The sequence below is a fragment of the Anomaloglossus baeobatrachus genome, chromosome 1, assembly GCF_048569485.1.
Source record: "Anomaloglossus baeobatrachus isolate aAnoBae1 chromosome 1, aAnoBae1.hap1, whole genome shotgun sequence".
Taxonomy (NCBI): domain Eukaryota; kingdom Metazoa; phylum Chordata; class Amphibia; order Anura; family Aromobatidae; genus Anomaloglossus; species Anomaloglossus baeobatrachus.
The window spans coordinates 746,276,437-746,404,399 of record NC_134353.1 but is presented as its reverse complement, the minus strand read 5'-3'; the positions used below and the strand labels follow the sequence as shown (position 1 = coordinate 746,404,399).

At 50.2% G+C, this 127,963-nt stretch overlaps 1 protein-coding gene and 1 long non-coding RNA gene across 3 annotated transcripts in view; one reads left to right on the top strand and one right to left on the bottom strand.

Moving 5' to 3' along the window:
• Window positions 1–15,097: 15,097 nt before the first annotated feature.
• PSMD9 (proteasome 26S subunit, non-ATPase 9) lies at window positions 15,098–71,091 on the top strand. 2 transcript variants are annotated; one of them, XM_075341827.1, is made up of 6 exons: window positions 15,098–15,445; window positions 25,274–25,376; window positions 27,262–27,455; window positions 40,567–40,668; window positions 47,529–47,617; window positions 70,239–71,091. In XM_075341827.1, the coding sequence occupies exons 1-6, from the start codon at window positions 15,311–15,313 to the stop codon at window positions 70,321–70,323; spliced, it is 708 nt and encodes a 235-aa protein (XP_075197942.1). In that variant the 5' UTR covers window positions 15,098–15,310; the 3' UTR covers window positions 70,324–71,091. The 2 variants fall into 2 exon arrangements, with proteins under 2 accessions (XP_075197942.1, XP_075197943.1); XM_075341828.1 differs by lacking the exon at window positions 15,098–15,445 and adding an exon at window positions 20,097–20,255.
• Window positions 71,092–110,433: 39,342 nt separating this feature from the next.
• Window positions 110,434–127,963, bottom strand: part of LOC142299415 (uncharacterized) — an 18,443-nt gene continuing 913 nt past the window's right edge. The window contains exons 2-3 of the long non-coding RNA XR_012752656.1: window positions 127,769–127,860; window positions 110,434–110,554 (exon numbers count right to left, since the gene is read on the bottom strand). This is a non-coding gene — a long non-coding RNA (uncharacterized LOC142299415). The remainder of the gene's footprint in view (window positions 110,555–127,768; window positions 127,861–127,963) is intronic.

Below are 127,963 nucleotides of genomic sequence, written 5' to 3'. Positions count from 1 at the left end.
GCTCCCCGGGTCCTCTGCTCCGCTCCCCGGCTCACCTGTCACGCTCCCCGCTCTCCAGCCTCCAGTGCCCGCGCTTCCCAAGCCTCCTGGTCCCCGCTCCCGGCGCCCGTCGGCTTCCCAGTCCCTGGTCGGCTCTGCTGCGTCCTCCTCTCAGCTTCCTGCCCTGGCTTCTGGCACCCGGGCCGCGCGCATGCGCGTTAGGGCGCGCGCGCGGTCACTGACCCTTTCTTAAAGGGCCAGTGTCCACTGACAGGAAATGATGCATACAGGTACAGGGTATAAAGGGGGTTAATGTCCAAGGGAGCGGGGCCTGTTCTTCGTGTTTTCCCAAGCTAGGAGTCAGGTCTCCTTGTGTTCTGTGAGATACTTACCTCTCTGTCTTCTAGAGCCGATCCTGCATCGCCATCCGGTCCTGCTGTATCTCGAACCCCGAACGCTGCCCATCTGCCATCCTGACAGTCCGTACCATCTCGGTTCCCTGCGGTGACCTGTCATCCCGCTCCAACGGTTCCGGACCCCGCCAGACATCATCACGGCTTCCGAACCTGAGCTCCGTCACCCGGACCACCATCAGTGACCTCGTGGTCCCAGGGACTTCTCCATTGTGTTCCAGTACACGGACTGTCCTGCTACCTAAAGTGCTCCGGCTACCGGACTCCTTTCCCTCATCGGGGAGTTCGGCCCAGTGGATCCACCTCCCGGGTCTGCCCGTCCATCTGGCCCTAACACTGATTATTATTATTATTATTTATTTATAGAGCACCATTAATTCCATGGTGCTGTACATGAGAGGGGGGGTTACATACAAAATACGTATACAAGTTACAGTAGACAGACTAGTACAGAGGGAAGAGGGCCCTACCCTTGCGGGCTTACATTCTATAGGATTATGGGGAGGAGACAATAGGTGGGGTGTAGGTCAGGCGGCAGCTCCGCACGATGGTGATATGTGGCCAGCCATGAACCACAATGGAACCTATATTTCAAAATGTAAGTGCTAAGTAAGAAAACCGTAAAAAGCAGCTTAGAGTGCACAGACAAAAAATAGTAATTATAAGAAAAAGGGGGTGCACATGTCAAGCAAAACAACCATGTAGAAAAAGAGAAAAGCGCTTGACCAAAAGGCACTCACTCCAAGATAAGATTATATAGTACATATTTTATTTATATATCAAAGAGTTTAAAAACACACATACAAAATACAACACAGTGCAGATATGGCGCCCCAGGACCTGGTCGCCACAACAGCATTACCCCTCCAAAGGGTTAATGCTGAGCCTGGAGGTAATTGGGGGAATCATTGGCCAGTAAGTTCAACATCCAACGCAGTTTCTCCCTCAGGCCAGCAGGGGGAGCTCTGAACCTGGAGTTCCAGGGAGCAGTCCTCAAGTCTGACCTGAGGGAGGGGTTAGTGTTCAGTCTGTGAGGAGAGAGCAGACGCAGAGTGTGCAGTCTGGTGAACTGGGGCTGGAGCTGGTTAGCTCAGTCCAGGGGGGCCAGAGCTGCAGAGAGGCAAAGAAGTAGACTTGGACATCGGAGTCTGTGGCCACCAGGGCCTAAAATATTCCCTGGTAGCTGAATCCGAAGGGCAGGAGAGCTGCAAGCACCTGGCCCATAAACAACCTGAAGGTACAGCTGCATCACCAGGGCCCGGTGTGGACTCCAGCAGAGAAGCACCAGAGAGGGCCTGCGCAGCCTACCACACAGGGAGAGGAACGTATCATCGGTCCCAGCAGCAAGAGGGCCATTGCTAATCCAGAGTGCAGGGTCCTATAACAGCAAAGAAAGAACAGGAGTAGGCCTCATACTCATCTGGCCAAAAAGATACCTCAGTTACTTCCAGGCCTGCCGGAGCCCTCTACCACCTGTAACGGTCTCCCAGGACTGGACTGTTCTCAAAGTAAAAGAGGAGAAGGTAAAGAGACTACTGTCGGTGACTGTTTCTTTCACTGCCTGTCGGCCCTGCACCGTATCATTCACACCAACATCACCATAGACACTTACAAGCACCAACTGTTGCCCCGGGGCACCGCTCCACCTGTGGGGAGCAGTACCACCATTGCTACCGTTCCATCACCCCGGAGGCCTCATACAGCAGCGGCGGCTTAATAGCCGCAAACCACAGGTGGCGTCACGAAAATTATAAACTCTAACAATCACCCCCACTGAAGCCATCCTAATTGACCCCACCAGGGCCACGGAGTCGGGCCCAGCCACCACTGACGACCCCCGGACTAGTCCGGCCCGGCACCGCGGGTGTCCCATAGCCCTGGGGTGGGCGAGTCAACTTTGGCGTCACGAACAGGATAACGTGCCCGGCTCCCACCGGGTACTGTGCGCCTGAAAAGACTGTGTGTTTTACTGTTTAAAAACTGCCGCCGCCATTACCGCTTGCAAAGTGCAGGAAGAAAGGGGGCGTGCCCGAAAAAGAGCGCGAAGGGAGCGCGCCATCAGAGCGGAGGGTCGTTAACCCCACACGACTCTGCAGAGATTTTGAAAAGTGAACGGAGCCTGGTAAGGTCCACAAAGGGGGAGGAAGATGTCCGACACAGAGGGAGAGCAGGTGGCTGCCATAGCCCGAGACGCCGCAGCATCGGCCCAAGTAATCCCAGTCGCTGTCGCCCCAGTCCCCGCTGTAGCGCCGGTAATGCCGATCACAATGCCGTACATCCCGGGAGCAGAATGGCTGCCGCAGTACTCTGGGGAGTCACATACCCTGAGCGATTTCAGAGAAAGGCTGCACAGCTTGTTTAGAGTGTATCCTCTGACTGAGAGCCAGAAGGTGGGTATATTAATGGGGCAGCTAGCCGGCGCGGCCCAGCGTGAAGTGAAGTCCTGGCCTGACACAGATAAAGGGACAGCAACCCAGATACTGGCTAAGTTAAAGAGTACTTTTGACACCCGCACCGCAGCAGAAATAAAGATGAGATTCTTTGGGTGCAAACAACGGGCCACAGACAGCATACGGGACTATGCCTTAAACTTGCAGGAGGCCCTGAGAGCAATTAAACAGGTGGACCCAGAGAGTGTACGTGAGGAAGACAAACTCCTAACTGAGCAGTTCATAGAAGGGCTCCTGTCAGACGCCCACAGGACACAGCTGTGTATCATGGTCCTGCAGAACCCTGCTCTGGACTTTGTAAAGTTAAAGGACCAGGCCATCCGGGTACTGAGAGAATCTACACCGAATGACACAGTACCCCTCCGGCCTCTTGCTATCACGTACCCAGAGGTGGTGCCTGCCACCCGAGCCACTACAGGGGCTGAGGCGCAGACCCTGGATAAAGATCCCACTGCAGAGCTCAGACAGCAGGTCCAGGAACTAACCAAGACAGTGGCTGCCTTCGCAAAAACAGTGCAGTCTCTACAAGTGACCCCATCACCTGCAAGAATCGAGTTGGCCTCCAGTCCAGATGACGTCCCGTGGATGTGGCAAAGGAGGATTCCGCCGACCCGAGGAAAAGACACAGACCGGTATGATTCAACTGGACAACCGATCTGCCGCCGCTGCAGCCAGGCGGGCCACATTGCAAGACACTGTCCTTTAAATGGGCCGAACCTGGGGCCAGGAGCCAACCCCCAGGTGTAAGGAAGCCCGGCTCAACTCCCAGTCGCAGCAAGTATGTGGGAGGACGACCGGTCCTTCCTATTGTGCTGGATGGGATCCCTTTGAATGCCCTCCTGGATACGGGGTCCCAGGTAACAACCATCCCTTATAAACTGTACAAAAGATATTGCGCTGATTCAGACATTGACCATGGCCCAGATGATGATTTAACAATTGTGGCCAGTAATGGTCAGCCCTTGCCTCAAATTGGGTATAAGGAGGTAACCATTAAAGTGGGGCGGGTAGAATTGCCATGTCAGGGGATGATAATTGTAGATATTGATCGCAAAGAATCTAACCCACTGCTAACCATTGGTACAAATGTGATGGAAAATTGTCTTGCCGAAGTGATAATTTTGTTGCAGCAGGCGTCTGAAACTGCCAGCTCCGGGCAGCAGCGTGCCCTACAGAGGGAAATCAGAGTCCTGATGAGGAGGCAGCAGGTAGAGCTGGCCGGAGGAGAAATTGGCAGTGTGAGGGTAAGTGACCCCCTCCCCATTGCAATACCCCCAAGAAGTGAAATGTTGATATGGTGTCGGGCAGCAATAGGCCTCAAGGGTCAGGATTACCCGGCCTTGGTAGAACCGGTGTATTCAGACAGCAGGCCTGGAGTCCTGATAGCCAGAGGGGTAGCAGACGTCCGCAAGGGAAGAGTGCCCGTCCGTGTCCTGAATTGTGAGGAGGAGGAAGCCAAATTGCCCCGGTACGCCACCGTAGCAAAACTGTACACTGTCAGTAACACTACCATCAAAGCAGTGGAACCCTTGATCCCGTCCGACCAGGCAGAAGAAAATGGAGGACTGGTGCCAAAAATTACATGTGGGCACCGACTCCACCCCCTCACACCAACAGCATGGGGTTTACCGGGTGGTACAGGAATACGAGCGGGTCTTCAGCAAACACCCCCTAGATTTTGGGCAGGTAAAAGGGGTTAAACATCAAATCCCCACTGGTGACAATCATCCCATTAAAAAGAGATACCGCCCCATACCCCCAGCACAGTATCAGCGTGCCAAAGAAATGTTACGGGAAATGAAGGAGGCTGGGGTTATCAGAGATAGTTGTAGCCCCTGGGCAGCTCCACTAGTGCTCGTAAAGAAAAAAGATGGTACAATGAGAATGTGCATAGATTACAGACAAATTAACCGCATTACACATAAAGATGCTTATCCACTACCCAGAATAGAAGAGTCACTAACAGCCTTAAAATCAGCTAATTATTTCTCCACCCTGGATCTCACCAGTGGGTATTGACAGGTTCCCGTGGCAGAGGCGGACAAGGAGAAGACTGCATTCACGACACCAATGGGTCTCTGCGAGTTCAATTGTATGCCGTTCGGGCTCTGCAACGCCCTAGGGACATTTCAGAGATTGATGGAGTGCTGCTTGGGCCATTACAACTTTGAAACCGTGCTATTGTACCTGGATGACGTCATAGTCTAATCCAAGACCTACAAAGACCACCTGAGGCACTTAGCAGAAGTGTTTGAGTCCTTGTCGGAGTATGGCCTGAAGATAAAGCCGTCCAAATGTCACCTCTTGAAGCCAAAGGTGCAGTACCTGGGTCATGTGGTCAGCGCAGAAGGTGTGGCACCTGATCCGGAGAAAGTCACAGTAATCAAGGACTGGCCAAGACCCACCACGGTAAAGGAGGTGTGGCAGTTCCTTGGGCTGGTGGGCTACTACCAAAGGTTCATTGATGGTTTCACAAAGATAGCAGCGCCTCTTCAAGATCTCCTGGTGGGCCAGCCAAAGAAGGCTAAGAAGCAAAGCCCTCCATTTGAATGGAACAGCCAAATAGAAACATCTTTTGTCCGGCTGAAAGGGGCTCTAAAAACAGCCCTAGACCATCACACTACCACCATCATATTTTACTATCAGTATGATGTTCCTTTTCTGAAATGCTGAGTTACTTCTACGCCAGATATGATGGGACACCTTCCAAAAAGTTAAATTTTTGTCTCATCAGTATTCTCCCAAACGTCTGGGAGATCATCAAGATGTTTTCTGGCAAAACTGAGACAGGCCTTTATGTTCTTTTTTTCGCTTAACAGTGGTTTACATCTTGGAACTCTGCCATGTAGGCCACTTTTGCCCAGTCTCTTTCTTATGGTAGAGTCATGAACGTGAACCTGAAACTGAGGCAAGTGAGGCCTGCAGTTCTTTGGATGTTGTTGTGGAATCTTTTGTGACCTCTTTGATGAGTTGTCACTGCACTCTTGGGGTAATTTTGGTTGGCCGGCCACTCCTGGGATAGTTCAACACTGTTCCATGTTTTCGACATTTGTGGATAATGGCTCTCACTGTAGTCCCAGCTTTAGAAATGACTTTATAACCTTTTCCACACTGATAGATCTCAATTACTTATTTGTTTCTCATTTTGTGTCTGAAATTTTTTGCATTGCGGCATAATGTCTTGATTTTGAGGATCCTTGGTCTACTTTACTTTGTCAGGCAGGTCCTATTTAAGTGATTTCTTGATTGAGAACATGTGTGGCAGTAATCAGTCTTGGGTGTGACTAAGGAAATTGAACTTAGCTTCCCAAAGATGTGACTGATAAACCCATTTAAATTATGTTTTAAGGGAGGGGGGCAATCACTCTTTCACACAGGGCCCTGTACTTGTGTTATCTTTGTCTAAGATGTTCTGTGATCTGAAACATTTAAGTGTGCAAACATGCAAAAGAATAATAAATCAGAAAGGGTGCAAACACGTTTCACACCACTGTACATATGCAAGACAACAGTCAAATGAGCTCCACAAAAGGCCTGCGATTGATTAAACGCTGAGACCTCCTAACCTCAGATGTGACATCAGGACGTGGCACATTTATGGCACAGAGTCATAAAAAAATTAGACTTCAGTTTTTCAAAATGTATGTGAGTAAGCCAAAATCTTTCTGGGAAAGTCACTTGTGGACAGATGAGACCAATTTGGCAAATCACATCATTATACTATTTACCGAAAATGGAATGAAGCCTACAAAGAAAAGAACACAGTACCTACAGTCTAATATGGTGGAAGTTCAAAGATGTTTTGGGGTTGTAAAGCTGTTTTTGGTTCTGGGTGCCTTGTCTGTGTACAAGGCATCATGAAATCTGAAGATTACCAAAGGATTTTGGGTTGCAATGTAGTGCTCAGCGTCAGAAACCTGGGATTGAGTCTTAGGTCAAGGGTCATCCAGCCATACTTCAAGAAGCTCCCAGAAATGGATAGAAACAAAGTGCTGGAGAGTTGTGAAGTGGCCAGCAATGAGTCCAGGTCTAAATCCCATTGAACACCTGTTTAAAGATCTTAAAATTGCTCTTAGGCCCGTTTCACACGTCAGTGAAAAACACAGACGTTTTTCACTGGCGTGTAAAACACGCACATGTCCCTGCGTGTGCCGAAAATCACGGCACACGTGGGTTGTCTAAGTGCAATCCGGGCTCCTTTCTCCGTGGCCCGTGATTGCACTTAGAGATTCACTCACTTACGCCCGCTCCCGCTGTCCATGGTGCTGATCGCTCCCGCGACGCAGCATCCGGCCGGCGGTGACCCCCGCAGCAGCTGCTTCCGGGTCGGCTGTGTCGCGCATAATGAATATGCGCGACAGTAATGAGCCAGCACAGAAGGAGCAGGGAGAACGGGCTGCAGAGGACATCGCTGGACGCCGGGTGAGTTAAAATGTTTTTTATTTTAAAAGCACGTTTTTTTCTGGCACGTGTTTCACGGACCACACCACTGCGTGGTCCGTGGAACATCAGTGATGCCAGAAAAAAATGGACATGTCTCCGTGCAGCAATCGCGCACACGCGGGTACGCTGCACGGAGACACGTGCAGTGACAAATCACTGATGTGTGAGCAGACCCATTCATTATAATGGGTCTGCGTATGTCAGTGATTCTGGTACGTTTAAAAAAAAGCACAAACGTACCAGAATCACTGACGTGTGAAAGGGGCCTTAGGAGAAGACACCATGCAAATATGAGAGACCTGGAGCAGTTTGCAAAAGAAGAGTGGTCCAGAATTCCATTTAAGAGGTGTAATAAGCTTGTTGAGGGTTATAGGAAGCGATTGATTGCAGTTAATTATTCCAAAGTGTGTGCAACCAAATATTAAGTTGAGGATGCCAACAATGTTGTCCGGCCCATTTTTGAAGTTTTGTGTGAAATTATGTCCAATTTGCCTTTATTCCTGTTTTCTTTTGAGTGTTATTCCAATACACACAAAGGAAATAAAGAAGTACATGACAAAATAAGTGTAATTGCAATAATTCATAAAAAGGCTTAATTTACTGGAACAATTTCAAAGGTGCCAACACTTTCGGCCATGTCTGTATTTATACAAACTAAACTTACTCCCTCCCTCAGGTTTGCTACTCCACGATCCTGAAGAGTAACTATCATTTCAGAAAAATTCTGACACATCATAGTGACACGTCAGAATTTTTGATCAGTTGTGGTCCACGTGGTAAACCTCCCAGCAAACTGAAACAAGGTAGCAGAAACATTTCCACTAAGTACTGCACCTCTTCAGCTGTGATCAGCTCTCCTTGTTTTCTGAATTTATTTTTTTTTTTTATTAGTTTATCTTCTGCTAACCTTACGTCTCCAAGGAGAGGCTATCACAGCCAAAGATACACATACAGTATTTAGGCCAAACCATTACATGGCTGACAGTGAGTTATATATGTATGGGGGCTTATCATTCAGCCGACTCCTATCTCTCCCCCTCTCCCATACTGTAAGTAGTTCATGCATTTTCCCCCTATGTGTCCTCCTTGTGTTAGTGGGGTTGATAAAGAGCTCATCCCATCCATTCCCTATTTAGGACCCAGCACTAGGGATACCAAGGGTCAGGTATACGGCTCGGCGCATAGTTGTGGAACCTAACTAGGGTGGTGAGGCACCCCATGGACTAGCAGTAAGTTTGGTCAAGGGTTACCATCTTCCCTTTCCCTAGACACAGGGTTTCCCTTCCCTTTAGCCGTTTGCTTGGTACTTCCCCGTACCTAGCGTGACATACCCCCTCAGTAAACTGCCACCCTAGGCAAAATTCTCATGCAGCCTTTATCAGAGTGAGAAACACAGATCTAGAGCGATGGCACAGCGGTAGGACTTGCCGACTTGACTAGGACACCTGGATATACAGGATGACAGGTACAAAAGTGTACTAGCAAACACCAGAAGAGACATCCATGAGTGTATACATACAGGAACTGTAGATGTATAGTCAGTCTACATCTTGCAGCAAACAAATGGCTAAAAACAGAGTTGTTTGCTGTCAGCAGACAGTTATAAGGCCCAGTCACACACAGAGATAAATCTGTGTTAGATCTGTGTTAGATCTGTGGTTGCAGTGAAATTGTGGACAATCAGTGCCAGGTTTGTGGCTGTGTACAAATGGAACAACATGTCCATGATTTCATTGCAACCACAGATCTGCCAAAGATTTATCTCTATGTGTGACGGGACCTATAGTCCTTAGTATTTGTACTGTGACCAGCACCAGTGAAGAGTTCATTATGGTTACGGCAGTGAAAGGGTTGACTGCAGGTCTGTGCTAGAAAATAAAAGCAGAAAATTGAGAAACCAGCAGGAGTTTACTGAAGAATTTTTGTCAGCTAAGAGAAATGGATGATGAAGCAAACGACAAAGCACACATAACTGAATACAAAGGTTCCTGAAAACTCAAATACACAAAGCGAACAGTCAGTCTTAACCCCTGCAAGTCTGATGACATATTTACAGTATGTCATTGGCTGTGTCCCTGATTTTGATGGGGGCTGACACATCCGAGATCTACCCACAGCCAGGGAAAGTTTTATTCAAAGTGGGGCCCTGGGCAAAAAATTAAAGTGGGACCCCAATTCTGCACTGAAATATTGATACATTACCAATATGTCCATTAACTCATAGCCTGTCTAATAAGACATGTGAATGATGCCTGGCAATCACGCATGCCACCAAGTACATGTACTTATCAGCTCATGTCACCTCCAATGTAACAATGTGTAATGCCGGACAGGTTAAGTAAAAAGATTCAATTAAAGGAGTTGTCCAGTGAAAAAAATATTATAATCTATGCATAGGATAGCTGATAAGTCATTGATCACTGGGGATCCAACCACTGGGACCTGCACAGAACTTTTATGCCCATTAGAAGGAATCAGCAGTGCGCATATGCCACCTGCTCTCCATTCATTACCTATGGGCTGATGACCTCTGTGTTTGGCTTTTTCTGTCAGCATCATACAGTGAATGTGTGGCGCCCCTGAGGCTTCAGTCGCCATAGAGGTACTGCATCTCATCCAGTGGTGTGGTATTCCATCCTGGGTAAGGAGGAGGTCAACACCAGTTCACACAAAAGCACAACACCCAGGCTCAGAAACATCCCATCAGACATGGCAGAGGGCATGATTATACCTGAAGCCAGGCTGGTGGGGTGGAGTCTTAGGAGTGGGAACACAATAGTGAAAGTGGGAACACAATGTGAAGTGTGGAGGCAGTGAGTGGCAGAGGAGCAGTGGAGGAGCGAAGACCCGAGGCGTGGAGCTGGTACCGCTCAGCCCGGGCACAGTCAGAAGAGGTCCTAGAGACCACGGGAGCATCATAACTTCTCGTGACCTTGTTCCACATATAATCTACGGTTGGAAGGACTGGGTCGCAACACAGGGACTGGTCCCTAGCCTAGATGAGGAGAACCTACGTATTCCACTAGCAAAACCAGCGGCTGAGGTGACTTCAAGCACCAAAGGCACACCCACACACGAATTTCCTGGAAGGTGACCCAAAAGGACCATGGGTTAGAGCTTCACGCCACCCAACAGGGTCCACAGGCCCTGGAACAGGGTTCAGTGAGCGAGGGCGTAAGTCAGGAGGGCGAAGCAAGTGTAGGAAGACCACCAGGGAAGGTACACTTAAGAACGGTGCACCGGACTCTACCTCCGAACTGCCTGTGATCAGCTGGAGCCCATCACTGTGAAACCCCAGCACTCCAAAGGCGGTCACTGGCATGTCGTGTAACCCTGGAACCTGCTACAGTGAGTAAAAACCTTGAGACTGCATCACTGTGTCGCTCCGTTATTCACTTGTGCTCGCCATTATAGACTACTACCACTCCCATCTGCCCTGGGGCCCAGATCTACCTGTGGAGAGCTACACCATCTAAGCTGCGTCACAATCTTAGCCAGGGAACCCCATCCTGCAGCGGCGGCACCTAAGTTGCCGCATACCACAGGTGGCGTTGCAAATAAACTGTCATCATCCCCTTTATATTTAAACAACACTGCCGAGGTCACGGAACCGGGCCTTGCCGCCGCGACATCCCAGAGCCAGAACCACGGCCCAGTAACGAGTCACTCCACGGCCCTGGCATGTCAAATCGATTAGCAGTCATTGTTGTTCCTCGTTCTGAAGAATAGTGAAGATTACAGAAGTCAGACACCTACAGATCAGAAAGTTATCATCTTAACTATGGAGAGGTGATAACTTGCTTTCATTGGATTAGCCCTTTAACCTCCTAATATCACAAATATTTTAGACTTTAGCCCCTTAAAGACACAGCTTATTTGGGCCTCAAAGAGAATCTGTCACCCTTTTGAGGTTTTTTAGTTACTAATATGGGCATACAGGTAGCATAGAGCTGAAAGCAGCCATAGCTGTATGCCTCCTCGATGCAGGGTAGTGTCATAAAAATAATCTTTTATATCTGCTATATTCTGAGCTATGGGGAGTGTACTGCCAGGAAGATAAGCCTGCCTCCCCTCTTCATTATACAGGAGGGGACTACGTGTTTTGGTATGAAACCTTCATCACGATATCCGCTGCTGCAAGTCTCCACGCCGGCTGCTCCTACGACATCCACTGCTGCTGCTTCTGTCGTGGGCGGGGGCGCAGGCCACGGCCGGTGGGGAGCTACTCGAGACCCTCGGATCCGGGATCGTGACTGTGGCTCGAGTGGCAGCCGGATCCGGGGCTCTTGCAGCAGCCTGTCGCCCACAACAATATAAAGGGGGTATATACAGGGGAAGAGTTTGTCAGTGACGCCACCCGTGGGTTGCGGCGATTTGTTGGTGGTACCGCCACTGCCTTTGTATGGGACGCCCGGGGCTGATGGCACGGGGCAGCAAGGTGGTATCCCCTCCACGGGTAGGGGAGGTGTTGTCCCGGGGCCCAGGTGTAAGTGGAGTGTAGTGCTGGGGGCGCCGTTTGCAGGCTGGACCGGATGACACCGGTGTACTCAATGTTGTTGAATAAACCACACAAAGTCCAAGAAGTAAACCAACCGGTAGCCTCCGGAGGGGTGTGCTCGGGTCCCACACACCGGTTGACTGGACAGGGGCCCTTCCTCCTGCACTTCAGTGTTTTGTCTTGTGTGTTGATTAGTCCGCATGAAAAAGGAAAAGTTCGCTACTGGTGTCTTTGCTGTGGGAGCTGTTGCCCGCGAGAACTGACCCTTGGGATTTTTGCAGGCATTTGCAGATGCCCTATGCCCCGCGTTGGGCTTCCATCTCGCTCTATCTGGGCTCTCTGGTAGGACAAGACGTGGAATCTTGTCCCCTGCTGGATAATTGACAAGGGGCTTGAAGCTGTCCTCGCCCTAGGGTCCAGGCACCCCGACTGTGCACGGCCTCCGGACCGGATTCCCGCTGTTGGCACCAGCGGGCTACAACTCTGCCCCGGTCCACTTAAGGTCTCCCATGACCGGATCTCCGTCGCCTGTCGTCCTGCTCTGCCGTCTGTCATCTAGTCAGCTCAGGTAGTCCGGTAGTCTGGGAGCTACAACCCCCGACTACCACTTCACTCCTCTCACTTCCTCCGTCCAGACTAAACTGTTGTGTTCCCTCCCCTGACACCTCAGAACCCCTAGGTGGGCATCACCATCTGCCTGGCCCCATCCCTATTGTATTGGGGGGGTGACTAGGCTTTGTGGCTGGTGTTTGTACCTGTGTGTGGGGTTGTGTTGGTAAGGCAAGGAAGAGAGAGTCCTGCATCTTTGGATGGATGCAGTCTCCTGTGACAACCTGGTTTTGCCAGGACGTCACACTCCCCTTTGGTAAAACACAGCCCGTCCTCGGGCTGTCAGGCACCTGTATTTATTTTTTATGCAACTGTAACGTATAAAAAGGTAAAAGCATAACATGTAAACATTGCATAAAACCGTAAACATTTCTTCCCTTACAGCAGGGGTGGGGAACCTCCGGCCCGCGGGCCGTATGCGGCCCGTGGCGACTTTTTATGCGGCCCCCGGGCACATTCCCGGGGACCGCTGTGCTCTGGCGGCAGCCGCGCTTTTCCCGGCTGCTGGCCCTTTAAATCCCACTGCCCGATTACCTGAGGGTAGATGCTAGAATGTATGGGCTCTATCCAGATCCTGACTTCCAGGACCTGACTGCAGCCCATACATTCTAGGCTTAACCGCAGCCTGTGCTAGTGTGCTCTGGTGGGCGGGGTAAGCATCATGCTGCGATAATGTCACAGAATAGCTGCAGCAGATTACCGGCAAGTCAGGCCTGTGCTGTGCTGTGCGTGTGACTCCTCCCCCACTCCAATACTGTGCTGAACCCATCGCTGCCCCCCCCATGCTCAATGCTGTGTACCCCTTTGTGCAGTGTGCTGCCACCCACTGCTCTGTCCGTGCTGCCACCCACTGCTCTGTCCGTGCTGCAACCCACTGCTCTGTCCGTGCTGCAACCCACTGCTCTGCCCGTGCTGCCACCCACTGCTCTGCCCGTGCTGCCACCCAGTGTTCTGCCCGTGCTGCCACCCAGTGCTCTGCCCGTGCTGCCACCCACTGCTCTGCCCGTGCTGCCACCCACTGCTCTGCCCGTGCTGCCACCCAGTGTTCTGCCCGTGCTGCCACCCAGTGCTCTGCCCGTGCTGCCACCCAGTGCTCTGTCTGTGCTGCCACCCAGTGCTCTGTGCTGCCACCCAGTGCTCTGTGCTGCCACTCAGTGCTCTGTCTGTGCTGCCACTCAGTGCTCTGTCTGTGCTGCCACCCAGTGCTCTGTGCTGCCACCCACTGCTCTGCCCGTGCTGCCACCCAGTGTTCTGCCCGTGCTGCCACCCAGTGCTCTGCCCGTGCTGCCACCCAGTGCTCTGTCTGTGCTGCCACCCAGTGCTCTGTGCTGCCACCCAGTGCTCTGTGCTGCCACTCAGTGCTCTGTCTGTGCTGCCACTCAGTGCTCTGTCTGTGCTGCCACCCAGTGCTCTGTGCTGCCACCCAGTGCTCTGTCTGTGCTGCCACTCAGTGCTCTGTCTGTGCTGCCACTCAGTGCTCTGTCTGTGCTGCCACTCAGTGCTCTGTCTGTGCTGCCACTCAGTGCTCTGTCTGTGCTGCCACTCAGTGCTCTGTCTGTGCTGCCACTCAGTGCTCTGTCTGTGCTGCCACTCAGTGCTCTGTCTGTGCTGCCACTCAGTGCTCTGTCTGTGCTGCCACTCAGTGCTCTGTCTGTGCTGCCACTCAGTGCTCTGTCTGTGCTGCCACTGAGTGCTCTGTCTGTGCTGCCACCCAGTGCTCTGTCTGTGCTGCCACCCAGTGCTCTGTCTGTGCTGCCACCCAGTGCTCTGTCTGTGCTGCCACCCAGTGCTCTGTCTGTGCTGCCACCCAGTGCTCTGTCTGTGCTGCCACCCAGTGCTCTGTCTGTGCTGCCACCCAGTGCTCTGTCTGTGCTGCCACCCAGTGCTCTCTGTGCTGCCACCCAGTGCTCTGTCTGTGCTGCCACCCAGTGCTCTGTCTGTGCTGCCACCCAGTGCTCTGTCTGTGCTGCCACCCAGTGCTCTGTCTGTGCTGCCACCCAGTGCTCTCTGTGCTGCCACCCAGTGCTCTCTGTGCTGCCACCCAGTGCTCTGTCTGTGCTGCCACCCAGTGCTCTCTGTGCTGCCACCCAGTGCTCTGTCTGTGCTGCCACCCAGTGCTCTGTCTGTGCTGCCACCCAGTGCTCTGTCTGTGCTGCCACCCAGTGCTCTGTCTGTGCTGCCACCCAGTGCTCTGTCTGTGCTGCCACCCAGTGCTCTGTCTGTGCTGCCACCCAGTGCTCTCTGTGCTGCCACCCAGTGCTCTGTCTGTGCTGCCACCCAGTGCTCTGTCTGTGCTGCCACCCAGTGCTCTGTCTGTGCTGCCACCCAGTGCTCTGTCTGTGCTGCCACCCAGTGCTCTGTCTGTGCTGCCACCCAGTGCTCTCTGTGCTGCCACCCAGTGCTCTCTGTGCTGCCACCCAGTGCTCTGTCTGTGCTGCCACCCAGTGCTCTCTGTGCTGCCACCCAGTGCTCTGTCTGTGCTGCCACCCAGTGCTCTGTCTGTGCTGCCACCCAGTGCTCTGTCTGTGCTGCCACCCAGTGCTCTGTCTGTGCTGCCACCCAGTGCTCTGTCTGTGCTGCCACCCAGTGCTCTGTCTGTGCTGCCACCCAGTGCTCTGTCTGTGCTGCCACCCAGTGCTCTGTCTGTGCTGCCACCCAGTGCTCTGTCTGTGCTGCCACCCAGTGCTCTGTCTGTGCTGCCACTCAGTGCTCTGTCTGTGCTGCCACTCAGTGCTCTGTCTGTGCTGTCACCTAGTGCTCTGTCTGTGCTGCCACCTATTGCTCTGTCTGTGCTGCCACCTAGTGTTGTACTTGTCCCCAGTCATGTCTGTGCCACCGCCAGGGCTGTCCATGCCCCCTAGTGATGTATATGCCCCAGCCCCTCCTGTGATGTGTACTCCCAGTGTCTCCTGTAATTTATGTGCCCCAGCGTCTCTTGTGATGTGTATGTCCCGAGACAAACCTGGAAAAGCAGCTGTGAGAACCAAGATGATCAATATCACCGAACAGCAGAGCCGCACCAAAGAGAAGCAGCTCCAGCCACCACAGTAGGGGTGAGTTAATTAATCGTTTGACCAAATATAACAGGGTAGTTTTCAAGTTGATAATTTTGTGTGGCCCCCAAAGGTTAGTAGGAAATTCCAAATGGCCCCCGGCAGTAAAAAGGTTCCCCACCCCTGCCTTACAGGGAGGCACATTTTCTTAAACGTTGCAAACTTGCCCTCTCCCTTCAACCCGCCACCCAAAACACCTGAACCCCTGGTTCCACCGCTAGCTCTGGTGTCACACCACCCTGAGTTTCTTACAGTGTCTTTGGTGAATGGATTGAAGTCCCTTTCCCACCAGTCCACCCCAAAGAGTCCCAAAGTTCCAGAACCCTCTGGCCTGGATGTTAGCCACCAGTTTGCTGGTGACTGGGCCTCGGACAACTTAACCGCAGGCCCTTCCTCCAACCAGTCCTCTCCAGCGGGTGTTACATTCTTGGTGGTGGGGTAAACAAGAAGGTAAATAGGGAGTATACACAATGACCCAAGAAAGTTTTTGGTCGGCCTCTGTCAGTACTGAGGCCATGGTCCATGAGCAACAGGGGAAAAGCTGGGCCAACTGGGAAAGGGGGTAGCCAGGCTCCACCACCCCCTACTCCCTCTTCTCATACAAATGACGGTGGGAGGCGAGGCATGGCCGCCCGTCAACCACGACCCACTCTTTAACGTCGAGGGCAAACCACCCCCGCTCTCCACAGCGCCCAGTGCATCCGACCATGTCCCCGGGTTCCAGATTCCTATCTGGATGGCCGGTTGGTAGATGAGGGGCTACATCCCTCCGGGACACAAACATCTCGGCCTCCAGTCCTGGCTCGAAGATGAACCCCCACCCTTTCTGGGAGTCAAAATGGCCGACCCGTCCTCGGTACGTCGGGTCCCTGACCCGGAACGTTGCTTGCCGGAGTCAGTCCTCCCGGTAGGTCCGGGCAACCACACCCGCCCTTTTCTTCTCCCGGGCAGCTATCTCCTTGCAGAGCTGTTGGTGATGCCACTCCCAGTACGGGGCACGGGTCCCGTGCTCCTCCTCCTGCTCAGGAGCCAGGCCCACTCGGATGCCCTTGGCGCCGGCACGACCGGCCTCTCATACTGCCGTGGGCCCCACCGATTGGTGGCCTGCTCCGCTTTCCTGCAGGAACACTCCGGCTGCTCCTCAGCCAGGCTAGGGTAGTTGGGAGCGGTTGGTGCTATAGCTGGGGTAGACATGAAAACAGGTGCCGCCTCCGTAGCGGCCGGGCAGATAGCCGGGGCCGACGTCATCACCGGTTCGGCCAGGCTCGGGGCCAGGACGGACGTCACAGGCGGTGCGGCCTGGCTCAGGGCCGGATGGGATGTCGTCAGGGCTGCGGCCTGGCTCGGGGCCGGATGGGATGTCGACAGCGGTGCCGGAGCGATGGTAACGGTAAGGTATTAGGACCCAGCAGCTGGGTCCTACCCTGCAAATGGTACGGGCTCCGCTGCCACGGACTGAGGCAATGGGTCAGTCAGGGCGTTGGCTGCGGACACGGGTGGCGAGAGAGGCGGCGTGGCGGACGGGAGAAGACCGGAACCCTCAGCCGGGCAGGCCGGTTCCTGGGGAACATAGGGGTGTGGGTCACTGCTTACCCGTTCCTCCGAGGCCATCTCCACTTTGCGCGCCCGGACATCTGCAGCCAGGCCCTTCATCTCCGACATCCTTGTTGTGTTCCCTCCCCTGACACCTCAGAACCCCTAGGTGGGCATCACCATTTGCCTGGCCCCGTCCACTGGTGTGTCCCTATTGTACTGGGGGGGGGGGGGTGACTAGGTTTTGTGGCTGGTGTTTGTACCTGTGTATGGGGTTGTGTTGGTAAGGCAAGGAGGAGAGAGTCCTGCATCTTTGGATGGATGCAGTCTCCTGTGACAATCACGTTTTGCTAGGGTGTCACACTTCTACAACCAGAGACTGTTTGTATCCGTGGCTCCAGCTGCCAAGGTACCGTTGATTCCCTAGTGTTACCCTCTGTTGGCTAACTACTAGCATGTGTGCCTATCGCCACCTCCGGTGGCTCTAATGAACACACTGTAGCCAATTGACTTCGCTCCTCTAGGCCAGTGATCGGTACCATTCATTCAAGTGGATCTACTAACCCTGTACTCACTCGGTGGTTCCCATTCCAGCTACAAGTCCGGCTCCAAGTTCTGGTCTTCATTTGATGTCCCCTCCATGGTTTGATGGTGACCTCCAATTATGCAGAGGCTTACAAACCAGTGCTCCCAGCACTTTAAGCTGTTGTCACATCTGTTCTCAGTGGCCTTTATGATGTCGCACCTTAGTGGCGAAGCCTTGGGTTGGACCAACTCACTGTGGGAGTGGGTTGGCACAGTCTCTCTGCTGGGGCTGATGTTAACGGCAGCCTGGATGTTGGGCCCTCCACAAGTAGGGCCAGAGCCCCAGGGGGCAGGTGATGGAGTTAGGCACTTAGGAAGAAAAGTAGGCCACACAAGGGATTACTGTGTAACTGGTTCTCTTTACTTACAGTAGATGGTAACTGGTACCCGGAGGCAGACTGGTGTTCACCTTTGGTTCCCTTAGTCCCAGTGTCGGTTGGTGACCTGGTGACTCCTTTCCCCTGCACCTTTCTCAAGTTGGTGGGTTCCCGTGGCTTGGAGCGTCTGGGGGTCCCCTCCTGTTGGACTCTCAGTCTCTGGTCCGTACGACGGTTCTGGTCCCTGGTTCTCCCGTTACTGCTGGTACCTCCGGACTTCTAAGGTCAGTGAGGTCCTGGATGATCCCCTCACTGTGCAGATTTTATCAGGTCTGCCTAGAGCATTTGCCTGACCTAGGGCTCTGTACCCCGACGTTGCTATGGTTCCGGGAGAACTTCACCGCACTTCATCGGTAACCACACTCCTGGGCCCTCAGGTCACCATCACACTCCTGTGTCAAAGCAGTTACGTCCGTCTCCTCTCACTTCCACTTAGGACTAAGCCACACGGCGAGAAAAACAGTGCGAGTGGAGTGCGATAAAGCATCGCATTCCACTCGGACCAATATTAACCTGTGTCAGCACACATGAGCGATTATTTTCTCAGCCCTAATCGGACCGAGAAAACAATCGCAGCATGCTGCGATTGTAAGCTGAGACTCTTTCTCTCGCACCTATTCAAGTGAATGGGGCGAGAGAAAAATCGCACTGCACTCGCGGTACACCGGTGTACTGCTAGTGCAGTGCGAGAATGGCAATAGCCAGCTACGCAGGAGAGAGGGAGAGAAATCCCTCCCTCCCCTCCTGAGTGCCAGCCCGCCCCCCGCAGCTGATGTCTGCTCGCACGAACGGACCTTAGTTGCAAGGACACACGCATGACACTCGGCTCTGCTGTACTGCCAGCATGAGCCGAGTGTAATGCAAGGGGATCGCAGTAGTCCCCGTGTGGCTCCAGCCTTACTGTCTAACTGTCCGTCCCCACCCACCTGGTTGTTGTCTAGTGGACTGGACCGGCTCCACCCCTTGATGGCCATCCATTGGGTCCAATTCTAGTCTGTCGCCAGTCTGTAGATGGGGAAAAACTGGGATTATAATGTGTTTTGCTGTTGCTGGCACTGGTCTTCCAGGTCCCTGGGGGTAGATCCTGCATCTTTGACAGGATGCAGTACCTTGTAGTGCCCTGAAGGGTTCAAGGGTGCTACAGAAGAATTCCACAAAGGAGTCTCACTGTAGGCCAAAATGCCATCCAGTTTCTAAATTGTTGCTAAATTTCCTGAGCAGAAACTGCAACTTTGAGATCTGAGTTTGCGCTGGGAATCGCTACAAAAGCCTCTTCAAAAACTAGAAACACTTCAAAACTTGGTTAAAAAAGAAAAAAGAAAAAAGAAAAAAAAAAAAGACTCAGTGTGAACGCTCCCTTAGACTATGTAGACGCGTTGCTGTTTTGCAGCGTTGGTTTTTTTAATGTAACTTAAAAGCTGCTTTTCACAGTGCCAGCACAACCTGGGGTCCCAAAAATCTGATGTACATTTTTTTTTCTGATTTGAAAAACTGCTCCTGCGTTTTTAGAAACTGCAGCATCTCAATTGTTTCAGAGTTTTTCCACAATAGAAAGCAACTGGGAAGTTCAAAAACACTGCAAAAAATAACCATGCGTTTTCAGTGAAAAAAACCCCTTTATTAAACATGTACTGTAGACAAATTACACATAATCTGCAGCATAAAAAGCAGCAAAACCTGCCTTCTTTGTACTGCCAAGAGAGCAAGTTTTGCTTGCAGGAGAAAAAGCGCAAAAAAAAGTAAACAGCCTTATGGTAACAGGGCAGTTACACTGGCTAGAATGAGAAAGTGCTGTGGAAGTCTGGGTCTCACTCTATTCTTCAGGGCAACCAATAAAACAACTCCTTTCATTCTGGTAACATGAAATGTAAATAAAAGTTGCATTCTGATTGGTTACACGCCTAGCATTATTTTCCGTTCTGTTTCTCTGTATAACGCGCTGTTATTCATAGAGATACAACTGTAATGTCAGGGTCCTGCAGCTCTCAGAGGTTCGTGTCGCATATACACTGCTAAATTTACTGGTGGCTTCCTTTTCAGTGTCATTGCGTAATGTATTTACTGCGCATGACAACAGTGATAAAACGTCAGCTTGTTTTTCTCCTGCGCGCTGGAAGCTTTTTGTTCCTCCGAGGCTTCCGGATTTGTAGTCCTCTGTAGCTGTAGCCGTAGTTGTAGTCCGGTGTACGGCTGGTAGAGATATGTCTGAAGCTGAGAGCACAACAGCCATTTCCATGCGGGATGTTCAGCAACTTATCTCCAAGAAGGACGAGATCGAGGCGCAGATAAAGGCTTATTATGATGTCCTGGAAGATGTAAGTCGTGTCTCCTCAGTACTAGCTTACTGCACATCCAATATACAGGTGCCATACATGTCCGCCCAATATAAATGACCACCGTATATGTATATTTGCATATGTCCTGTATGAGGGGTGCATGTACTTAAAGGGTCACCCTCGATTGTCACATGTCCTGAACCCCATGACCCGAATGTGCTGACTGTCAGTTTTATTAGGACGACATAGCAAATATATCTGAATGGGGAATACGAGTAGGAATAAATATTGAGTTTATTATTTTGCTGTTATTTTACAATTTAAAGGGGTTCCACAGAAATGGGAATGTCAGCAACCTGCCCCAGTTACCCAAAGAGACCAATCACAGCGACTCCTGCATTTCTAATAGTGCGCTTAAAAAATGGAAGCTGTGTTGTGATTGGTTGCTTTGGGCATGGATGACTTTTTACCATTAGTCCGTGTTCATGAATGTTTTTATCCCAGAAGCAGCACTGCTAGTGTCCATGCCCTATGCTGGTATAGCAGCTCCTTCACATTGAAGTGAATGGGGATACGTTGTAATAATGCAGACCGCGGATGGTCAGGAATGCCATTGTCTCTGGGAAACATAAAGCAGAACTTTCAGGTTGTCACATTATGAATGGATATTTGGTCACAAGCTGTGCTGTTATTAGGCCTCATTCACATGTCTGTTTTGTTTTTCTACATTTGAGAAATAATGGATCAATTTGCTGAATCAGATTTCTATCAGTGTTTGGTTAATGTAGCAACTACAATATCCCATATGCAAAAAAATTATAATAATGTAGAGTTCTTGCCCATTTACCAGTTCACTACAAAGCAGTTTTCACCCATTCATAAACAGGCATACACCGTATATTCCAATACTTTTTGTATCCTTTTTTTGTGATGCAGAGGGTCTAATTTTGGTTACTTTCATACTTTTTTTTTTTTTTTATCAAAATAAGTGAGAAAATAAAGGAGATATGGGTTTTATATATCACTAGCTGTAGTACCCGGGCGTTGCCCGGGATAGTAACTGTGTCTCTCTGTCTCTCCTAGTCTGTCTGTCTCTTTCCTAGTCTGTCTGTTTCTATCTGTCTCAATCTCTGTAGCTGTCTCTTTGCCGGGCTGCCTCCTTTTTTTTTTTTTTTTTTTTTTTTTTCTATTTTCTATCCTATCTTATACTAACAGTTCATTTTGTTCCTATAGCAACCACTGACTGTTGCTATTTATAGCCTATAGCTCCCAGCTCCATTCAGTTTAATGGCTGTAGGATTTTTGTAGAGTAACTGGAAAGCGTGGGGTTAAATTTTCCCGCCCGAACATAGTCTGACGTTCCCTGAGTCACATGGAGACACACACGCACACACACACACCTTTTATATATTAGATATATATATGTGCCGCCCCCGTGCCAGCAGCTGGGCTGCTTGGATCCGGATCCGCGGTGGCTCGAGGGGTCTCCGGATCCGGGAAGTCGTGCGGCCACTCAAATGAAGGGGGGGGAATATTTACAGGGGATAATGTTAGAGGGCGTAATGCCACCCGTGATATGTGGTCATTTGGAGTACTACCGCTGCAGTTGGGAGTAAGTACCGGGGATGATGGAATGGGGCAGCCAGGTGTTAGAACCCTCCACAGGTAGGGGAATGCCCCGGGCCTCAGTAATGGTGAGGGGCAGTGACGTTTGGTGCGAAGGGGGTGACTTGCGTACTCACTCAGTCCATTAAGCTGACACCGACAACCGGATAAACCAAAGTTCTGGATAACGATGCCTCTGAGGGGAGCTAATTCGCGTCCCGTCTACAATGGTGCTGCCTGGTGATCCGTGACCTGCCTTCTGGCACTAAGTTTACTTCTCTGTTGGTCCCGGTAGTATGGAACTTGCCAGGTCCCGCTCCCCACTATGGCTAAGTGTGGGAGCTTGCTCTCAGGGTTCACACTTGGGATTTTCTGGACTGTTTGAGTGGACAGTCCTATCCCCCTCGTTGTGCTAGTACCCCGATTTTGGAGCGGGTGGATAGTGGATCTTGTAGGCTCCGTTCTCGTCGGGTAAATTGTCAGGTTGCCTGAAGCTACTCCCTAACCTAGGGTCCACGCACCCCGTCGTGCCCTGGTCCCAGCCCGGTGATGGTGCAAGGCCGACGGCTGTCCTCCTCGACAGTTCCGTGCCCCTTGCCACGATCCCCTGCGACTGGGGGTCCAGCTCCTACCAGGCCCAGACCAACGTCTGCTACCTAGTACTTCAGAGGAGCCGGGCTCCTCATCTCCTCTCTCCTTCACTTCCAACACAACACTCTCCACTCCTAACCAACCCCCCCAAGTGTGCGACCCTATTCCACTCAGGCCGTCCACTGGTGTGTCTGGTGGGTGTGGTGCAGAGTGTACCTAGGATTTTGATTAGCTGATGTAGGCAACACCATGTAGTTGGGGACCCATGACCAAGAAAGAGGTGGATATTGCACGGGAGGGCAGATTGTACCCTGTGACGACCTGATAGTCCAGGGGCGTTAGATAGATAGATTGATATGATATACACCCCTAGTAACAGGAATGTGGGTTGGCAGCTTTTGTTTGGGGGTTTTTTTTCCCCCTCCCCTGCCAGACAGTCATTCATTCATTCATTCATTCATTCATTAATTTTTTGTTTTTTTTTCACATATTGTGGCCAACAGGAAGTCATAAAATATCTTTTGAGGGGCATTTCAGTACATTACCTTATTTCCTTTTGTACCTGGGGCATTCAGGTATATTAACCCAAGTTACAGTGAAAATTCAGAGCTGTAGAGCTAACTTGGGCTCTAAGGACCAAGTAGATCCTCTTAGGCCCGTTTCACACGTCAGTGTAAAACACGCACATGTCCCTCCGTGTGCCGTGATTCACGGCACACGTGGGTTGTCTAAGTGCAATCCGGGCTCCGTTCTCCGTGGCCCGTGATTGCACTTAGAAATCAACTCACCTGTGCGCGCTCCCGCTCTCCATGGTGCTGATCACTCACGCGGTGCAGCATCCGGCCCGCACTGACCTCCGCAGCAGCTGCTTCCGGGTCGGCTGTGTCGTGCATCATGAATATGCGCGACAGTAATGAGCCGGCTCAGAAGCAGCAGGCTGCAGAGGACATCGCTGGAGCCGGGTGAGTTAAAATGATTTTTATTTTAAAAGCACGTTTTTTTCTGGCACGTGCTTCACGGACCACACCACTGCGTGGGCTGTGGGACATCAGTGATGCCAGAAAAAAATGGACATGTCTCTGTGCGGCAATCACGGACACGCGTGAACGCTGCACGGAGACACATGCAGTGAAAAATCACTGACGTGTGAGCAGACCCATTCATTATAATGGGTCTGGGTATGTCAGTGATTCTGGTACGTTTTTAAAAAAAAAAAAAGCACAAATGTACCAGAATCACTGACGTGTGAAAGGGGCCTTAGGGTACTTTCACACATCCGGATTTTTGCTCTGCGGCACAATACGGCGTTCTGCAGAAAAACCGCAACCGGCTTTTGTAACGCCGATTGCGGTTTTTTTTGCATTGACTTACATTAGTGCCGCATTGTGCCGTAGGGGCTTGCGTTCGGTCCGGTTTTTGCCGCATGCGGCAGATTTAGCCGATGCGGCGGCCGGATCGAACGTACCCTGCAACGTTTTTTGCTCCGGCAAAAAACACCGCATCGCGCGGCGCGATGCGGAAAAAAACGCATCCGGTCGCCGCATGCGGTATTTTCCACTGCGCATGCTCAGTAGCATGCCGCAACCGGAAAAAACCGGACCGGCCGCATGTAAAAACTGATGCAAAGGATGCGGTGTTTTCACCGCATCCGTTGCATAGTTTTCACAGCCGGATTGAGCCGCAGGGCTCAAACCGGATGTGTGAAAGTAGCCTTAGATCCAGTGATAACATGATCAGTGCGTCTGGAGGTGCAAGCTCCATTAGCACTTCCTATTACATTCTACACGGTGTTTGTTCAGTGTTGTAAATAGAGCAATTGGGAAGGCAGAGATGGTAACAAACGTCTGTCTTTTTTTAATGGGATGCCCAGCTGAGCCTGGCAGCCTCTTCCCTCAGTTATGGAGCTTCATTACTATGTAGTGATATTTTAGAACATCGTTGCAGAGAAGGTGTGGAAGTATTTAAACAGTAAAAAATGGACAGCGGTCAGATTTCATCCGTGCGCTGTTTATTTTATGCTGACCCATTGATTTGAATGTGTGAATTAGATCTGTGACTGATCAATAATGGACATGTCATTTTTTTTTATGGTACTTGTTTAGTTATTAAAGAATTTTTCCATACAGATAAATTAAAGCATCAGATATCAAGTAACTTCAGTAAGAATAGACAAGATATCAGGGAGGGGAAAACAAATGTTTATATATTTATTTTTTTTTTTATTTATTTTTTTTTTTATAGATTCTTGGTCTGCAAAAAAAAAGTGTGTAGGCCTATAGACTATAACGAGCACTTGTTCTTTACATGAACACCACAAAGCATGTACTTGAAAAAAGGATGTCTCAATGAGATTTTAGCTACACATACATGCTATGAACAGTTTAGGCACATACTTTAACATTTCCATAATCCCCCACAGTTTGATCAGATGAGCCTCCTTATTGCCACTCTAATCTTACATACACACCGAACATAGCCCTTTTAATGCTGCTTCTATTGCTCCACTCCAAGCTTTGACTCTGGGAATTCTTGTCTCCTCCATTTTCATATTCTTGTCTTTCGAACAGTTATAAATCATGACCTATTAAATACATTCTTGACAATAAATGGTTTGTGAATTTGGTCCTAACCAAAAAATACAATTGTCCACATGTCAGTTAAACAGTACTTGAGGCATCAGTTTGGGAAGTCTGCTTCTTTTTTTCACAATTCTATTAGTATTTTACATTTTGTTGTTTGCTTTTTCATTAGGACCTCAGTGTTGTGTGCGTTATTGCGGGAAAAGCAAAATATGTTGGCTTGTTTATTATTTTTAATGAAAAGTTAACTTTTTTTTTTGTTTTACACTTTTTATCTTGCAGCAAAAGAATATTGGAATGGAAGGTCCCCTGGTTGACAGAGAGGGATACCCAAGAGCGGACGTTGATATTTACCAAGTGCGGACTGCCCGGCATAACATCATCTGTGAGCTTTATTATCAGTTTACAGCAAGTTCATGTAGTAAAATACTTTTACAGGGTGGTTCTTATTATGCCCACACATTGTGCACAAGTGGCCGCTTCTGGTCACATCTTTTCTTTCTTATTTTAATCCTTCTCAATCACCATATTCCCCCACATGAAATGAGTACAAGCTGTAGACACCTCTGGCAGCAATGTAGGCATTGGATCTCCTGTGACATTATATCATGAACCCTGCTGCCAATCAGTGACTGCTAATGGGCCGCTTCTGATCTCCGGAGGCGGTTAGAGAGCAGCGGGAGCTCTCATTTCTTCCGGATGTCTGTATCGGTCAAAGTGAGAACGAAGCAGCTGCCGATTGCCTGCAGGGCTCATGTGATATAATGTCACACCAGACCCTGGGACAACCGGTGCTGACGTCGCTGGAAAGGTGCAGACCGCGGAGGTGAGTCCATGCTGTTATTATTTTATATGGAAGACTATAGTGATTGAGAAGGGGTTTTCTGAGTAGTGGACACCCCCCTTAAACTTGCTCTTTAAAAAGACAAAAAAAATCTGAAGGAACTGGAATAGTTGCTTCTTATTATTCTTCTAGGTTCTTGCAACATTCATACTATTCTGATGATTTACTGTTATTTGTATTTTATACTATTCTGCCAGAATTAAGGCATGAAAGAAGAGTAGATCTGGTATCGATTGGAAGCAATCCTTTTTGGTACTGAGCGTTAGTAAAATCTTTTCCATCGACCACAATAATCATAGCATCACTGGCTAGCATACTTCCAGCAGGCTGCTCATGTTAATTAGTATTTTGATAATCTACATTTTTTATTTATTTTATTTTATTATAATCTATGTGGATGGAACAATATTATTATTATTATTATTATTTATTATTATAGCGCCATTTATTCCATGGCGCTTTACAAGTGAAAGAGGGTATATGTACAACAATCATTAACAGTACAAAACAGACTGGTATAGGAGGAGAGAGGACCCTGCCCGCGAGGGCTCACAATCTACAGGGAATGGGTGATGGTACAATAGGTGAGGACAGAGCTGGTTGCGCAGTGGTCTACTGGGCTGAGGGCTATTGTAGGTTGTAGGCTTGTTGGAAGAGGTGGGTCTTGAGGTTCCTCTTGAAGCTTTTCATGGTAGTGGAGAGTCTGATGTGCTGAGGTAGAGCGTTCCAGAGTATGGGGGATGCGCGGGAGAAATCTTGTACACGATTGTGGGAAGAGGAGATAAGAGAGGAGCAGAGAAGGAGATCTTGTGAGGATCTAAGGTTGCGTGCAGGTAGGTACTGGGAGACTAGGTCACAGATGTAGGGAGGAGACAGGTTGTGCATGGCTTTGTATGTCATGGTTAATGTTTTGAACTGGAGTCGTTGGGCGATGGGAAGCCAGTGAAGGGATTGGCAGAGTGGCGAGGCTGGGGAGTAGCGAGGGGAGAGGTGGATTAAGCGGGCTGCAGAGTTTAGGATAGATTGGAGGGGTGCAAGAGTGTTGGAAGGGAGGCCAGAGAGCAGGAGGTTGCAGTAGTCGAGGCGGGAGATGATGAGGGCATGCACTAATGTTTTTGCAGATTCTTGGTTAAGAAAAGCACGGATCCGGCAGGTATTTTTGAGTTGTAATCGGCATGAGTTGAAGAGGGCTTGGATGTGTGGCTTGAAGGATAGAGCAGAGTCGAGGGTCACTCCAAGGCAAACGAGCTTGTGAGACTGGGGTGAGTGAGCAACCATCAAGTTTGATGGAAAGGCTTGTTGGAGGAGATGAGTGAGGAGGAGGAAAGACAATAAACTCTGTTTTGTCCATGTTAAGTTTTAGGAATCGTGCAGAGCAAAGTGGATAATATATACAATGTATGTAATTTGATGATCACATTTTTAGGTTTGCAAAATGATCATCAGTCCATCATGAAAGAAATTGAAGAGGCCTTGCACAACTTACATGCCCGAGAGAAAGAAAAGAGACAGAAAGATGAGGCAGAGGCCAAGGCTGAAGCCCGACAACACAACCAGCCATTACCCAATGCCTTTGCCAAAGTTGATGCGGTCACCCCTGGGTCTCCAGCCAGTATGTGTGTAAGTAATGAATGTCTTCCTGGTACTGCTCCTGGCCAGGTACTGTATCTGCTGTGATTTCTGGCGGCCATGATATTGCAGGCTCAAATGGCTCCTATACCTCGCATTATTGAAACAGGAGAAACTAAAAACATAAACCGTAAAAAAATGGAAAGCAAAAACTGGAGGGTGGTAGGGTGACAACCTTATTTTTTAATATTGTTACTTAATATCAACATCTTTCCCATCCCCTTGCCCTGTGCAGCAGACACTGTACTTGGCAGGTTTTCACCACTGACGTCTGCAACTAATGGTTTTGTCTTTTGCCTCATAGCAAAGATATATTTGTTTTTAAGTCTACTCTACGGATAACTGAATTCCTATGCTCATTTTATTCCACCATGTAAACTTAAAGGAAATTTGTCACCAGGTTTTTGCTACCTGAAAGCAGCATTGTGAAAAGAATACAGCGATGCGTCACTTACTGGGCTGCTTGCTGTAATTTTGATAAAATCACTATTTTATCAGCAGGAGATTATCATTGGAGGACTAGTAAACCTGCTGTCATGTTGTCCTCTATACATGATCTCTGTATAATCCTGTCCCACCCTCACTGATTGGCTTTCTGCTCATGCACAGTGTACACCAAAAGCTGTGAATGATATGTACAGGGTTATATAGAGCTCGGAAATCAGATAAAACAGTGGTTTTAGCAAACTGATAGCCTGCTGCCTAGTAAGTGACATATGTTTGGATTCAGGGTCATTGCCCCTATATCATGCTCATCTCAGATAAGGCAGCAAAATCCTGGAGGCAGTCACTATAAAGGGCTTTTTGTTTTCAATGAATCATTACCTAAAGAAGAGCTGATTTCTGATTTAAGGCAGTGGGAAACATTTAGTTATATATAGTGCCATCAAATTCCACAGTGCTTTATACACATTACCATTATTGTCCCCATTGGGGCTCAGAGTCTAAATTCCCTATCAGTATTATCAGTATGTCTCTGGAGTGTGGGAGGAAACCTAGGCAAAAAAGGGGAGAAAATACAAACTCTTTGTAGATGTTGTCCATTGTGGGGATTTCAACCCAGTACCCCAATGCTGCAAGTCTGCAGTGCTAACCACGTTGTAGATGCCTGATTAATTGACTCCAGCTTTATAACGAACAGATTACCTTTCATTGCGCTTATCGCTTTAGCGATCATGACATGACTGCTGAGAAGTATAGAAGTTGGGCTCAGTAATCAAAGTAAAAACTGCAGGATTTCAAGATTTATACATATAGATTGTCTTCTAACTTTCCATGGCAACAAAAAGTTGTAATAAAATGCTCCACATACAGTGATCATTTGCTGATGACACATTTATAGTTCAGTAATGGTAGGAATATTTAGGATAAAATATTGTATATTATATGAGGCACAAATAATAAGAGCATTTCACAAAGGTTTGTGCAACTTGTATTCTCCAATTGACTCCGCTGGAGCAATATTACATGACCATTGTGCACTGATTACTTCACTTTCCTCATCTGCAGCTATGGCCGGTGAACATTAACAGCTGATCTATGATACATTGGTAGGAAGGAGATCTGTATGCTTCTTTTAATAATCTGGGGAGATGGTATTGATCTGATTGAGAAACCAAACGTACGTGTGTGTGTGTGTGTTTTTGTTAATTCTTTTTTGTAAGACATTTCACCATCTTGTCTTCATTGAAACTACTTATCCCAGTGACATCTGTTGTGGGATTTAACTTGTATAATGCTGAGTCAGACGCCACCTACTGTGTCATGTATTTGTTGAACTTTTAGTATTGGAAATTTATAGATTTACCGTATTTTTCACTTTATAAGAAGCATTTTTGTTAGTCTTATAAAGCGAAAGTGTGTGTGTATGTGTTATATTTATATTTTTATATATATATATAAAAATATAAATATATATTACTGCAGGGTCCAGGGGAGGTGGGGGCTGGTCAAAGAGCAGGAGGGAGCCTTTGATCTCCTGCTCCCGCTCATATAATATGCACTGCTGCTGTCCATCACCGTGGTGCTGAAACCACGGCGATGGGCTGGGGCAGTGGCGCATATTATATCTGCCTGCGCCCCCCCTTTGATGGCACATGATCCCCTCTGTGTTAGATATGGCCCCCATACTGCTGCCCATAGTAAAATAAAAAAAAACCTTTACTTACCTCCAGCGCTGATCTCCCGGTGTCTCTGCTGCCGCTGTCATCAGGCACGCAGAGATGATATCACTCTGCTGTGCCGATCACATGACCAGCACCGAGAACCAGGAAGTGGAGGAGGAGGAGCAGCAGCACGGAGGGAGACACGAGGAGGGACAGCGCTGAGAAGGTAAGGAAAGAGTGTTTTATTTTACTATGGGCAGCAGTATGGGGGCCATATCTAACACAAGGGGAGGTGTGCCATCTAAAGTGGCCATGGGCAGCACACATGGGGGCCATATCTAACACAGTGGAGGTGTGCCATCTATAGGGGCCATGGGCAGCACAGGGAAACATGTGCAATCCATAGGGAGCCATGGGCAGCACAGGGGGACATGTACCATCCATAGGGGGTCATGGGCAGCACAGGGAGACGTGTGCCATCTGTAGGAGACGTGTGCCAGCTATAGGGGATGTGTGCCAGCAATAGGAGACTTGTGCCAGGCTGCCAGCAATAGGGGACACGTGCCAGCACAGGGGGACATGTGCCATAAATAGGGGACATGTGCCAGCAATAGGGGATGTGTGTAATCAGTGGGGGACATGTGGCATCACTGGGGGACGTGTCACAGCACAAGGGGGCTATATTCAATATAAGGGGGCCATATCCAGATTAAGGCGGGCTAATTTTAGGATGGGGGGCTATGAGGGACATATACCCTATATGATTTGTTAGACGGACACTGGCATTATAAGATGGACCCCATTGAACATTAAAAAAAATAATTCTCTTTTCCTTCACCAAATTTGGGGGTGCGTCTTATAATCAGGTGCGTCTTATAAAGCGAAAAATACGGTATATGTTGCTTGGGCACAGGTTAGTCCGAAATATATCAAAAGGAGAAGCTAAGTCATAGTAAGTTAAATGTACATCACACTTGTATTTATAGTAGTAAGATAAATCTGTGTATAATGTTGAGGGATGCACACGCCTGCAACTGTAATCCTGGACATGTGCATTGGACTGGAACTTGCTCCAACTGCAGGTGAGTGTCAGCTGTATATAATATACCATCACCTGATGACAGAGAAATGTGTGTGTGTATGTATATGTATATATATATATATATATATATATATATATATATATATATATATATATATATATATATATATATATATATATATATATATATATATATATATATATAAACAGTCGCACTCTGCAATAGCACAAAAATACACTCCCTAATGACGAAGTTGGAGGTCTTTAAAATATTAGAATGGTCATTATAATACTAGCCCAGCGCCACTTAACGGCACCCTCCTTTGCTGGGTCCTACTCTACACTGCATCCTTTTGGGCTTCTGAAAAATCAAAACCAGATCAACAGGTGAACACAAGAGGCCAATGAACATGGCAGGGGTTGGAGTGCAGAGCCAGTCGGACAGGGCATCACTCCACATTAAATATAAGGAAAAAGAATGAGACCAGGGATTCCCAGCCGGTACTTGCCTGACTTCAAACTGCACCGGCAGCACCTCCCAATGTGAATTGGTGTGCATCAGTTCATGATGCTTATATGTATATGTATATGTATATGTATGTATGTATGTATGTATATATGTATATATATATATACATACATACAAGCATCATGAACTGATATATATATATATATATACATATACATATACATACAAGCATCATGAACTGATGCACACCAATTCACATTGGGAGGTGCTGCCGGTGCAGTTTGAAGTCAGGCAAGTACCGGCTGGGAATCCCTGGTCTCATTCTTTTTCCTTATATTTAATGTGGAGTGATGCCCTGTCCGACTGGCTCTGCACTCCAACCCCTGCCATGTTCATTGGCCTCTTGTGTTCACCTGTTGATCTGGTTTTGATTTTTCAGAAGCCCAAAAGGATGCAGTGTAGAGTAGGACCCAGCAAAGGAGGGTGCCGTTAAGTGGCGCTGGGCTAGTATTATAATGACCATTCTAATATTTTAAAGACCTCCAACTTCGTCATTAGGGAGTGTATTTTTGTGCTATTGCAGAGTGCGACTGTTATATATATATATATTATATTTTCTTTGTCGCTCCATTGGGAGACCCAGACAATTGGGTGTATAGCTATTGCCTCTGGAGGCCACACAAAGTATTACACTTAAAAGTGTAAGGCCCCTCCCCTTCTGGCTATACACCCCCAGTGGGATCACTGGCTCACCAGTTTTGTGCTTTGTGCGAAGGAGGCAACACATCCACGCATAGCTCCACTTTTTAGTCAGCAGCAGCTGCTGACTATGTCGGATGGAAGAAAAGAGGACACATATAGTGTCCCCAGCATGCTCCCTTCTCACCCCACTGTATGTCGGAGGTGTTTGTAAGGTTGAGGTACCCATTGCGGGTACGGCGGCAGGAGCCCACATGCTGATTCCTTCCCCATCCCTTTTTACAGGGCTCTGGGTGAAGTGGGATTTACCGGTCTCCAGGCACTGAGACCGTGCTCCATCTACAGCCCCTGGAGAAGATGCTGGATGGAGCGGAGTACATCAGGGACATGGCCCTGCTTCCTCAAGGTACTCTGTGTCCCCGTGCATTTGGCGCTCACACCGCAGCATGCTGGGTGTTGTAGTGCGCCGGGGGACATCAGCGCTGCGGCGCCTGTGCCATAGCCTCATTCAGCTTAGCTGAAGCAGGCACACTTATGGGACTCGGCCGCGCCGGCCGCTGGGACTGCGGCACGGCTGGCACTTGTAGTGCGCCGGGGACTTCAGCGCGGCCTGCGCTTTTACGGCGGCCGCGCTGATAACTACAGTCCCCGGCTTTTGCGGCCTGCTTCCGTTCGTTCCCGCCCCCAGACCTGCCAGTCAGGAGAGGGGCGGGACGCTGCCCACGTCTAGGACTCGGGCGCGCCGGCCGCTGGAACAGCGGCGCGGCTAGCACTTGTAGTGCGCCGGGGACTTCAGCGCGGCCCGCGCTTTTACGGCGGCCGCGCTGATAACTCGAGTCCCCGGCTTTTGCGGCCTGCTTTAGTTCGTTCCCGCCCCCAGACCTGCCAGTCAGGAGAGGGGCGGGACGCTGGCCACTTCTAGGGCGGTCGCGCCGGCCGCTGGGACTGCGGCGCGGCTGGCACTTGTGGTGCGCCGGGGACTTCAGCGCGGCCCGCGCTTTTACGGCGGCCGCGCTGTTAACTCGAGTCCCCGGCTTCTGGGCCTAGTCTCCCTTCGTTACCGCCCACAGCCCTGACAGTCAGGGTAGGGGCGTGACGCTGCATACAGCAGAGCTGAGAGCTGGAGTATGTTTTGCATACTCCACCCCTCTCACTGTGTGCACTGTGAATCCGGATTCCCGCACTTTCTCAGGCACGCCCACGGCTTCCTTCTCTACAAGGACACCGGCAGCCATTAGTGTCAGTTTCTGTACGATACAGAGACAAGTGTGGAAGACCCTGGCATTCTGATAGTCACACAATCGCTGTAACAGGCGTTAAGCAGCACCTGTGGTGCTAACCCCACTAGTGCAGAAGTGCACTTATAGATATGCTTGTACTATATACATTGCACTGTTTGGTCGCACGTTGTATATACCCTCCTGATTATGCGGAGGAGTTATCAGCATATTCTCTGTGTAAAACAAAGGTGCAGAACCACATGTTTTTCTATACAGCTGGTACAGCATGTACGGCTATACGGCCGGCAGGTACATAGACTCCCATTGTATGCACTAATGGCCAGGGGATGAGGACGGTGTCTGCAGTATTTACTGACAGTTTTTCTGAGACTATGGCTATGATACTAGAAGCCTAGCAGTCCGGACATGTCTCTCACAATATGGGCACTGTTGAATCATTGATCCATGGCCCCCCTCAGTGTGAATAACTAGCAGCTCCGGGAATGTCACACGCATCCCAGAGTCACGGCTCTGCACGGACGTCAGTCCCAGACAGCCTAAGTGGGCTCGCTATGAGCGGCCTCGGTTTCATCAGGGTCCTAACAGAAGGACTCGCTGTGTAATGAGGCGGAAGTAGCGGCTCAGGATTCTGATCCTGAGACCGCTCTCAATCTGGATACACCTGATTGTGACGCCATAGTAAATAATCTTATAGCGTCCATCTATAGAATGTGGGTTATTTCTCACAACTCCTCCAGTGGAGGAGTCAGCTTCACGTATTTTTCTGGACCACTCTGCCTTCAGAGAGGCAGTCCAGGAACACCACGCTTATCCAGATATGCGCTTCTCCAAACGGCTTAGGATACACGCTATCCCTGTCCCCTGACTTGGTCAAGGACTGGACCCAATGTCCCGAGCGGCATCCTCCAATCTCCAGGCTTGTAGCTAGATCCATAGTTGCAGTGGGAGATGGAACTGCAAACTCAAAGATGCCACTGACAGACAGATGGATCTCTGGTCGAAAGCCATCTATGAGGCTGTCGGCGCACCGTTGGCTCCGGCATTCTCTCCCTTGGGGCACTCCAAACTATTTCAGCTTGTCTTACACAGATTGACACGGTTACACGTACATCTGTGCCGCAGGTGGCATCCTTAACCTCTCAAATGTCTGCATTTGTTTCTTACGCGATTCAGGTTGTCCTGGACTCTGCGAACCGTGCGGCGGTAGTCTCCGCTACTCCGTGTTTTTAAGCAGAGCCTGGTCTGCTCGTTAAGTGAATGGAAGGCAGATTCTGCTTCCAAAAAAGGTTGCCTAACCAGTTGCCTTTTTTCTGCTGACCGACTGTTTGGTGAGCGTTGGATGTAACCATCAAACAGTCCAGGGGTAAGGATTCATCCTTTCCTCAGCCCGGACACAACAAACCCCAACAGAGCAAGAGGCAGTCGGGGTTTTCGGCCTTTTCGAGGCTCGGGCAGGTCCCATTTTTCCTCGTCCAAGGTGGACTCAAAAGGATCAGAGGAGCTAAGATTCTTAGCGGGCTCAGTCTCGCCCAAAAAAGCGACAGTCGGAAAACCCGCTTCCAAGGCGGCTTCCTCATGACTTGCGGCCTCGGTCGGTAGCAGGCTCTCCCGCCTTGGCGATATTTAGCTGCCATAGGTCAATGACCATTGAGTGTGAGACATTCTGTCTCACGGGTACAGGATAGAGCTCACTTCTCGTCCTCCAACTCGATTCTTCAGAATTTCTCCACCTCCCGGCCGGGCCGCTGCTCTTCTGCAAACAGGGTGCACTCTATAGGCAGAAAGAGTGATGACCCCCGTTCCTCTTCAGGAACAAGGTCACGGTTTTTACCCCAAATTCTTTGCGGTACCTATAACAACGGGCCGTTCCGTCCCGTTCTGGATCTAAAAATGCTCAGCAAGCTCGTGGACACCAGGCGGTTCCGGATGGAATCCCTCCGCCATGTCATCGCCTCAAGGTCCCAAGGATATTTCCTAGCATCATTAGGCATCAAGGATGCTTATCCACACGTGCCGATTGATCCAGAGCACTAGCGTTTCTACGCTTCGTTATAGGAGACGAACACCCTCTGTTCGTAGCTCTACCTTCCGGCTAGCGACAGTCCAACTGGTCTTCGCCAAGGTCAGGGCAGCAGTAGTCACAGTCCTGCACTCTCAGGGTCACTCTGTGGTCCCGTATTTAGACGATCTACTTGTCAAGGCACTCTCTTAGGAAACATGCCAACACTGCCCGAACGTTGCGCTGGAGACTCTCTAGAGTTTTGGGTGGATCATCAACTTTTTAAAGTCAGATCCGACCCCGACCCTATCGATAACATATCTAGGCATAGAGTTTCTTACTCTCTCAGCGATAGTGAAGCTGCCGCTAGACAAACAGCATTCACTACGGGCTGCAAGCTCTTCTTTAAGAACCAGTCGCACACATTGACACGCCTCATGCACTTCCTACGTAAGATGGTAGCAATGGAGGCAGTTCCTTTCGCGCAGTTTTACTGCGTCCACTACAATGGGACATGCTCCGCCAATGGGACGAGGAGTCGACGTCCCTCAACAGAGTCGTCGTTCTTCTCAGGCGGCCAAGGAATCTCTACGGTGGTGGCTTCTTCTCACCTCTTGGTCAAAAGGAAGGTCCTTCCTATCCCCGTCCTGGGCGATAGTTACGACAGACGCGAGTCTATCAGGGTGGGGAGCAGTTTTTCTCCACTACAGCGCTCAGGGTACGTGGACTCAGCAAGAGTCCACTCTTCAGATCAATGTTCTTGAACACAGAGCAGTGTATCTTGCCCTACAATCCTTCCAACAGCGGCTGGAAAGCAAGCATATCCGACTTCAGTCGGACAGCTCCACAGCGGTGGCATACATCAACCACCAAGGAAGAACGCGCAACCGGCAAGCCTTCCAGGAAGTCCGGCAGGTTCTGATGTGGGTGGAAGACACGGCATCCACCATATCCACAATTCACATCCCAAGTGTGGAAACTAGGAAGCTGACTTCCTAAGTCGCTGAGGTGTGGCCGAAAGAGTATGGTCTCCTCACCCGGACGGGTTTCAGGAGATCTGGCGCCGCTGACAGAGGCCGGACGTCGATCTAATGGCGTCACGGCACAACAACAATGTGCCAGCTTCATGGCACGGTTTCACAATCATCGAGCTCTGGCGGCAAACGCCTTAGTTCAGCATTGGTCGCAGTTCCAGCTACCTTAGGTGCCACCTCTGGCATTGTTGCCCAGAGTACTGCGCTAGATCAAGACCGACTGCGGCCGCGCCATCCTCGTCGCTACAAATTGGCCGAGGATGTTGTGGTACTCGGTTCTGTGGTGCCTCACGGTAGGCTAACCGGGGGCACTACCAGACCAATCAGACTGGCTGTCTCAAGGGCCATTCTTCCATTTGGATTCTACGGCCCTCAACCGGATGGTGTGGCATTGAGTCCTGGAACCTAGTGTCGTCAGGATTACCTCAGGACGTGGTTGCCACCATGAGACAGGCTAGCATACCAACGTCCGCCAAGATTGACCACAGGACGTGGAAGATGTTCTTATCTCGGTGCTCGGCGCAGGGTGTTTCTCCCTGGCCGGTTGCATCGTCTATGTTTCCTTCCTTCCTGCAATCTAGGTAGGAAAATGGGTTGTCGCTCAGTTCCCTTTAGGGACAAGTCTCAGCGCTATCTGTATTCTTTCAGAAACGACGACTTCCTCAGGTACGCACGTTCCTACGGGGAGTTTGTCTTCTCAGCACTCCGTACAAGCGGCCGTTAGAGCCCTGAGATCTGAACAAGGTTCTAATTGCTCTCCAGATGCCGCCTTTCGAGCCTTTGAAGGATGTCTCCCTTCCCGTTTTCACGGGAAGTGGCCTTCTAGTAACGGTCTCGTCTCTTAGGAGAGTTTCCGAGCTAGCAACGCTCTCATACAAACTCCCTTCCTGGTCCTTCACCAGGACAGAGTAGTTCTGCGTCCGGTTCCGGAATTTCTCCCTAAGGTGGTATCCCATTTTCATATCAATCAGGATATCACCTCACCTTCTTTGTGTCCTCGTCCAGTCCATCAATTTCAGAAAGATTTGCATCTGTTGGTTCTGGTGAGAGCACTCAGGTTCTACTTCCCGCATGGCGCTCCTGCGCCACCCGGATGCACTCTTTGTCGCTGGTCGGCGTAAACAGTCGCAAGCTTCCAGATCCACCCTTGCTCGGGGGCTCGAGGAACCAATTCTTGAAACCTACAGTTCTACTGGGCTTCTGGTTCTCTCAAGGCCGAAGGCCCATTCTACCAGAGCCGTGGGTGCATCCTGGGCATTACGGCACCAGGCTACGGCTCAGCAGGTGTGTCAGGCACCCACCTGGTCGAGTCTACTTACTTTTACCAAGCATTATCAGATGCATACCTACGCTTCGGCAGACGCCAGCCTAGGTAGATAAGTCATTCAGGCGGCGGTTGGCCACCTGTAGGAGAGGGCCGTTTGACGGCCCTATCATGAGGTATTCTTTTACCCACCCAGGGATTGCTTTTGGACATCCCAATTGTCTGGGTCTCCCAATGGAGCGACAAAGAAGAAGGGAATTTTGTTTACTTACCGTAAATTCCTTTTCTTCTAGCTCCAATTGGGAGACCCAGCACCCGCCCTGTTTTCTCGGGGTTTTTCTGTTTTTTCGGGTACACATGTTGTTCATGTGGTATGGTTCAGTTCTCCGATGTTTCCTCGGATTGAATTGGTCTTTAAACCAGTTATTGGCTTTCCTCCTTCTTGCTTTGGCACTAAAACTGGTGAGCCAGTGATCCCACTGGGGGTGTATAGCCAGAAGGGGAGGGGCCTTACACTTTTAAGTGTAATACTTTGTGTGGCCTCCAGAGGCAATAGCTATACACCCAATTGTCTGGGTCTCCCAATTGGAGCTAGAAGAAAAGGAATTTACGGTAAGTAAACAAAATTCCCTTCTTTTCACACACACTGTCAGGAGGAGGTTCATAGCAGCTGAAACCTTTGTTTGCCTGACGGCTAGTGCCTCCGACCCCCTCATGTATGTGCACCCTCTGTTCTGCCATATCTGCATGTGGATGAAGGGGAATAAGCTGCTGCCAGACACTCTGGTGGTGACTTATTTCCCATGAGAATAAACGGAACATGTATGTTGATCTCCAATATTCTTGACCCGTCTTCTGCCTGACATCTGCTATAGAGTGAAAGTTTGGGCACCCACTATAAATATTCAGTGATTCGCTCTTTCTTCAAAATTTATAGGGTGTTGGGTACTGCCAACTTATAGGACGTGTAGCCAAGTTTCCCATGTTAACATTTCATCAGGCGTCTAGTTTAACTGCAAAGTGGAATAAAACATGCATATTTTTTTAATATGTTTATTGCCTCTCCATTCTGAAGATATCAATCAAAGTACTTGGCACCTAATCAGTTACGTTTTCACTGAGTTATGTACTTTTTTTTTTCTCCCTGTATGATGATGACCAATCCTAAGCAGGCAGCAAATCACTGAAAGGAAATAAGTGTGTGAGATGTAAGGATCTAGCTATGATCTAGTCTAATCTGCTGCATAAGTCAGTGTAGGGGGAGGGGGAGTGCAGCTGAGTTTAGCTGTGTCACATTACAAACCCTTCTATTGGCCATCCTGATTACTGTGTGTATCAGTAAGTATCTGCTGTGCTCAAGAAATTACTCAGGAGTATCCTGCCTGTTCTGGACTGCTCCTGTGTGATATGTAATGACTGCTCTGACCTCACTGCAGAGCGAGTACAAGTTGAGTACAAGAGACTAATGTGATTACTGAAGCGTTGACACATCTCAGGTCAGGCAGTGTGGGGGATGGGCAGAACTGACAGAAGTCCAGTGATTTTAAAACTAAAGCAATGCACGATCAGGCCCATCTCTTGATACGAATTATTTAAATTCAGAAGGTATTTTAAAAATAAAAATAAAAAAATATTTGCTTGTATCAGCATTTTCCAGGACTTGTAATGTTTTGATAGTCTGGATGATGATACTGTGTGAAGGCTTGTGTGTTTTGTGGATTTTTTTTGACATTTTTATTAACTTTTTCTTAAGTAGATATGTTTTCATCACTTCCCTTTTTTATATTTATTGTTTTTTGTTTGTCAGAAAAAAAATACAATTCAGGCATTTTTTTCTTTCTTCATGGTGTTTACATTTTGGGTTAATAAATTTTTATATTTTGATAGATCTGACTTTAACAAATTGTGATGTGTGTTTTTCTTTTTATTAGGGGAAAGAGTGGTGCTTTATATTTTTAGTTTGTTTTTTTTTTTTGTTTTTTTTTTTTTTTTCCAGATGTTTAAAAAAACCTTTATTTTTACTCTACACTATTTTGTAGTCCGTTTGTGTGACTTGAACCTTGAACCTGCGATTGTCTGGTCGTTTATACTACATACTGCATTATTGTAGTATTGCAGTATATAGTAAATATCAGTCTCCAAAGAAGCCCTGAACTTCAACAATGAACTATAATGGCAGGCATTGTGTCTTCAGCAGACCCCCAACTGCTTTAGCAACCCATCGGCTCCCTGAGATCTTGTCGCTGGAGGCCGATTGGCACGTGAAAGTGTGCATCCTATGAGCTGGGAAATGGCCATCATCTGCCGGGAAAAATAAGGGCTCGCTCTTGACACATGTGTGGTACCAGTATGTCAGAAGCAGTTGAGAATTTTTTTTTTTTTTTTAAATATACATGATTAATTATGACAAAAAATGCATTTATTTCAAATAAAATTTTCTTAGAGTCGCTACATAAAAACAAAATAACAGTTTTTTTTCCAGACTATGCTTGGTTGTATCCATGAATCTGTTATCTCACACATTGAAAATCCAACTAGTCTTTGTAATAGTAAGTGGAGGCCATGTATGAAAAAGCGGAGACTGCTGGTCCTGTGATACATACCGGCTGATAACTGTTCTATTATTACCACATTTTCTAGCTTGCTTGATGGCAGATTTTTTACCTAAAAAAGGGAATTTGCTTCACAGATACATCTGCATCTCTTTAGGATATAAGGAGCACAATTTGTAGTACGTGCAGAGCAACTGCATGCAGCTCAGTGGCACCAACTAATACAATACCTTCACTTAACATGTAAATTTGGGCGGCACGGTGGCTCAGTGGTTAGCACTGCAGTCTTGCAGCGCTGGGGTCCTGGGTTCGAATCCCACCAAGGACAACATCTGCAAGGAGTTTGTATGTTCTCCCCATGTTTGTGTGGGTTTCCTCCCACACTCCAAAGACATACAGATAGGGAATTTAAATTGTGAGCCCCAATGGGGACAGCATTCCTGATGTCTGTAAAGCGCTGCGGAATATGTTAGCGCTATATAAAAATAAAGATTTTACTAAATATTGAGCATCATTAGGACCCCCTCCCAAATTGTGTGCATAGGTAATATGTGCTAGTATCACATTCCCATTGTCCATTACCGTATATGTGACTCTTTAGGCTATGCTGGCCTGGTCAGACAATGTCTCATGGTTGAGGATCTACAGGTTTTATTTACATGCAAGTCTTTTAAACATTTTTTTTGTCTGTTTTTAGGGATTGCAGGTTGGAGATGAAATAATTGCATTTGGTTCAGTAAATACAAACAACTTCCAGACCCTACAGAATATTGCAACTGTAGTACAGCACAGTGAGGGGGTAAGTGTCCCTGTATCTTTCTCAATAGATAGAGGTTTATAGTGAACGATTTGTGGTGATTAAACTGCCAATCTGATATATGAAGGGAATTTTGTTTACTTACCGTAAATTCCTTTTCTTCTAGCTCCTATTGGGAGACCCAGACAATTGGGTGTATAGCTACTGCCTCCGGAGGCCACACAAAGTATTACACTTTAAAAAGTGTAACCCCTCCCCTCTGCCTATACACCCTCCCGTGCATCATGGGCCCATCAGTTTTGGTGCCAAAGCAGGAAGGAGGAAACTTATAAGTTGGTCTAAGGTAAATTCAATCCGAAGGATGTTCGGAGAACTGAAACCATGAACCAAAAGAACAATTCAACATGAACAACATGTGTACACAAAAGAACAAACAGCCCGAAGGGAACAGGGGCGGGTGCTGGGTCTCCCAATAGGAGCTAGAAGAAAAGGAATTTACGGTAAGTAAACAAAATTCCCTTCTTCTTTGTCGCTCCATTGGGAGACCCAGACAATTGGGACGTCCAAAAGCAGTCCCTGGGTGGGTAAAAGAATACCTCGATAAAAAGAGCCGAAACAACGGCCCCCTCTTACAGGTGGGCAACCGCCGCCTGAAGGACTCGCCTACCTAGGCTGGCATCTGCCGAAGCATAGGTATGCACCTGATAGTGTTTCGTGAAAGTGTGCAGACTCGACCAGGTAGCCGCCTGACACACCTGCTGAGCCGTAGCCTGGTGCCGCAATGCCCAGGACGCACCCACGGCTCTGGTAGAATGGGCTTTCAGCCCTGAAGGAATCGGAAGCCCAGAAGAACGGTAGGCTTCAAAAATCGGTTCCTTGATCCACCGAGCCAAGGTTGACTTGGAAGCCTGCGACCCCTTACGCTGGCCAGCGACAAGGACAAAGAGCGCATCAGAGCGGCGCAGTGGCGCCGTGCGAGACACGTAGATCCGGAGTGCTCTCACTAGATCTAACAAATGCAAATCCTTTTCACATTGGTGAATTGGATGAGGGCAAAATGAAGGTAAGGAGATATCCTGATTGAGATGAAAAGTGGACACCACCTTAGGGAGAAAGTCCGGGATCGGACGCAGAACCACCTTATCCTGGTGAAAAACCAGGAAAGGGCCTTTGCAAGACAGCGCTGCAAGCTCTGACACTCTACGGAGTGAAGTAACCGCCACTAGAAATGCCACCTTCTGCGAAAGACGTGATAGAGAGACATCCCGCAGCGGCTCAAAAGGTGTTTTTTGAAGAGCCCGTAGAACCATGTTGAGATCCCAGGGTTCCAGCGGGCGCTTGTAAGGTGGGACTATGTGGCAAACTCCCTGCAGGAACGTGCGGACCTGCGGAAGCCTGGCTAGACGCTTTTGAAAAAACACGGAAAGCGCCGAGACTTGACCTTTGAGAGAGCCGAGAGACAAACCCTTGTCCAATCCCGATTGAAGGAAGGAAAGAAACCTGGGTAAGGCAAACGGCCAGGGGATAAACCCCCTCTCAGAGCACCAGGCTAAGAAGATCCTCCAAGCCCTGTGATAGATCTTGGCGGAGGTTGGTTTCCTGGCCTGTCTCATAGTGGCAATGACATCTTGAGGCAACCCTGAGGACGCTAAGAGCCAGGACTCAATGGCCACACAGTCAGGTTGAGGGCCGCAGAATTCAGATGGAAAAATGGCCCTTGAGATAGCAAGTCTGGTCGGTCTGGGAGCGCCCACGGTTGCCCCACCGTGAGATGCCACAGATCCGGGTACCACGACCGCCTCGGCCAATCTGGAGCGACGAGGATGGCGCGGCGGCAGTCGGACCTGATCTTGCGCAACACTCTGGGCAGCATTGCCAGAGGAGGGAATACATAAGGCAGTTGAAACTGCGACCAATCCTGAACTAAAGCGTCCGCCGCCAGAGCTCTGTGGTCCTGAGACCGTGCCATGAATGCCGGGACCTTGTTGTTGTGCCGAGACGCCATGAGATCGACGTCCGGCGTTCCCCAGCGGCAACAGATCTCTTGAAACACGTCCTGGTGGAGAGACCATTCCCCTGCGTCCATGCCCTGGCGACTGTGGAAGTCTGCTTCCCAGTTTTCTACGCCCGGAATGTGAACCGCGGAGATGGTGGAGGCTGTGGCCTCCGCCCACAGCAGAATCCGCCGGACTTCTTGGAAGGCTTGACGACTGCGAGTGCCGCCCTGGTGGTTGATGTACGCAACCGCCGTGGCGTTGTCCGACTGTATGCGGATCTGCCTGCCCTCGAGCCACCGATGGAACGCCTTGAGGGCTAGATACACTGCCCTTATCTCCAGAACATTGATCTGAATGGAGGACTCTGTCGGAGTCCAGGTTCCCTGAGCCTTGTGGTGGAGAAAAAACGCTCCCCATCCTGACAGGCTCACGTCCGTCGTGACCACAGCCCAGGATGGGGGCAGAAAGGATTTTCCTTTCGACAGAGAAGTGGGGAGAAGCCACCACTGAAGCGAGGTCTTGGCTTCCAGAGACAGAGAGACGTTCCTGTCTAAGGACGTCGGCCTCTTGTCCCATTTGCGGAGAATGTCCCATTGGAGAGGACGCAGATGAAATTGCGCAAATGGAACTGCCTCCATTGCTGCCACCATCTTCCCCAGGAAGTGCATGAGGCGCCTCAAGGGGTGCGACTGGGCCCGAAGAAGGGATTGCACCCCTGTCTGCAGCGACCGCTGTTTGTCCAGCGGCAGCTTGACCATCGCTGAGAGAGTATGAAACTCCATCCCGAGGTACGTCAGTGACTGGGTCGGAGACAATTTTGACTTTGGAAAATTGATGATCCACCCGAACCTCTGGAGAGTCTCCAGAGCAACGGTCAGACTGTGTTGACAAGCCACCCGTGAGGGTGCCTTGACTAGGAGATCGTCTAGGTAAGGGATCACCGAGTGGCCCTGAGAGTGTAGGATCGCTACGACAGATGCCATGACCTTGGTGAAGACCCGTGGGGCTGTCGCCAGGCCGAAAGGCAGTGCCACAAACTGAAGGTGTTCGTCCCCGATGGCGAAACGCAGGAAGCGTTGATGCTCTTGAGCGATCGGCACATGGAGATAGGCATCTTTGATGTCGATTGATGCTAGGAAGTCTCCTTGGGACATCGAAGCGATGACAGATCGGAGGGATTCCATGCGAAACCGCCTGGCTGTCACATGTCTGTTGAGCAATTTGAGGTCCAAAACGGGACGGAATGAGCCGTCCTTTTTTGGCACCACGAACAGATTGGAGTAAAAACCGCGACCGCGTTCCTGAAGGGGAACGGGGATCACCACTCCTTCTGTTTTCAGAGTGTCCACCGCCTGAAAAAGTGCAACGGTCCGCTCGGGGGGCGGAGATGTTCTGAAAAAACGAGTCGGAGGACGAGAGCTGAACTCTATCCTGTAACCGTGAGACAGAATGTCTCTCACCCATCGGTCTTGGACATGTGGCCACCAGGCGTCGCAAAAGCGGGAGAGCCTGCCACCGACCGAGGATGCGGTTTGGGGCGGCCGAAAGTCATGAGGAGGCCGCCTTGGAGACGGTGCCTCCGGTGGTCTTTGGAGGACGTGACTTAGACCGCCATGCAGAAGAGTTCCTCTGGCTCTTCTGTGGCCTGTTGGACGAGGAGGGTTGGGATCTGGCTGAGGGCCGAAAGGACCGAAACCTCGCTTGAACTTTCCGTTGCTGAGGTCTGTTTGGTTTGGGTTGGGGTAAGGACGAGTCCTTTCCCTTGGATTGCTTAATAATTTCATCCAATCGCTCGCCAAACAGTCGGTCGCCAGAAAAAGGCAAACCGGTCAAGAACTTTTTGGAAGCAGAGTCTGCCTTCCATTCGCGTAGCCACATGGCTCTGCGGACTGCCACAGAATTGGCGGATGCTACCCCTGTACGGCTAGCCGAGTCCAGGACAGCATTCATGGCGTAGGATGCAAATACTGACGCCTGAGAAGTCAAAGATGTTACTTGTGGCGCAGCGGTACGGGTGACCGCATTAATCTCAGACAGACAAGCTGAGAGAGCCTGGAGTGCCCACACAGCTGCAAAGGCTGGGGCAAAAGACGCGCCTATGGCTTCATAGATGGATTTCAGTAGGAGCTCTATCTGCCTGTCCGTGGCATCCTTGAGCGATGCACCGTCAGCCACTGCTACTACGGATCTAGCCGCCAGTCTAGAGACTGGAGGATCCACCTTGGGACACTGAGCCCAACCCTTAACCACGTCAGCGGGGAAGGGGTAACGTGTGTCATTAAGGCGTTTAGTAAATCGCTTGTCCGGGAAAGCCCTGTGCTTCTGGACAGCATCTCTAAAGTTAGAGTGATCGAAGAAAGCACTCCGGGTACGTTTAGGAAACCTAAACTGGTGTTTCTCCTGTTGTGAAGCCGAATCCTCTGTAGGCGGAGTTGGGGGAGACAGATCTAGCACCTGGTTGATGGACGCTATAAGGTCATTTACTATGGCGTCCCCTTCAGGTGTATCCAGATTGAGAGCAACGTCAGGGTCAGAGTCCTGAGCTGCGACCTCCGCCTCCTCCGCTAGAGAATCCTCAAGCTGAGACCCCGAACTGCGTGATGAAGTCGGGGAAGATTCTAAGCGAGCCCGCTTAGCTGGTCTGGGACTGCGGTCCGTGCCGGAGTCCTGCACGTAATAACTAGAGGCCACACCAGGAACACGCTTAGTCGCAGACCGAGAGGTGCCTGGGGGTGATCCCGCAGTGCCCGGGGCCTGTGTAAGGGCCGGTCTGGACTGCAAAACCTCTAGAAACTTAGCAGACCATTTATCCATAGACTGAGTCATGGAATGAGAAAGCGACTCAGAGTTTGTCGGCTAAAACAGCAAACTCTGTCCCTGCCATCTGGACAGGGGGGGCCGGCGGTTCTACCTGGGCCGAGGGACCCCCTAGTGCCTCAGGCTCCGGCTGAGCGAGTGCCACAGGGGCCGAGCATTGCTCACAGTGAGGGTAGGTGGAACCTGCAGGTAACATAGCCGCACAAGAGGTACAGGTAGCAAAATAACCCTGTGCCTTGGCCCCCTTGCTCCTTGTGAACGACATGCTGTTGTCTCCCAGGAGCGTGATCACTGAGGGTATATAGCCACAAGTGAACAGTACAGCTGAACCGGAAAAAGTATACAAATATAATGTATCTATATACAGTTCAGCACCCTAGGGGGACCAGCACCGGTAACCGGTGTGGCTTACCAACCGCTCCAGCGGTGTGTGGCCACCAGATTCCCTGCCTCGGGTCTCCCAGAGCTGCAGCCAGAAGTCCTCCACCGGCAGTATGTGTTAAAACATGGCTGTCGGCGTTCACAGGGGAGGAGGGACCCGTGGGCGTAACTTACAAAAGTGCGGGAACTGGTGCCCCATAGGGATTAGTGAGGGGGGAGGAGGACAGCAATGTGTGCTCCAGCCCTCACTGTCGGCGTCAGACCGACCGTCCCGCCCTTGCCCCTGACTGGCAGGCCCGGGGGCGGGCGTTTAATGTACTAGGCCGTAAAAACCGCGGCCGGCAATCAGGCACGGTCGGCGCGGTAGTCCCGGACAAAAAACAACACTGCAGGCGCTGCAGCGTCTGAGGCCCAGGTGCTCCATGCACCGTCCCAAAGGGGACACAGAGTACCTGTAGTTGCAGGGCCTTGTCCCTGACGATACTCAGTCTCCTGTCCGGCAGATACCACCAGGGGCTGCGGAGGGAGCCCGGTCCCAGTGCCTGGATGACCGGTTAGGATCCCACTTCACCCAGAGCCCCTAAGGGATGGGGAAGGAAAACTGCATGTGGCTCCTGCCTTTGTACCCGCAATGGGTACCTCAACCTTAACAACACCGCCGACTCAGTGGGGTGAGAAGGGAGCATGCCGGGGGCCCTTAGGGGCCCTCTTTTCTTCCATCCGAAATAGTCAGCAGCTGCTGCTGACTAAAATGTGGAGCATTGTGTGCATGTGTGCCTCCTTCAACACAAAGCAAAAAACTGATGGGCCCGTGATGCACGGGAGGGTGTATAGGCAGAGGGGAGGGGTTATACTTTTTAAAGTGTAATACTTTGTGTGGCCTCCGGAGGCAGTAGCTATACACCCAATTGTCTGGGTCTCCCAATGGAGCGACAAAGAAATATATATTATATTATAATAGCTTGTTTACACAGGCAGAGTGCATCTGTCAATGATCAGGTGCACATAGTCTTTCATTGTACTCAGTAGCACATGTCCTCTATGCACAGGATGATGTGCCGCTGCTGAGAACGATGATTTTGTTAAAGGGAATCGGTCACCAGGCTTTTGCTATCCCATCTGAGAGAAGCATAATTTAGAGACAAATACCCTGATTTCAGCGATGTGTCACTTGCTGAGCTGTTTGCTCTGATTTTGATAAAATCAATGTTTCTCTGCTGCAGATCTAGCAGTTATACAGAGCTCATGAATATTCTGGACTAATCTGGCAGCACTGTTAAGTAGTCCTCTAATGCTAATCTACTGCTGAGTAATCAGGGATTTTATCAAACCTACACTAAGTAAGTGACACATCGCTGGAATCAGGATCTCTGCCCCTACGTTGTGCTGTTTTTAGATTAGGTGGCAAAACCTGATGACAGATTCCCTTTTAAGCAAGCTAAAATGTCACCTGATAAAGAAGTGTTTTGGGCATTTGTTCGGTGATCAGCAGTCTATTTTCACTACATGATTATTGGGAAACAAGCATTCTTTAAATGCAGTGCAAATGCACCCTTAGTAAACTGGATGAGCATAAAGTAGAATGTGAGGAACACATTTCCCCCCCCCCCCCCTCTTCCTTTCATAGCAATGGTCTGAGCTGCCTGGTCTATTTTCCATCTGTTGTGGTAATGCGTTCGTAATTGTTTAATTTTCCTGTTATTTCAGAAACCATTAAGTGTGACTGTAGTTCGAGATGGAAAGTCCATTCATTTGGGACTTACACCTCAGCGATGGAATGGAAAAGGGCTTTTAGGGTAAGTGGCTCTATAACATGCCGGCCATAGATTGCACAGCATTTCCAAACTGATAAGTTTCCTTAAACTGCTATATGCATATTGTCTTTTTGGAGAAAGAGGACAAACTCTAGTGCCACTAATTGCAAGTAGCAAAGTGAAAAATTAAAATCAAGCCTTGCCATAGGAGTTAGGATAAAAGCCAAACCAAAATCTCAATTTGCAGACCTGGTGCTTCGGGGTGTTACCCCACGTCAGTACAAAGCATGATATGTGACTTGGCTGTATGAGAGGCTTATGACTGGGATCTAAGGGGGTAATGTTTCTCCTTGAGGAGAGAGAAATGTCAAGCATGTCAGTGTAAGGAAGCTTATAAGCCATGCAATGCTCCTCTAGGAAAGTAAATATGCAAATTGCCTCTTCAGAGAGAAAGAGAACTTGAACTCTAGTGACACCTATTGGAAGTGGCATGCCTAAAAGTTTACATATTTAACCCCTTTATGACATCCACCATACATGTACTGCGTATGTTGGAAGCTGGTGTATGGAGGGCCTCACTGGTTCAGCTCGCTCCATATTCGGCACATAATGGCTTTATGTCCCAGCCGTTACTAACCATCACGGGTGGAGCGGAGTTCCACCCACAATTGTTAACCTGTTTAAATCCCACTGTCAAACTCTGAGAACAAGATTTTGCCCCGATGCCGGTGTTTTCTATTTTCAGCTTCCATTGGCGCACCTGTGGTTTGATTTAAAGGTCACCAGTGGGTTGTTATGGCAACAGGGGGTCTGCTGAAGACCTCCATGCTTGTCATAGTAGCGCTCCCTTGAAACCCTGCCTGTGGCCGGGCTTCAAAGGAGACTGATTTTTGCTATACACAGTAATACCATCAGATGATCGCAGGTTATAGTCTTCTAAGAGAACTATTTAAAAAAACAGTGAAATGCAAAAAAAGCATCAGTTCAAACAAATACACATATGTGGTATCGCTGCATTCAGAAAAGTCCGATCTATCAAAATATGAAAATAATTAACCCGATCAGTAAATAAAATAAATAAAAATAATTCAAGAACGATGGGTGTTTGGGTCGCTGCAATAACGCAAAAAAAAATGCTGTAGCAAGTTATCAAAACGGCATGCCCATCCCAAAATGGTATCAATGAAAATGAAAAAACGTAATGCAAAACAAAAAAAGCTATCACACAGCTCCATTGCCTGAAAATTTGAAGTGTTGCAAGTCTTGGAAAATGGTGACTCAAACCCTCCCAAATTTTTTTTTTTCTTACAAAATCCTGATTTTTTTTTTTTTTTTTTTTTTTTTTTTCTTTTTTTTTCAACACTAAAATAATAGAAAACTGGACATGTTTCGTTATCGCCATAGTGAGTAGAAGCCTATTGTAAGGCTATTTTTTACCAAAAAATGCACACTGTACAAACTCCTTCCCCCCCCCCCCCCAAAATGTCAGAATTCTGTGTAAATTCTGTGTGTGTGCGGTAAAATGAAGGGGTGACATTCAAAAGTCCTATCTCATCTCGTAAAACAAAACAAAAAAACAAAACACAACAAGCCCTCATATGTCTATATGGACAAATAAAATAAAAAAAAGTTATGGCTCTGGGGATAAGGGGAGGAAAAAGCAAAAACGAAAAGTGTCCAGGTCACAAACATGTTAATTTCCCAGAGGAACATTGCATGGCTTATAAGCCTCCTTACAATAGCATGCCAGGCATGTTACACTCCACCGGAAATACGTTACCCTTTAGATCACTTTTCATTGCTGGTAATCTTTAAGTCAACAATGAGATGTTGCGTTCACAGTCCATCAGCAGAGACATACAGGCATCTGTTTAAGTGAAGAACACAAGCAATTGATTATTCTATTTAATTAACACTAGAAGTCCCAGAGAGGGGTCATTTAACATTTCTACCTTTTGGAACCCAAAAATCGCTCGAAATTTCTGGGACTTCTAGTGTTAAAATGAACCTGTCACTAGATTTTTAATGTATATACCAAAACTACCGCCTTCAGCAGTTCCTGTGCTGCATTCTATAAAGGTGCATGTTATCCTCTGACTCCCCTTGTATAGCCCCTAAATACCTTTTGAAAATCTCCAGCACTGTATGTAAATCCGGACGGTCCAGTCTGATGGACGTCCTTGGTGCGATTCCTGACCCTCCTATCCGCTCTGATAGCCGTGTTCTTGTTATGATGTCATCCACATTGCCGACTGAAATTTTGCGCCTTTGCAGAGACATGATCATTTTGTGGAGGCGCACTTATTAGGCTCTGACCGCAGAAGGGTAGAGCAAAGTGTGCAGATTGCCGGCTCGCGCAGGCGCACTTTGCTTTGCTCCTCTGCTGTCAGAGCCTTGGAGTACACAGAAGAGAAGGGAAAAGTATGTACTATTAAGGCCATGTGCGCACTAGAAAGTGACTTTTTCTTAAGGAAAATCGGGACCCTTTTAAAGAATCATGCACCCGCGGTAAAAAAAAATCGCAGCGAAATCCGCATGCGGTTTTACCGTGGATTTTCCGCAGGTTGGTCCCTGCGGATTTTTACCATTATCCATGGCAAAAACCGCAGGTACCTGCAGAAAAGAAGTGACATGCTCATTAATTCCACAGCGGAAAATCCGCGGGTTTAAAAATCTGTGTGCGCACAGCATTTTTTTAAAACCCATATGATTTGCTACGGAATAGGTGCTGCAATGTTAGATACATTTTCTGCAGGAATTCCACGGCAAAATCCGCAGCGTGCGCACAGGACCTAAGAAGTAATTGCTGCTTGGAAGTCAAGTTTTAGCAGATAAGAATAGGACCGCCTGTTCAGCTATGTAGAGCTGGATGCACAGAAATCTAAATAGGATAAAAAAAAAAATACAAAACAAGACAACCCGACAGTACAAGAATTAGAAACATATTGTGCTTAGTCTGTATATGAACAGTAAGTATGCATTTATTGGACTTTGTGAAAAATAATGGAATCCTGGGAGTAACCCTTGTAGAGGGGTGAATCCATGAGAAAATGTTATTTAATCCCTTCATGACATTGCCATTTTTCGTTGTTTTTTGTCCTTCCCTTCTTCCAAGAGCCGTAACATTTTACTTTTTTGTCAATACAGCCTTATGAGAGCTTTTTGTTGCGGGATGAGTTGTACTTTTTAATAAAAGCATTCATTTCACCATAAAGGGTAATATAAAATGGGCGGGAATTCCAAATGCAGTGAGACTGCAAAAAAAAAGTTCCACAATTTTGTTTTTTGAGGTTTTTTTTTCTTATTTTATTACCTCATTCACTATATGGTAAAACTGAGCTGACAGTATGATTCTTCAGGTCAGTATGAATACGTGGATACCATAAGTGTCTAGTTTTCTATTACTTTAAGTAGTTTGTTGGGTTTTTTTTTACTTAAACGTCTGAATTATTTTTTTTTTTTCTTATAAAGAACAATTTTTTGGTTTCGGCACCATTTTCCAAGAACCGTAGCGTTTTTCTTTTTTGAAACTTGGGGCTTAGTGATGAAGGTGTGTGTTTTTTTTTTTTTTTGTTTTTTTTTTGTGCCGATTTTTTGTTTTTAAGAATATCATTTTTGGGTAGATGTGATTATTTGATCGCCCCTTATTGGATTTTATTGCAATGTTGCCTTGGCCAAATAACCTGTAATTCTGTCGTGTTTTTTTTTTTTTTCTTCTTACGCTGTCTATCAGATTAATTTATTTGATATTTTGATTGGACAATTCTGAATGCATGAATGCAGTGATGCCAGATATATGTGTATTTATTTATTTATTTATTTATTTATTTATTTTCAATGACGCATAAGAGGGGGTGATTTGAACATTTGTGAGTTTTATTGTGTGGTTTTTTTTTTTTTTTTTTTTTTCTTTTGTATTGTATTTACTAGTCCTCATCTGATCACTTGTGCTACACAGGGCAATGCATCAGCACTCCTCTGTGTAGCAAAAATCGCTATCTCTTATGAATGTCGGCTCGTAGCATTCACAGGAAGATTGTCATGACAGACACGGGTCATGAGCTCACCCCTGGTTGTCATGATAACCCATCAGTGCCCCGTGATCACGTCACTTGGGGTGCCGATGGGAGCTTGGAATGATGCGCTCCCTACAGGCGCTTGTTAAATTTTAACTGGTTAACAGCCTTGGACGGATCTCCGATCCACCCACGGCTGTTAGAGGCACATGTCGGCTGATCAGAAAAAACGGTCATGTGCAGGGAAAGATGTGTGAAACCGCCAAAGTCATGATGGGGTTAAAGATAAAGAAAAATCATCTTAGTAGCTGCTTAATAATATTAGTGCATTTACTTTTCAGTACCTCAAATCAGCAGAAATTAAAGGGGTATTCCAATCTACAACATCCTCTCCCAATATGTAGTAGGTGTAATAATATTAGACAATATCTCCAATTTAAAAATTCTCCTGATTATAGCACATCTCTTACCTCATGTGCAGGGCATTGCAGCTTAGGTATCCAGTGTTACGAACACAAGCAACAAACGGTCACTATAAGGGCTCTTTTCCACTTGCGTACCGCTTCCGATGCGGGAGAATTGGAAGCGATATGCTAATGACCCTTTGCTGCAGGTGTCAGGTCTTGCGATTGCATCATAGGTGGAGATGGAGGGAGCACTTTCTCCCCATCTCCTACGCTGTCTGTCTCTGCATGCACTGCACTGCAGTCGCATAACATGCCAGTGCAGTACGATGCTGGGGTGCGTGAGATGAGACTCTGTGCAAAACGCAGCATGCTACGATTGCAAGATTCGTGTGGAGAAATAACAGGAAAGAGGAACCTGCCTCATTGATTAACACTGGTGCGAGTGCAATCCGATTTTTAACCCCTTCAGCCCCGGGGCACTTTCCGTTTTTGTTTTTTGCTTCCCTTCTTCCGAGACCCGTAACGTTTTTATTTTTCCGTCAATCTTGCCATATGAGGGCTTGTTTTTTGCGGGACAAGTTGTACTTTTAAATGAAACCATAAGTTTTACCATATGGTATACTGGAAAACAGCAAAAAAATTCCAACTGTGGAAAAACTACAAAAAAAAGTGTGATGGCACAATAGTTTTTGGGATGTTTTATTCACGGTGTTCACTATATGGTAAAACTGATGTATGGGTGTGATGCCTGAGGTTGGTGCAAGTTTGTAGACACCAAACATGTATAGGTGTACTTTTATCTATGGGGTTAAAAAAAATTCACAAGCTTGTCCAATAAAAGTGGCGCATGGTTTGCGCCATTTTCCGAAAACCGTAGAGTTCTCATTTTTCTGGGATCTATGGCTCAGTGACTGCTTAATTTTTGTGTCTCGAGCTGTCGTTTCTAATGGTACAATCTTTGCGCAGATGCTACGTTTTGATCGCCTGTTATTGCATTTTGCGTAAAACTTGTGGCAACCAAAAAACGTAATTTTGGCGTTTTGAATTTTTTTGCCACTACGCCGTTTACCAATCAGATTAATTGATTTTATATTTCTTTGTCGCTCCATTGGGAGACCCAGACAATTGGGTGTATAGCTTCTGCCTCCGGAGGCCACACAAAGTATTACACTTTAAAAAGTGTAACCCCTCCCCTCTGCTTATACACCCTCCCGTGCATCACGGGCTCCTCAGTTTTGTGCTTTGTGTTGAAGGAGGCACACATTCACGCAAGCTCCAGATTTTAGTCAGCAGCAGCTGCTGATTATATCGGATGGAAGAAAAGAGGGCCCCAGGGCCCCCGGCATGCTCCCTTCTCACCCCACTAAGTCGGCGGTGCTGTTAAGGTTGAGGTACCCATTGCGGGTACAGAGGCTGGAGCCACATGCCGTTTTCCTTCCCCATCCCTTAGAGGCTCTGGGAGAAGTGGGATCCTATCCGGTCATCCAGGCACTGGGACCGGGCTCCCTCCGCAGCCCCTGTGGGAATCTGCCGGACAGGAGACTTAATATCATCAGGGACAGGCCCTGCATCCAGAAGGTACTCTGTGTCCCCTTGGGCACGGTGTATGGAGCGCTCGTGTCACGGACACCGCAGCGGCTGCTGTATTTTTATGACGGCCGAGACTACCGCGCCGACCGGGCCTGTTTGTCGGCCGCGGTATTAAATTTAGTCCCCGGCTTCTGCGGCCTAGTACCATAACTCCCGCCCCCGGGCCTGCCAGTCAGGGGTAAGGGCGGGACGGTCGACTTGACGTCGACAGTGAGGGCTGGAGCATACTTTAGGTGTCCTCCTCCCCCCTCACTGATCACTGTGGGGCACCAGATTCCCGCACTTTATTAGTCGCCGCCCACGGCCCCCTCCTCCCCTGAGAGCTCCGGCAGCCATTTTTTTTTTTTTTTTAAATCAGATCTTTTTTTATTAAATTATTAGGGATCAATACAGAGAGTATTTCACTTTTCATATAACTGATAACAATAAACAGATAAACACATGTGATTTATAAATCAGGTTCTTTCTCTGCATGTATGTAAATATAATAATAGAGTTCTCAAATCATAGTTATATTATATAGCTTGAGCCTACAAACCTCGTGGCTCTACAAATAAACAAAACTTAAATTATGCAATAATGCCTCAGACTAACAGGAACACCTCCTCCATCAGCCATGTCGCTCCACATCATATTGCTATACTCTCCCGCCCCTCCCTCTCCGTGCAGTCATCCATGAAACCGTTCCAGTCCTCTCTCACCTCTTCATTCAAAGTCCACTTCGTCACAGAAAAAACTAGTTTTAATTCCCTTCCTCACACATGCCATCACTGCAGGCACACCAGTAACCGGTCCAGCATTGCATCCCGAACCAGTGCACTAGAGGGTAGGCCCGGCAACTCCATCCATGGCCGCCAAATGTTGTAAAACTTTTTCAATGTTTTTCTTTTTAAATAAACTCCCCTTTCCAATCTTATGACGTTATTTAATTTGTTTTTGAGCTCTGGTAATGTTGGTGGTAGAGGGTCTAACCAGTGATATGCAAGTAGCTTTCTTGCTTGGTACAAGATACGGGCTATTCCCAGGGCTGTTGGAGAATCCGGATCCACTTCTCCTTCCCATAGACTCAACAGGCACAGGCGGGGCGACGGTGGTATTGTGATATGATATATTTGATCTATAAGTCCCAGGGTTTGGTTCCAGAAATCACCAATGTGTCCACACTCCCACATAACATGCATCAAATGGGCATCATCCTGTCCACACCTAACACACTGTGTGTTTGGTCTGAGTCCCATCTTAAATAGTAGACTGGGAGTTTTATATACCCTGTGGATGAGATATATTTGAGACAGCTTTTGGCACTCCGATACCGCCAGTTTAGGAACTTGTTCCAATATATCAGACCACTGGCCTTCCGTCAGGGGACCGACGTCTCGTTCCCATTTGCTTTTAACAATCAATGGATGTGTTTCCAGATGGGCAGGTAGTAATTTTTTATATAGTTCCGAAATAAGACCCTTAGAGGACTCAGATGTAAGCAGCCTATGTAATGTTTGATTATGTGTCACTGTCACCGGGTTTGTCCTCCCCTGTCTTTCCAGTGCGTGTCTCAGCTGCAAATACTGATAAAAGAAGACATGCGGAAGGTGAAACTCCGTTCTCAGTTGTTCAAAGCTTTTAAGAGTATTATTTTGTAGTACTTGTAACACTAAATGGATCCCTTTATCCTCCCATCCTCTGAACCCTACTAATTTTTTAATTTCTGGCAAGTCGGGGTTCTGCCACAGTGGCCAGAGCTCTGTAGGTCCGCTTATCCCCAAAAGAGACTTACCCCTGTCCCACACCCGGAATATCATAGCCAGTGTGGGATATCGTGCCCCATTTATCTGTCTTTGTCCCACATCCAACCGGCAACCTGGGTACTTCCATACTGATCCCTCTCTCACTATATCACCACTGGTATCATACCCTCCTTCTTTGCCCCAACCCCTCAGATGTTGCATCTGGGAGGCTATATAGTATATATATGGGTTTGGTACCGCCAGTCCTCCCTCCTCCTTTCCCCGCTGTAGCACTTCCAGTCGAATCCTAGCTTGCTTTTTCTTCCAAATAAGTTCCCGGAATATTGTATTAATTTTTACAAAAAATTCCCTACATATCCACACTGGAGAATTATGTATAAGGTATAGTAATTGTGGCAACATTACCATTTTAATTAAATTGGATCTGCCGATATTTGATAGCGGCAAACGGCACCAGGTATGCACTTTTTTGCTCTGAATCGCTGTAACAGGGGTTCCAGATTTAGGGCCTGGAAATCCTTCGGGATTGGGCTGACAATTACTCCCAGATATTTAAACTCCCGGACCACAGGAACTGGAATCTGTAAGTCCGAAAAGTCCCCCGGAAGGGGGTCCAACGGCATTAAAGCAGACTTGGACCAGTTGATTCGTAGACCAGACCTCTGTCCAAATTCCCGAATGATATTCATTGCCGGCAAAATCGAGGAACGTACCCTGTCTAAATATAAGAGTAGATCGTCTGCGTATAATGATATCTTTTGTTCCACGGCTCCACACAGAAATCCCTCTACCTCCCTGGATTTCCGTATTGCCACTGCCAACGGCTCCACTGCAGTCGCGAATAGCAAGGGTGAAAGCGGGCACCCCTGTCTAGTATCTCTTCCAAGAGGAAAAGACTCGGAGACCCTGCCATTAACCCTAACCTTCGCCACCGGTGAGTCATATAGCAGTTTTACCCAATTTATGAATCTATGTCCAAAGCCCATTTTCCGAAGTACAGCCCACATATATTCCCATTCAAGGCTATCGAACGCCTTAGCGGCATCTAAAGACAAAATTGCCCTTTCCCCCGGTACCTCAGAACTATGTTGAATTCCCAAATATAATTTCCTGAGATTCATAGATGTGGCTCTGCATGGAATGAAGCCTGTCTGATCACTCTGCACTATAGATGAGATGACTCGGGACATCCCATTGGCGAGCACCTTGGCCAGCAATTTAATGTCTGTTTGTAGGAGAGAGATTGGGCGATACGAATCCGGGATCTCTGGATCTTTTCCGGGTTTTAATATTAAGACTATTAAGGCTTCCCTCATAGAGGGCGGGAGGACCCACTGCCTTTCAGCCTCTTCAAATACCTTAAGTAGTTTGGGTAGCAGTAAGGGTGCATACGCTTTATAAAACTCTCCAGGCAGGCCATCCGTTCCCGGAGCTTTTTCATTTTGTGTCTGGCCAAGCGCTTCCTCCAGTTCTTCCAATGAGATGTCCCGGTCCAGCAATTCCCTGTTTACATCACTCAGTGTAGGAAGAGAGAGAGCATCCAAATACTGCTCAATCTCAGTCTCCGTGAGGTCACAGTCTGATGTGTATAGCCGCATATAATACCTCTTTATTTCTCTTATTATATCCTCGCTTGCTGTTACAAAGTCACCTGATTCCGTCTTTAACCTATTTTTATATAAGAAGATCCTTCCTGTGCTCTAATGACTGTGGCCAGTAGGTGCCCCACGCCCTCCCCCGCCATAAAATAATTTTGTTTAAGGAAATAACGTTTATTTTCTTCCGGCAGCCATTTTTACATCATTCCGCCGGTGGAGGATTTCAGAAACGAGCTCTGCAGCTCTGGGAGGCCCAAGGCAGGGAATCTGGTGGTCACACAACCGCTTGGGCGGTCGGTAAGCCACACCGGTCACCGGTGCTGGTCCCCCTGGGGTGCCGAAGTGTATATATTTATAGATATATCTGTATACATTTTCTCTGTTCGGCCGCATTGTTTTTGCTGGCTATATACCCTCAGTGATCACTCTCCTAGGACACAACAGCATGTCGTTCACAAGGAGCAAGGGTGCCAAGACACAGGGTTATTTTGCAACCTGTACCTCTTGTGCGGCTATGTTACCTGCAGGTTCCACCTACCCTCCCTGTGAGCAATGCTCGGCCCCTGTTGCACTTGCTCAGCCGGAGCCTCGGGCACTGGTGGGACCCTCGGCTCAGGTAGAACCGCCGGCTGCCCCTATCCAGGTGACAGGGACAGAGTTTGCAGTTTTGGCTGAGAAACTCTCTGAGTCGCTTTCACAATCCATGGCTCAGTCTATGGACAGATGGTCTGCTAAGATACTAGAAGCCTTGCAGTCCAGACCGGTCCTTACACAGGCCCCGGGCACTGTAGGATCATCGCCCCCAGGGCCCTCTCGGGCTGCGCCGCAGCGTGCTCCTGGGGTGGCCCCTATGTCTCACGGGGAGGACTCCGGCACGGACCACAGTCCCAGACCGGCTAAGCGGGCTCGCTGGGAATCTTCCCCGACTTCATCACGCTGTTCGGGGTCTCAGCTTGATGACTCTCTGGAGGATGAAGTGGACGTCGCAGCTCAGGGCTCTGAACCTGACGTTGCTCTCAATCTTGATACACCTGAAGGGGACGCCATAGTAAATGACCTTATAGCGTCCATCAACCAGGTGCTAGATCTCTCTCCCCCAACTCCACTTATAGAGGAGTCGGATTCGCAGCAGGAAAAGCACCAGTTTAGGTTTCCCAAACGTACACGGAGTGCGTTTTTCGATCACTCTAACTTCAGAGAGGCTGTCCAGAAGCACAGAGCATTTCCGGACAAGCGCTTTAATAAGCGCCTTAATGACACACGTTACCCCTTCCCCTCTGACGTAGTTAAGGGTTGGGCTCAATGTCCCAAAGTGGATCCGCCAGTCTCTAGATTGGCGGCTAGATCCGTAGTTTCAGTGGCAGATGGTTCATCGCTCAAGGATGCCACTGACAGGCAGATAGAGCTCCTGATGAAATCCATCTATGAAGCCACAGGTGCATCTTTTGCCCCGGCCTTCGCAGCCGTGTGGGCACTCCAAGCTATCTCAGCTTGTCTGTCTGAGATTAATGCGGTCACACGTACCTCTGCTCCGCAAGTTGCGTCCTTGACTTCTCAGGCGTCGGTATTTTCATCCTACGCCATGAATGCCGTCCTGGACTCTGCTAGCCGTACAGCGGTAGCGTCCGCCAATTCGGTGGCAGTCCGCAGGGCCATGTGGCTACGCGAATGGAAGGCAGACTCTGCTTCCAAGAGGTTCTTAACCGGTTTGCCATTTTCCGGCGACCGATTGTTCGGTGAGCGATTGGATGAAATTATTAAGCAATCCAAGGGAAAGGACTCGTCCTTACCCCAGTCCAAGCCAAACAGACCTCAGCAACGGAAAATTCAATCGAGGTTTCGGTCCTTTCGGCCCTCAGCCAGGTCCCAACCTTCTTCGTCCAACAGGCCACAGAAGGGCCAGAGGAACTCTTATTCATGGCGGTCTAAGTCACGTCCGCCAAAGGCCGCCGGAGGCACCGTCTCCAAGGCGGCCTCCTCATGACTTTCGGCCCCCCCAAACCGCATCCTCGGTCGGTGGCAGGCTCTCCCGCTTTTGCGACGACGCCTGGTGGCCAAATGTCCAAGACCGATGGGTGAGAGACATTCTGTCTCACGGTTACAGGATAGAGTTAAGCTCTCGTCCCCCGACTCGTTTCTTCAGAACATCTCCGCCCCCCGAGCGAGCCGAGGCACTTGTTCAGGCGGTGAACACTCTGAAGACAGAAGGAGTTGTGATCCCCGTTCCCCTTCAGGAACGTGGTCGCGGGTTTTACTCCAACTTGTTCGTGGTGCCAAAAAAGGACGGATCATTCCGTCCCGTTCTGGACCTCAAACTGCTCAACAGACATGTGAGAACCAGACGGTTTCGCATGGAATCTCTCCGCTCGGTCATCGCTTCGATGTCCCAAGGAGACTTCCTAGCATCAATCGACATCAGGGATGCGTATCTCCATGTGCCGATCGCACCAGAGCATCAACGCTTCCTGCGTTTCGCCATCGGGGACGAACACCTTCAGTTTGTGGCACTGCCGTTCGGCCTGGCGACAGCCCCACGGGTCTTCACCAAGGTCATGGCATCCGTTGTGGCGGTCCTACACTCTCAAGGCCACTCGGTGATCCCTTACTTGGACGATCTCCTAGTCAAAGCACCCTCCCGGGTGGCATGTCAACACAGCCTGACCGTGGCTCTGGAGACTCTCCAGAGATTCGGGTGGATCATCAATTTCCCAAAGTCAAAGCTGACACCGACCCAGTCACTGACTTACCTCGGGATGGAGTTTCATACTCTCTCAGCGATAGTCAAGCTACCGCTGGACAAACAGCGTTCGCTGCAGACAGGCGTACACTCTCTTCTTCGGGCCCAGTCACACCCCTTGAGGCGCCTCATGCACTTCCTGGGGAAGATGGTGGCAGCAATGGAGGCAGTCCCCTTTGCGCAGTTTCATCTGCGTCCACTCCAATGGGACATTCTCCGCAAATGGGACAGGAGGTCGACGTCCCTGGACAGGAACGTCTCTCTTTCCCTGGCAGCCAAAACCTCTCTTCAGTGGTGGCTCCTTCCCACTTCTCTGTCGAAGGGAAAATCCTTCCTGCCCCCATCCTGGGCTGTGGTCACGACGGATGCGAGTCTGTCAGGGTGGGGAGCGGTTTTTCTCCACCACAGGGCTCAGGGGACCTGGACTCCGACAGAGTCCTCCCTTCAGATCAATGTTCTGGAAATAAGGGCAGTGTATCTGGCCCTGAAGGCGTTTCATCGCTGGCTGGAGGGCAGGCAGATCCGCATACAGTCGGACAACGCCACGGCGGTCGCGTACATCAACCATCAGGGCGGCACGCGCAGCCGTCAAGCCTTCCAGGAAGTTCGGCGAATTCTGCTGTGGGCGGAGGCCACAGCATCCACCATCTCCGCAGTTTACATCCCGGGCGTAGAAAACTGGGAAGCAGACTTCCTCAGTCGCCAGGGCATGGACGCAGGGGAATGGTCTCTTCACCCGGACGTGTTTCAAGAGATCTGTTGCCGCTGGGGAACGCCGGACGTCCATCTCATGGCGTCGCGGCACAACAACAAAGTCCCGGCATTCATGGCACGGTCTCAAGATCACAGAGCTCTGGCGGCGGACGCATTAGTTCAGGATTGGTCGCAGTTTCGACTACCTTATGTGTTTCCTCCTCTGGCAATGCTGCCCAGAGTGTTACGCAAGATCAGGTCCGACTGCCGCCGCGCCATCCTCGTCGCTCCAGACTGGCCGAGGAGGTCGTGGTACCCGGATCTGTGGCAACTCACGGTGGGTCAACCGTGGGCACTCCCAGACCGACCAGACTTGCTGTCTCAAGGGCCATTTTTCCATCTGAATTCTGCGGCCCTCAACCTGACTGTGTGGCCATTGAGTCCTGGATCCTAGCGTCCTCAGGGTTATCTCAAGATGTCATTGCCACTATGAGACAGGCCAGGAAACCAACGTCCGCCAAGATCTATCACAGGGCTTGGAGGATCTTCTTATCCTGGTGCTCTGATAAGGGTTTTACCCCCTGGCCATTTGCCTTACCCACCTTTCTTTCCTTCCTTCAATCCGGAATGGACAAGGGTTTGTCTCTCGGCTCTCTCAAGGGACAAGTTTCGGCGCTTTCCGTGTTTTTTCAAAAGCGTCTAGCCAGACTTCCGCAGGTCCGCACGTTCCTGCAGGGAGTTTGCCACATAGTCCCACCTTACAAGCGGCCGCTGGAACCTTGGGATCTTAACAGAGTGCTAAGGGCTCTTCAGAAACCACCTTTCGAGCCGCTGCGGGATGTCTCTCTATCGCGTCTTTCGCAGAAGGTGGCTTTTCTAGTGGCGGTTACATCGCTCCGTAGAGTGTCGGAGCTAGCAGCGTTGTCATGCAAAGCCCCCTTCCTGGTTTTTCACCAGGATAAGGTGGTTCTGCGTCCGGTCCCGGAATTCCTCCCTAAGGTGGTATCCCCTTTTCATCTCAATCAGGATATCTCCTTACCTTCATTTTGCCCTCATCCAGTTCACCAATGTGAAAAGGATTTGCACTTGTTAGATCTAGTGAGAGCACTCCGGCTCTACGTGTCTCACACGGCGCCCCTGCGCCGTTCAGATGCGCTCTTTGTCCTTGTCGCTGGCCAGCGTAAAGGGTCGCAGGCGTCCAAGTCAACCTTGGCTCGGTGGATCAAGGAACCGATTCTTGAAGCCTACCGTTCTTCTTCTGGGCTTCCGGTTCCTTCAGGGCTGAAAGCCCATTCTACCAGAGCCGTGGGTGCGTCCTGGGCATTGCGGCACCAGGCTACGGCTCAGCATGTGTGTCAGGCGGCTACCTGGTCTAGTCTGCACACTTTCACAAAACACTATCAGGTGCATACCTATGCTTCGGCAGATGCCAGCCTAGGTAGGCGAGTCCTTCAGGCGGCGGTTGCCCACCTGTAAGAGGGGGCCGTTTTCGGCTCTTTTTATCGAGGTATTCTTTTACCCACCCAGGGACTGCTTTTGGACGTCCCAATTGTCTGGGTCTCCCAATGGAGCGACAAAGAAGAAGGGAATTTTGTTTACTTACCGTAAATTCCTTTTCTTCTAGCTCCTATTGGGAGACCCAGCACCCGCCCCTGTTCCCTTCGGGCTGTTTGTTCTTTTGTGTACACATGTTGTTCATGTTGAATTGTTCTTTTGGTTCATGGTTCAGTTCTCCGAACATCCTTCGGATTGAATTTACCTTAGACCAATTTATAAGTTTCCTCCTTCCTGCTTTTGCACCAAACTGAGGAGCCCGTGATGCATGGGAGGGTGTATAGGCAGAGGGGAGGGGTTACACTTTTTAAAGTGTAATACTTTGTGTGGCCTCCGGAGGCAGAAGCTATACACCCAATTGTCTGGGTCTCCCAATAGGAGCTAGAAGAAAAGGAATTTACGGTAAGTAAACAAAATTCCCTTCTTTGATCAGGCATTTCTGAACGCAGCGATACCAAATGTGTATATTTATTTATTTTTTTAACCCTTTAATTTTCAATGGGGGGAAAGGGGGGTGATTTGAACTTTTAAGTTTTTGTTTTCATTTTATTTTTTAAAACTTTTTTTTAAATTGCTATTCCCCCTAGGGGGCTATAGCGATCAGCAATCCGATTGCTCTTATCTATCTGCTGATCACAGCTATACAGCTGTAAACAGCAGATTCAGTCACTTCCTGTTTCTCTCTCTGCTCCCGGCCGAGGGAAAACTAAAGTGAAACTTCATAGCTGCAGGCGTTATCACATGACACTGCTACGATCGCAACCACCGAAAGTTACGTGATCACGCACGTGACTTCCGGTGGGGCCGGTGGTAAGTAAAAATCATGGCCGCACGCATATAGATCTCGCTGCCAGACTTTGGCAGCGAGATTTAAGGGGTTAAATGTTGCGAGTGGAAGCGATTCCACTCACAACATGGAGGCACACATGTCAGCTGTTGAAAACAGCTGATATGTGTGCCGACCGCCACCTGCCCGCGGCAGGGGGCGGGGCTTAACGGGACACGCTCCATGACGGATATATCCGTCCATGGTCGTGAAGGGGTTAATATCGGATTGCACTTGCACATGCAAATCGCAGGTGGTAAAGAGCCCTATGAGTGGACATAACCATAGATACTGAAGCTAAAATGCCCTGCACACGAAACAAGAGACATGGCTATATCAGGAGAACTATACTACATCTCTAAGTGGAGGTATATGTGATTATTATTACACTTAGCAAAAATTATATATATAACCAAGCCTCACCGTGTCTTATTTGAATGATGTAGTCCGCTTTGTTTATGTGGGTCTCCAGCCACAGCTTAGACTCCAAAGCTTCTCATGAAAAAGGATAAAGTGGCGAGTCCCATAATTAAAATCTTCATCTTTTATTCAGCAAATTTTTAAAACATCATGATGGTTGAATTATAGTCTCAACATGTTTCAGTCAAGCATGCCCTTAGTCACTGAGATCCAAAATCACTATAACCCAAGGTTTAAAAGCACTAATTCAACAACCAATGATCATATAGACATCTGTTAGCAATAATTACACATATGAAGATCATTTACATAATCACAAGTGACTCCATGAATTTCTTCAAATGAATCAATAGAGATACAATGTGTCATTCCTATAGTTCATTCCCTTAGGGTATTTTGTATCCAATTTTTATAATTCTCTCAATAACAGGTTTTTTTTTCCGTACATCTCCTACTCTATTAGGCTGGAATCACACTTGTGAGTGTAAAATCGGTCCTATTCTCATGCCAGAAAGTCGGATGATTTCTGTTCACATTTCATCAGTATGCTGTCAGTGTGCAATCAGTTTTTACCCTCAGCAGATGCTACTCATGTACTGTTATGTACAGGAGCATTTACATTATTCTCTGCTACTTGCTAGAAATCTATTGTGAAAAACGCATGTCACTAGGATGGTCCGTATGCACCCATAGACTTGCATTGAAGAGACTAGCGCAAGAAACTCACCAAAACGCAGCTTACTGCGATTTTATTTATTTCTTTGTCGCTCCATTGGGAGACCCAGACAATTGGGTGTATAGCTTCTGCCTCCGGAGGCCACACAAAGTATTACACTTTAAAAAGTGTAACCCCTCCCCTCTGCCTATACACCCTCTCGTGCATCACGGGCTCCTCAGTTTTATGCTTTGTGTGGAAGGAGGCACACATCCACTCATGTATTCTCAGATTAGTTATATCGGTTGGAAGAAAAGAGGACCCCCACGGGGCCCCCGGCATGTTCCCTTCTCACCCCACTATGTCGGCGGTGCTGTTAAGGTTGAGGTACCCATTGCGGGTACAAAGGCCGGAGCCTCATGCCGTTTTCCTTCACCATCCCTTAGTGGCTCTGGGAGAAGTGGGATCCTGACCGGTCATCCATTCACTGGGACCGGGCTCCCTCCGCAGCCCCTGTGGGAATCTGCCGGACAGGAGTCTATTTATCCTCAGGGACCGGGCCCTGCATCTATAAGGTACTCTGTGTCCCCATGGGGACTGTGCATGGAGCGCCTTCTTCCCGGACGCTGCAGCAGCTGCTGATTTGTGAAGACCGGCGGACTTCCACGCCGACCGCGCCTGCTTGTCGGCCGCGGTCTTAAATTTAGTCCCCGGCTTCATCGCGGCCTAGTAGCAAAAATCCCGCCCCCGGGCCTGCCTGTCAGGGGTAAGGGCGGAACTGCCGACCTGACGTCGGATGTGAGGGCTGGAGCATCCTGCATGTTTCCTCCCCCCTCACTGATCACTGTGGGGACCCCAGATTCCCGCACTTTTTCTAGCACCGCCCACGGCTCCACTCCTCCCCTGAGAGCTCCGGCAGCCATGTTTTTTGGCATTCTGCCGGTGGAGGATTATCAGGGAAGAGCTCTGCAGCTCTGGGAGACCTAAGGCAGGGAATCTGGAGGACACACACTCCGCTTTTTAGCGGTCGGTAAGCCACACCGGTCACCCGGTGCTGGTCCCCCCTAGGGTGCCGGAATAGATAGGTATTTATATACATATTTCTGTTCGGTCGGGCTGTATACCCTGTTTTTGCCCATATACCCTCAGTGATCACTCTCCTAGGAGACAACAGCATGTCGTCCACAAGGAGCAAAGGTGCTAAGGCACAGGGTTTTTTTGCGACCTGTACCTCTTGTGGGGCTATGTTACCTGCGGGTTCCACCTACCCTCACTGTGAGCAATGCTCGACCCCTGTTTTGCTTGCTCAGCCGGAGCCTCGGTCACTAGTGGGCCCCTCCGCTCAGGTAGACCCCCCTGCTCCCCCTGTCCAGGCGGCAGGGACAGAGTTTGCTGCTTTTGCTGAGAAACTCTCTGAGTCACTTTCACAATCCATGGCTCAGTCTATGGACAAATGGTCTGCCAAGCTGCTAGAAGCTTTGCAGTCCAGACCGGTCCTTACACAGGCCCCGGTCCCTGTTGGATCGTCGCCTCCAGGCCCCTCTCGGTCCGCCCCGCAGCGCGCTCCCAGGTTGGGCCCTAGGTCCCACGAGGTGAACTCCTGCCCGGACCACAGTCCCAGTCCGGCTAAGCGGGCTCGCTGGGAATCTTCCCCGACTTCTTCACGCTGCTCGGGTTCCCAGCTTGAGGACTCTCTGGAGAACGAGGCGGACGTCGCAGCTCAGGGCTCTGAACCTGACGTTGCCCTCAATCTTGATACACCTGAAGGGGACGCCTTAGTAAATGATCTTATCTCGTCCATCAACCAGGTGTTAGATCTGTCTCCCCCGCCTCCACCTGTAGAGGAGTTGGCTTCTCAGCAGGAGAAACACCAGTTTCGGTTCCCCAAACGTACACGGAGTGCATTTTTCGATCACTCTAACTTCAGAGATGCTGTCCAGAAGCCCAGAGCGGTTCCGGACAAGCGCTTTACTAAGCGCCTTACTGACACACGTTACCCCTTCCCCTCTGACGTAGTTAATCGTTGGGCTCAGTGTCCCAAGGTGGATCCTCCAGTCTCTAGATTGGCGGCTAGATCTGTGGTATCAGTTGCAGATGGTTCATCGCTAAAAGATGCCACTGACAGGCAGATGGAGCTCCTGGTGAAATCCATCTATGAAGCCACGGGCGCGTCTTTTGCCCCGGCCTTTGCAGCCGTGTGGGCACTCCAAGCTATCTCAGCTTGTCTGGCTGAGATTAATGCAGTATCACGTAATTCTGCTCAGCAGGTTGCGTCTCTGACTTCTCAAGCGTCAGCTTTTTCTTCCTACGCCATGATCGCAGTCCTAGACTCGGCTAGCCGTACAGCTGTGGCATCCGCTAACTCTGTGGCAGTCCGCAGGGCCATGTGGCTGCGCGAATGGAAGGCAGACTCGGCCTCCAAGAGGTTCTTAACCGGTTTGCCGTTTCCTGGCGACCGATTGGATGAGATTATTAAGGAATCCAAGGGAAAGGACTCCTCCTTACCCCAATCCAAACCTAAGAGACCTCAGCAACGGAAAATTCAATCGAGGTTTCGGTCCTTTCGTCCCTCCGCCAAGTCCCAATCCGCTTCGTCCAGCAGGCCGGAGAAAAGCCAGAGGAACTCCTATGCGTGGCGGTCTAAGTCACGCCCCCAAAAGGGCGCCGGAGGCACTGCCTCCAAGGCGGCCTCCTCATGACTCTCGGCATCCCCGAACCGCATCCTCGGTCGGTGGCAGGCTCTCCCGCATTTGCGACGCCTGGTGGCCACATGTTCAAGACCGATGGGTGAGAGACATTCTGTCTCATGGTTACAGGATAGAGTTCAGCTCTCGTCCTCCGACTCGTTTCTTCAGAACCTCTCCGCCCCCCGCTCAGGCCGACGCACTTTTTCAGGCAGTGGACGCTCTGAAGACAGAAGGAGTTGTGATCCCTGTTCCCCCTCAGGAACATGGTCGCGGCTTTTACTCCAACTTGTTCGTGGTGCCAAAGAAGGACGGATCATTCCGTCCCGTTCTGGACCTCAAACTACTCAACAGACATGTGAGCACCAGACGGTTTCGGATGGAATCTCTCCACTCGGTCATCGCCTCGATGTCACAAGGAGACTTCCTAGCATCGATCGACATCAAGGATGCTTATCTCCACGTGCCGATCGCACCCGACCATCAACGCTTCTTGCGTTTCGCCATCGGGGAAGAACACCTTCAGTTCGTGGCATTGCCTTTCGACCTGGCGACAGCCCCACGGGTGTTCACCAAAGTCATGGCATCCGTTGTGGCGGTCCTACACTCCCAGGGCCACTCGGTAATTCCCTACTTAGACGATCTCCTAGTCAGGGCACCTTCTCGGGTGGCGTGTCAACACAGCCTTACCGTCGCTCTGGCGACTCTCCAGCAGTTCGGGTGGATAATCAACTTCCCAAAATCCAAGTTGACACCGACCCAATCACTGACTTACCTCGGGATGGAGTTTCATACACAGTCAGCGGTAGTCAAGCTACCGCTGGACAAACAGCTTTCTCTGCAGGCAGGGGTGCAATCTCTTCTTCGGGGTCAGTCACACCCCTTGAGGCGCCTCATGCACTTCCTGGGGAAGATGGTGGCAGCGATGGAGGCAGTGCCGTTCGCGCAATTCCATCTGCGGCCACTCCAATGTCCCATTGGATTCACCGCAAATGGGACAGGAGGTCGACTTCCCTCGACAGGAACGTCTCTGTCCCTTGCAACCAAGACGTCCCTTCAGTGGTGGCTCCTTCCCAATTCTCTATCGCAAGGAAAATCCTTCCTACCCCCAACCTGGGCTGTGGTCACCACGGACGCGAGCCTGTCAGGATGGGGAGCGGTTTTCCTCCACCACAGGGCTCAGGGAACCTGGACTCCGGTAGAGTCCTCCCTTCAGATCAATGTTCTGGAGATAAGGGCAGTGTATCTAGCCCTATTGGCTTTCCATCGGTGGCTGGAGGGCAGACAGATCCGTATACAGTCGGACAACGCCACTGCCGTCACATACATCAACCACCAGGGCGGCACGCGAAGTCGTCAGGCCTTCCAGGAAGTCAGGCGGATTCTGCAGTGGGTGGAAGCCACAGCCTCCACGATCTCCGCAGTTTACATCCCGGGCGTAGAAAACTGGGAAGCAGATTTTCTCAGTCGTCAGGGCATGGATGCGGGGGAATGGTCTCTTCACCCAGACGTGTTTCGAGAGATCTGTCGCCGCTGGGGAACGCCGGATGTCGATCTCATGGCGTCACGACACAACAACAAAGTCCCGGCATTCATGGCCCGGTCCCAAGATCACAGAGCTCTGGCGGCGGACGCATTAGTTCAGGATTGGTCGCAGTTTCGACTGCCTTATGTATTTCCTCCTCTGGCGATGCTGCCCAGAGTGTTACGCAAGATCAGGTCCGACTGTCGTCGCGCCATTCTCGTCGCTCCAGATTGGCCGAAGCGATCGTGGTACCCGGATCTGTGGCATCTCACGGTGGGTCAACCGTGGGCGCTTCCAGGCCGCCCAGACTTGCTGTCACAAGAGCCGTTTTTCCATCTGAATTCTGTGGCCCTCAACCTGACTGTGTGCCCATTGAGTCCTGGCTCCTAGCGTCTTCAGGATTATCTCAGGATGTCATTGCCACTATGAGGCAGGCCAGGAAACCAACGTCCGCCAAGATCTATTACAGATCTTGGCGGATCTTCTTATCCTGGTGCTCTGATAATGGTTTTACTCCCTGGCTGTTTGCCTTACCCACTTTTCTTTCATTCCTTCAATCCGGAATGGACAAGGGGTTGTCACTCGGCTCTCTCAAGGGACAAGTTTCGGCGCTCTCCGTATTTTTTCAAAAGCGCCTGGCCAGGCTTCCGCAGGTCCGCATGTTCCTGCAGGGAGTTTGCCACATAGTCCCACCTTACAAGCGTCCGCTAGAGCCCTGGGATCTTAACAGGGTGCTAACGGCTCTTCAGAAACCACCTTTCGAGCCGCTGCGGGATGTCTCTTTATCACGTCTTTCCCAGAAGGTGGCATTTCTAGTGGCAGTTACATCACTCCGAAGAGTGTCGGAGCTTGCAGCGCTGTCATGCAAAGCCCCCTTGCTGGTTTTTCACCAGGATAAGGTGCTTCTGCGTCCTGTCCCGGAATTTCTCCCTAAGGTGGTATCCCCTTTTCATCTCAATCAGGATATCTCCTTACCTTCATTTTGCCCTAATCCAATTCACAAATATGAAAAGGATTTGCACTCATTAGATCTAGTGAGGGCACTCCGGTTCTACGTGTCTCGCACGGCGCCCCTGCGCCGTTCAGATGCGCTCTTTGTCCTTGTCGCTGGCCAGCGTAGGGGTTCGCAGGCTTCCAAGTTAACCTTGGCTCGGTGGATCAAGGAACCGATTCTTGAAGCCTACCGTTCTTCTGGGCTTCCGCTTCTTTCAGGGCTGAAAGCCCATTCTACCAGAGCCGTGGGTGCGTCCTGGGCATTGCGGCACCGGGCTACGGCTCAGCATGTGTGTCAGGCAGCTACCTGGTCTAGTCTGCACACTTTCACAAAACACTATCAGGTGCATACCTATGCTTCGGCAGACGCCAGTCTAGGTAGGCGAGTCCTTCAGGCGGCGGTTGCCCACCTGTAAGAGGGGGCCGTTTTCGGCTCTTTTTATCGAGGTATTCTTTTACCCACCCAGGGACTGCTTTTGGACGTCCCAATTGTCTGGGTCTCCCAATGGAGCGACAAAGAAGAAGGGAATTTTGTTTACTTACCGTAAATTCCTTTTCTTCTAGCTCCTATTGGGAGACCCAGCACCCGCCCCTGTGCCCTTCGGGCTGGTTGTTCTTTTGTGTACACATGTTGTTCATGTTGAATTGTTCTTTTGGTTCATGGTTTTCAGTTCTCCGAACATCCTTCGGATTGAATTTACCTTAGACCAATTTATAAGTTTCCTCCTTCCTGCTTTTGCACCAAAACTGAGGAGCCCGTGATGCACGGGAGGGTGTATAGGGAGAGGGGAGGGGTTACACTTTTTAAAGTGTAATACTTTGTGTGGCCTCCGGAGGCAGAAGCTATACACCCAATTGTCTGGGTCTCCCAATAGGAGCTAGAAGAAAAGGAATTTACGGTAAGTAAACAAAATTCCCTTCTTTTTCCCTCAGTCCGATTTGGACTGAGAAAAAAATAGCAGATGGGAGCTGCCTCATTGATGAACATGGGTCCGAGTGCAATGCGAGAAATTCTCGCATTGCACTCGTGCGAGTTAATCGCAAGTGTGAAGCCGGCCTTACACTTACTATATATTGGGATAGGTTCTTGGAGATGGGAATGCGCCTTTAATTCGCTCAACCGTATTTTTGTTCTTCAATTAAAACCCTGTCAATGTGTCAGTCTACTCCCTTGCACATAAAATCGCATCTTATATAATGTTTGTTTTTCTACATTTCAGGTGTAACATCATTCCAATAAAAGATGAAGCTTTTACTTGGTTAAAGTTGTGCTACTCCTGGTTTACGTGTTGGAACATGGACTGATTTCAGAAACATTTGCCCTACTTCTCATGTTGAAGATGCAGTCTGAGTTTGCCATCATCACGTCAAAAACAATACTTTGTGGGAAAGGATCAGTAATTACTTATTTCATTCATGGCATAGGCTTAACCAGTGATTGACGGAAATCTTTGCATGTACAGGGAAAGCTGTCAGTCAGTGGGTATCCCTGCCCATTGGACACGTAAGACCAGAATGAGGTGGAATTTAAATGACCAATTGCTAAGTTCTACTGATTCTGTTCTCAGAAACCACACACACGCACGCACGCACGCACGCGCACACTAATGTGTGTTTGTGAGAGCTGATTCTGTAGAAATTGTCGCTTTTTAGTAATTTAAATTTCTCCTCATTCTGGGCGTAGATGTCCAGCAAATCTTGCTCTATAACTTGATGCTACCTGGTAAACTGACTGTTTAACTCCAGATTTGGGCTTGAAGTTTTGATAATCTGAGTAAAGCCTCATTCACACATCAGTATCTTTGATCAGTATTACATCACTATTTGTGTGCCAAAACCAAGATTGTCTCCAAATCCAAGAACAGGAGTCAGTCTTTCAATTCTAGTTTTTCTCTGTGAGTTTCACTCCTGGATTTGGCATACAAACACTGGGGCAAAAATACTGATGTGTCAATTAAGCCTAAAATAGTATGATTCATACAGTTTGCATTTTTTTTTATATTTTAATATGTCGGCTGATGTGAAAGACTTCTTGGGGGATGAAAAATATGAATAAAATATATCAGACTGAAAGAGTTGAAATTAACTTGCTTTGTCTGAATGGAATATATGCAGTCATGCTTGAGGTGCCCAACACTCCCTTCTTCAGGGCTGCGACCAGTCCTGAGGGTTGGAAGTGCTGGTGCTATCCACAATATGAGCTAATAGTAATATAAAAGGTGAACCAACACACATCTGCTCAGTAGTTGCCCATCATTTGAATTGCCAGGATTATCATTCATCGTAGTTAGCTGCTATCATTATGCTTAACTGACCCAGAACTATTGTCACCAGTATGTAGGAGTATACCGGCCAGAGCATACTTTTGGCTTCCATTTAATAGGTGCCTAAAGCTGAGTGCCCACGATGGGTTTTTAATGAGTTTTCAATGCTACATATTTCTGAAGTGTCAAAAATGCAGCATCTTACAGTCCCAGCAAAGTGGATGGGATGTATAGAAATCTCCTGCCCGCTGTGGCTCTGCTTCACTCAGCGTAAACTGACCTGCGGTGCGTGTTTCAAATCCAGGACATGTCAATTTCTCCCGCATTTGACGTGCAGATTTTTCTCATAGAATTGCATTAGATAAGAAGAATCGTCAGTTAAAAAAAAAAAAAAACAAACAAAAACGTATATGCATTTTTAGTGTTTCTGCCGTGGAGATATAAAAAACATAAGTATATGAATGTTTTGTTTTTTTTTCTTCAAAGGCTAAGTTCACATTTCCGTTGATTTGTATCAGTCACATGCGTCGCTTGACGCATGTGACTGATGCGCTGTTCAACGCTGTACAACGGATGACAAAGAACAGAATTCTTTGTCGGATTCCGTTGTGTGCGGGGGGCGGAGTTCGGGGGCAGAGCCGAGCGGGGGGCGGGGCCAGGCGCTGAGGATGTCAGTGGAAGTGCTGCGGTCTGCATGGCTGGGGACAGGTGAGTGTATCTGTGAGTGAGTGTGTGTATGTGCATGTATGTATGTATGTATGTGTGTGCACATGCAAAGTGCGGGAGGGGGCGGAGCCGAGCGGGGGGCGGGGCCATGCGCTGAGGATGTCAGTAGAAGTGCTGCGGTCTGCATGGCTGGGGACAGGTGAGTGTATGTGTGAGTGAGTGTGTGTATGTGCATGTATGTATGTATGTATGTGTGTGTGTGCACATGCAAAGTGCGGGAGGGGGCGGAGCCGAGCAGGGGGCGGGGCCAGACGAGGGTGTCAGTGGCAGTGCTTGTCTGCATGGCTGGGGACAGGTGTGTGTGTGTGTACATACATGTGCGGAGTGCGGGAGGGGGCGGGGCCGAGCGGGGAAGTGTCGGCCTCCCTGCACACGTAACCAGCCTAAATATCGGGTAACAGCAAAGCACCCGATGTTTACCTTGGTTACCCGATATTTACCTTGGTTACGGGCCTACACCGCTTAGCGCTGGCTCCTTGCACCGTAACCAGGGTAAATATCGGGTAACCAACCAAAGCTGGTGACGTGTGCAGGGAGCCAGAGAGCATGCGCAGCGAAATCCGACGGATCTCGCTGCTCAAAAAACGTTACATGCTGCGTTCCTCCCGCCCGGCGGTCAGTCGTTCCACGACTGATCAGTCGGGCGGAGGGTGCAACGCAGCATCATCAGTCACAATCCGCTGCTCATACAAGTCTATGGGAGCAGCGGAATCCGCTAAACGGATTCCGCTGTTTACAAGAGCAGCGGATTGTGACTGATAGATTTTAGCGGAAATGTGAACTTAGCCAAAGCCAAATGCCAGGCTGTATCAAAAACAAAGCTTTGCATAAAACATGACGCTCCAAGAGACAAAAACAGCAAGATCAAATTGTGATTAAAAATGTATGTAAAAAAAGCAAAACGCAAGTAACCTAATTTAAATAGGTGCAGAAATTCTGTCACATTAAAAACAGGAACAGAATATTTTCCTTCCAGAAAAAGAACACAAATGTGTGTATTAAAGGGAATCTGTCCCCAGGTTTTTGCCAACAAATATGAGGGCAGCATAACGTAGGGGCAGAGACGCTGATTCCAGTGATGTCACTTACTGGGCTGCTTAGTGTAGTTTTAACAAAATCACTTATTAATCAGCAGTAGATTATCATTACAGGACTACTTGGCGTACTGCAGGTAGTCCAGCATATTCATGAGCTCTGTATAATTGCAAGATCTGCAGCAGAGAAAAAAGAGAATTTTGTTTACTTACCGTAAATTCTTTTTCTTATAGTTCCGACATGGGAGACCCAGACCATGGGGTGTATAGCTTCTGCCTCCGGAGGACACCCAAAGTACTACACTTAAAAGTGTAGCTCCTCCCTCCGAGCATATACACCCCCTGGATGACAAATCCAACCAGTTTAGTGCAAAAGCTGAAGGAGGACATCCACCCACAAGTAGAGATAGAGTAAAACCCGGAATAACCGGAACCTCTGTCTACAACAACAGCCGGTGAAAACACACGGAACAAGAAAACTGCCAACAGGCAACAGGGAGGATGCTGGGTCTCCCATGTCGGAACTATAAGAAAAAGAATTTACGGTAAGTAAACAAAATTCTCTTTTTCTTCATCGTTCCTTATGGGAGACCCAGACCATGGGACGTCTCAAAGCAGTCCATGGGTGGGAAATAAACAGAAACTGAGAAGTAGGCAAAAACCTAACTTCACAAATGGGCGACAGCCGCCTGAAGGATGCGTCTGCCCAAGCTCGCATCTGCCGAAGCATGAGCATGCACTTGGTAGTGCTTCGAAAAGGTATGCAGACTGGACCAAGTGGCAGCCTGACAGACCTGCTGAGCCGTAGCCTGGTGCCTGAAAGCCCAAGAGGCACCGACCGCTCTGGTCGAGTGCGCCTTAATCCCCGGCGGTGGAGGCACCTGAGAACATTGGTAGGCATCGGATATGGCCGACCTAATCCAACGAGCTAGGGTCGGTTTAGAAGCAGAGAGACCCTTGCGCTGACCCGTGGTTAGCACAAAAAGAGAGGTGCACCGCCTAAGAGCGGCGGTGCGTGACACATAGATCCGGAGCGCCCGCACCAAATCCAAAGTATGCAACGCTTTCTTAAAGCGATGCACAGGGGCCGGACAAAGGGAAGGCAATGAAATGTCCTGGTTAAGGTGGAAAGGAGACACCACCTTAGGGAGAAAGTCCGGAGTCGGACGGAGAACCACCTTGTCTTGGTGAAAAACCAAAAAGGGTGACTCCGAAGAGAGCGCAGCCAAATCAGAGACTCTCCTAAGAGAAGTTATGGCCACCAGAAAGACCACTTTCTGTGGAAGTCGAAACAAAGGAACCTCCCTAAGAGGCTCAAAGGGGGGTTTCTGTAAGGCCGTGAGGACCAGATTAAGGTCCCAGGGATCCAAAGGCCGCCGGTAAGGCGGAATGATGTGAGATGCGCCCTGCATGAAGGTGCGCACCTGGGCCAGTCGGGCGATACGACGCTGGAACAACACTGACAGAGCCGAGACCTGTCCCTTGAGGGAATTGAGGGATAGACCTAGCTGCAGACCGGACTGTAGAAAGGACAGGATGGTCGGCAAAGAAAACGGCCAAGGAGCATGGCCGGAAGAGCGACACCAGGACAGGAAAATTCTCCAAGTCCTGTGGTAAATCCTGGCCGAGGAAGACTTCCGAGCCTGAGTCGTAGTGGAGATGATCTCGGAAGGAATGCCTGAAGCCGTCAGGATCCAGGACTCAAGAGCCACGCCGTCAATCTGAGAGCCGCAGAATTCTGGCGGAAAAACGGACCTTGAGAGAGAAGGTCTGGGCGGTCCGGGAGATGCCACGGCACCTCTACGGACAGACGGAGCAGGTCTGGGTACCAAGCTCGCCTGGGCCAGTCTGGAGCAATGATTATGACACGACGGCCCTCCATTCTGATCTTGCGCAGGACTCTGGGCAAGAGAGCTAGAGGGGGAAACACGTAGGCCAGACGGAACTGGGACCAATCCTGAACCAGCGCGTCCGCTGCCAAGGCCTTAGGATCGTGGGAGCGAGCCACGTAAACCGGGACCTTGTTGTTGTGTCGGGATGCCATTAGATCCACTTCCGGAGTGCTCCACTTGCGGCAGATTGACCGGAACACTGCCGGATGCAGGGCCCACTCGCCGCTGTCCACGGTTTGATGGCTGAGATAATCTGCCTCCCAGTTTTCTACGCCTGGGATGTGGACTGCGGATATGGTGGACTTGGAGTCCTCCGTCCACTGAAGGACACGTTGAACTTCCAACATTGCCAGGCGGCTGCGTGTCCCGCCTTGGTGATTGATGTAGGCAACTGCTGTCGCGTTGTCTGACTGGACTCGAATGTGCTTGCCCGCCAACAGGTGGTGAAAGGCTACGTGAGCTAGGAGCACAGCTCTGATTTCCAGCACATTGATCGAGAGGGCTGATTCGGACGGAGTCCAAGTGCCCTGTGCTCGGTGGTGGAGAAATACTGCTCCCCAGCCGGAGAGACTGGCATCCGTGGTGAGGATCACCCAGGACGGAGTCAGGAAGGAGCGTCCCTGAGACAGAGAGAGGGGCCGAAGCCACCACTGAAGAGAGCTCCTGGTCTGTGGCGACAGAGCCACTAGCCTGTGCAAGGAAGAGGTCCGCTTGTCCCAAAAGCGGAGAATGTCCAGCTGCAGAGGACGCAGATGGAACTGGGCAAAGGGAACCGCTTCCATTGACGCCACCATCTGACCCAGCACCTGCATGAGGTGCCTGATGGAATGACGGTGGGGCTTCAACAGAGAACGCACCGCCAGATGAAGGGACTGCTGTTTGACTAAGGGCAGCTTCACAAGTGCCGGCAGAGTCTCGAACTGCATCCCCAGGTACGTAAGTTTCTGGGTCGGGGACAGAGTGGACTTGGGCAGATTGACAAGCCACCCGAATTGAACAAGCGTGGCGAGAGTGAGTGAGACACTCCGCTGACAGTCTGCACTGGATGAAGCCTTGACTAGAAGGTCGTCCAGGTAAGGAATCACTGCCAACCCCTGGAGGTGCAGGACCGCAACCACTGCTGCCATGACCTTGGTGAATACACGAGGGGCCGTGGCTAACCCGAAGGGGAGAGCCACGAATTGGAAATGTTCCTCTCCGATAGCAAAACGTAGCCAACGCTGGTGTGAAACTGCAATTGGCACATGCAGATAGGCATCTCTGATGTCGATGGATGCTAGAAAATCTCCTTGGGTCATTGAGGCAATGACCGATCGCAGAGATTCCATGGGAAAGTGCCGCACCTGAACATGCTTGTTGAGAAGCTTGAGATCCAGGATGGGCCGGCAGGAACCGTCCTTCTTGGGGACTAGGAAGAGGTTTGAGTAGAAACCTCTGAACCGTTCCCGGGCGGGAACCGGTACAATTACTCAGTTGGCCTGCAAGGATGCCACGGCCTGAGAGAAGGCGGCGGTTTTGGAACAGGGGGGAGTGGACAGAAAAAATCTGTTTGGCGGGCTGGAAGAGAATTCTATCCTGTAGCCGTGGGAGATGATATCCCGCACCCACTGATCGGAGACGTGTTGAAACCACACGTCGCCAAAGTGGGAGAGCCTGCCACCGACCAAGGACGTTGCTGGCGCAGCCAGATAGTCAAGAGGAGGCTGCCTTAGTGGCAGCGGCTCCTCCGTTCTTCTGAGGACGCGGCTTCGTGCGCCAGCTGGGTTTTCGATCCTTGGCTGAGTTAGTGGACGAGGCCGAGGGCTTAGAGGCCGCCCAGTTAGAGGAACGAAAGGAACGAAACCTCGACTGGTTTCTGCCCTGGACAGGTTTCCTGGTTTTAGTTTGTGGCAAGGAAGTACTCTTCCCGCCAGTAGCTTCCTTAATAATTTCATCCAGTTGTTCACCGAACAGCCGGGACCCAGCAAAGGGGAGCCCAGCAAGGTACTTCTTGGAAGAAGCGTCTGCTTTTCATGTCACGAAGCCACAAGATCCTGCGGATCGCGAGGGAATTAGCAGAAGCCACCGCCGTGCGTTGAGAAGCCTCCAAAATGGCAGACATGGCATAGGATGAAAAGGCCGAAGCCTGGGAAGTTAAGGCAACCATTTCGGGCATAGAATCCCTGGCGAGGGAATGTATCTCCGCCAGAGAAGCAGAGACTGCCTTAAGAGCCCATACTGCTGCAAAAGACTGGGAGAACGAGGCCCCTGCCGCCTCATATACAGATTTGGCCAGAAGGTCAACCTGGCGGTCAGTGGGATACTTAAGTGAGGTGCCATCGGCCACAGATACAACTGTCCGGGCTGAGATTCTAGACACCGGAGGGATCTACCTTTGGTGAATGAGCCCACTCCTTGACCACTTCTGGTGGAAAGGGAAAACGGTCATCAGAACTACGCTTTGGGAAGCGTTTGTCAGGACAGGCCCTGAGCTTGGTCACAGTGGCCTGAAAACTGGACTGGTTAAAAAACATACTCCTTGCTCTCTTAGGTGAGGTAAACTGGTGTTTTTCTACCAGAGAGGCTTGGTCCTCTGACACTGGTGGATTGAGGTCCAGTACGGAATTAATGGACGCAATCAAGTCACTAACATCCGCATCACCTTCAGATAGATCAATGGGGTACATAGAGGTAGCGTCCGAGCCCACAGTAAAGGCATCCTCCTCGCCCTGCAATTCAGCTCGTGAATCAGAGCCGTGGGACGAGTAAGGAGAAGAGTCCCTGCGTCTCCGTTTAGGAGGACGGGGTCCGGGAACAAATAAAAAATCCTCTGTGAGCTCTGCAGAGCGAGTCGGAGCAGCAGAGGCGCCCTGAGAAGGGGGCTGATGCATGGTCAGCAGAGTCCGGGACAGCTGTCCCATGGAGTCGGTAAAGGACTGGGAGATAGCTTTAGAAAACGATGCTACCCAAGCCGGGGGTTCAGCCACCGGGGCCGGAGCAGCCGGAGGGACCCCTGGGGAGACTCCAGGCTGAGGCACCACCATGTTAGAGCAGGCATCACAATGTGGATATGTGCTCGATTCAGGCAGAATGAGCTGACATGCAGTGCATATGCCTTGCAGCCTTGCTCCTAGTGAGAGACATGCTGCTGAGGTGGAGGCTCTGCAGTAAAGAACACACTCCTTCAGAATGACCCCCAGAGAGTGTATAATAAAGCCCACAACCAGAGGTTGTGGCTTACCAGACCGCTTTTTGTGTGCCCTCCGGATTCCACAGCTTGGACCCCCAGACAGATGCAGTAGCTGCAGCAGCCAGCGCCGATCAGTGTGTAAACGCTGATAAAATGGCGCCGGAGTGAGGAGGGGTGGCAGGGTTTAGTCCAAGAGCGGGAACCGGAGGGCCAAGGAGAAATACAGGGGAGGGAAACATCTCCTCAGAGAGGAGTTTCCTCCCCTCTGCTGAACGGCCGGTGGGCGGCGCCGCACTGTTCCCCTGCATGACTGACATGCAGGGGCAGTGAAACCAAAACTAGGCCGCATCTGAAGCCGGGGCCTAGATTTTTCCATGCGGCCGATGAGCAGGCACATTCGGCGCGGTTCTCAGGAAAAAAACAGAGAACCGGCCGGAAATTACAGCAAAGTGAAACAACACACTCTCCCCACAATAAATGTACAAGTGACCCCTCAATAACGTCTCAATATTTAGCTTATGAGCCGCAGGGCCAAGTCCCTGAGGGGTGAGCGCTCCGTCTGGCAGGGTCCTGAAAGGGCTGCGGATGGAGACCGGTCTCCTGCAAAGCAGTGAGAACCGTGATGGCTCCCACTTCAAGCCAGAGCCCGAGGGATGGTGAAGGAGCGCGGCATGTGAAGGCTCCAGCCTTGTAAAATCAACCTTAACAGCACCGCCGACACAGTGGGGTGAGAAGGGACATGCCGGGAGTCCAGATTGGACCCGCTTTTCTTCCAAATCTTTGAAATCAAAAATCAGATGAGAATGCATGTGTGTGTGTGACCTCCTGAACACAAAGCATTGAACTGGTTGGATTTGTCATCCAGGGGGTGTATATGCTCGGAGGGAGGAGCTACACTTTTAAGTGTAGTACTTTGTGTGTCCACCGGAGGCAGAAGCTATACACCCCATGGTCTGGGTCTCCCATAAGGAACGATGAAGAAACCTTGATTTTATCAAAATGACAGCAAACAGCTCAGTAAGTGACACATCACTGGAATCAGGGTCTCTGTCTCTACATTGTGCTGCGCTCAGATGGGGAAGCAAACGCCTAGTACAGCTTCCCTTTAAGCCTTAGATGTTGATGGGTAGGGTCAACCAACGTGTATCTAACAATATGGCTGCCTTCTATTAATAAAAAAACCCCAATGGTAACATTTGAAACACCTAATTTTCTATTATAAAAAGAATGCAATAATCCTTAGTGTTACAACATATACACAATGATATGCAAGCTCAGATTATTGCCTTCCATTTTATATTTAATGTTGGAAGATAAAATAAGTTGGGGGGGCGGGGCTATGTAGCAGGGAGAACAGTCGCACGGTGAAGGAGCTCCTGCAATCCTGCTGCCATCATGCAAAGATCCGAAGTCTCACCTGCTCCTGGACGCTTTTCCCGGATCGCCCAGATCAGCTCCCGACGCCTGAAGGGATTACCGCACACCCGGTAATCCCTTTTAGGCGTCGGGAGCTGATCTGGGCGATCCGGCCTGTCGGGACCCGCAAGCAGAGTGGCGGAGTGAAGGCCATCTAAAGCCGGCGGCCAACTTCTCGCACGCTGCAGAGACGCCGCAGCCTGTGCGGCCAGCTTCTCCTCTCTTCTCCCTGCTTCCTGTGCATGAAGAGTTGATCAGAGGAGTCCGTGCATGGATGGACACCAGCAGAAACTGGGGTAAGGCGATGTGTGCCCTGAAAAACAAGCCCCGCGCTTTCCCCTCACACTTGTAAAGACAGCCCGCCGGCCATCTTGCAGATCCTATTTGCTGCGCTTCCCCCCCCACCCCCTTCCTCTATTTTCTCCGGCTCCTGTGCTGTTCTGAGACATTCAGAGGCTGTGCACTGGAAAGCTTAGATAACATGACACCGGATGGGGGCCCTGTGGTAGAGAGCCCGACACACAATTTCTGAAGGGATCGTGATTATTCCCTGGCCTGCAGTCTGTGACACACAGTATAGTGAAGAGATAATAATCTGGAGGCTGTATTAACCCATTGGGAGTGCTGGACAATCTGCAAGGGCATAGAGAGCACTCTGTGGACTATGACATATAGTGAGGAGATAATAATCTGGAGGCTACAGTAACCCCTTGGGGGCGCTGGAAAACCTGCAAGGGATAGTGATCACTCCCTGGCCTGCAGACTGTGGCATATAGTGCGGAGATAATCTGGAAGCTTTATTAACCCCTTGGGAGTGCAAGAAAACCTGCAAACCTGCTCTCCCTGCTGATTTGTGACGAAAGGGTAGACTCACACTCTCCTGATATACGGCACAGTACCACCAGGTATACCTGCCTATATTAGTCACTGTATTGTGGCCGCAGAGCGACGCACGTCTCCTCCTTTCTTCTGCTTCTCCTTTGGCTCTCCTGCTCATATACAATATGTGCCCAGCAAAAAATCCCTCTGCGGTGGACAAGCTAAAGGAATACGCCAGGGGGAACCCTCGGAGTCATCCCGGACCTTGAGGGGAGGTACCCCCGCCAAGAGTAAAGTGAACCCCTTGACTGATGAAGAACCGGAGGGTGAAGATCTAACTCTCCAGCAGGTGTCTGAACGACTACTTCACGCTATATCCTCCTGCAAATCCTCCCTGTCAGGGAAATAGAGGAGGTGCACTCGGAGGTTGGGCTTCGGCAAGATTTGCAGGCCTTGAAGGGGCGAATTGTGGAGGTTGAAGGTAGAGTCTCTCATCTGGAGGACACTGTGACCCCTTATGTCCACCAAGCTCACCAAGGTGGCTGGTTCGATGAACGCCTGGAGGCAAAAAGCAAATGATCTGGAGAACAGAATGCGGCGTAATAATATACGCATTATTGGCCTTCCAGAGCGCTCAGAAGGTCAGCAACCGGAACGCTTTCTGGAGGATTGGCTCAAAACTACCTTGGGCGACACATTCTCCTTGACGTTCGCAGTGGAAAGAGCCCACCGAGTTCCTAACCGACCTCTCCTTCAGGGGCCCCCCCCCCAGATCCTTCCTGGCACGACTTCTTAACTGCAGAGACAGAGATACAGCATTGCGTCTCGCCAGACAGAAGAGCCCACTAAAGATGGAGAATGCCACAATTTCCATTTTTCCTGATTTTTTTTTTTTTTTTTTTCGATGGACCTCCAGAAGCAGAGTGCCCAATTTATGGAAGTCAAGAAATTGCTCAGAGACTGTAACATTCTATACTCAATGATATACCCAGCTCGCCTCCGGATCATTAATGAAGGCAAAACGCTTTTCTTTTCCACACCTGGTGAGGCTTCCGAATGGCTCAAACTGCACCGAGGAAATAAAGGGAAGTGACTGCATTATTTTCATTGCCATCTCCGCCTGGATCGATTACGCTGTGCGTCAGAATGGGGAAACTGAAAGACTCTTATTTACCAAATGATAGTTAAAGCTTCAGGAGCCTCTCCTTGCCATAAACGCCATACCAACTATACCTACCACTGATGTCAGTGACGGTATCCCCTTTATGGTTTGATAGGATGGGCATTGGACGCTGCCTTTATTTTTCTGCGATTTTTATGTGAAGGAAATTATCCTTACAATGTGTGCTTTTTAGGTTACCGTTTAATTTTTGCTCTGCTGATGTCTTTGATGCTATCCCTTCTTTGTTATAGGTTACGAAATAGCAGGAAAAGTGCTGGGGAGATAAGTCTTCCTGGGTCGGGCCCATATGTCTGAGTTCCGAGATGGGTTCTGATTTTAAGTGTGGAATGTACGTAGTCTCAAGAACCCAGGAAAAAGGGCAAAAGTTTTTTCGCAGGTCAAGCGCTATGGCCCCTCTCTGGTGGCAATGGTGGAGACGCACTTGACCAGAGACACGACCACGTTTTTGCAGAAACCTTGGACTCAGTGGTCAATCCATGCCTATCTCCCTGCTTATCCATAAGTCGTTGCGCTGGGATCTCCGGGTAGCTCATAGGGACCCTGAAGGGAGATTTGTCTTTGTGCAGGCTGCCATTAATTCTCAGAAATATGTTATAATATGTCTCTAACCCCCCTCCAGCTAATTTGGCGATAGTTAAAAGTGCAGTCAGATTTGCGCTCAGCTATCTGGACGCCCACGTGCTTTGTATGGGAGACTTCAACTTAGTTATGGACAGTAGACTTGACAGACTCCGGCTAGATGATACTTCCCATACGACCGAGTCGACCCCCACTACTCTTTCTACCTACATGCAGGGCAATGGTTGGTTAGATCTCCAGCATCCGGGGGTACGAGAGTATACCTGTCATTCCTCCACTAGGTGCACACTTTCCCATCTGGACTATTTCTTTGGGACTAGTGGACTGGCCCTATGGGTGGAGGGGATACAGCAAGGCAATAGAGGCGTCTCAGATAGTCCAGTCATATTATCGCTTAAGTTTGATCACTCAACACAACGCCCTATATGAAAATTAAACACATTCTGGTTGAAACTGATTGGACCAAACGACAGAATCCCTGACCAACTAGACTGCTTCGTTAGTGCACATGTGGAGCCCCGACACACGAATCTCTTCTGGGACACCCTGAAAGCCTACTTACGAGGTTGTCTCATCGACAATCTAAGCGGACTACTTCACAGGAAGATGACATGGCGGAGCGACAGGTCGGAGAGGCGGAGAAATCTTCTATTGCTAACCCATCTAACGACAACAGACAGACATGGCTCAGTGCACATAGCATCTAGATGCTGTGTATATATTCTAAGTCAAAACATAAATTATTCTTCACAAGACAACGATATTTTGAACTGGGGAACCAGTCTAGCAAACTCCTAGCTTTTATGGTTGGGCAGCATAACTTCTCTAACACTGCTTCAAATCCGTAGGCCAGAATAGTATGGCCACTTCCTCCACTGACATCCTTCAATGCTTTTGTATCTTTTATGACTCGCTATATCAATCTAAAAGTGGGGCGACTATGACAGACTGCCTGACGTATTTGGAAGATGTGGACTTCCCGAGGCTTACTGCCGCTTAGCAAGCCTTTTTGGATGCTGAAATTACTCTAGATGAGCTGAAATCTGCAGTGGCCGATCTGGCTGTGGACAAGGCTCCGGGGCCTGATGGCTTTCTGGTGGAGTTACATGGGAAATACCAAGAATTAATGCTGCCGCCTTTGCTGGAGGTGTTTGTTCGGACCACGCAGGAGACCTCCCTCCCAGACTCCTTTTTTGCGATGCTAATATCAGTGCTCCTGAAAGAAGGAAAGGATCCCTCAGAGTGTGGATCCTACCGTCCCATCTCACTTGTAATCGTGGATTATAACATTTTTACTAAAATATTGGCCACCAGACTGAACTCTGTCATATTAGATCTGGTTAACCCTGACCAGACAGGGTTTATGCCAGGGAAGAGTACTTCTATTAACATCAGAAGAGTTCAGTTGGTGGTTCAATCAAGCACCTTGGTGACGGACAATAAGTGGGCCTTGGCCTCGCTGGACGCGGCCAAGGCATTTGACTCTGTGGAGTGGAGCTTCCTGCGGGCCTGCCTTCAAAAGTTTTGGATTTGGTCCTAAATTTTGTAATTTGATCCAGTTGTATCATGCTCCCCGAGCTAGGGTGGTGGTCAATGGTATTCTCTCAAACTCCTTCCGTTTGGGAAGAGGAACTCTGCAGGGATTCCCCGTCCCCGGCTCTCTTTGCTCTGGCCATCGAAGTTCTGGGGATCAAGATTCGATCAGACAGACTGATTCAGGGCATACGCATAGCAGACCGGGTTGACACCATCGGACTGTATGCGGATGACGTGATCATATTCATGGAGGTTGTAGAGCAGTCTTTGCCTCGGGTGGTTGACGTTATTGACGAATTCGGTAAATATACAGGACTTCGTATAAATTGGGACAAGTCTCATTTGATGCCCCTGTCCTTCAACCCGATTTCTGGCTGGGAGGCGCTATCTCCGCTGCCGCTGGTCTCTAGCTTTAAGTATCTGGGGATTATAATAAATTGAGATAGCCGACAGGACCTACAGTCTAACATTTACCATCTATTGACATTGGCCAAAACTAAGTTTTCGTTATGAAGTAAGCTACCTTGATCGGTCCCGGGCCATGTCAATTTGGTAAAATTGATCTTGCTTCCCAAACTCAGTTATTTCCTCCAGCATAGTGCGGTTCCAGTTCCTAAATCCTTCTTCCCTTCCCTGAATTTGTTATTGTCTGGGTTCATCTGGGGCACCACACGACCTAAACTGAAGCTGACCACACTACACAGATCTAAGCGACAGGGGAGGACTGGCTCTGCCGGATTTTTTCTTATATTACCTGTCGGGCCAGCTGAGGGCGCTGTCCTCGTGGATGCCAGGATCCGACCTTCCGAATTCAGAGAGCCACCTTGCACACGCTGCTGGAACAAGGTGCTTACTTGGGTTTCTGGAACTGGATGGAACTGGCCCGTCTAAGATGCTACCGCTTCTCAGATTGGCGCAACGGGTTTGGTGACAGGTTAAAAGGGTGGTGAATTTTTTGGACATCATTGCCGAGATGTTCTATGGCAGAACACATATTTTTCTATGCCACTAGAACACCCGTCCTCCATCTTTTGGAGCTCACACACACTGAGTAAGATCTATGAACAAAATGTTCTGTTGTCCTTCGAGCAAATTCACTCCCAATTTCAAAGTAGCTAGGTGTCACTTCTTTAGATATCTGCAACTTAGATCAGCAATTCAACATCATATGCAGAACAGGCCGGGAGCTACCCATGTATCCTCTTTTCCCTTAACCCCTTTCAGCCCCCGGGCACTTTCCGTTTTTGTTTTTTGCTCCTTTTCTTCCGAGAGCCGTAATTTTTTTTATTTTTCCGTCAATCTTGCCATATGAGGGCTTTTTTTTTGCGGGACGAGTTGTACTTTTAAATGAAACCATAGGTTTTACCATATAGTGTACTGGAAAACAGCAAAAAAATTCCAAGTGTGGCAAAAACTGCAAAAAAAGTGTGATCGCACAATAGTTTTTGGGATGTTTTATTCACAGTGTTCACTATATGGTAAAATTGATGTATCTATGTGATGCCTCAGGTCGGTGCGAGTTTGTAGACACCAAACAGGTATAGGTTTACTTGTATCTAAGAAGTTAAAAAAAAATTCACAAGTTTGTCCAATAAAAGTGGTGCACGTTTTGCGCCATTTTCCAAAACACGTAGCGTTCTCATTTTTCGTGATCTATGGCTCAGTGACGGCTTATTTTTTGCGTCTCGAGCTAACATTTTTAATGGTACCATTTTTGCGCAGATGCTACGTTTTAATCGTCTGTTATTGCATTTTGAGTAAAACATGCGGCGACCAAAAAACGTAATTCTGGCGTTTGGTAAATGGCGTAGTGGCAAAAAAATTCCAATCAGATTAATTGATTTTATATTTTGATCGGGCATTTCTGAACGCGGCGATACCAAATATGTGTATATTTATTTATTTTTTAACCCTTTAATTTTCAATGGGGTGAAAGGGGGGTGATTTGAACTTTTTAGGTTTTTCGTTTTTTTTATTTTTTAAAACTTACTTTTTTTTTTTTTTTTTACTTTTACTAGTCCCCCTAGGGGGCTATAGCGATCAGCAATCCGATCGCTCTGATCTATCTGCTGATCACAGCTATACAGCTGTAAACAGCAGATACAGTCACTTCCTGTTTCATTCGGCTCCGGGCCGAATGAAACAGGAAGTGAAACTTCATAGCTGCAGGCGTCATCACATGACCCTGTGCTACGATGGCAACCACCGAAAGTCACGTGATCACTCACGTGACTTCCGGTGGGGGCGTTGGTAAGTAAAAATCATGGCCGCGCGCATATAGATTTCGCTGCCAGACTTTGGTAGTGAGATTTTAAGGGTTTAAATGTTGAGTGGAAGCGATTCTACGCCGCCGCCGGCACACATATCGGCAGGGGGCGGGGCTTAACGTGACACACTCCATGACGGATAGAGCCGTCCAAGGTCGTGAAGGGGTTAATTGAAATTCTGCGATCCCAGGGTCCCAAAGGACTGATCTCATCTCTGTATACCCACTTGCTGTCTGTAGGAAACGAGTCCTGTCCACTGGCCGTTAGAGGAAAGTAAGAACTGTTAATCCCGAACATACAGGAGGAGGACTGGGAGAAGATTCTTGAAACCCCAACTAAGGTATCACCTTCGGTTAATAACAGAATGACGCAACTATATATCATACATCAAGCGTATTTAACTCCAAGGTTATACAAAATGTGACACCGGGCGACTCCTGTCTGCGGTGTCAGGGCGGCGATGCTGATTTCCTTCACATGATATGGGGCTGTCTGGTGACTGCCACCTTTTGGAAGGAGGTTGTCTCTGTCTTGTCCTCCCTGGCTCTTTTTCCTATACCCCTTGAACCACTTCTTTGCCTGTTTGGGGTTATGGACGAAGGGACATGGTCACACTATCACAAAATATTTCTGCGGGAATCACTTTTTATGGCCTGGAAACTCATAGCCATGCGGTGGATTGGCAGTTCTCCTCCTACGGTGCGAGCGTGGATAGAATTGGTGAACAAAATGCTCCCGTATGAGCGGACAGTATACCTGAACAGAGGGTGCCCGGAGAAATTCAACCGGATATGGGAGGTGTGGAATTCCTCCACTTTGACGGATTGAAAATAATATTTACACATGTCTCTTAACAGCACTGAATACAACAACACTGATTATAGAAGGGTACAAATTCAGAATGTGTGGGATAACGTTATCAGCAGAGTTAATAGTTGCTTCCTGGTTCTTTGTTTGTTTGCATTGCATTTGAGTGTATAATAAATTCTACAATCAGTTTTTTTCTTTGACCGTAAGACAGTATAGCAGTTTTGAAGTGAACATCTGTTTAACAATATAGTGCAATGTTTACTTAGCCTACTTGAGCAACTCACAGCAAATTTATATGTGCATATTTTATGTCTTTTACTTTGTATTTGAGAAATGTTTTCTAATGTTTAATAAACAAATTTAAAAAAAAAAAAAAAATAAGTTTGGAAGTTGTGTTTTTTTTTTTTTTTTTTATTTTTTACATAAATCTGTAAGCATTCATTTCTGTTCTACAGATACAGGCAGTTGCGGTAACAGAACTCTTCATAATGTCCTCATGCATGTGTATTAGCAAACAGTAAACAAGATTATACAGCTCACCACTCAGTATAAATGTCCATCCATGGTAGAAGCCAGACGGTGCATGGAAATCAAACGCTAAAGAACTTGCAGAAAAGGGGGTGGAATCCGGCAACAAAAAAAGTCTTCATTCAGGAAAACTATCCATCATTAAAATCCCGTTTATTAGCGCTAATTAAAATCTATAACACTTACAGACATGGGGACGCGGTTGATGCGTTTCAGAAAAAAGTCTTGGTTACGACTAAGGAAGGCTCTTCCGAAACGCGTCAACTGCGTCCCCATGTCTGTAAGTGTAATGTATTTTAATTAGCGCTAATAAACGGGATTTTAATGATAGATATTTTCCCTGAATGAAAACGCTTTTTGTTGTTAGATTCTACCCCCTTTTAAAAAAAAATAAAACTGCACCAATAAAATCAGCAGTGCAATGATTACCAGATGTCAACCCGAAAACGAGAAAGTATTGTTCGTTTTGTAATTATTATAAATGTTATGGTTGTATGTTGGATTTCATTTTCTTTAATAAAACAGATTTGAAATAAAAAATAAAACTGCAGAAAAAAAGTCTTCCTGTTAGAAGAAAACAGTAGAACTAATTTTATTTTCTCTGAATTATAGTCAAGTGCGTTGTAGCGCCTGGTCCCGCCAGATCCCGAGGGGGCGCTCTCCCTCACAACTACCAAGCCCCAGCATGGCCCCCACGTGCGCTCCCGGTCTCAGCCTCCGGCAGCGACGTCCTTCCTCTTACTGGTCCCATGGCTCTGCAGGCTCTGCTCCTGGTTCGGGTCCTGCTGTGCGTCCTGCTCACCCCCGGGTCGGGCGTCCTGCTCCAGGGGCTGCTGCAGCCTCTTCCTGTCTCCTGTCCACACACACATCTGCAGTAAGTGATTCTAGGCTGCGCGTGAGGCCACGCCCCCTTTCTTAAAGTGGTAGTGTCCCATTATCTGGAAGTGACCTCAGAAGTCACCTGTTACCATATGGGTATTTAAGTTCGCCTCCCCTGGCAGTAGGCGCCCGAGCAACGCTCCTATTAGAGTATTCCTAGTGTCCAGGCCCTTGAGTACTATTGTTTGTATCCGTGCATCATCTACCGGTTCTAATCCTCTGTCTCGCCGTAGTGCCATCTGTACCATTCCTGCTGTGGACGTCACCGGCCATACCTGCCGTGGACGTTATCAGTGCCGTACCTACTGAGGACGCCACCTGCTGTGAACATCTCCGGTGCCATAACCGAGTTCTGCCTGCTGCGGACGTCACACCCGTGCTACTCCTGACCTTACAGAGACTCCTACTACCGGTTCCTGGCTGCCGTGCATCTAGGCCTTCTGAGGAGGCACCGCACAGTCCCTGTATAGGGGTTCGCTGCTGGTCGCCTTTTCAGGGGAGTCCGGTGCACAGTCCAGTGGGTCCACCTCCGGACGCTCACCGCTCCCCGGTGAGCGTAACAGATTGCTCGGGCCATGGACTCCGCTGGGATCAAGGCTAACCCCCTGACTGACTTGCAACAGGAGCTCTCCCGCCAACGCGAGACCCAAGCAAAATTAGTGGCTCACATGAAGTCTGTGGAATCCCGTCTGGCATCCATGCAAAACTCTGGATCCTCTGATGGCTCCCAACTTGTTAAACTACAGAAGGAACTATCCCGCCAACATGAGGCTCAGAGACGCATGGCCGAATACATGGCGTCCGTGGATTCCCTTCTGTACGCCCTGCAGAATCCGGCCTCCTCAACAACCCACGACTCTGCGGGATTGTGGACATGCATGTCTCCTTACCGTCTGGCCTCCCCACCCATGTATGGAGGTGATCCCAGTTTGTGTCGCGGATTCTTAAACCAGTGCTCCCTGCACTTTGAGCTGTCGCCTCTACAGCGAGCGACTGATCGCTCGAAGATAGCATTCATCATGTCTCACCTGACTGGTCAGGCTCTAGCTTGGATGAATCCACTCTGGGAGAAGAATGACCCGAGTCCTGTCCGTCTTTTTGAATACCTTCCGTAAGGTGTTCGATAAGCCAGGCCATCTCTCGTCTACTGTCTCTTTGCTCATGAAAATCCGCCAGGGGAATCTCACCGTGGGACAGTATGCAATAGAGTTCCGCACTCTGTCCTCCGAACTTAAGTGGAACAATGACGCTTTGGTAGCTGCCTTCTGGGAAGGATTATCCGGAAAAATCAAGGATGAACTGGCTGGCCGGGATGTAGCTACCACCTTGGAAGATCTGATCTCTCTGGCTACCCGTATTGATCTCCGCTTCCAAGAGCGTGCCAGAGAAGTCACCTTGGCGAGAAGAACCCCGCGTCTTGTGCCCACCTTCCAACGACCGATGTCGCCTCCTTCCACCAGGCCTACTGCTCCGCACGAGCCCGTGGAGGTCGATCGCGTCACAGAGTCCAGAATGTGGCAGAGGAATCGGAGAGCGGCAGGAGAGTGCTTCTACTGCGGACGTGCCAAGCATCCGATTCTGGACTGTCCAGTAAAGCCGGGAAACTACTGAGCCTAGGGTTCGTTGGAGAGGCCACCCTAGGTCACGCCAAGTCCTCTCCTTTTCTCCATGTACCCATATCCCTGTCCTGCGGTTCCATCCGGTTGTCAGAGCATGCGTTCTTGGATTCAGGCTGTGCCAGGAACTTTATCCAACAGTCTGTGGTGGACGTACATCAGATTCCCGTCCGATTCCTTGCTACCCCCATCAGCCTTTCTTCAGTGGATGGAAAACCACTTACCGAACCCATCCGGTACATCACGGAGAACTGTGAAATGCGAGTGGGGTTGCTGCACTCCGAGACAATCGCCTTCCACGTGCTCCCTGGCATAGCTCATGCTCTGCTTCTGGGAATACCCTGGCTTTGGTCATACAAGCCAGTACTGGACTGGGATTCAGGAGACATCCTACAATGGGGGTCGTCTTGCCACAACAACTGCCTGAAACCAGTGCACCCTCTGTACCTACCAGTCAAACCGGTCACCCTACCCGGGTTACTCTCCGCCTATTGGTCCTATGCCGACGTCTTTGACAAGAAGGAAGCTGAGACGTTGCCGCCACACAGACCCTACGATTGTCCCATTGACCTGCTTCCCGGGACAACCCCTCCTTGTGGGCGCATCTACCCTCTGTCGCAAGAAGAGACCCAAGCCATGTCAGACTATATATAAAGGAGAATTTAGCACGAGGCTTCATCCAGAAATCCTCCTCTCCTGCCGGAGCGGGCTTCTTTGTGGGGAAAAAGGACGGGGGTCTTCGGCCTTGCATCGACTACCGCGGATTGAATAAGATCACGGTGAAGAACAGATACCTGCTACCCCTTATACCAGAACTGTTTGATCGCTTTCGAGGTGCCAAGATCTTCTCCAAGTTAGATCTCCGGGGTGCGTACAATCTGGTCCACATTTGGTCGGGGGACGAATGGAAGACTGCGTTCAACACTCGTGATGGGCACTATGAATATCGAGTGATGCCCTTCGGGCTCAGTAACGCTCCGGCGGTCTTCCTGGAGTTTGTGAACGATATCTTCCTTGATCTTCTTTACACCTGTGTGGTTGTGTATTTAGACGACATTCTTATCTTCTCTCCGGACTTGCATACCCATCGAAGACATGTCCGTCTTGTCCTGCGGAGGTTGAGGCAGAATCGCCTTTATGCCAAACTGGAGAAATGCCTGTTTGAACAGACCTCGCTACCTTTCCTTGGCTACATAGTCTCTGATACTGGTCTAAAGATGGATCCGAATAAGTTGTCAGCCGTACTGAATTGGCCCCGTCCGGAAGGATTGAAGGCTATCCAGCGATTCCTGGAATTCGCCAACTATTATCGGCAATTCATTCCACATTTCTCGTCTCTGGTACGCCCCATATCCTCTCTCACTCGCAAAGCAGAGAACCCAAAGAAATGGACCCCGGAAGCTGAAGAATCATTCCTGTCTCTTAAACTGGCCTTCGCTTCTGCTCCGGCCTTACACAGACCCGACACTAACAAGCCGTTTATCCTTGAGGTAGATGCCTCCTCATCCGGAGCTGGTGCGTTCCTTACACAGAAAACGTCCAAGGGTAAGACAGTAACCTGTGGCTTATTTTCTAAGGCTTTCTCCCCAGCTGAACGAAACTACTCAATTGGAGACTGAGAGTTGCTGGCAATTAAGTTGGCTCTGGAGGAGTGGCGATATCTGCTGGAAGGGTCATTACATACAGTTACCATCTATACTGACCATAAGAATCTGGCATATCTCCAGACAGCCCATAGGCTAAACGCCCGACAGGCCTGATGGTCATTATTCTTCGCCCGCTTTGATTTTGTTCTGCACTTTCGTCCAGCCGCGAAGAATCTGAAGGCCGATGCGCTGTCTCGATCATTCCTGTTAGTGGATCAGGAGGATGAACCTCCGGCACATCATTGAACCTTCCAAACTAATGGCAGCACCAGTTGACATGCACCACCTTCCTTCTGGTAAAACATTTGTTGCTGAGGTCGATAGAGAAAGTGTACTCTGGTGGGGACACTCTTCCAGAATAGCAGGTCACGTGGGTCGAAGGAAATCCCTGCAATTGATATCCCGGTATTACTGGTGGCCAGGGCTACGACAAGACGTCCAGGACTTCGATTCATCCTGTTCCTCCTGTGCTCAGAACAAGATCCCGAAGGCTCTTCCAGCAGGCCCTTTGCTTCCTTTACCTGTACCAGCCGCTCCATGGCAACATATCGTCATGGATTTCATCACGGACCTGCCAAAATCGTCTGGCTACACAGTCATCTGGGTGGTGGTGGACAGGTTCTCCAAGATGGCCCACTTCACGCCACTTACCGGGCTACCGTCCACTCCGGTTCTTGCTGAACTATTCATCCAACACATTTTTCGGCTTCACGGCTTGCCTCTCCATATCGTGTCCGACAGAGGGGTCCAGTTCACGGCTCGGTTTTGGAGAGCAGTCTGCAAAATGATGGATGTGAAATTGGACTTTTCTTCTGCCTACCACCCTCAGTCTAATGGGCAAGTGGAACGCATTAACCAAGTCCTGACTAACTATCTTCGCCACTTCGTGGACGAACACCACAGCAACTGGTGCAAATTGCTTTCATGGGCCGAGTTCTCCTACAACAATCATGAAAGTGAGTCCTCTGCTAAATCTCCGTTCCAAGTGGTTTATGGACAGCGACCCAAAGTTCCGTGCCCTGTGACAGGCTCTTCCGGCAACCCTGCAGCTGATGACCTCGTGAGGTCCTTCTCTGCCATCTGGGCTGAGACCAAGTCGGCTCTGGAACATTCTTCTGTCCGCATGAAGAAACACGCTGACAAACGCCTGGATGCTCCTTTCTTTCAACCCGGAGATAAAGTCTGGCTCTCATCCAAGTGCGTCCACCTGAAGATGCCGTCTTACAAGCTGGATCCCCGCTTTATTGGTCCCTTTGAAGTGCTCCAACGGATCAATGAGGTGTCCTACAAGTTGAAGCTGCCGTCTACACTTCGCATCCCGAACTCCTTCCATGTGTCCCTCCTCAAGCCGGTGGTCCTGAGCCATTTCCACAGTGATCCTGGTACTTCGCCTCCTCCTGTCTGTGATGACGACATCTACGAGGTAAAAGCCATCCTTGCGGCTAAGGAGGTCCGAGGTAAAACCTACTATCTCGTAGACTGGAAGGGGTTCGGTCCTGAGGAAAGGACGTGGGTACCTGCGGAGAACGTTGATGCTCCTCGTCTCCTCCGGAGCTTCCTGAGGAGGGGGGGGCTTCAGGGGGGGTACTGTAGCGCCTGGTCCCGCCAGATCTCGAGGGGGGCGCTCTCCCTCACAACTGCCCAGCCCCATCATGGCCCCCATGTGCACTCCCGGTCCCAGCCTCCGGCAGCGACGTCCTTCCTCTTCCCTGTCCCATGGGCTCTGCAGGCTCTGTTCCTGGTTTGGGCCACACACAGATCTGCAGTAAGTGATTCTAGGCTGCGCGTGAGGCCACGCCCCCTTTCTTAAAGTGGTAGTGTCCCATTATCTGGAAGTGACCTCATAGGTCACCTGTTACCATATGGGTATTTAAGTTCCCCTCCCCTTGCAGTAGGCGCCCGAGCAACGCTCCTATTAGAGTATTGCTTGTGTCCAGGCCCTTGAGTACTATTGTTTGTATCCGTGCATCATCTACCGGTTCTAATCCTCTGTCTCGCCGTAGTGCCATCTGTACCATTCCTGCTGTGGACGTTACCGGCTATACCTACAGTGGACGTCACCGTGCCATACCTACCGTGGACGTTATCAGTGCCGAACCTACTGTGGACGCCACCTGCTGTGAACATCTCCGGTGCCATAACCGAGTTCTGCCTGCTGCGGACGTGACACCCGTGCTACTCCTGACCTTACAGAGACTCCTACTACCGGTTCCTGGCTGCCGTGCATCTAGGCCTTCTGAGGAGGCACCGCACAGTCCCTGTATAGGGGTTCGCTGCTGGTCGCCTTCTCAGGGGAGTCCGGTGCACGGGCCAGTGGGTCCACCTCCGGACGCTCGCCGCTCCCCGGTGAGCGTAACATGGGTGTTGGGCATAATAATGTCTCAATATAGAGATATACCTGAAAATGCAGAAACCGACAGCTGGCAGGAAAATCGCAATATCTGTCATTGTTATTGTCGCCGAGGGGTGGCGAGCGTCCGGGAGAGGACTCACTGGGCCGCACTCCAGACTCCACTAAAGGAGCAACCAGTAGCAAACGCCTATACTGGAGTTGTCTGGCGCAGCAACAGGGAGCCTAATTGCACGACTGCTAGGAACCAGTGGTGATCGGCTCTTACGGACAGATGGAGTCTCTTAATGTCCAGTGTTGGCATGCTCGGATGTGGCAGCACGGAGGTGGTAGCTCAGATGTGGCAGCACGGAGATGATGGTTCAGATATGGCAGCACGGAGGTGGTGGTAAAGAGCAGGCTCTTATAGACACAAGTTAGGAACATGAGACTGGTACTAGGACACAATTAGCAAAACTAGACAGTAGCGTAATGGGACCTGATAACTAGCAACGCACTAACTAGTAGGCAACGTTGCTCAAGCACTTCCTGAAAGAGGAGGCAGTCTTAAATACCTTTAAGATACCAGGTGACCTGAGAGATTGCTTCCAGGTAATGGGATGCTGTCCTTTAAAAGGGGGTGTGGCCGTCAGGGCTGTGCAGTCGGAGTCATGGAGTCGGAGCTCATTTTGGTGGAGCCAGAGTCTGTATAAAATGCACCGACTCCGACTCCTAAAATATATAATAAATTGGGGACAGTAGTGCAATGCAGAGTGTGATGAAACTTTTTTCATAGGAATTTGGGAAACTTATGAAATGTCCTATAAATGTCTGTTCTATTCCTGATCTAAGGCTGCATTCACACACAGCATTTTTGCAGCGTTTTTTGAGGATACGTTTTTCAGCTGCAAAAGCAGATCAGCTTTTTAAAAAAAACGCATCACCTGAAAGGTTTTTGTGCTGATTAATAATGCTTTCAATAGCAAAAGCAAATTAGAAAAAGGCCACACAAACTGACATGCTTATTCTTTGTGAGGATCCTCACAAAACACTGTGTCTGAATCTCCTATTTTGAAACCCATTGCCTTTGCTGGGATGCCCAGAGTCACTGCATTTCACTGAATTATTTTGCCATCAATGTTCGATAAGTTTGTGACAAGAAAGAAAATGTTAGTAAGACACTGTCAGTAAAAGATAGTAAAGCTCATCACAGCAGCCAGTTTCTCCAGGCCTTAGTGGAAAATGTTCTGCAAGACTACGAACTCAAAAAGAACAGGTTCTTGCTATTGTAACTAACAATGCTTCGAACATAAGTACAATTAAACTGATAAATTAGAGTAATGAACAACAGCTAGAAGAAAATTTAGGATTCAGTATGTGTGAGATGGAAGGCCACAGTGCTGTTCAAGTAACTGAGGAACAAACAGATATTACAACAGAAGAACAGCAAAATAATACTTTAGGATTAGATGATCTTGTTGAAGCTGCTTCAAAACACTTTCATATTCATCACATGTGCTGTGTTGTGCACACGCTGCAGCTGGCAATAAGAGAGAGTCTGCAAGAGGACCCCGGTTTCACACATTCGGCTTTTCGCCGGTTTGGCGGATGCGGTGCACTCCAGTACAGTGTATACAGTACAGTGGCAGCACGACAAACGACGGTCACATGCTTTCATGTGAACGGAGCATGTGACCCGGAAGTTGTGGCGCTGCCAATGTACTGTATCGTACTGTACTGGCGTGTGCCACATCCGTCAAACCGGATGTGTGAAACTGGGCGGACATGCTGGAAATCTGATTGGAAAAGTGAGGAAGTTGGTTATTGCCACCAGAACTCCTAAAATTGATTCCATCTTGAAGAGACGTGCTGGGAAGGGGCAATTGTTGATCAAGCCACTCGGTGAGGCAGCACTTATTTAATGACTGAGCGATTGCTTGAACTAAAATCGTTTCTTATAGATATGGTGAACCCTCAAGTAACCTTAAATGAAGGTCAATGGACACAGGTGGCTGAATTGAAGGAATTGCTTAATCACCCATTTACCGTGACTAAAAAATTACAAGCTGAGGATTTAACTCCTGGCATTTTCATAAGGGAGTGGAAGAACTTGCTATTTTGCCTGTCCCAAAGAGGAGGTTTAATCGCAGATGGCATTTCTGCTTCAATGAAACGGAGAGAGACACAGCTATTAGAAAATAAAATTCTTCAGGCAGCTGTTTATGTGGACCCAAGTCATCATATACTGCTTGATGATCAACAGCTTACTAAAGGAAAAGAAGCTTTGAGTGAGGTGCAGTTAGGATGAGCAGCTACAGGACTGCCAGGCGCAAGAGGACTTGGGGCCTAACAATGCAACTGCTGCCATATCTTCATCAGATGAGGACTTTAACTTTGACAAGTATTTGGATGACATGGAGCAGCAAAGTGTTGCCGCAAGGAAAACTATTTCACTCCGTATCCTATAGCAGCAGATTGACCAGATTTCAGTAAAATTTTTCACTTGCTCTCAAAGAAATAGAAAAATTCAACCGTTCATCAAAACTGACTGTGGATGAGGCAATTCCTTTATACCTGGAAATTGTTAGAGATGTTGCCCATGTGGTTACGGCTTTGCCTCCAACCCAAGTTAGTGTAGAGAGGTTGTTCTCTAGCCTTAAAATTATTAGGTCAGATTTGAGGTCATCTATGAAGGAGGATCTGATGGAGGCAATTCTATTTCTTACAACAAATTCATAGACTGCACAAATGTTATTTAGTATGGTTTTGTTGAAAACTGTTTATTGCCACTTACATAGTGTTATATATAACACTATGCAATACACTATGTAAGTGGCAAAAAAACAGTTTTCAACAAAAACATACTAAATGAAGGGAATTTTGTTTACTTACCGTAAATTCCTTTTCTTCTAGCTCCAATTGGGAGACCCAGACAATTGGGTGTATAGCTTCTGCCTCCGGAGGCCACACAAAGTATTACACTTAAAAGTGTAAGGCCCCTCCCCTTCTGCCTATACACCCCCCCCCCCGTGCATCACGGGCTCCTCAGTTTTGGTGCAAAAGCAGGAAGGAGGAACTTATAAATTGGTCTAAAGTAAATTCAATCCGAAGGAAGTTCGGAGAACTGAAAACCATTTAACATGAACAACATGTGTACACAAAGAACAACAGCCCGAAGGGAACAGGGGCGGGTGCTGGGTCTCCCAATTGGAGCTAGAAGAAAAGGAATTTACGGTAAGTAAACAAAATTCCCTTCTTCTTTGTCGCTCCATTGGGAGACCCAGACAATTGGGACGTCCAAAAGCAGTCCCTGGGTGGGTAAAATAATACCTCGTAATAGAGCCGTAAAAACGGCCCCTTCCTACAGGTGGGCAACCGCCGCCTGAAGGACTCGCCTACCTAGGCTGGCATCTGCCGAAGCATAGGTATGCACCTGATAGTGTTTCGTGAAAGTGTGCAGGCTCGACCAGGTAGCCGCCTGACACACCTGCTGAGCCGTAGCCTGGTGCCGCAAAGCCCAGGACGCACCCACGGCTCTGGTAGAATGGGCCTTCAGCCCTGAGGGAACCGGAAGCCCAGAAGAACGGTAGGCTTCGAGAATTGGTTCCTTGATCCACCGAGCCAGGGTTGACTTGGAAGCCTGTGACCCTTTACGCTGGCCAGCGACAAGGACAAAGAGTGCATCCGAGCGGCGCAGGGGTGCCGTACGAGAAATGTAGAGTCTGAGTGCTCTCACCAGATCTAACAAGTGCAAATCCTTTTCACATTGGTGAACTGGATGAGGACAAAAAGAAGGTAAAGAGATATCCTGATTGAGATGAAAGGGGGATACCACCTTAGGTAGAAATTCCGGAACCGGACGCAGAACCACCTTGTCCTGGTGAAACACCAGGAAAGGGGCTTTGCATGACAGCGCTGCTAGCTCAGACACTCTCCGAAGTGATGTGACTATTAGGAAGACCACTTTCTGCGAAAGGCGTGAAAGAGAAATATCCTTCATTGGCTCGAACGGTGGTTTCTGAAGAGCCATCAGCACCCTGTTCAGATCCCAGGGTTCTAACGGACGCTTGTAAGGTGGGACTATGTGACAAACCCCCTGCAGGAACGTGCGTACCTGTGGAAGTCTGGCTAGGCGCTTCTGAAAAAACACAGAGAGCGCTGAGACTTGTCCCTTAAGGGAGCCGAGCGACAAACCCTTTTCCAATCCGGATTGAAGGAAGGACAGAAAAGTGGGCAAGGCAAATGGCCAGGGAGTAAAACCCTGATCAGAGCACCAGGATAAGAATATCCTCCACGTCCTGTGGTAGATCTTGGCGGACGTTGGTTTCCTGGCTTGTCTCATAGTGGCAATGACCTCTTGAGATAACCCTGAAGACGCTAGGATCCAGGACTCAATGGCCACACAGTCAGGTTGAGGGCCGCAGAATTCAGATGGAAAAACGGCCCTTGAGACAGCAAGTCTGGTCGGTCTGGTAGTGCCCACGGTTGGCCCACCGTGAGATGCCACAGATCCGGGTACCACGACCTCCTCGGCCAGTCTGGAGCGACGAGGATGGTGCGGCGGCAGTCGGACCTGATCTTGCGTAACACTCTGGGCAGCAGTGCCAGAGGAGGAAACACATAAGGCAGTTGAAACTGCGACCAATCCTGAACTAATGCGTCCGCCGCCAGAACTCTGTGATCTTGAGACCGTGCCATGAATGCCGGGACCTTGTTGTTGTGCTGTGACGCCATTAGGTCGACGTCCGGCATCCCCCAGCGGCAACAGATCTCTTGAAACACGTCCGGGTGAAGGGACCATTCCCCTGCGTCCATGCCCTGGCGACTGAGAAAGTCTGCTTCCCAGTTTTCTACGCCCGGGATGTGAACTGCGGATATGGTGGAGGCTGTGGCTTCCACCCACAGCAGAATCCGCCGGACTTCCTGGAAGGCTTGCCGACTGCGTGTTCCGCCTTGGTGGTTGATGTATGCCACCGCGGTGGAGTTGTCCGACTGAATTCGGATCTGCTTGCCTTCCAGCCACGGCTGGAACGCCTTTAGGGCAAGATACACTGCCCTTATCTCCAGAACATTGATCTGAAGGGAGGACTCCGGCTGAGTCCAGGTACCCTGAGCCCTGTGGTGGAGAAAGACCGCTCCCCACCCTGACAGACTCGCGTCCGTCGTGACCACCGCCCAGGATGGGGGTAGGAAGGATTTCCCCTTCGACAATGAAGTGGGAAGAAGCCACCACCGCAGGGAGGCTTTGGCTGCCTGAGAAAGGGAGACGTTCCTGTCGAGGGACGTCGACTTCCTGTCCCATTTGCGGAGAATGTCCCATTGAAGTGGACGCAGATGAAACTGCGCAAAAGGAACTGCCTCCATTGCTGCCACCATCTTCCCTAGGAAGTGCATGAGGCGCCTCAAGGGGTGTGACTGGCCTTGAAGGAGAGATTGCACCCCTGTCTGTAGTGAACGCTGTTTGTCCAGCGGAAGCTTCACTATCGCTGAGAGAGTATGAAACTCCATGCCAAGATATGTCAGTGATTGGGCCGGTGTCAGATTTGACTTTGGGAAATTGATGATCCACCCGAATCTCTGGAGAGTCTCCAGAGCAATGTCCAGGCTGTGTTGGCATGCCACTCGAGAGGGTGCCTTGACAAGCAGATCGTCTAAGTAAGGGATCACCGAGTGTCCCTGAGAGTGTAGGACTGCTACCACTGTTGCCATGACCTTGGTGAAAACCCTTGGGGCTGTCGCCAGGCCGAAAGGCAGTGCCACGAACTGAAAGTGTTCGTCCCCTATGGCGAAACGCAGGAAGCGCTGATGCTCTGGTGCAATCGGTACGTGGAGATAAGTATCTTTGATGTCGATTGATGCTAGGAAATCTCCTTGGGACATTGAGGCGATGACGGAGCGGAGCGATTCCATCAGGAACCGCCTGGTTTTTACGTGTTTGTTGAGCAGTTTTAGGTCCAGAACAGGACGGAAAGATCCGTCCTTTTTTGGCACCACAAACAAGTTGGAGTAAAAACCGTGACCCTGTTGCTGAAGAGGAACAGGGATCACCACTCCTTCTGCCTTCAGAGTGCTCACCGCCTGAAGAAGAGCATCGGCTCGCTCGGGGGGCGGAGATGTTCTGAAGAATCGAGTCAGAGGACGAGAGCTGAACTCTATCCTGTAACCGTGAGACAGAATGTCTCTCACCCAACGGTCTTGTACCTGTGGCAGCCAGGCATCGCAAAAGCGGGAGAGCCTGCCACCGACCGAGGATGCGGTTTGAAGAGGCCGAAAGTCATGAGGAGGCCGCTTTGGGAGCGGTTCCTCCGGCGGTCTTTTTAGGACGTGACTTAGACCGCCATGAATCGGAGTTCCTCTGATCCTTCTGTGGCCTGTTGGACGAGGAGAATTGAGACCTGCCCGCGGGCCGAAAGGACCGAAACCTCGATTGTACCTTCCGTTGTTGAGGTCTGTTTGGTTTGGACTGGGTTAAGGATGAATCCTTTCCCTTGGATTGTTTAATGATTTCATCCAATCGCTCACCAAACAGGCGGTCGCCAGAAAGTGGCAAACCGATTAAGAACTTTTTGGAAGCAGAGTCTGCCTTCCATTCACGGAGCCACAAGGCCCTGCGGACTGCCACCGAATTGGCGGATGCTACCGCCGTACGGCTCGCAGAGTCCAGGACAGCATTAATGGCGTAGGACGCAAACGCCGACGCCTGAGAGGTTAAGGACACTACCTGCGGAGCAGAGACACGTGTGACTGCATTAATCTGCGAGTGACAAGCTGAGATAGCTTGGAGCGCCCATACGGCTGCGAATGCCGGAGCAAAGGACGCGCCGATAGCTTCATAGATGGATTTCAACCAGAGCTCCATCTGTCTGTCAGTGGCATCTTTGAGTGAAGCCCCATCTTCCACTGCAACTATGGATCTGGCCGCCAGTCTGGAGACTGGAGGATCCACCTTGGGACACTGAGCCCAACCCTTGACAACGTCAGGGGGGAAGGGATAACGTGTGTCCTTAAGGCGCTTAGAAAAGCGCTTATCTGGACAAGCTCGGTGTTTCTGTACTGCCTCTCTGAAGTCGGAGAGTGATCCAGAAACGTACTCAATGTACGCTTGGGAAACCTGAAACGGAATTTCTCCTGCTGAGAAGCTGACTCCTCAATTGGAGGAGCTGGGGGAGAAAGATCCAACACCTGATTGATGGACGCTATAAGGTCATTCACTATGGCGTCTCCTTCAGGTGTATCTAGGTTGAGAGCGACCTCAGGATCAGAATCCTGATCTGCCACCTCCGCTTCATCTAGAGAGTCCTCCTGCTGAGACCCTGAGCAGTGTGATGAGGTCGAGGGAAGCTCCCAGCGAGCCCGCTTAGGCGGTCTGGGACTGCGGTCCGTGTCGGAGACCTCACCTTGGGACCTATGAGTCACCCCAGGAGCACTTTGCTGCTCCAACCGAGGGGGGCCTGGGGTCAATGACTCCACAGTGGCCGGGGCCTGTGTTACCAGTCTGGACTGCAAAGCTTCTAGTATTTTAGCAGACCATTTATCCATAGACTCAGAAAGTTTGTCAGCGAATACTGCAAACTCTGTCCCTGTCACCTGGACAGTGGTAGCAGGTGGTTCCACCTGGGCCACCAGTGGCAGAGGCTCTGGCTGAGAAAGTGCCACAGGGGCCGAGCATTGCACACAATGAGGGTAGGTGGAACCTGCCGGTAGCATAGCCGCACATGAGGTACAGGTTGCAAAGTAAGCCTGTGCTTTGGCACCCTTGCTTTTTGCGGACGACATGCTGTTGTCTCCTCAGAGTACAATCCGGGAGGGTATATAGCCAAAAACCAACAGTGCGACCGTACAGAGTATATGTATAGCAAATAAGTGTATATATATATATATGTATATATATATATATATATATATATATATATATATATATATATATATATATATATAAATATATATATATATATATATATATATATATATACACTTCGGCACTCAGGGGGGCCAGCACCTAGTAACAGGTGCGGCTTACCGACCGCCCAAAGCGGTTGTGTGACCACCAGATTCCCTGCCTGGGCCTCCCAGAGCCGTGTTGTCTCTCCTCTCCAGCTTCAGAAGTGCTGACAGGAATGGCTGCCGGCGTTCTGTGAGGAGGAGGGGGCCGTGGGCGTGCCCTAGAAAGTGCGGGAATCTGGTGCCCCACTGTGCTCAGTGAGGGGGGAGGAGGATACAAAGTATGCTCCAGCCCTCAGCGCTGACGTCCAGTGCAGCGTCCCTCCCTTCCCCTGACTGGCAGGCCGGGGGGCGGGAGTATGCGGTACTAGGCCGCAGAAGCCGGGGACTAAAGTTATAAGCGCGGCCGGCAAACAAGCACGGTCAGCGCGGTAGTCCCGGCGCACTAACACACCCAGCAGTGCTGCAGCGTGTATAACACAGGCGCTCCATGCGCCGTCCCCAAGGGGACACAGAGTACCTCACAGTAGCAGGGCCTTGTCCCTGACGATACCCGGCTCCTGTCCAGCAGATTCCCCAGGGGCTGCGGAGGGAGCACGGTCCCAGTGTCTGGAGACCGATTAGGATCCCACTTCACCCAGAGCCCTTAAGGGATGGGGAAGGAAAACAGCATGTGGCTCCTGCCTATGTACCCGCAATGGGTACCTCAACCTTAACAGCACCGCCGACCAGAGTGGGGTGAGAAGGGAGCATGCCGGGGGCCCTGTTATGGGCCCTCTTTTCTTCCATCCGATATAGTCAACAGCTGCTGCTGACTAAGATGTGGAGCTATGCGTGGATGTGTGCCTCCTTCCACAAAGCAATAAAACTGAGGAGCCCGTGATGCACGGGGGGGTGTATAGGCAGAAGGGGAGGGGCTTTACACTTTTAAGTGTAATACTTTGTGTGGCCTCCGGAGGCAGAAGCTATACACCCAATTGTCTGGGTCTCCCAATGGAGCGACAAAGAAAATAACATTTAGTATAATGCTTATATTTAAGTGAAAAATTTATTGTAGTACAATGTGAACATCAGACATTTAATAATTATGATACAATAATCAAGATATTTAGATAGAACATAAAATATATTTATTGGAATACAACTTTAGAACACAAAACTGTAATAAATTGTAAATATGTAATACAATATCTAATTATATATCTAACTAGCTGTACTCCCCGGCTTCGCCCGGGTTAATAACTGCTGTTAACAAAATAGAATGTATTAACAAAAATTTATTCTGCACACAAAAACCACAAAACAAATAGATAGAAATATAATTATTAAAAGGCAAAAACTAAGCTAATAGAAGCATTTCACAACATATATTTCAACACCACAGATATTCCACACAGATTTATCCTATGACCTCACACATACTGAGAATGTCCTTTGTTGCCTATATTAACCAATCAGAGCTCAGATTAATTAACTGTAGCAAAATAGAAGCTAAGCTGTGATTGGTTGCTATTGGCAGCCTGATAAATCTCCAGGCAACAGAAAGACCTCCCCCTGACCGTATATATTAGCTCACACATACACAGGTCATGTGACTGACAGCTGCCGTATTTCCTATGTGGTACATTTGTTGTTCTTGTAGTTTGGCTGCTTATTAATCAGATTTTTATTTTTGAAGGATAATACCAGACTTGTGTGTGTTTAGGGCGATTATGTGGCGAGGTTGGTGTATGTGTGGTGAGATGTGTGCTGAGGCTGGTATATGTGTTCAAGCACGTGGTAGTGTGTGGCGCATTTTGTGTGTGTGTTCATATCCCAGAGTGTGGTAAGTATCCCATGTCGGGGCCCCACCTTAGCAGCTGTATGGTATATACTCTTTGGCGCCATCGCTCTCATTCTTTAAGTCCCCCTTGGTCACATCTGGCAGCTGTCAATTTGCCCCCAACACTTTTCGTTTCACTTTTTCCCCATTATGTAAATAGGGGCAAAATTGATTGGTAAATTGGAACGCGCGGGGTTAAACTTTCACCTCACAACATAGCACCCGGCGCTGCCCGGGATAGTAACTGTCTCTCTGTTTCTCTCCCATTCTCTGTCTGTCTCCCCCTCTGTATATATCGCTCTCTCTCTCTCTCTCTCTTTGTCTGTCTCTTTCCCTGTCTGTCTCTTTCTCCGTCTGTCTCAATCTTTTTCCCAGTCTGTCTATCTGTCACTTTCCCTGTCTATCTATCTCTGTCACTTTCCCTGTCTGTCACTTTCCCTGTCTGTCACTTTCCCTGTCTGTCACTTTCCCTGTCTGTCACTTTCCCTGTCTGTCACTTTCCCTGTCTGTCACTTTCCCTGTCTGTCCCTGTCAGTCTCTTTCCCTGTCAGTCTGTATCTTTGTCTGTGTCTATCTCTTTGTGTCTGTCTCTTACCTTGTCTATGTCTGTTTCTTACCCTGTCTGTGTCTTGCTCTTTCCCTAGCTGCATTGTGACACGCCAACATTCCATATAAGGGCGTGGCTGCGCATTCTTCTGAAGTTCTGGCTGCACTGTGGCTCCCAGCTCCATTCGCTTTAATGGAGGCAGGTTTTTTGGCAAATAACTGTAAAGAGCGGGGTTAAAATTTCCCCTCAAAACATAGCCTGACGCTCTCGGGGTCCAGAAGTGTGAGTGTGCAAAATTTTGTGGCTGTAGCTGCGACGGTGCGGATGCCAATCCTGGACATACACACACACACACACACACACACACACATACACACACACACACATTCAGCTTTATATATTAGATATATAAAGCTGAATGTGTGTATGTACAGTTAGGTCCAGAAATATTTGGACAGTGACACAATTTCCGCGAGTTGGGCTCTGCATGCCACCACATTGGGTTTGAAATGAAATCTCTACAACAGAATTCAAGTGCAGATTGTAACGTTTAATTTGAAGGTTTGAACAAAAATATCTGATAGAAATTGTAGGAATTGTACACATTTCTTTACAAACACTCCACATTTTAGGAGGTCAAAAGTAATTGGACAAATAAACCAAACCCAAACAAAATATTTTTATTTTCAATATTTTGTTGCGAATCCTTTGGAGGCAATCACTGCCTTAAGTCTGGAACCCATGGACATCACCAAACGCTGGGTTTCCTCCTTCTTAATGCTTTGCCAGGCCTTTACAGCCGCAGCCTTCAGGTCTTGCTTGTTTGTGGGTCTTTACGTCTTAAGTCTGGATTTGAGCAAGTGAAATGCATGCTCAATTGGGTTAAGATCTGGTGATTGACTTGGCCATTGCAGAATGTTCCACTTTTTTGCACTCATGAACTCCTGGGTAGCTTTGGCTGTATGCTTGGGGTCATTGTCCATCTGTACTATGATGCGCCGTCCGATCAACTTTGTGGCATTTGGCTGAATCTGGGCTGAAAGTATATCCCGGTACACTTCAGAATTCATCCGGCTACTCTTGTCTGCTGTTATGTCATCAATAAACACAAGTGACCCAGTGCCATTGAAAGCCATGCATGCCCATGCCATCACGTTGCCTCCACCATGTTTTACAGAGGATGTGGTGTGCCTTGGATCATGTGCCGTTCCCTTTCTTCTCCAAACTTTTTTCTTCCCATCATTCTGGTACAGGTTGATCTTGGTCTCATCTGTCCATAGAATACTTTTCCAGAACTGAGCTGGCTTCATGAGGTGTTTTTCAGCAAATTTAACTCTGGCCTGTCTATTTTTGGATTTGATGAATGGTTTGCATCTAGATGTGAACCCTTTGTATTTACTTTCATGGAGTCTTCTCTTTACTGTTGACTTAGAGACAGATACACCTACTTCACTGAGAGTGTTCTGGACTTCAGTTGTTGTTGTGAACGGGTTCTTCTTCACCAAAGAAAGTATGCGGCGATCATCCACCACTGTTGTCATTCGTGGACGCCCAGGCCTTTTTGAGTTCCCAAGCTCACCAGTCAATTCCTTTTTTCTCAGAATGTACCCGACTGTTGATTTTGCTACTCCAAGCATGTCTGCTATCTCTCTGATGGATTTTTTTCTTTTTTTTCAGCCTCAGGATGTTCTGCTTCACCTCAATTGAGAGTTCCTTAGACCGCATGTTGTCTGGTCACAGCAACAGCTTCCAAATGCAAAACCACACACCTGTAATCAACCCCAGACCTTTTTACTACTTCATTGATTACAGGTTAACGAGGGAGACGCCTTCAGAGTTAATTGCAGCCCTTAGAGTCCCTTGTCCAATTACTTTTGGTCCCTTGAAAAAGAGGAGGCTATGCATTACAGAGCTATGATTCCTAAACCCTGTCTCCGATTTGGATGTGAAAACTCTCATATTGCAGCTGGGAGTGTGCACTTTCAGCCCATATTATATATTTAATTGTATTTCTGAACATGTTTTTGTAAACAGCTAAAATAACAAAACTTGTGTCACTGTCCAAATATTTCTGGACCTAACTGTATATATATATATATATAATGTCCAACAATGTAGACCAGCTCACTCCTGTGAATCACCTGGAACCTCAGCTGACCTGGTTAACTCCGTTGTGCCCGGATCAGGACGTAGGAGTCCATCCATACAAATGTGAACAACAACAAGGCAGAGTCCAGCAATAACGTGAGCAATCCAGGATGCTGTTAAAAAAAAAAATTCTTTCTTTTTATTCATAAATTCATTAAAATATAATGGTCCAAGCAATTCAGAACAGCATTATCGCAGGAAAATAGCGCAGATAGGACAATCTATATCTAATTGTCCTATCTGCGCTATTTTCCTGCGATAATGCTGTTCTGAATTGCTTGGACCATTCTATTTTAATGAATTTATGAATAAAAAGAAAGAAACATTTTTTTAACAGCATCCTGGATTGCTCACGTTATTGCTGGACTCTGCCTTGTTGTTGTTCATATATAATATATATATATATATATATATATATATATATATATAATTGCCTTATTCTGTCTGTCTGTCTTGCTCCAAAATTGTGTCCTTACCGCCACAAGCGTCTCATTGGCCGCTCGCCTCGGCTCCGCCCCCCGCACGGATTGGCCGCTCGCCTCGGCTCCGCCCCCCTGCACGGATTGGCCACTCGCCCAGGCTCCGCCCCCCACGGATTGGCCTCTCGCCCGGCCCCCTGCACGCATTGGCAACTCGGCCACACCCCGCACCCCTCACGCATTGCACGCTCGCTCTGGCCCCGACCCCCGCACGCATTCCCCGAACCGACACTGAGCCCCAGGTGAGTGCTGGGCTCCCGTGCGAGCGGGGGGCGTGGTACGCTGGTAACCATGTAATATTGTGTAGCATAGTTACCAGCGTACACTGGCTCCCAGGTGAGCGCTTCAAGGTCCTGCAGCGGCGGAACACACGCACACACATAAGAACAGACACACACACACACACACACCTCACACACACATCAGATCACATCCACACACACCTCACACACACATCAGATCGCATCCACACACTCACATCATCCCGTGATATCGCTTGCTTCTCGGCGGCAATACTGTGCGTGCAGTGACCTTCCAGGACCTGCCGGAGGATCACATGGCCGGAAGCATGTGGTATCTCCGGATGTTGTGAGTGTGTGAGCGCGTATGTGTGATATCGTCAGTGTGTGTGTGCGTGTATGCGATCGGATGTGTGTGAGTGTGTTCTGATGTGTGAGTGTGTGTGTGTGAGTGTATGCGATCGGATCTGTGAGTGTCGGCAGAGGAGCATGGCGTGCAGCACAGCTGCTGGGACCGCCCACCGGTGGGCACAGGGAGAAGTGGGGTGTGTGTGTGAGTGTATGCGATCAGATGTGTGCGTGTATACTGTCTGATGTGTGACTGTGGAGCACGATGGGGGGTGCACAGCATGGAGGATGGAGCACGATGGGGGGTGCGCAGCATGGGGGATGGAGCACAATGGGGAGTGCGCAGCATGGGGGATGGAGCACGTTTGGGAGTGCGCAGCATGGGGGATAGTGCACGATGGGGAGTGCGCAGCATGGGGGATGGAGCACGTTTGGGAGTGCGCAGCATGGGGGATGGAGCACGATGGGGAATGCGCAGCATGGGGGATGGAGCAGAATGGGGAGTGCGCAGCATGGGGGATGGAGCACGATGGGGAGTGCGCAGCATGGGGGATGGAGCACGATGGGGGGTGCGCAGCATGGGGGATGGAGCACGATGGGGGGTGCACAGCATGGGGGATGTAGCATGTTTGGGAGTGCGCAGCATGGGGGATAGAGCATGATGGGGAGTGCGCAGCATGGGGGATGGAGCACGATGGGGAGTGCGCAGCATGGGGGATAGAGCATGATGGGGAGTGCGCAGCATGGGGGATGGAGCACGATGGGAAGTGCGCAGCATGGGGGATGGAGCACGTTTGGGAGTGTGCAGCATGGGGGATGGAGCACGATGGGGAATGCGCAGCATGGGGGATGGAGCATGATGGGGAGTGCGCAGCATGGGGGATGGAGCACAATGGGGAGTGCGCAGCATGGGGGATGGAGCACGTTTGGGAGTGCGCAGCATGGGGGATGGAGCACGATGGGGAATGCGCAGCATGGGGGATGGAGCACGATGGGGAGTGCGCAGCATGGGGGATGGAGCACGATGGGGGTGCGCAGCATGGGGGATGGAGCACGATGGGGGGTACGCAGCATGTGGGATGGAGCATGTTTGGGAGTGCGCAGCATGGGGGATAGAGCACGATGGGGAGTGCGCAGCATGGGGGATGGAGCACGATGGGGAGTGCGCAGCATGGGGGATGGAGCACGTTTGGGAGTGCGCAGCATGGGGGATGTGCAGCATGGGGGATGGAGCATGATGGGGAGTGCACAGCATGGGGGATGGAGCACGATGGGGAGTGCGCAGCATGGGGGATGGAGCACGTTTGGGAGTGCGCAGCATGGCGGATGGAGCACGTTTGGGAGTGCGCAGCATGGGGGATGGAGCACGATGGGGAATGCGCAGCATGGGGGATGGAGCATGATGGGGAGTGCACAGCATGGGGGATGGAGCACGATGGGGAGTGCGCAGCATGGGAGATGGAGCACGATGGGGGGTGCGCAGCATGGGGGATGGAGCACGATGGGGGGTGCGCAGCATGGGGGATGGAGCACGATGGGGGGTGCGCAGCATGGGGGATGGAGCACGTTTGGGAGTGCGCAGCATGGGGGATGGAGCACGATGGGAAGTGCGCAGCATGGGGGATGGAGCACGATGGGGAGTGCGCAGCATGGGGGATGGAGCACGATGGGGAGTGCGCAGCATGGGGGATGGAGCACGATGGGGAATGCGCAGCATGGGGGATGGAGCACGATGGGGAATGCGCAGCATGGGGGATGGAGCACGATGGGGAGTGCGCAGCATGGGGGATGGAGCACGATGGGGAGTGCGCAGCATGGGGGATGGAGCACGATGGGGGGTGCGCAGCATGGGGGATGGAGCACGATGGGCGGTGCGCAGCATGGGGGATGAAGCACGATGGGGGGTGCGCAGCATGGGGGATGAAGCACGATGGGGGGTGCGCAGTATGGGGGATGAAGCACGATGGGGGGTGCGCAGCATGGGGGATGGAGCACGATGGGGGGTGTGCAGCATGGGGGATGGAGCACGATGGGGTGTGCGCAGCATGGGGGATGGAGCACGATGGGGGGTGCACACCTCCCCCCAAAACACACACACACACCGCCACACACGCACTGCACAACACACCACACACACACACTGAGAACCACAAACACCGCCCTACACAGACACCTACACACACAGACAACGCTGCACACACACAACACCCAACACACAAACACCGTGGCACACACAAATATACGCACATACCGCTCAACACACACATTGCACAAAACATACCTCCCACAAAAACACACACTCACCCCACACCCACACAAACCGCGCAACACACACACACAACGCTACAGACACACAGCGCTCCACAAACAACGCAACACACAACGCAACACACAAACACCGCTCTCACCCCCCGCCACACCCAGACAACACCCAGAACATGTACAGCGCCCTACACAAACACTTGGTAACTACACACAACAACATCTATATATATATATATATATATATATATATATATATATATAACAAAAATTATACATTAACTACACAATACGTAAATTCTAGAATACCCGATGCGTAGAATCGGGCCACCTTCTAGTATATATATATATATATATATATATATATATATATATATATATATATATATACACAGTCATATGAAAAAGTTTGGGCACCCCTATTAATGTTAATCTTTTTTCTTTACAATAATTTGGGTTTTTGCAACAGCTATTTCAGTTTCATATATCTAGTAACTGATGGACTCAGTAATATTTCTAGATTGAAATGAGGTTTATTGTACTAACAGAAAATGTGCAATCCGCATTTAAACAAAATTTGACCGATGCAGAAGTATGGGCACCCTTATCATTTTCTTGATTTGAACACTCCTAGCTACTTTTTACTGACTTACTAAAGCACTAAATTGGTTTTGTAACCTCATTGAGCTTTGAACTTCATAGGCAGGTGTATCCAATCATGAGAAAAGGTATTTAAGGTGGCCACTTGCAAGTTGTTCTCCTATTTGAATCTCCTATGAAGAGTAGAGATGAGCGAATCGGTCGTGGTTCGCCTCGAGCTTGGTTCGCCGAATGGAGGTCTGGTTCGAGTTCGGTTCGGCGAACAACTCGAACCCATAGGAAACAATGGGAAGCAATCACAAACACATAAAAACACATTATAAATGTACACATACAGTTAATAAACATTGCCATAACACTTACCCCCGGTCCCCGGGATGCGTCCTGCACTCTGTCTCCCGCCGCTTTTCCATCGGTAATCGCTGCGTCTTCCCGGTAACCAGCAGTGATGCAGGACCTATCGTGACGTCAAAATAGCCATGTGACCAGTCACGTGTCTATTATCTCATTGGCTACAGACTGGTCACATGACTATGACGCGTCATGCTAGGACCTGTCATTGCATCTCTCTGGTACACGGTGCATGTTTGTGTATTGCCGTGTACCGGCGACATGCTATAGCAGACGGTCGACTCCCCGTTCTGCTTCCCCGTTCCCTTATGGACCGGCTGACACAGCCGGTCAATAACTGAGATCACGGTTGCCATAGCAACGCGCTTGGTGACGTCACCGCTACCACACGCAGTGGCACCAGAATCACGTGATCGGAGCAGCGTTGCTATGGCAACCCGTCGCTTACAGCCGGAGGCTGTGGTCACTCTCACAGAGTGATTTCTGCACGGAGCACAGCGTCCTTTCTCCGATGCTGTCTGATGGAGCAGAGCTGCATGTGTTGAGAAAGAAGACAGAAGACCATGGATTGTGGAGGGCTGAGAGGGGGTAATAAAGATGGAGTCTCTAAGTGTGTCTGTGTATTTATTTTCATTAAAGTATTTTTTTTTCTGTGTGGTGTTTTTTTTAAGCCCTTTATTGGAGATTCTTAATGGCCGGGTCAAACTTGCCTGACATTAAGAATCTCTGGCTTAATACTAGCTAGTAATACAAAGCCAGTTTTAACCCTTATTACCCAGCAAGCCACCTGGCTTCAGGGCTGCTGGAAGAGTTGGATACAGCGCCAGATGATGGCGCTTCTATGAAAGCGCCATTTTCTGGGGCGGCTGCGGACTGCAGTTCGCAGGAGAGGCGCTTACAAAGCTCGGGCTAACCTGTGCTGCGGATTCCAATCCCCAGATGCCTAGTTGTACCCGGCTGGACACAAAAATGGGGCGAAACCTACGTCGTTTTTTTTTTTTTAATTTCATAAAATTCATGAATTAATTAAAAAAAGGGCTTCCCTATATTTTTAGTTCCCAGCCGGGTACAAATAGGCAGCTGGGGGTTGGGGGGCAGCCGTACCTCCCTGCTATACCTGGCTAGCATACAAAAATATGGCGAAGCCCACATCATTTGTTTTGTAGTTTTTTGGCAAAAAAAATAAAAAATGCTTCCCTGGATTTTCCATTGCCAGTGAAGGTAACACCAAACAGTGGGGGTTAGTAGCCAGTAGCTGCTTGGATTATCCTTAGCTAGCAATACAAAAAAAGAGAATTTTGTTTACTTACCGTAAATTATTTTTCTTATAGTTCCGACATGGGAGACCCAGACCATGGGTGTATAGCTTCTGCATCCGGAGGACACACAAAGTACTACACTAAAAAGTGTAGCTCCTCCCTCCGAGCATATACACCCCCTGGATGACCAAATCTAGCCAGTTTAGTGCAAAAGCTGAAGGAGGACATCCACCCACAAGTAGAGACAGAGCAAAACCCGGAACAACCGGAACCTCTCACTACAACAACAGCCGGTGAAAACACACGGAACAAGAAAACTGCCAACAGGCAACAGGGAGGGTGCTGGGTCTCCCATGTCGGAACTATAAGAAAAAGAGAATTTTGTTTACTTACCGTAAATTCTTTTTCTTATAGTTCAGTAATGGGAGACCCAGACCATGGTGTATAGCTTCTGCCTCCGGAGGACACACAAAGTACTACACTAAAAAGTGTAGCTCCTCCCTCCGAGCATATACACCCCCTGGATAACCAATTATAGCCAGTTTAGTGCAAAAGCTGAAGGAGGACAGCCACCCACAAGTAGAAATAGAGCAAGAACCGGAACAACCGGAGACTCTGTCTACAACAACAGCCGGTGAAAACACACGGAACAAGAAAACTGCCAACAGGCAACAGGGAGGGTGCTGGGTCTCCCATTACGGAACTATAAGAAAAAGAATTTACGGTAAGTAAACAAAATTCTCTTTTTCTTCATTGTTCCTTATGGACGACCCAGACCATGGGACGTCTCAAAGAAGTCCATGGGTGGGAATAAACAGAAAACTGAGAAGTAGGCAAAACCTAACTTCACAAATAGGCGACAGCCGCCTGAAGGATTCGTCTGCCCAAGATCGCATCTGCCGAAGCATGAGCATGCACTTGGTAGTGCTTTGAAAAGGTATGCAGACTAGACCAAGTGGCAGCCTGACAGACCTGCTGAGCCGTAGCCTGGTGCCTGAAAGCCCAAGAGGCACCGACAGCTCTGGTCGAGTGTGCCTTGATCCCCAGCGGGGGAGGCACCTGAGTACTCTGGTAGGCATCGGAAATGGCCGACCTAATCCAACGAGCTAGGGTCGGCTTAGAAGCCGAGAGGCCCTTACGCCGACCTGAGGTCAGCACAAAAAGAGAGGTGCACCGCCTAAGAGCAGCGGTGCGAGACACATAGATCCGGAGCGCCCGCACCAGATCCAGAGTATGCAACGCTTTTTCAAAGCGATGAACAGGAGCCGGACAAAAGGAAGGCCGGGAAATATCCTGGTTAAGGTGGAAAGGAGATACCACCTTAGGAAGAAAGTCCGGAGTCGGGCAGAGAACCACCTTGTCTTGATGAAAAACCAAAAAAGGTGACTCCGAAGAGAGAGCAGCCAAATCAGAGACTCTCCTGAGGGAAGTTATGGCCACTAGAAAGACCACTTTCTGTGACAGACTGGACAAAAGAAACCTCCCTAAGTGGCTCAAAAGGGGGTTTCTGCAAGGCCGCGAGGACCAGATTAAGGTCCCAGGGATCCAAAGGCCGCCGGTAAGGCGGAATGATATGAGATGCGCCCTGCATGAAGGTGCGCACCTGAGCCAGCCGGGTGATACGCCGCTGGAACAATACTGACAGAGCCGAGACCTGTCCCTTGAGGGAATTGAGGGATAGTCCTAGCTGCAGACCGGATTGTAGAAAGGACAGGAGGGTCGGCAGAGAAAAAGGCCAAGGAGCATGGCCGGAAGAGCGACACCAGGACAGGAAAATCTTCCAAGTCCTGTGATAGATTTTGGCCGAGGAAGACTTACGGGCCCGAGTCATAGTGGAAATGACTTCAGAAGGGATACCAGAAGTCGTCAAGATCCAGGACTCAAGAGCCACGCCGTCAATCTGAGAGCCGCAGAATTCTGGCGGAAAAACGGACCTTGTGAGAGAAGGTCTGGACGGTCCAGAAGATGCCACGGCACCTCTACGGACAGATGGAGCAGGTCTGGGTACCAAGCTCGCCTGGGCCAGTCTGGAGCAATGAGGATGACCCGACGGCCCTCCATTCTGATCTTGCGCAGGGCTCTGGGCAAGAGAGCTAGAGGGGGAAACACGTAAGACAGACGAAACTGGGACCAATCCTGAACCAGCGCGTCCGCTGCAATGGCCTGGGGATCGTGGGAGTGAGCCACGTAAACCAGAACCTTGTTGTTGTGCCGGGATGCCATTAGATCCACTTCCGGAGTGCCCCACTTGCGGCAGATTGTCCGAAACACTGCCGGATACAGAGCCCACTCGCCGCTGTCCACGGTTTGGCGGCTGAGATAATCTGCCTCCCAGTTTTCAACGCCTGGGATGTGGACTGCGGATATGGAGGACTTGGAGTCCTCCGTCCACTGAAGGATGCGTTGAACCTCCAACATTGCCAGGCGGCTGCGTGTCCCGCCCTGGTGATTGCTGTAGGCAACCGCAGACGCGTTGTCTGACTGGACTCGAATGTGCTTGCCCGCCAACAGATGGTGAAAGGCTAAGAGAGCTAGAAGCACAGCTCTGATTTCCAGCACATTGATCGAGAGGGCTGATTCGGACTGAGTCCAAGTGCCCTGCGCTCTGTGGTGGAGATATACTGCTCCCCAGCCGGTTAGACTGGCGTCCGTGGTGAGGATCACCCAGGACGGGGCCAGGAAGGAGCGTCCCTGAGACAGAGAGAGGGGCTGAAGCCACCACTGAAGGGAGCCCCTGGTCTGTGGCGACAGAGCTACCAACCTGTGCAAGGAGTAAGTCCGCTTGTCCCAACAGCGGAGAATGTCCAGCTGCAGAGGACGCAGATGGAACTGGGCAAAGGGAACCGCTTCCATTGGCGCCACCATCTGACCCAGCACCTGCATTAGGTGCCTGATGGAGTGACGGCGAGACCTCAGCAAAGAGCGCACCGCCAGATGAAGGGACTGCTGTTTGACTAAGGGCAGCTTTACAAGTGCCGGCAAAGTCTCGAACTGCATCCCCAGGTACGTAAGACTCTGGGTCGGAGTCAGAGTGGACTTGGGTAGATTAACAAGCCACCCGAACTGGACTAGAGTGGCGAGAGTGAGCGAGACACTCCGCTGACAGTCTGCGCTGGATGAAGCCTTGACCAGAAGGTCGTCCAGGTAAGGAATCACTGCCAACCCCTGGAGGTGCAGAACCGCAACCAATGCTGCCATGACTTTGGTGAATACTCGAGGGGCCGTGGCTAACCCGAAGGGGAGAGCCACGAATTGGAAATGTTCCTCTCCGATTGCAAAACGTAGCCAACGCTGGTGTGAAACTGCAATTGGCACATGCAAATAAGCATCTCTGATGTCGATGGATGCTAGAAAATCTCCTTGGGTCATTGAGGCAATGACTGATCGCAGAGATTCCATGCGAAAGTGCCGCACCTGAACATGCTTGTTGAGAAGCTTGAGATCCAGGATGGGCTGGAAGGAACCGTCCTTCTTGGGGACTAGGAAGAGATTTGAGTAGAAACCTCTGAACCGTTCCCGGGCGGTAACCGGTACAATTACTCCGTTGGCCTGCAAGGATGCCACGGCCTGAGAGAAGGCGGCGGCCTTGGAGCAGGGGGGAGTTGACAGAAAAAAATCTGTTTGGCGGGCTGGAAGAGAATTCTATCCTGTAGCCGTGGGAGATGATATCCCGCACCCACTGATCGGAGACGTGTTGAAACCACACGTCGCCAAAGTGGGAGAGCCTGCCACCGACCAAGGACGTTGCTGGCGCGGCCAGATAGTCAAGAGGAGGCTGCCTTAGTGGCAGCGGCTCCTGCGGCCTTTTGAGGACGCGGCCTCGTGCGCCAGCTGGGTTTTCGGTCCTTGGCTGAGTTAGTGGACGAGGCCGAGGGCTTAGAGCAGGGGTGGGGAACCTTTTTTCTGTCGGGGGCCATTTGGAAATTTCTACCAACCTTCGGGGGCCGCACAAAATTATCAATGTTTAAATGACCCTGCTATATTGGGTGAAGCAATTAATTAACTGGGGGCATGGGGCTGGGGGCACAGACACCACACAGACACCACACGCAGGGCTGGGGGCACAGACACCACTGGAGGGGCTGGGGGCACAGACACCACTGGAGGGGCTGGGGGCACAGACACCACTGGAGGGGCTGGGGGCACAGACACCAGTGGAGGGGCTGGGGGCACAGACACCACTGGAGGGAGGCACAGACACCACTGGGGGGAGGCACAGACACCACTGGGGGGAGGCACAGACATCACTGGGGGGGAGGCACAGACATCACTGGCGGGGAGGCACAGACATCACTGGGGGGGAGGCACAGACATCACTGGGGGGGGGGGCTGCACACAGGACGGGGGGGCTGCACACAGGACGGGGGGCTGCACACAGAACTGGGGGGGCTGCACACAGAACTGGGGGGCTGCACACAGAACTGGGGGGGCTGCACACGACTGGGGGGCTGCACACGACTGGGGGGGTGCACACAGGACTGGGGGGGTGAACACAGGACTGGGGGGGTGAACACAGGACTGGGGGGGTGAACACAGGACTGGGGGGTGAACACAGGACTGGGGGGTGCACACAGGACTGGGGGGGTGCACACAGGACTGGCGGGGGCTGCACACAAGACTGGCGGGGGCTGCACACAAGACTGGCGGGGGCTGCACACAAGACTGGCGGGGTGCACACAAGACTGGCGGGGTGCACACAAGACTGGGGGGGCTGCACACAAGACTGGGGGGGCTGCACACAGGACTGGGGGGGGCTGCACACAGGACTGGGGGGGGCTGCACACAGGACTGGGGGGGGCTGCACACAGGACTGGGGGGGGCTGCACACAGGACTGGGGGGTGCACACAGGACTGGGGGGGTGCACAGGACTGGGGGGGTGCACACAGGACTGGGGGGTGCACACAGGACTGGGGGGTGCACACAGGACTGGAGGGTGCACACAGGACTGGGGGGTGCACACAGGACTGGGGGGTGCACACAGGACTGGGGGGGTGCACAGGACTGGGGGGGTGCACACAGGACTGGGGGGTACACACAGGACTGGGGGGGTGCACACAGGACTGGGGGCTGCACAGGGCTGGGGGGTACACACAGGACTGGGGGGGTGCACACAGGACTGGGGGGGTGCACACAGGACTGGGGGGGTGCACACAGGACTGGGGGGGTGCACACAGGACTGGGGGAGTGCACACAGGACTGGGGGGGTGCACACAGGACTGGGGGGGGTGCACACAGGACTGGGTGATGGGCTGCACATAAGATTGTGTGGGGGTGCACACAGGACATTGGGGGGCTGCACACAGGACTGGGGGAGGGGTGCACACAGGTTTGGGGGGATGCAAACAGGACTACTGGGTGTTGGGCTGCACACAGGACTGGGGGAGGGGTGCACACAGGACATTGGGGGGCTGCACACAGAACTGGGGGGGTGCACACAGGACTGGGGGGTGCACACAGGACTGGGGGGGTGCACACAGGACTGGGGGGGTGCACACAAGACTGGGGGGGTGCACACAAGACTGGGGGGGTGCACACAAGACTGGGGGGGTGCACACAAGACTGGGGGGCTGCACACAAGACTGGGGGGGCTGCACACAAGACTGGGGGGGCTGCACACAAGACTGGGGGGGCTGCACACAAGACTGGCGGGGTGCACACAAGTCTGGCGGGGTGCACACAAGACTGGCGGGGTGCACACAAGACTGGCGGGGGCTGCACACAAGACTGGCGGGGGCTGCACACAAGACTGGGGGGGGCTGCACACAGGACTGGGGGGACTGCACACAGGACTGGGGGGGGCTGCACACAGGACTGGGGGGGGCTGCACACAGGACTGGGGGGTGCACACAGGACTGGGGGGGTGCACAGGACTGGGGGGGTGCACAGGACTGGGGGGGTGCACAGGACTGGGGGGGTGCACACAGGACTGGGGGGTGCACACAGGACTGGGGGATGCACACAGGACTGGGGGGTGCACACAGGACTGGGGGGGTGCACACAGGACTGGGGGGGTGCACAGGACTGGGGGGGTGCACAGGACTGGGGGGGTGCACACAGGACTGGGGGGGTGCACACAGGACTGGGGGGGTGCACACAGGACTGGGGGGGTGCACACAGGACTGGGGGGGGTGCACACAGGACTGGGGGGGGTGCACACAGGACTGGGGGGGGTGCACACAGGACTGGGGGGGGTGCACACAGGACTGGGGGGGTGCACACAGGACTGGGAGGGTGCACACAGGACTGGGGGGGTGCACACAGGACTGGGGGGGGTGCACACAGGACTGGGTGATGGGCTGCACATAGGATTGTGTGGGGGTGCACACAGGACATTGGGGGGCTGCACACAGGACTGGGGGAGGGGTGCACACAGGTTTGGGGGGATGCAAACAGGACTACTAGGTGATGGGCTGCACACAGGACTGGGGGAGGGGTGCACACAGGACATTGGGGGGCTGCACACAGGACTGGGGGAGGGGTGCACACAGGACATTGGGGGGCACACTGCGCTGAGAGTTTCATGCAACTCTGGGGGAGAAGGTTTACAGAACTGGTGTGGGGAGGCACAAAGCATTGGGCAGGGCACATAGCAGCAGAGGGTCGGCGCTGGACTCACAGCAGCATTGCACTCACATCACCGGAGTGCAGGAGCCGGACACACTGCATCAGAAGGAGAAGGCAGGCACTGATCTCCGGAGGGCAGGGGGCGGACACACAAGGCTGGAAGCTGAGGCTGCTGTAGACCCGCCCACAATTGGCACTGGCCGACGGGAGAACACATTGCAGCACAAACAGCAATGTGTGGATTTAAAGGGCCGGCGGCAGCAAGACCGCAGTGACAGCACGAGCACTGCCTCCCCCGGGAATCTGCCCGGGGGCCACATAAAAGGTCATGGCGGGCCGCATGCGGCCCGCGGGCCGGAGGTTCCCCACCCCTGGCTTAGAGGATGACCAGTTTGAGGAACGAAAGGAACGAAACCTCGACTGGTTCCTGCCCTGGACAGGTTTCCTGGTTTTAGTTTGTGGCAAGGAAGTACTCTTCCCGCCAGTAGCTTCCTTAATAATTTCATCCAGTTGTTCGCCGAACAGCCGGGGCCCAGCAAATGGGAGCCCAGCAAGGTACTTCTTGGAAGAAGCGTCTGCTTTCCACTCTCGAAGCCACAAGATCCTGCGGATAGCGAGGGAATTAGCCGAAGCCACCGCCGTGCGGTGAGAAGCCTCCAGAATGGCAGACATGGCATAGGATGAAAAGGCTGAAGCCTGGGAAGTTAAGGCAACCATTTCGGGCATAGAGTCCCTGGTGAAGGAATGCATCTCCTCCAGAGAAGCAGAGACGGCTTTAAGAGCCCACACTGCTGCAAAAGATGGGGAGAACGAGGCCCCTGCCGCTTCATATACAGATTTGGCCAGAAGGTCAACCTGGCGGTCAGTGGAATCCTTAAGTGAGGTGCCATCAGCCACAGATACAACTGTCCGGGCTGAGATTCTAGACACCGGAGGGTCTACCTTTGGTGAATGAGCCCACTCCTTGACCACCTCTGGTGGAAAGGGAAAACGGTCATCAGAACTACGCTTTGGGAAGCGTTTGTCAGGACAGGCCCTGGGCTTGGTCACAGTGGCCTGAAAAATGGAGTGATTAAAAAACACACTCCTTGCTCTCTTAGGTGAGGTAAACTGGTGTTTTTCTACCAGAGAGGGTTGTTCCTCTGATACTGGTGGATTGAGGTCCAGTACAGAATTAATGGACGCAATCAAATCACTAACATCTGCATCACCCTCGGTGAGATCAATGGGGCACATGGAGGTAGCGTCCGAGCCCACAGTAAAAGCATCCTCCTCGTCCTGCGATTCAGCTCGTGAATCAGAGCCGCGGGACGAGGAAGGAGAGGAGCCCCTGCGTCTCCTTTTAGGAGGACGGGGTCTGGGACCAGATGAAGAATCCTCTGCGAGCTCTGCTGAGCGAGCCATAGCAGCAGGGGCACCCTGTGAAGGGGGCTGATGCATGCTCAGCAGAGTCCGGGACAGCTGTCCCATGGAGTCAGCAAAGGACTGGGAGATAGACTTAGAGAAGGATTCTACCCAAGCCGGGGGTTCAGCCACCGGAGCCGGAGCAGCCGGAGGGACCACTGGGGATGAGACCTCAGGCTGAGGCACCACCATGTTAGAGCAGGCATCACAATGTGTATATGTGCTCGGTTCATGCAGTACGAGCTTACATGCAGTGCATATAGAGTACAGCCTTGCAGCCTTGCTCCTTGTGTGAGACATGCTGCTGAAGTGGGGGTTCTGAGCTAGAATGGCCCCTAGAGAGTATATAAGCAGGTCCACAACCGGAGGTTGTGGCTTACCAGACCGTTTTGTGTGCCCTCCAGATCCCACAGGCCGGACCCCCAGAGAGATGCTGCAGCCAGCTCCGATCAGTGTGAGAACGCTGATAAAATGGAGTCGGAGCAAGGAGAGGGGGCGGGGCCAACTAAAAGAGCGGGAACTGGAGGGCAAAGGAGGTATACAGGGGAGGGAATCTTTCCTCAGAGAGGAGTGTCCCTTCCCTGTGCTGAACAGCCGCTGGGCGGAGCCGCACTGTCCCTCTGCATGATTGGCATGCAGGGGCAGTGAAAACGAAAGTAGGCCTCAGGCGAAGCCGGGGCCTAAATTTAACAATGCGGCCGGCTAGCAGGCACCATCGGCGCGGTTCTCCGGTGAAAACCAGAGAACCGGCCGGAAATGTCAGCATAGTTACAGAGCACTTTCTCCCCAACAATAAAGTACAAGGGACCCCTAATAACCACGTCTCATATACTTAGCTTGTGAGATGCAGGGCCAGGTCCCTGAGGGATGAGTGCTCCGTCCGGCAGGATCCAAAAGGGGCTGCGGATGGAGACTGGTCTCCTGCAAGGCAGGAAGAACCGTGCTGGCTCCCACTTCAAGCCAGAGCCCTAGGGGATGGTGAAGAAGCACGGCATGAAGGGCTCCAGCCCTGAAATCAACCTTAACAACACCGCCAACACAGTGGGGTGAGAAGGGACATGCCGGGAGTCCAGGATTGGACCCGCTTTTCTTCAAACTCTTTTCCAAAAAATCAAAATCAGATGAGAATGCAAGTGTGTGTGTGCCTCCTGAACACAAAGCATTGAACTGGCTATAATTGGTTATCCAGGGGGTGTATATGCTCGGAGGGAGGAGCTACACTTTTTAGTGTAGTACTTTGTGTGTCCTCCGGAGGCAGAAGCTATACACCATGGTCTGGGTCTCCCATAAGGAACGATGAAGAAAAAGAATTTACGGTAAGTAAACAAAGAAAGGAATTTTGTTTACTTACCGTAAATTCCTTTTCTTCTAGCTCCTATTGGGAGACCCAGACAATTGGGTGTATAGCTTCTGCCTGCGGAGGCCACACAAAGTATTACACTTTAAAAAGTGTAACCCCTCCCCTCTGCCTATACACCCTCCCGTGCATCACGGGCTCCTCAGTTTTGGTGCAAAAGCAGAAAGGAGGAAACTTATAAATTGGTCTAAGGTAAATTCAATCCGAAGGATGTTCGGAGAACTGAAAACCATGAACCAAAAGAACAATTCAACATGAACAACATGTGTACACAAAAGAACAGCCCGAAGGGAACAGGGGCGGGTGCTGGGTCTCCCAATAGGAGCTAGAAGAAAAGGAATTTACGGTAAGTAAACAAAATTCCCTTCTTCTTTGTCGCTCCATTGGGAGACCCAGACAATTGGGACGTCCAAAAGCAGTCCCTGGGTGGGTAAAAGAATACCTCGATAAAAAGAGCCGAAAACGACCCCCTCTTACAGGTGGGCAACCGCCGCCTGAAGGACTCGCCTACCTAGACTGGAGTCTGCCGAAGCATAGGTATGCACCTGATAGTGTTTCGTGAAAGTGTGCAGACTAGACCAGGTAGCTGCCTGACACACCTGCTGAGCCGTAGCCCGGTGCCGCAATGACTAGGACGCACCCACGGCTCTGGTAGAATGGGATTTCAACCCTGAAGGAAGTGGAAGCCCAGAAGAACGGTAGGCTTCAAGAATCGGTTCCTTGATCCATCGAGCCAAGGTTGACTTGGAAGCCTGCGAACCCTTACGCTGGCCAGCGACAAGGACAAAGAGCGCATCTGAACGGCGCAGGGGCGCCGTGCGAGACACGTAGAGCCGGAGTGCTCTCACTAAATCTAACGAGTGCAAATCCTTTTCACATTGGTGAACCGGATGAGGGCAAAATGAAGGTAAGGAGATATCCTGATTGAGATGAAAAGGGGATACCACCTTAGGGAGAAATTCCGGGACCGGACGTAGAACCACCTTATCCTGGTGAAAAACCAGGAAGGGGGCTTTGCATGACAGCGCTGCCAGCTCCGACACTCTACGGAGCGATGTAACTGCCACTAGAAATGCCACCTTCTGCGAAAGACGTGATAAAGAGACCTCCCGCAGCGGCTCGAAAGGTGGTTTCTGAAGAGCCGTTAGCACCCTGTTGAGGTCCCAGGGTTCCAGCGGACGCTTGTAAGGTGGGACTATTTGGCAAACTCCCTGCAGGAACGTGCGGACCTGCGGAAGCCTGGCTAGCCGCTTTTGAAAAAATACGGAAAGCGCCGATACTTGTCCCTTGAGAGAGCAGAGAGACAAACCCTTGTCCATTCCGGATTGAAGGAATGAAAGAAAAGTGGGTAAGGCAAAGGGCCAGGGAGTAAAACCCTTATCAGAGCACCAGGATAAGAAGATCCTCCAAGACCTGTGATAGATCTTGGCGGACGTTGGTTTCCTGGCCTGTCTCATAGTGGCAATGACATCTTGAGATAACCCTGAGGATGCTAGGAGCCAGGACTCAATGGCCACACAGTCAGGTTGAGGGCCGCAGAATTCAGATGGAAAAACGGCCCTTGAGACAGCAAGTCTGGACGGTCTGGGAGCGCCCACGGTTGACCCACCGTGAGATGCCACAGATCCGGGTACCACGACCGCCTCGGCCAATCTGGAGCGACGAGAATGGCGCGACGACAGTCGGACCTGATTTTGCGCAGCACTCTGGGCAGCATCGCCAGAGGAGGAAATACATAGGGCAGTCGAAACTGCGACCAATCCTGAACTAATGCGTCCACCGCCAGAGCTCTGTGATCTTGAGACCGTGCCATGAATGCCGGGACTTTGTTGTTGTGCCGTGACGCCATGAGATCGACGTCCGGCGTTCCCCAGCGGCGACAGATCTCTCGAAACACGTCTGGGTGAAGAGACCATTCCCCCGCGTCCATGCCCTGTCGGCTGAGAAAATCTGCTTCCCAGTTTTCTACGCCCGGGATGTGAACTGCGGAGATGGTGGAAGCTGTGGCTTACACTCACTGCAGAATTCGTCGGACTTCCTGGAAGGCTTGACGACTGCGAGTGCCACCTTGGTGGTTGATGTAAGCGACGGCCATGGCGTTGTCCGACTGTATGCGGATCTGCCTGCCCTCCAGCCACCGATGAAAGGCCAATAGGGCTAGATACACTGCCCTTATCTCCAGAATATTGATCTGAAGGGATGACTCTACCGGAGTCCAGGTTCCCTGAGCCCTGTGGTGGAAAAAAACCGCCCCCCACCCTGACAGACTCGCGTCCGTCGTGACCACAGCCCAGGTGGGGGGTAGGAAGGATTTCCCCTGCGACAGAGAGTTGGGAAGGAGCCACCACTGAAGTGACGTCTTGGTTGCAAGGGAAAGAGAGACGTTCCTGTCGAGTGAAGTCGACCTCCTGTCCCATTTGCGGAGAAAGTCCCACTGGAGTGGCCGCAGATGGAATTGCGCGAAGGGCACTGCCTCCATCGCTGCCACCATCTTCCCCAGGAAGTGCATGAGGCGCCTCAAGGGGTGTGACTGACCCCGAAGAAGAGATTGTACCCCTGCCTGCAGAGAAAGCTGTTTGTCCAGCGGTAGCATGACTACCGCTGACTGAGTATGAAACTCCATCCCAGAACGGGACGGAACGAGCCGTCCCTTCTTTGGCACCACAAACAAGTTGGAGTAAAAGCCGCGACCACGTTCCTGAAGGGGAACGGGGGTCACAACTCCTTCTGTCTTCAGAGCGTCCACCGCCTGAAAAAGTGCGTCGGCCTGAGCGGGGGGCGGATAGGTTCTGAAGAAACGAGCCGCAGGACGGGAGCTGAACTCTATCCTGTAACCGTGAGACAGAATGTCTCTCACCCATCGGTCTTGAACATGTGGCCACCAGGCGTCGCCAAAGCGGGAGAGCCTGCCACCGACCGAGGATGCGGTTAGGGGATGCCGAGAGTCATGAGGAGGCCGCCTTGGAGGCAGTGCCTCCTGCGGCCTTTTGGGGGCGTGACTTGGACCGCCACGCATAGGAGTTCCTCTGGCCTTTCTCCTGCCTGCTGGACGAAGTGGATTGGGGCTTGGCGGAGGGACGAAAGGACCGAAACCTCGATTGTATTTTTCGTTGCTGAGGTCTCTTAGGTTTGGACTGGGGTAAGGAGGAGTCCTTTCCCTTGGATTCCTTAATAATCTCATCCAATCGTTCACCAAACAAGCGGTCGCCAGCAAACGGCAAACCGGTTAAGAACCTCTTGGAGGCCGAGTCTGCCTTCCATTCGCGCAGCCACATGGCCCTGCGGACTGCCACAGAATTAGCGGATGCCACCGCTGTACGGCTAGCAGAGACTAGGACTGCGTTCATGGCATAGGAAGAAAAAGCTGACGCTTGAGAAGTCAGAGACGCAACCTGCGGATCAGAATTACGTGTGACTGCATTAATCTCAGCCAGACAAGCTGAGATAGCTTGTAGTGCCCACACGGCTGCAAAGGCCGGGGCAAAAGACGTGCCCGTGGCTTCATAGATGGATTTCACCAGGAGCTCTATCTGCCTGTCAGTGGCATCTTTTAGCGATGAACCATCTGCCACCGATACCACAGATCTAGCCGCCAATCTAGAGACTGGAGGATCCACCTTGGGACACTGAGCCCAACCCTTAACTACGTCAGAGGGGAAGGGGTAACGTGTGTCAGTAAGGCGCTTAGTAAAGCGCTTGTCCGGAACCGCTCTGGGCTTCTGGACAGCATCTCTGAAGTTAGAGTGATCGAAAAATGCACTCCGTGTACGTTTGGGGAACCGAAACTGGTGTTTCTCCTGCTGAGAAGCCAACTCCTCTACAGGTGGAGGCGGGGGAGACAGATCTAACACCTGGTTAATGGACGAGATAAGATCATTAACTAAGGCGTCCCCTTCAGGTGTATCAAGATTGAGAGCAACGTCAGGTTCAGAGCCCTGAGCTGCGACGTCCGCCTCGTCCTCCAGAGAGTCCTCGGGCTGGGAACCCGAGCAGCGTGAAGAAGTCGGGGAAGATTCCCAGCGTGCCCGCTTAGTCGGTCTGGGACTGTGGTCCGGGCAGGAGTCCTCCGCGTGGGACCTAGGGCCCAACCTGGGAGCGCGCAGCGGCGCGGACCGAGAGGGGCCTGGAGGCGACGATCCAACGGGGACCGGGGCCTGTGTAAGGACCGGTCTGGACTGCAAAGCTTCTAGCAGCTTGGCAGACCATTTGTCCATAGACTGAGCCATGGATTGTGAAAGTGACCCAGAGAGTTTCTCAGCAAACGCAGGAAACTCTGTCCCTGCCGCCTGGACAGGGGGAGCAGGGGGGTCTACCTGAGCGGAGGGGCCCACTAGTGACCGAGGCTCCGGCTGAGCAAGCGAAACAGGGGTCGAGCATTGCTCACAGTGAGGGTAGGTGGAACCCACAGGTAACATAGCCCCACAAGAGGTACAGGTCGCAAAAAAACCCTGTGCCTTAGCACCTTTGCTCCATGTGGACGACATGCTGTTGTCTCCTAGGAGAGTGATCACTGAGGGTATATGGAAAGGGGTATACAGCCCGACCGAACAGAAATATGTATATAAATACGTATCTATTCCGGCACCCTAGGGGGGACCAGCACCGGGTGACCGGTGTGGCTTACCGACCGCTAAAAAGCGGAGTGTGTGTCCTCCAGATTCCCTGCCTTAGGTCTCCCAGAGCTGCAGAGCTCTTCTCTGATAATCCTCCACCGGCAGAATGCCAAAAATATGGCTGCCGGAGCTCTCAGGGGAGGAGTGGAGCCGTGGGCGGTGCTAGAAAAAGTGCGTGAATCTGGGGTCCCCACAGTGATCAGTGAGGGGGGAGGAAACATACAGGATGCTCCGGCCCTCACATCCGACGTCAGGCCGGCCGTCCCGCCCTTACCCCTGACAGGCAGGCCCGGGGGCGGGATTTTTGCTACTAGGCCGCGATGAAGCCGGGGACTAAATTTAAGACCGCGGCCGACAAGCAGGCGCGGTCGGCGCGGAAGTCCGCCGGTCTTCACAAATCAGCAGCTGCTGCAGCGTCCGGGAAGAAGGCGCTCCATGCACAGTCCCCATGGGGACACAGAGTACCTTATAGATGCAGGGCCCGGTCCCTGAGGATGAATAGACTCCTGTCCGGCAGATTCCCACAGGGGCTGCGGAGGGAGCCCGGTCCCAGTGAATGGATGACCGGTCAGGATCCCAATTCTCCCAGAGCCACTAAGGGATGGTGAAGGAAAACGGCATGAGGCTCCGGCCTTTGTACCCGCAATGGGTACCTCAACCTTAACAGCACCGCCGACATAGTGGGGTGAGAAGGGAACATGCCGGGGGCCCCGTGGGGGTCCTCTTTTCTTCCAACCGATATAACTAATCTGATAATGCATGAGTGGATGTGTGCCTCCTTCCACACAAAGCATAAAACTGAGGAGCCCGTGATGCACGGGAGGGTGTATAGGCAGAGGGGAGGGGTTACACTTTTATAGTGTAATACTTTGTGTGGCCTCCGGAGGCAGAAGCTATACACCTAATTGTCTGGGTCTCCCAATGGAGCGACAAAGAAATAGTAAAAAAATCCCAAGTGTGGAAAAACCGCAAAAAAAGTGTGATCGCACAATAGTTTTTGGGAGGTTTTATTCACCGTGTTCACTATATGGTAAAACTGATGTGTTATTGTGATGCCTGAGGTCGGTGCGAGTTTGTAGACACCAAACATGTATAGGTTTACTTGTATCTAAGGGGTTAAAAAAAATCACACGTTTGTCCAATAAAAGTGGCGCACGTTTTGCGCCATTTTCCGAAACCTGTAGCGTTCTCATTTTTCTGGATCTATGGCTCAGTGACGGCTTATTTTTTGCGTCTCGAGCTGACGTTTCTAATGGTACAATTTTTGCGCAGATGCTACGTTTTGATCGCCTGTTATTGCATTCTGCGCAAAACTTGCGGCAAACAAAAAACGTAATTTTGGCGTTTGGATTTTTTTGCCGCTACGCCGTTTACTGATCAGATTAATTGATTTTATATTTTGATAGATCGGGCATTTCTGAACGCGGCAATACCAAATATGTGTATATTTTTTATTTTTTTTAACCCTTTTAACCCTAATGGGGCGAAAGGGGGGTGATTTGAACTTTTAGGTTTTTTTGTTTTTTATTTCTTTTTGAAAACTTTTTTTGTATTATTTTACTAGTCCCCCTAGGGGGCTATAGCGATCAGCAATCCGATCGCTCTGCCCTATCTGTAGATCTCAGCTACAGAGCTGAGAACTGCAGATACGCTGCTTTACTCTCCGTGCTGGCATTATGCCGGCACTGAGAGGAAGTGACTCATGTTAGCTACAGGTGTCATCACATGACCCTGTGCTACCATGGCAACCACCGAAAGTCACGTGATCACGCACGTGACTTCCGGTGGGGTCGGCAGTAAGTAAAAGCAATGGCCGCACGCATATAAATCTCGCTGCCAGACTTTGGCAGCGAGACGTAAGGGGTTAAATGTTCCGGGTGGAATGCGATTCCACTCGGAACATGCAGGCACACATGTCAGCTGTTGAAAACAGCTGATATGTGTGCGGATCGCCGCGACCTGCCCACGGCAGGGGGGCGGGGACTATCCTCACACGCTACATGACGGGTAGATCTGTCAAGGGTCATAAAGGGGTTAAAAAAAAAACCAAACACATGATAAAGGAACAAAGCAGCTTCACCGAGGGTGACGAAAGACACCGGGCACAAGGATCATCACTCACGTGTATGAGGACAGGCTGCAGTCGCACGTCGTCTTCACCCCGTAGTTGTCCTCATTGAAGTTGAACATCTTGTTAGGATTCCAACCATTACACTGCGAGAGAGGAAGGAACAGGGGTCAGATTTACTGAATCTGATGGCTCTCCTCAAATACTCTGTGCTGCAGAGAACAACCCATGGGGGCCCCGTGCGTCAGG

Coding starts and splice junctions, on each gene's coding strand:
- PSMD9 (XM_075341827.1), top strand. CDS start 15,311: ATGTGCCCCAGCGTCTCTTGTGATGTGTATGTCCCGAGACAAACCTGG. Junction 25,377..27,261: donor TGCCCGGCATAACATCATCT/GTGAGCTTTATT, acceptor TCACATTTTTAG/GTTTGCAAAATGATCATCAG. Junction 40,669..47,528: donor TAGTACAGCACAGTGAGGGG/GTAAGTGTCCCT, acceptor CTGTTATTTCAG/AAACCATTAAGTGTGACTGT.